At 44.0% G+C, this 144179-nt stretch overlaps 4 protein-coding genes across 6 annotated transcripts; 2 read left to right on the forward strand and 2 right to left on the reverse strand.

Annotated features, from left to right (window-relative positions):
* Positions 1 to 246: 246 nt before the first annotated feature.
* On the forward strand, positions 247 to 11419 carry acsbg1 (acyl-CoA synthetase bubblegum family member 1; the record flags this gene model as incomplete). Its single annotated transcript, XM_084335195.1, has 14 exons — positions 247 to 293; positions 1991 to 2058; positions 2219 to 2481; positions 2585 to 2673; positions 2789 to 2909; positions 3010 to 3090; positions 3527 to 3676; positions 4367 to 4537; positions 5763 to 5944; positions 9525 to 9758; positions 9875 to 10092; positions 10270 to 10409; positions 10986 to 11232; positions 11343 to 11419. 14 exons carry the CDS (start codon positions 247 to 249, stop codon positions 11417 to 11419), a joined length of 2088 nt encoding a protein of 695 aa, XP_084191321.1.
* A 449-nt stretch (positions 11420 to 11868) lies between these two features.
* On the reverse strand, positions 11869 to 19633 carry idh3a (isocitrate dehydrogenase (NAD(+)) 3 catalytic subunit alpha). 2 transcript variants are annotated; one of them, XM_084334754.1, is made up of 12 exons: positions 19536 to 19618; positions 19121 to 19186; positions 16956 to 17018; positions 16724 to 16807; positions 16511 to 16625; positions 15902 to 16089; positions 14956 to 15089; positions 14393 to 14495; positions 13615 to 13679; positions 13395 to 13479; positions 12430 to 12582; positions 11869 to 12320 (listed from the first exon to the last, which is right to left on the reverse strand). In XM_084334754.1, exons 1-12 carry the CDS (start codon positions 19560 to 19562, stop codon positions 12237 to 12239), a joined length of 1167 nt encoding a protein of 388 aa, XP_084190880.1. In that variant the 5' UTR covers positions 19563 to 19618; the 3' UTR covers positions 11869 to 12236. The 2 variants fall into 2 exon arrangements, with proteins under 2 accessions (XP_084190880.1, XP_084190881.1); XM_084334755.1 differs by lacking the exon at positions 19121 to 19186 and having other exon boundaries at positions 19536 to 19633.
* A 4364-nt stretch (positions 19634 to 23997) lies between these two features.
* On the reverse strand, positions 23998 to 27682 carry lrrc61 (leucine rich repeat containing 61). Its single transcript, XM_084334368.1, has 9 exons — positions 27544 to 27682; positions 26392 to 26487; positions 26160 to 26306; positions 26002 to 26062; positions 25663 to 25748; positions 25506 to 25571; positions 25326 to 25394; positions 24769 to 24894; positions 23998 to 24666 (listed from the first exon to the last, which is right to left on the reverse strand). Exons 1-9 carry the CDS (start codon positions 27563 to 27565, stop codon positions 24560 to 24562), a joined length of 780 nt encoding a protein of 259 aa, XP_084190494.1. The 5' UTR covers positions 27566 to 27682; the 3' UTR covers positions 23998 to 24559.
* Positions 27683 to 29253: 1571 nt separating this feature from the next.
* On the forward strand, positions 29254 to 62810 carry cib2 (calcium and integrin binding family member 2; the record flags this gene model as incomplete). Of its 2 annotated transcripts, XM_084334835.1 has the most annotated exons (6): positions 29254 to 29304; positions 32312 to 32346; positions 50146 to 50257; positions 61538 to 61685; positions 61794 to 61989; positions 62789 to 62810. In XM_084334835.1, the coding sequence occupies 6 exons, from the start codon at positions 29254 to 29256 to the stop codon at positions 62808 to 62810; spliced, it is 564 nt and encodes a 187-aa protein (XP_084190961.1). The 2 variants fall into 2 exon arrangements, with proteins under 2 accessions (XP_084190961.1, XP_084190962.1); XM_084334836.1 differs by lacking the exons at positions 32312 to 32346; positions 50146 to 50257.
* Positions 62811 to 144179: the final 81369 nt, after the last annotated feature.

Here is a 144179-nt window from a genome sequence, read left to right on the forward strand (position 1 = left end):
AAATTCTGTTCATGTTCTTGAGAGAGTGGCCCAAGTACTTTCCATGGCACGTTGTGGTGCATTGTCAACTTTGTCCCCAAAAAGGAGCTTGCTTTGTGCAGCTACAGGCCAGGCGATGCTTGTCCCGTCAGAGGAGCGCTTTTGATTTTCTGCAGCGCACCAGTCAGATTCTGAAGGGTGCTTTGGACAAACCGAGAGGGTCCAGTGAAGACAGACACAGGGATAACTATACTATACTGTAACAACATGGAATCCCCTGACGAGGACCAAGATGTGGAGAAGATCGCGAGCAGGTAAGAAACGTACAGTTAACTTACAGAATGATAAAATCCTACGGCATCTGTGCATTTCCCCACAAAATCTAGGTTTGAATGCTTAACCTAAGTGTTTGTCTCTCCCCCATAGCTAAATGTACATGTTGACCCAGAGATAACAAAAAATGTGCCCTGGCCTTGTGCACTGGACTAAGGAGAGGCCTGAACAAACTTATGTCATAATACACACTCAATATTCTATATCAATAATGATTGTACCTAATAACATTTAATAGTAACTTTAAACTGAGATCAATGTCACCAATTTAATAAAGTAACTACAAAATAATTTAACTACTCCCAAGTGTGGAAATATTTCCCACAGGTTTATCACACTTTAGTATAAAAGTATACATTTTGTAAATATACAGAGGGAACTGTAGCAAATTCACCAAAGTTTTGGTGTATTAAACCCTTGTTTGTTCAAGCCTACCTGACTGTCTACATTTGATTAATCCGGGAACATTTCTCCCACAGGACAAAGCCGGAAATTAAATACTTATTAATGATTGAGCTGTTGTTCCTCCTCTTCTAAAAGACTTATCTGTGTGTGGATTGTCAATTGAAGTGTGGATTGGTTGTGAGAAAATTTTATTAGGGTTTTACTTTGCAACACTATTTAGAAGGGATGCACCATTCGACTTTTTCGGTCCCTATACCGATACCTGGGCTTTGGGTATCAGCCGATACAGAGTGCCGATCCGATCCATTCATTTGAATAAACAGTATAGACTTGGACCATCTTTTTGGGGTCATTGGACAAATATTATTGAGATATAATATTTTTTTTAAAGGTTATAAGTGTAAAAAAAATGCAGCAAATCAAGGTACTTTGCTTAGATTTCTGGCACGTGTGTTTCTTGGTCTCAGATTTGAGTATCGGGGGACATTCTCAGATACCGGTATTCTATTTTAGCCCTGTATCAGACCGATATCCCATACCAGTATCGGTGCATCCCAACTATTTAGTCTGGCATGCAGAGGATCAGCTGTTTGAACAGCATGCCACTTCTTTATGTGGAATGAAAGAACCTGTCCACTTGGTATTTTATTACAGCTCCCTGCTACCACTCTTTGAATGAAAATGAGGAACGGAAACACAAGTCAACCTAACCACTGAGTTTGGCAGTCTTACCCAGTCCAAAGAATGGAAGAATTTCCATAGAATTTGTGCCTCTATGATTCAGTTTCAGTGAGCCAATTATCAACAGTGTTTAGTCGACTAAAAACACACTTCTTCAATCAATATCTGAAATGAAGATGATAGATAATACAAAAATTATTAAATATAAAAGAACCTTCATACTGTCTTTTACTAGTATGCACTCTGCTACTTAGGAATGCACCTTGCCTATATTACTACCTACAGTACTATGCTAATTATGTATATACTACTATGCACTCAAGACTGTAGCACTCAAGTACGACACTGTTTAATGAATAACATCACTGACCCTTAGCTGCCAGAGTTGCTAGTTAGTACCCTTCCTTTTGCGTTCAGTGAACAACTCGAACAAAGCGAGGGGGGATCACCAGAGGCCTGACATTGTGCTGGTAAACTATGCTGCAGAGAGTTAGAGCCATGTGATCCAATGAGAGCATAGCGGCCTGCACTACAGCCTGAATGCGGAGTAAATATGAGCTCTCAGGAGCCCGTTTCAACTTCTGTGTTTCAGCGTAGAGTCCTTGGCTCATGGGTGCATGGCAGACCAGCTGAGGGAGTGTGGAGAGCAGGCCTCTGTGGGTGAGTTCTACACAGGGCAGAGAGGCCTCTGTGCTGTGATGGTGGAAGATCTGCCATCAGTGGGGACTTACCATCACCACGGCTACTTCCTGTAGGCCGACAGAACGTGAGACATATAAGATTGGATTCCTAAGACGAGTCTCCCTCTCTCTCTCTCTAGAGGAGAAAAGCATCGAGGAGGTCAGCGCATCTCTCGCTGCGGCCCAGTCTCTCTGGACGACGGAGGCCAGTGGCTCGGTCAAACTGAGGATAGAAGAAGCCTGTCCGGAGGAGCCTGTCACGGTTCACCAGATGTTCTCAGCATCTGTGGAGAAATACGGAAACATGTACGCACTGGCCAGCAAGAAGAACGGCAAATGGGAAAAGGTCACTTTCTCAGAGTATTACCAGTTCTGCCGGAGAGCAGCCAAGAGCTTCATGAAGGTATAAACCATGTCCGACAAGACTTACTCAAGTCAACATACTAATCAGCATAATACTGGGAAGTATCAGTGATCAGATTAAGAAAACAAGTGTTGTGTTGCAGCTTGGTTTGGAGCGATCCCATGGAGTGGCTATACTAGGATTCAATTCAGCAGAATGGTTCTACTCTGCAATCGGCGCCATCGTTGCAGGGTGAGATAAGAGACACGGCATAAACCAGTCACACTGTACTGAATTTAATTCATTTCCCTCTTCTTTTGGTAGGTATGCATTCACGAACACAATATAATCTTGTTCTCCCTTTCAGAGGGCTAATGACAGGAATCTATGCTACCAACTCCCCAGAGGCTTGTCATTATGTGGCCAGTGACTCCAAAGCCAATGTGATTGTGGTGGAAAATCAAAAGCAATTGGATAAAATATTACAGGTATTGTTACTTTTCGCTTTATTATTATTTCTCATTGTTATTTCAGTATAAACAAGCACTGAGGTCAATAGTAAGCATCTGCTCTCTTTATGCCTTTTAGATACGCGACAGACTGCCTCATCTGAAAGCCATAGTGCAATACGGTGGACCTCTCAAGCAGAAGCTACCCAATCTGTATTCGGTAACCTCTTTAGACAAAATAGAAAGTGACTTGATTCCATGACACACTATTTCATTATTAATTAGGCAACAAATTAAACAGATTACGCAGGTGAGATTAAAACCCCTTAGAGGTTAATAAAGGAGAATTTGATCAGGTGAGATAAAAAATCCATAGATGTTTATAAAGGAGATTTTGACCAGGTGAGATTAAAAACCCTTATAAATTTATAAAGGAGGTTTTGACCAGGTGAGATTAAAAACCCTTAGAGGTTTATAAATGAGGTTTTGATCAGGTGAGATTAAAAACCCTTAGAGGTTTATAAAGGAGGGTTTGACCAGGTGAAATAAAAAACCCTTATAGGTTTATAAAGGAGGTTTTGATCAGGTGAAATAAAAAAAAAACCTTAGAGGTTTATAAAGGAGGTTTTGACCACAAGTTTCCCTTTTCGGGACAGTGGGAGGAGTTTATGGAGCTGGGCCTAGATGTTTCTGAGAAAGAACTGGATGACATCATCAGCAGTCAGAGAGCCAACCAATGCTGTGCCCTGATCTATACCTCTGGTACCACAGGCAAGCCAAAAGGAGTCATGCTCAGCCACGACAATGTAAGTATAATGTGATCACAATCTATATCAAGAACAAGACTCATAATAACTGGACTTTGATGACCACATTATCACTGTATGCGACACATAGCAGAAAGAAAGTGACAGGGCAAATATCAAAGAAACAAAGGAAATCTGAACTGTCCACCAGACTAAACTAGCATATGATCTGGATGTATGAAATAGATCACATGGAGGGCCCATCAAACTAATCTAGCGTATGATCTGGATGTATGAAATAGATCACATGGAGGGCCCATCAAACTAAACTAGCGTATGATCTGGATGTATGAAATAGATCACATGGAGGGCCCATCAAACTAAACTAGCGTATGATCTGGATGTATGAAATAGAGCACATGGAGGGCCCATCAAACTAAACTAGCGTATGATCTGGATGTATGAAATAGATCACATGGAGGGCCCATCAAACTAAACTAGCGTATGATCTGGATGTATGAAATAGATCACATGGAGGGCCCATCAAACTAAACTAGCGTATGATCTGGATGTATGAAATAGAGCACATGGAGGGCCCATCAAACTAAACTAGCGTATGATCTGGATGTATGAAATAGATCACATGGAGGGCCCATCAAACTAAACTAGCGTATGATCTGGATGTATGAAATAGATCACATGGAGGGCCCATCAAACTAAACTAGCGTATGATCTGGATGTATGAAATAGATCACATGGACGGCTCACCATGCCAGCAGGGCTGGGGACATGCAGGACACTCAGCAGGAGTCTCTGGTGAGCTACCTGCCCCTCAGCCACATCGCCGCTCAGATCTATGACCTCTGGACGGGGATCCAGTGGGGGGAGCTGGTGTACTTTGCACAACCGGATGCTTTGAAGGTAAAACGCCAACGCTGGTATCACAGGAGCGTTCCCAGTTGTCTCAAACCTGAGACCAAAATGCACTGAAATATGTCACTTGATTAAAGGATACCATAACCCTTTCACTACCATGCTACAAAGGGTTAACACTTTCACTACCACACTACAGAAGGTTAACCTTTTCACTACCACACTACAAACTACTACACACTGAATGTGTGCAAAGCTGTTTAGAGAGAGATGTGTGTGAGATTATGTGCAAAATAAATCAGCATTTTTTTTTTTGGTGAAGTCTCCCTTTAACCCTTTCAAAGGGTTAACCTTCTATAGTGTGGTCATGAAAGGGTTAAAGGAGCACTTCACCAAAAAAAACAATGCTGATTTATTTTGCAGTCTCACACACATCTCTTTCTAAACAGCTTTGCACACATTAACTTAGTTTGACGGTCATTGAGAGTAAATTAATATGGCCATCAGTGATGTCATTGGGGACACATTGTGTTGTGTTAATTACAGCGGCATGAAATTATGTCGAAAAAATAGCAATACCGTGTCTTATAGCCGTTATAGGTTATAAGGTTACCTTATCATCTCTTTGAGCTGTAATTCAATGTCCCACAATGACATCACTGGTGACCATCAAGAAGATGTTGTCTGCTGCAAAAGTACTTAAAGTACTTCAACATAAAAAATAAATGTTGGTTCTTATTAATTGAGTATTGATGATGGTGATTGAGTATTGATCATTGACTATAAATGCCAGAATGAGTGTCATCTGTATTGTCTCTCTAGTCTAGATGATATTGCACTCACTACTCTTATTAGTAAAAGTGAATGTAAAAGTATGGTTTCATTTCAAACCTTTATTTAAACTCAAAAGGCAACTGAGGTTTCCCGCATTTACAGTCACGTCGAGTGTACATAGAGTTAAGCAAAAAAAGGCATATAAAATCACACAGCATACAATCATAACAATTAGACAAGTAAGGATAACAATCAATTAAAACATGTACAACTTGATAACAAAGGTTGGAGATCAAGGTTTTAAACTCTGCAACAGAGGGGAGAATTAAAGTGTACTTAAGTGGGTTAAAGTGTACTTTTGAAATACACAAAGAAAGGGAGGCGATCAGTGGTTGTTGGCGTTATTGTGTTCAGCAACTGGAGTTCATAGTTCACCCACCCTTTATTCTAATCGACTGTATCACTGCAAATAAACCAACAACATGCTGTCTGTGTTTAGGGAAGTTTGATAAGCACACTGAGAGAAGTCCACCCTTCATCACACATGGGCGTCCCACGGGTCTGGGAGAAGATGATGGAGAAGATCAAAGAGGGGATCAGTCAGTGTGGCTACTTGAAGAAGAAACTGGTCACATGGGCGATGTCCGTTAGCCTGGATGTCAATCAAAGGTGGGACCACAAGTAAGTAGCTGGAGTTTGAATGTAGGTGAATTACTATTCTGACATAAACTGCACCTGATTGCACTTCCTCAAACACATGTTACTGTGGTACTGTGTGGTACAATCTACCACTTACATTGCCGGTGGGTTGAAAAGCATAGACTCAAGCTACTTTAATGTATTTTGGCTAAAAGTATCCTCCTTATAAAAAATAATGATATTTCAGAAGATATTTCCAATCACCAGATATCACGGGGTAAAGTTGGTTTGTTATTGGATATTCACATATTTGACATGTTCGATTTCTATCTTCAATACTTCTGGCTCTTTGCGTGTAGGGAAGTCAACATATTTATTTTCATACTCACGGTAGGGCGGACAAAATAATGAAATTACTCAGAGTTCCAAAACGAATGCTGGCTTAATTCTGGATATCTTCTCAAATCTGTGCTAATTACTTTCTTAAATATTTGTTCTAATTCTTGAGGAAAAATATGAAATGGTGATAAATTACCATTGAAATTCAATGGTGTTAAATTGAAATTAGTTAGAGTTCCAAAACCAATGTTGGTTTAATTCTAGATATCCCTGTTCAAATCAGTGTTTATTGCTTTCTTAAATTAGTGTTTCAATTTTGAAGGAAATATATAAAACGGTCAATATTATGTTATTATAAAAAAAATGGAAATGAGAATTCCAAAACCAATCCTTGCTTAATTCTGGATATCCTCCTCAAATCAGTGACAATTACTTTCCCAAATGACTTTACTCCAATTTGGGAAAGTAAATACCAGTCATTTATATTGAATTCCAATGGTAACATTTGAAAAAGGAAATTGAAAAAAGTAATTGGTACAGATTTTAGGGAGATATCCAGAATTAAACCAGCATTTGTTTTGGAGCTCTAAGTAATTTCCATTTAACATTATTGAATTTCAATCGTAATTTATCACTGTTTCATATTTTTCCTCTTAACAGGCACCCAGAAAAGTGGCAATTTTTTAACTTGAACTTGAGGACTGCATACTTCTTTTGCAAAGCTTAGCTTTATACTTATAGCACACGCATGCACCTGGTCTCTTTTGAAAGATAACATTCTGAAGTTACTAATGCAAAAAAGGAAAATCACTTTTAGTGCTAATGAAATAGAGTAACAGAGGTCTGAACTTGAGTTGAACTTGTGTACTCACATTTTTCTGTAGTGGTTGCAAGATTCCATATTCCAATATCAAGTTCAAGTTCTTTAATAGTTGTCATACAGAAGTACAGAATACTTTCATACAAAATGCTTCTTACTGTTACGCTCCAGAGACTGTGCTAGACAAGATAGTATCAAATAACATAATAACATAATATAGCATGAATTTAGAAGAAGAAAAATGAGGTCACAGTGTTCGGTATAGACATATGTACAATGTTCTGAGTTACCATATAATATACAATACACAATACTATGCAGTGTACTAATGTACAGTACTATCTAGTGCAAAGCAGAAATGGGATGAGGTACAATTTTAGGTACAATTTACAGTAAGGTGTACGAGTTGTAGTGCAATCCTTCATCCATAAATATAAAGTGTGGGGAGTGGGTGCTACAGTGTGTTTGTTTAAAGTGGGTGTGTGCTATAAAGTGTGTGGAGTGGGTGCTACAGTGTGTTTGTTTAAAGTGAGTGTGTGCGTGTGGATGTGTGTGCTATGTGCGTTTGGTGGTTGTTGTTGTGTAGTGTTCATTCATTGTTCGTTTAGCAGCCTGATGGCCTGGGGATAGAAGCTTCTTCTGAGTCTTTCTGTGCTCGCCTTGAGACTCCGGTATCGCTTGCCTGACCGCAGCAGTTCAAAGAGGCAGTTGTTCGGGTGACTGGAGTCTTTAATGATTCTCTTAGCCTTGCCCTTGCAACGCTTGTTGTAAATGTTCTGGAGGGTGGGGAGCCCCCCTCCAATTGTGCGTTCGGCTGAACGTGTCACTCTTTGTAGTCTGCTTCGGTCTTGTGCAGTGCTATTCCCAAACCAGGAGGTGATGTTGCCGGTCAAGATGCTCTCTATTGTACATGAGTAGAAGTTCTTAAGGATCTTCTGGCTGACTTGGAACTTCCTTAGGCGCCTGAGGAAGTAGAGGCGTTGTCGTGCCTTCTTCACAACACTGTCAATGTGTGTGGTCCATGTCAAGTCCTCGGATATGTAGGCTCCGAGGTACTTAAAGCTGTTGACTCTCTCAACCGGTGCCCCGTCGATGCTGAGGGGGCTGTAGTCCTTGACCCCCGACCTCCTGAAGTCCACAATCATCTCCTTTGTTTTGCTGACGTTCAGGGAGAGGCTGTTTTCCTGGCACCATCCCGCCAGGACCTTGACCTCTTCCAGGTAGGCCCTCTCGTCGTTGGCAGAGATCAGGCCCACCACCACTGTGTCGTCAGCAAATTTGATGATTGTATTGCTACTCCGCTGAGCCACACAGTCGTGTGTGTACAGGGAGTAGAGGAGGGGACTCAGAACACAGCCCTGGGGGGCCCCTATGTTGAGGGTGATGGATGAGGAGGTGCAGTTGCCTGCACTCACCACCTGGGGTCTGCCAGTCAGGAAGTCCAAGACCCACTGGCAGAGGTCATAGCCCAAGCCCAGGTCCCTGAGCTTGGCTATGAGTATGGAGGGGACTATGGTATTGAATGCCGAGCTGTAGTCGATGAATAGCATTCTCACATAGTTCCCCTGCCTCTTGTCCAGGTGTGATGCTGCTGTGTGCAGCACATGGGCTATGGCGTCCTCCGTGGACCTGTTGGGGCGGTATGCAAATTGCAGGGGGTCCATGTTGATGGGGAGGGAGGAGCAGATGTAGCCCTTTACTAGCTTCTCAAAGCACTTCATGGCTATGGAGGTGAGAGCTACAGGGCGGTAGTCGTTGAGGCAAGCAGGCTTGGATTTTTTGGGTACAGGGATAATAGTGGTATAAGCATAGAGGTATAAGCTGGAAAACACTGCGGTTCCATAGCCTGAAGTCTTATGTAGTACAGGTAAAAAATGTATAGAAATCCGTTCTGAAATGAGTCTTTTAGGCCTTTCACACCGGCCGGTAATCTCGAACCGGCCGGCGCTTTCACACCGGGAATAATTGGTTCGGAACATGACGGAGGCTTTAGTTCGGCCCGCTAAGAAAACACTGAGCACCGTTTTTTCATGTTCCGAACCAATTATTCCCGGTGTGAAAGCGCCAGCCGGTTCGAGATTACGTTCGGGAACTGACTCCGGCACGGAGCCCAGCCAGTGTGAAAGGCCTAGTGGAGAGACGGCCGAGTAAAACCGGCGACAAAATCCATTTCCTCATCCACCGCAGTTTATTCTGAAGTGTGATTCACTTCTCGTTTTCGCTCGTCAACTTTCACCTACTTCCTGTATTTGGGGGGGCCACGTGGTATCGTTGGAAACCTACACTTGTTGACTACAACGCTGACCAATACATTTTGCCATCAGCGGATGATTGGCAGTTCTGGAGCGTCTGGAGTCCGGGGTGGTCATCTGACGCACGGCGCGAAAAAAGATGCTCATCTGACATATCGTCATGTAACCAACTTTACCCCAGTCCAGATATCTCACTTTTCTTTTCTGTTAGGAACGAAGAGAAGCCATTTCTCTTTGCCCTGGCAAACAGCCTGGTACTGGAAAGACTCCGTGCAGAGTTGGGCTTCTCCTGCTGTCAGAAGTTCTTCTCTGGAGCAGCGCCAATCGGCAGTGAAACCATGCAGTTCTTCCTGAGCCTCAATATCCGGTTGTATGAGGCCTATGGCATGAGTGAGAGCACAGGACCTCACTTCATGTCAGGCCCCAAAGCTTACAAACTGCCAAGGTAAGCATTTAGAGAAAGGAACGCACACCTAACACTTCATACTGCAGTTAATACAACCCTGATGATTTATTTTATAACTGCTCAAATTTCTTTTAAATAAATGTTCTGTCTTGCAGCTGTGGAAAGGTGGTCCCTGGCTGCCGCTGCAAGCTCACCAACACGGACTCTGAAGGGACTGGCGAAGTCTGTTTTTGGGGCCGCAACGTTTTCATGGGTTTCCTCAATATGGAAGACAAGACGAGAGAAGCTTTGGACGAAGACGGGTGGCTGCGCTCTGGAGACTTGGGGAAGATAGACGAGGAAGGTTTCCTGTATATTACGGGGAGAATAAAAGGTATGTTTTTTCCACAACAGAAGCTAATCACGTATGACAGTTCACCCGTTTCCACTCTGAACATTCACATACCCGGCAGGAGCGTGGCGTTATGTTCCGAGGAGTGTACCATGTGCTCCTCCGTCGCGTTGTTGAGTCACTTATGTCATGGTGCCCTCTCGCTCTCTTTCCGTTCAGAGTTGATCATCACAGCGGGCGGAGAGAATATTCCGCCTGTCCCCATAGAGGATGCTGTGAAGAAGGAGCTGCCCATCATTAGCAACGCCATGCTGATCGGAGACAAGAGGACGTTTTTGTCAATGCTTTTAACTCTAAAGGTAATTGAGGACGGTGGATAGCAGGGAAAGCGTGCAACACTGTATTGTGTGTGGAATTGCGTACACATTCATGCCTTGCAGCATTATAATTCGATAGAGGCCTTGCACGGAATGTTCGTGTAGTTCTCCTTCTTCCAACATGGCTGCCTGTAACCATAGGTAGCCCCTTTTGAAAGAAAATGCCTAATTTCTGTCCAGTGGTAGAGCAGGTAAAACACTGGGAAAACATATTACTGTTCTACTGTGACAAATCCAGTAATAAGAGTGATTCATTACATTTGTGTTTATATATTTCTCATATATCAACACATGGCAACCGCTCTCTTCCATTGCCATCTACAAAACAATGGTTACAGGCAGCCATGTTGGAAGACAGAGAACTACAAATTATTGTAGTCTATGTGAATAATTTTACTACCACAAATTATGTGAACTGTTGTAGCCTAATATAGTGTTTGCTAACCACTAAGCACGTATCTGCATAACATAGGATGCCCGTTCACTCTATAGCTATTTTGATATGGAAAGATCACTGTATAATAAGATTTCTAGCAAGACTTCATTATGTGTTTTAAGTGTTCTAGCAATGCGGAAACCATGGAGCCCACAGAGGAGCTCAGTCTGGAGGCGGTGGAGTATTGCCAACAGCTAGGGAGCCAGGCAACCGCAGTGTCAGATATCATCGGAGGGAGAGACAGGGAGGTGTACCAGGCCATTGAGGAGGGAATCAACAGGGTCAACTCTGCAGCCACCTCTAATGCTCAATGCATACAGAAGTGGACCATTCTGAGGAGGGACTTCTCTGTGTCTGGAGGAGAGTTGGGTAAATGTGGTACTAATAAGAGGCTTGGAACTGATAACACGGTCATCTTTCTGCATTTAACGAGATTTGATTGAACAATTCCTTATTAATAAAGTCCTTTCTCCTTCCAGGTCCCACAATGAAACTCCGTCGCCCTGTTGTCCTGGAGATGTATCGCAATGAAATCGAGAGCTTCTACACAGAATAGCATGTTTTTGCTTAGTAAATATTCATCCTCTTAGGCCAATCTCAATATTCTCTCTGCTCAATTTAGTCTACACCTTTTTGATACTTACTGCCTAAAGTCATACCACTTATTTGTATAACAGTGTCCTAAACAGCACGGTAGCTGTGCAACAATGTTGTCTGGTATATAGGTACTCTGCCAATTTAAGTACATATTTTGATGTAATTTCCTGTGTTCTCTGCCACTATTCAAACAAGACTATGAATCTGACAGGTACACAGTTCAGTGTTAGGTTGTAATTGTTGTGCACGTACATGATCCCCATACATTACTCAGCTCCATAGAATCACATGACTTGCCTGTTTCACCTTCAGGTTATTGGTGACTTCCCGACTAATAAGTCACCTTCCTTCATGCATAAAGGATATTTGTTCTGTTTAAAAACAAGAGCAAAGAGAGTTGATGAAAAATATCTGTAATATTTTAATGTGATTTGATTGACATCCGATTAGGTTATACAATACTTTAATAGCAAATAAACAATACTTCACGTCATATGTCAGACCAGAGGCCAAAATCTGTCAATAAATAGATACATTCTTACATCACATTCAGCAGTTAAAGAATAAAATCCATCCCACATATAGTATACAGTAACCTTAAGAGTCTTAAAGACAGTGCTTGTGTTTGCAGAACGAAAATAAAACATACAGGAGTGCAAACTCTTCCGAGTCGTTTGTTTGTCTAGAGTCATATATAGAGTATTGCAGTAAAGATATGTGCGAATGCAGCCGTGAGAGCGACGGGAAGCAGCAGAACCCCAGACCCCAACAGCCTTCTACTCCGCAGCTTGCACTCTTTCACATATCGCTGCTGTGAACTCTGAACATTTTGAGTTTCCTCCCAGGTCTTTTGTCAGAACCTGAAAGAGAGACAACACAGGCACATAGAAATGGGAATGGCAACTCGTTATCAAAGCAGCATGTCACTATTTCTTAAAAATAGAACTGGGTGACAGAGGAGGAACTTGCCTTCTTATCTCGTATGGTTTGGAAGCAGGCGGTTTCGATCTTCTTGGCGTGGCCGTGGAGACCCATGTGTCTCAGCATCATGACGGAGCTGAGCAGCAGCGCCGTGGGGTTGGCCATGTCTTTACCTGCTATGTCTGGGGCAGTTCCATGGACCTGGCAAAAAAAGATATATATATTTTTTTGTTGCTTTTTGCCTTTTATAATTTGCTCCCATCCCCCATTTTATTCATCATGCCAATTCCCCCCCTGGTTGTTGCGCTGCCCTACTGTCGGTCTGGGGATGGTGTAGACTACCACATGTCTCCTCTGTTGGTCTGGGGAGGGTGTAGACTACCACATGTCTTCTCTGTCGGTCTGGGGAGGGTGTAGACTACCACATGTCTCTGTTGGTCTGGGGAGGGTGTAGACTACCACATGTCTCCACTGTCGGTCTGGGGAGGGTGTAGACTACCACATGTCTCCTCTGTCAGTCTGGGGAGGGTGTAGACTACCACATGTCTCCACTGTCGGTCTGGGGAGGGTGTAGACTACCAAATGTCTCCTCTGTCGGTCTGGGGAGGGTGTAGACTACCACATGCCTCCTCTATTGGTCTGGGGAGGGTGTAGACTACCACATGTCTCCACTGTCGGTCTGGGGAGGGTGTAGACTACCACATGCCTCCTCTATTGGTCTGGGGAGGGTGTAGACTACCACATGCTTCCTCCGTCAGTCTGGGGAAGGTGAAGACTACCACATAGTTTTGCTGTTGTTGAATTTGGCCCCATTAACTTCAATCCATCAAGTATGGCTGCCGTTTTTTGGTATTCTACTATCTTACATATCAATATTATATTCAGTCAATATGGTTGACATTAGTCTCTGAAATCAGGATTCTGATTTCACATTCATATTCGATTACAGATGCAGGCTAATTGATTTGAGTTAAGTTGACATTAATTCTGTGAATGCTGACATTTTTACCCACCGATTCAAAAATAGCGACACCATTGGTGCCGATATTTCCACTCGGAGTCACTCCAAGACCACCGATCAGTCCAGCACAGAGATCACTGTAACAGTGAACACATGATTTTCATATTTTTGTGTTATCCAGAAGAAGAAAAACATGATGTACAAATGCACATGCTATGGGGCTAATACCATCCATCTTTGAACTTGGCCATGCAATAAGCAAAGAACCTTACCTCAGGATATCACCATACAAATTGGGCATCACTAGTACATCAAACTGTGAGGGGTCCTGCACCATCTAAAAAAGGGGGGGGGGGGGTTTGAATGGCCAATTATTATAATTAGGAAGGACAAAGATGGCTGAATTATTACAAAAACAATGATGTCATATAGCATATGACATACAATGATATTAATTCAGTCCGAAATAGCTGAGTGTAGGAATGTTAATGTCAGGAGTGTCATTTTATCAGCTTCAGATGTATCATTTGAAGTGTTGTTTGTAGTGCACCCTCTGAGCTCAGCCGACTCTCAGTAGGTTGAGGCCTTCTGTTCATTGAAAGTAGTATCATAATACATGAAGCTTTCAAATGGAAACACATTAATTGGACCAGTGTGCTACAGTAGCAGGTGATACATAAATTGTCACAGTTGCACTTGCTGTGGATGTTTTTGAACCACTAAAATGAACTAAATTGTAGCAAACTAGTTTCATTACTTGACTAGCTAGCTGATACCCTTCACAACTGAACGACTGACTGATGGGCCAGGTCAGGGTAACCCGAGTAGATTATGCAATCTGAAATTGTTTGATTCTGTTGCTATCCAGAGGGATACCTAATGATGATGACAAAGGGGCTTTAGTCATCATTTTCACAACAGTTCAACCATTTTGGGTAATTTTACATCAACATACCTTCCGTAAAAAAAAAAAATCACGATTTTCTTGGTACTGTATCTTGTATATAATTGTCTACTAATACATCTAAGGGGGGAAATGTCAGCACTTACATTTAGGCAAACGGTGTCCAGGTACATCTCTGTGAACTTGACATCTTTGTACTTCTCTGCTGCCTCTCTGCATTTCCGTAGGAACAGCCCGTCCGACATGCGCCTTAGCAACGAGAAAAAGAGCAACTCAAACTTTAAAAGGCGCTCTATGCAGTTTTGGGGGAGGGGATTCATATATTTGTATAACCTGAGATTGGTGTACAAAACATTTACTATACATGTAATCCTTATGATTATGTCATCCAAAATAAAAAAAAAATATTTTGAGGCACTGTGAAACGTAAGCCTTCTTTTAACGTTTGTAAACAGAATTGTGGGCCCTGCCATTGTAAACAACCACAGTGAAACGAAAACTTTTCACGCAGATATTTCTAGCTTTAAGCAGTGTTCCAGGGACCCAATTCTCCTCTGACAGTTTGTTTATTCAGTTATGAAAACATACCATATCATTTTTTCTTTCAATTCTCTGAGTTTAAAATGTCTCTCCCAAAGCTGCATAGTGATCTTTAATTCACAGCTTGGTAAAATAATAATAATAATACCAAGCGTTGAGTGCGACTCACATAATGTTGGCCTTGTGAACAGCAGTGACGCTGGTCCTCTGGTTATTCCTGGCATACTCGAAGGCGTACTCTGCGATGCGCCTGCTGGCGTCCTCTGTGATGAGCTTAATACTCTGTACAACCCCGTCAACTATCTGAAACGCACACATCAAGAGCATCTCATTTACCTCAAACATACCTTTCTGATCAGTAAAAACAAATGACAAGGTCACACAGTCAGGTAAGATCCACAATATAGGAACAGTGGTTAGGGGAATTCAATACTAAAATAAAACAGTAAGTTATTTTCCCTAAGTAGAAGCTGTCAATCAACTGCTGGAGCTGCCCCTGGAGGAAGATGTGGGTTTAGAATATGTGTTAACAAAACAGGAAAGAGGAGTTACTTAAAAGGTAAAGGTGTTCATGAATATGATGAGACAAATAGAAACTTTTAAATGGAAGAATGTCCAAGAAATGGCAAAGACTCACAGGAAAATACAATGGATGGAGCAATTAAACAATAGCTTGGGGCTATGGACTTGCTACTGCTTTAAAAAGGTATATATATATATATATATATATATATATATATATATATATATATTTCAGTGACTTTTACTCATTCTACTATGGAAGTCAATGACGAAATCAGTGGAGCCACTCCCAAGACACTATGACAGTACTCATGGTGATTTTATTGAGATATGGGTACATTTTCTGATTCAGAGCTGTAAGCCCTACATATAAAACGCATTTGGATTTAATATCTCAAACTGAAATTCTATGAGCTCACAAATTAAAGTTTTGGTTGCTCTTATTTCCAGTTTAAGGAGACAGTTGTCTATGTTTATAGATTGACTTAACTGTCAAAGATCATTTGAATAGCACAATGTAAATTCGTTTTTTTTGGTGGATTAGCAGTTAAAATAGAAGAAAATAGATATCGTAGGCCATGTGATTTCTTTACCAGATGTTCAATCCCACTGTATTCTCCCTCAGTGTTCTCTCTGATGGTCACCAGGTCGACATCTGTGTAGGGGGTCTGGTAGCCTTCAATGGACACACAGGGACGCACGTTGGCATAGAGGTCAAAGGTCTTTCTGAGCAGTAGGTTCATAGACGGATGACCGGCAGCAATTGGTGTCTTCAGAGGCCCTGCATGTGAAATGTTCAAACATCTTAAATCATATTTTCAATAATATTATGCATGTGACGTGCCTCTAATCTGAACAACTTGCCGAACATCCAAACGCCCCCTTTTTCGAGTGCTGTGAATGTTTGCAAACAACCATAGTTATGCTGTTGACAAATAATGTACTATTCTCTTGACAGCAGATGCAGGCCAAGGTTGGAGGAATATCTTATCTTATTTTCTATTGGTTTTAATGGCCGTTTCTTCTCTCCCACAAGTGTGGAGTGCACAGGGCTCCATAAAATATATTTCCATTTTATGTATCCTTCATTTGGCTACATTGTTCCCACTGCTAGTTGCATTTGTTATAAATTACAAAAGTCTATTACAAAACAACTGACTAGTAAATAAACCAATTAACTACAGGATTGTATAGCTACGTACCTTTGAGACCAATTTTGTTCCTGTCCATCGATTCCTTGCAATCAGGTGGAATCATCCATTTGCCACCCGGCCCCTGGATGGCTGTAACGTTCCTCTCTTCCCACTGGATAGGTGCCTAGATCAGAGGAGTTTACTCAGAAGGAAAGCCTATCAACTGCATTTATACTACCCGTTTGAAATATGAATGTATCTGAAAATAGTAACAGTACTGACATCAGCTGCTTTAAATATCTTCATAACAGCACTCGAGATCTCCGGACCAATTCCATCGCCAGGGATTAAAGTGACAGTCTGCATCTGTGAAGCAAAACAAAGACATGTGAGACCCTATGATAGGGAGCCTGTTATAGCCCTACGAGTGAGAAGGAATATGAATTCATGATGAATGTAACTATTAGGCTTAGGATTTAGCCAAGCCTGACCAGTGACCACGAACATAACATACCCCACGGGAGAATATCTTGGACTGTGGAGCCTCTGTCTTCAGAGTTCCCACTACCCGGGACACCTGAAAGAGATGAGAGAGAGAGAAGGGGAAAGCCAGGTAGAAGGGTGCGGTGGGTTGTCTCCGTGTCTCACAATAGACCAGTTCAACTTGACAATGTAGTGTATAGTTAGCCTAGCCAGAGTAGGACATGATCACCAGCCACATGCTTTTGTCTTTACTCTAAAGTGCTAGAGACACAACTAGTTACTATTCTAATTTCTTTACTCTTTCTATTCTTAAAATTCAATTGATCTATCTCAAACCCTGCCCTCTTTTCTTGATCCTCCAATCACAACTGTTGCTTCCCTATGGGGGAAAAGAGGGCGGGTTTGAGATAGGTCAGCCAACATTGTTATGTTATTTTATTTGTCAGCGTTTGACGTGTAAAAAATAAAATAATAATAATGATTAGCCTAAATCATGTCTGATAAATTAATGGATCAGTAAGGTCACATGGCCTGTTTTAGACAACATCTCTGCATGGTGTCGTCATGATCTATTTCCTGTTTATCAGCAGGCTACATGTGCAGAAAGTTGTCACACACAGAGATGTTGGAATTCAACCTGAAAATGTGACTGTTCCTTCTAATAAAGGCCATTACTTACCACGTGCCTTTATAGGAAGAATTAGGCTATATCACTTTGTATGAACACAGTAATATTAAAGTAGATATGACCATGCAACCATGAAACATGAAAATGGGGAACATGTTCCAGTAAGCTTAGCTCATACAGTATGCAGTAAAGTATGGAACTAGTTAACAGGGAGCCCAGAAGCACATCAACCACTATTGGCATGTGCCCGGCTTGTGTATTCTTCAGTTTAGCCTATATAATGTTTTGCACTGTTATGAAATCATAATGCATGTTATTTGTGGTGCGACTTCTTGCTGCATGTGTTACAAAAGCTGGTTGTAAACGTTATGAGTACTAGCTCCATGTATAGTCCATTAATGCATCACAGAATTCAAGAGGCCTATATTTTGACAATTCAAAAAGGCATATCAGATGTCAATGAATGGGTCACACACACACACACACACACACACACACACACACACACACACACACACACACACACACACACACACACACACACACACACACACACACACACACACACACACACACACACACACACACACACACACACACACACACACACACACACACACACACACACACACACACACACACACACACACACACACACACACAATGCCTGAGTGACACCTCCTTAAACCTTGGTAAGACTTATAGAGCAGCACAAAAGTGACCAAGCTACATGGTTTCTTCTTGTTGTATTGGTCCATGAAATCAAACACTAAATTAACGTTTTTGTTTGTTTATCGCAAAAACGAGGTTTTCAATGCAAGGCTTCTGGGCTCTCCCATTAGCAAGGTCAAATACAGCTTATTATAGCGCTGCAGACGTACAGTAGCAATAGAATGACTCAAGGATATTGTGTGTCCTCTTTTTTTGACTGGTGTGTGGTGGTCAATCTGAAGAGTTTTATACTGTGTGTTTAATCCCAAATATAAAGATACAAGACTAATCCTTGGTCACCATGGGAATCATTTAATCTAAATAAATGATCTCTGTAAAGCATGATATAACTGCTGGGGCGAATCTGTAAAGGACATTGGGTGATGGGGTACCGGCTAAGGCACAACAGGGATCACCAGCCCATAATTAACAAGTATAGCCTCTCTGGGAGTGGAAGGAACCATTTGCTATGTCCAATCTTGGCAACACAATGGCTCGGGTAGTCTTCAAGTGCCTGTCAGTCGCGAGCCTTATAACGAGGTGGGCAAGAGTTGGTATTATGATGGCTCATAACTCATAACAAGTTAACAAGAGACAAGACGAGAGGTCACCTTGACTTGGACATAGGTCGGGTTAGCCGCCACGTTCACAGTTTTCCCAGCTGAACTGGAAGCATGGCAGTCTGACATGTTTACGTTTAGAAGAGCCAGCTAATGTGTTACTCAAATGTCCATTCCAGATTTGCCCTCAAAACTAGCAAAAGGGGTGTTCGACTTCTAGCACCACTTTCTCTCTAGCAAGCAAGCCAGCTAACAGTTAGCCAAGAGATCATTTTAGCCAATGCACATAGACCTTACTTCCTGTGGCTTGATTTGTTTCTTGTCATTGATCACTAAACCCAATTTTCTCAGGAGATTATGAATCTGCAGGTTGTAAATAAACAAGAATGTGTATAAGAACAATATTAGCGTTAGTTATAGGCTGTCGCTACAACGTGTGGACGTCAATGAACGGTTATTATCGCGAGGTTAACTTCTACATGATGAAGCCAGGGCCAGGTTGCTATAGCTACAGCAAACAAGTTACAATACATGTTAGCTTAGCTGCCTTAGCATGACATTTGTAGCATCCGTCGAGGGCACTAGAAAAGCGCCGCGACACTCCCTTCTCAATTTAGCGTGTTGCCGCTTGAAACTAGTTTTTCAAGTTACGTTAATACTACTCGCTTTAAGGCTAACTTTGTGGATTATTAGGTTATGTCCAATCACTTACCGCTGACCTCCATGCATTTCCTGCCATCCTAACGAGCTCGTTCACCGAACTCCTACGCAGAGAGTTGGACGACGGTCCGCTGCTGTCAAAATATCTACTCTACCCAAAGAGGAAGTATGATTGATTGATTGATTGAAAACTTTATTAACAGATTGCAGAATGGGTACAATGTAGTACAGCTCAATACACACAATTGTTAAGGGGATGCAGACCAGAGAAAGACTTTCGTCTTGTTTACATCAGGGTCCATCATTTTCAATTCATCAGGACATGACATACATGACATACAGATAGACAGTACTGCTACATCTATACATTTATGACATACCAGATTTGCAAATACAGTACTGTTTGTGATACAAAAAGAGTCCAGAAAAGGGAGTATATCATTTGACGTAAAAACTGTACATTGGAGGAGGTTGGGTGGGGTTGGGTGTGGGTTGGTAGGAGGGGTTGGGGGGGGGGGGGGGGGGGAAGTCAAGTCAAGTCAAGCAAGACTGTACATTGGAATATTGACAACCATACTAGGTAATTTACTGTACATTGGAGGGGGTTGGGGGGGGAAACACTGTACAAACAAGCAAAACTGTACATTGGAATATTGACAACCATATGGTAAATGACTGTACATTGGAGGGGGTTGGGTTAGGACATTTACAGGGGCCAGTTTTGAATTGCAGTCTCCCGTAGGTGTTCTTTGAGAGTGGTTTTGAAAGTGGGTATGATTCACATTCCTTTACAGCTTTAGGTAGGGCGTTCCACATTGATGTGGCATAATTGCTAAACGTGTTTAGTCCCTTGTTTGAGCCGAATCTGGGTTTAACATGATTTGTGGAGCTCCCTCTGGTGTTGTGATCGTGGTATTCACTGACCTTTGGGAAGTATTTTGACATGTACATGGGTACCTTGGTCGTGTAGTGTATCTTGTAGACCAGGCCCATTACACGTTTCTGTACTCTGTCGTCTACTCTAAGCCATCCTAGGTTGTCAAAGTGGGCAGGGGTGAGGTGGGTTCTAGGAGTAAGGTCAAGCAGTAGTCTGACCAGTTTGTTTTGAGATGTTTGTAATTTTGTTTTTAGCGCCTTTGAGGTGCTTTGGTACCATGAGGTGCAAGCATAGTCGTAGTACTACTTTTTTATTACATTGGATGCCATTTTGTCACAGGAGAGATTAGCCTCTAGGATGGAACCCAGGTAGGTAATTTCATCTTTCCTTGTGACAATATTGTCACCCACTGTAACTGAGAAGCCGTCGGTCTTGCTGAGTTTGTTATTTGAGCCGAAGAGAATGGACTCTGTTTTGCCCATGTGTAATGATAGTTTGTTATCAGCGAGCCATATGCAGATTTTGCCTAGTTCCGAGCTGAGGGTTTTTTCAACCTGTAACTTGTTCTTGTCAGAGACCAGCAGGGCTGAGTCGTCCGCAAACAGGAACAAGTTGCAGTCACAAGCTCATGACATGTCATTTGCATAAATTAAGAACAGTAGCGGTCCTAGTATGCTTCCTTGTGGAACACCACAGCTCACTGCGAGGGCGGGGGATAGGGTATCGTTTACCTCCACCATCTGTTCCCTCCCCTCAAGGTAGGATTGCATCCAGCTCACTGATAGACTATCAAAACCGATTGCTTTTAGCTTGTCAATCAGAATGGAGTGATTGACAGTGTCGAAGGCCTTTTGTAGGTCCAGCATGACCATGCCGCAGTATTTCCCCGCGTCCACCTCGTTTGATGTGGTCGTTCAAATAGAGAAGGCATGTGTCAGTGGAGTGGGATGTTCTGAAGCCAGATTGGATTTCGTAGATTAGATTTATTTCCGCTAGGTACTTTTCGACCTGTTCGTAGACTATTTTTTCCATGACTTTCGAGATGGAGGTGAGAATAGAAACAGGGCGGTAGTTGCCTGGGTCTAATTTGCTGCCCTTTTTGTGCAGAGGGGTCACCCTCGCAATTTTGAAGTCCTTGGGGACGTGTCCCTGTTTTATGGAGAGGTTTATTATGTGTGTAAACAAACCAGTGGTATACCGTCCCTTGAAACTATTTTCATATTGAATACATTATATATTATATGATTGAACTCCCTCATATTATTCAGTCTCTTTTATAAATAACCGAAAAATGAGTTGGAAAATGTATGATTTAATTTCACGGCGTATATGCAGCCTTTGCACTAAAGGTATGGTTTTACGCAGAAAATACATAGAACTAATAGTCTTGCTTGCATAACTCATAAATGTTCAGATACGTTTACGTTTTGGTTATTAATGATACACCCAATTTTATTATAGTCGCATTTTCTTTAAAACTTTTGGTCGTGGATGTCCCGATTTGGTACAAAAGTTTGCCCTCTGCCTCTGGGCAGGTGTTTCGGAGGTCATCGTCAGAAATATGATGTTGACATGCTGGGGAATCCTAAAGATCACTTGATCTGGTTAGGTCATACAGACGGTGCCAACCAAAGGCAACAGATTCAGCCAGATTATTCAACATTTTATTCTTGTTGTGGGTAGTTTGAAATTGAGCGATCTTTAGGATTCCCCAGCATGTCAACACCACCTTCTATGGCTCTGGACCTAACTAGCACACTCGAACGCTCACTATACTGTCATTCTGCTCGATCAACACCAGAGGGCAGACCGATTTGACACCAAACACTTGCCGAAACCTCAGGCTCTGGCAAGACATTTAAAAATAATCCACACTATAATAAATTACTTTATATATTATATATATTCAATACACACAATTGTTAAGGGGATGCAGACCAGAGAAAGACGTTTGTCTTGTTTACATCAGGGTCCCCCATTTCAATTCATATAGACATTTATGACATACTCAACATACATGACATTTATGGCATAGGGACATACAGGTATTTAGTACTGTTACATTTGTGACATATACGATATTCAAATATACAGTACTGTTACCCATAGATCCTGACAGAGTATATACATATGATGGGGAGGGGACTGTACATTAGGAGGGGGTGGGTGGGTGGGAGAGAAATATACATACGGTGGGGAGGAGACTGTACATTTGGAGGGGGTGGGAGAGAAATATACATACGGCGGGGAGAGAATATATACATGCGGTGGGGGGGATTGTCTATTAGGAGGGGATGGGGGTTTTGGACATTTACGGTGGCCAGTTTCGAATTGCAGCCTCCCGTAGGTGCTCTTTAAGAGCGGTTTTGAATGTGGGTAGGGATTCACATTCCTTTACAGCTTTGGGTAGGGCGTTCCACATTGATGTGGCATAATTGCGAAACGTGTTTAGTCCCTTGTTTGAGCCAAATCTGAGTTTAACATGATTTGTTGAGCTTCCTCTGGTGTTGTGGTCGTGGTATTCACTGACCTTTGGGAAGTATTTTGACATATACATGGGTACCTTAGTCGTATAGTGTATCTTGTAGACCAGGCAAGTTGCTGTACTCTGTCGTCTACTCTAAGCCATCCTAGGTTGTCAAAGTGGGCAGGGGTGAGGTGGGTTCTAGGGGTAAGGTCAAGTAGAAGTCTGACCAGTTTGTTTTGTGATGTTTGTAATCTTGTTTTTAGCGCCTTTGAGGTGCTTTGGTACCATGAGGTGCAAGCATAGTCGTAGTACCCTTGAATGAGTGCTCCTGCCAGAGTCTTCAGGGTATTCTTGTTTACCAGAGAGGAGATCCGGTACAAGAATCTAGTTTGTTGGTTGACTTTCTTTATTACATTGGATGCCATTTTGTCACAGGAAAGATTTGAGCACTACAAACCCAATGCCATTCCGTTCCATTGTATTGGAGTGATGGCAGACATCTATATGCATCTCCAAAACCTGGAAAATCTGAGGAAATGTACCAAAATGCACCTTTAACCCTAACCTTACTAACTAAAGCATTTCATTACTAGCATTTCACTGTATGCTTGTATGCCGTGACAAATAAAACTCTTGGCTTGACTAAAGGAACATAACGAGCTACTCTCCCATAAAGCCAGAAACCAGACTCAAACGTGTGATGTCATCAAGTATAAAGTCTGGAACTGTTCATAGACAATGAGGAGACTGATTTTGTGGACCCACAGAATGTTTTATACCCAAACAAGCTTTATTCTATGTACTGTTCTCAGTTCTGAAATATAGCTTCAGAATTTATAAGTGATGGCATCACACATTTTAGTTGTATCACTCTTGTTTTGGGATTTGTTCATATTATACACCGTAGGAATAATGCATGTTTATAATTGGGCGTAGTTTCCCATTACCTCCACCTGATGGTGCTCGAGATTGTATCTCAAAGCCTCATTTGGCCTACAAAACTATTGATTTAGCTACAAAGGCCTACACACAACGATCAAAACATTAACTGACAGTAAACTTTAACTGTAAAGCATACACTTAGGCTATATTCCAAAAATAGACTGCACGGGTGTACAACAACAAGAAGTCGACACCCGCAATGCAACAATGCATTTTTAATAAGCCACTGTATTTCCCACAATTTTTTTTGCAATATTACCAATGATAAAATGTATGGTATAAAACAAGTAGAAATAGCAAAAACAATCCTTCAATTACTCGTATGCAAAACATACAACTTCCGAAGCAAGCTTACGAATTATGGGACGAAACGGTTCCCACAATGATCCAGCAATAACGTGACATGGTAAAGCTTTGATCATGTAAACCGAAGAAATTATCCTAAATAAATCCTATATAAATCGTAAAAGCAGCATAGATCTCAGCACAGATATAGGCAACAGCACAGCACAGCATACACTGTGCAGGTAAAGACATGTTTAGCATCCGGAGGGATGGCAACATGGGTCAAGGTTTGAAACCACTCTGAATGGGATCTCTCCTGAAACGCGATGCATCGGACGCACGACACCGGCGACACCCAGCATGTGAAGGCTGGCAACGGTGCTTGGGGCAAGCATTTGGATATAGCATAGTAATTAAAACTACAGTACATTGAGACGTGATATATTTCGATATCACTGAGAAACTAAAGCATCTCAAAACATTTAGTGTATCTGAATAGTCCGTTTTAGACAGCGTACTGCTTCGGCTGCTTCTTCAAACTGAGAGATCTTTCGGTTTGTGAAATGACGTGTGTCGCTCTGTTGTTGAGGAGTCTACATTCGTGAAGAACATCTGAGGAGAATGCGACAAGGATTCGTTTTACACTTAAATGATAAATTATTACTTCAGTTGACATGTAAAAAAAACAGTTATTATGAAAATACAACATCTTACCATTGAACTGTTTGTAGGCCTCTTCAATAATAGCATTGTTTGATCTCTTAATCTCCCAGAAACTATCTTCCACCCATGGCTTGCAATCAGGAAGTTCTGGGAGTTGTCCATTCTTATACAAACCAGCTAAACATTGATAGAAAAATTGTGTCAAACATTATTTTCAAACACTTATTTATTTAACCTTTCTTTACTTAAAAGGAACACGTGAACATTTTGGGAAATACACTTATTTTCCATCTTCCCCAGAGTCGGATGAGAAGATTGATATCAATTTCATCTCTGTGCATCAGTTTAGGAGTTGTTGGAAGTTGTATTTCAGAGCTAGGCTAGCTGATCCCTACTGCTTCCAGGCTTTGTGCTAAGCTAGCATGCACCCGGACCTCTCTGTGGCTACTGGACACACAGAGATGAAACTTATACCAATCTTCCTCTCTGACTCTGCAGAAGATGGCAAATAAGTACATTTACCAAATATATTGGAACGCTCCTTTAAAACGAGTGTCATACCACATAATATCAACCATGATAATTGGTCCACTATAAGAGGGATGTACCTTTGATGGTATCGTCAATATCTTTGCATAATTGGTACAAGTCGCTCCCACGTCCGACCACTCTTTCACCTACATTTGAAACGGGATAGAAGCTAATCTTACAGGGTAATTTGCACACATTGAGGGTGGTGGTGGTATTAACTAATCTGCAGGAGAATAGAGCAATACAAAATATCTTACCGTCCAGCACTCTGATGTTAGGGAACATCTCTAGAAGTATAGTTCTATATGACGTGTTCCTGCACACTGAACGAGAAAAGGGCCTTATGATCTCACACGTCTACAATTTCCTCAGCATTCATGTGTTCAATCAGATGAGACGGTCAATGAAACTCACCTGGATTGGTGTAATTATAGGTATTGTCTTTCAGTCTTATACTCTCTAGCTTTCTCAAAGACTGAAGGCAGTGGATGTTCTCAATGCTGTTACAAAATAAAATAAAAAACAATAGCCTAATTGTACATAAATCATATCATATTATTCTTAGACTACAACCACTACTGGCAACAGACCTCTGTATTTATGTTGGATTATTGTGGAGGTGGATGCAATGGTTCTTATAGAAATGTATTTGAAAGATGAACTTGGAATTGTATTGATACTAATGATGACCTCACACACTTGGTATTAATCTCAAGTAAGCACTTTGTCACAGATTAGACAGCATTACTGTACCTGGAAATTGCATTACCAGCCACATTTAAGCTCTGTAAACTGTCACAGCTGGAGAGGGGTTCTGAAATTAGAAAAGCATTTCAAAATAATACATTCTAATGAACAGTGGGAAGATTTAATTAAAGCAAATTAACGCGTAACTGCTTATAAATTCTTACCTATATTGGAAATCCTGTTGTTGGACACATTGAGTACAAGGAGGAGTCGAAGAGATGAGAGTGGAGCAAGGTTTGTGATGTTATTCCCAGAGAGGTCCAGTCGCTCCAAATTGATGCATTCTCCAATACATCCCAAGTCGTGTGTTCCTATAACAACCCATTCAAATGTGTTAAACAAGCATGCATTGTTTTAAGACTTCCATGCCACCTGCAGATGATGAATTCAGCTTACCAAGACCTCTGAATTTGAGAAACAAAATTGACTCCAAGTCAAATTCCCCAGTACGTGACTTGAGCAGGACAGATGTTATCTTCTCAAATTCTCCATCTGGATGAATAAAATAAAATAATCACATTGGAGCAAAGCTCAACTTCGCATGTCTATTCTGATTCTCACTGAAACAACATCATGAAGCCAAAGTATCGTCGTGACTCGTGTCACTATTGCAGCAAAGGACTGAATGCGGGAAGGGGTCCGTCTCTTCTGCTTTAAGAAGAGCGACGAGACGAGCCATGCAAGCATCTCTATAAATAGTAGGGTTGTAGCAACCGCATTAACCAAATAATAATCGGCAAATGTCACGTCAGGCAGGAGCACAGTAGATGTAAGATGTTAACTTACACCCCTGCTGCCGGTGGTGTTTCGCTCGCTAGTAACATGCATGAACAAACAACCATGCGGAGTTATATTCCGTTTATATCCTGCGGCTGTTATTATCAGTACAGTACGCCAGTGGCAGGAACACATAGTGAGTAGTATATTTGGAAAAGATGTAAAGGCATTGGCAAGACTCTTAATGTCTTCAATGTGAAAAAGTAATGTGATATTTTCAAGTTTCATTGCATGATGAGTACAGTAGCCTATACAATAGCACTTTTATTTTATTTTATGTTATACACAGCACTGTAATGCCATGGGGAAATTAAACAAGCCGTGTTCTGGGTGGGAATTGGGCTTGTGTGGACTGATTAGTAGCATGTGATTAGTAACATGCGCGCAAAACAGCTCCCCGCACTCTCCACAAACACCTGCAGCACAGAGGGTATAGTGATGGTGGTGTGTGTATATGCGATCATCTCTTAGCTATTAGCCAGACAGCTACCAGTTGATGTTGTCAGCTAACGTTATACTATAGCAGCTTATGTTAGCTGTCAAGTCAACTAGAGGTTAATGCAGCAAACACCATGAAGCAATCATGATGATGGGTCAGTGAAATAAAGGTGTCGGGTCTATTGAACAAAAGTATTATTGTTTTGGTATTCAGATGCTGCAGCACATCAAGCATCACTATGCATGTTGTTGACAGCTAACTAGCTTAGCGTAAAGCTGGCGTGTTGGCTAGCATACTGTACGTATAGCAACAAGCTATCCATCACAACTTACCTTGATCTCGCTTGGAGTCCATCCTTAGATACTCGGCTATCAGGCAAGCTAGCTCTGTTATTAAGTCAACACTGAGTATTTAACCAATGCAGGGATATGATCGGGCAGTGGGTTTTGGGGGTGTTTGTCTGTGAAATTGGCATCTGTCCTGCCTGGGTTATACAGGACACGCTGACAACAGAGGGCAGGTGGATTATATGAGACGGACTCCAGTAATACTAGTAGCCTGGAGGCAGGGATGTGTTCCAGGTTGCTGCTGTCTGAGCAGCATCATGGCAGCCTTGTCTAAGCATGCCTTTGGCAAACATTTCAGCAATATGCAACAGGTCACAGACACACACACACATACACCACCCCACAGACAAACACTGCCACTTTACTTTACTCACTGCCACTTTACTTTACTCACTGCCACTTTACTACTACTGCTGCTAAATTTGCACTAAGCTCATTTGAGCTCATTCTAATTGATTGCATATATTATACATATCTTGCAGTCCTGTATATTGTGTGTTTGTATATTGTGTCTGAGGGAAACGTAATTTAAACGTTCTGTATGTCTTGCACATAGAACATTTACACAATAAAGTTGACTTTTGAGGTCTATCTGTGCTAAATTAAAAACGTTTCGTTTGCAATGCGCAGCACAAAATGAATGCGAGGTTGGGATCATGAATACTAATCTGGTTGGAAATGTCGTAAAAAAAATTAAAAGTTGCATAATTTCCACTGATTGGGGCGGTGACTCAAAGAGCAACATTTACAAAAAAGAAAGAGCAGCGCTCTAAAACAGGGACTTGCAAACAGCACTGTGATAGGTGTTTCACTACTAGACATGATCAGGGTGACATGACCAGCAATTAAATATTAGATTATGTATTACATTAGATTAAAATGTAGTGTCATTATATATATATATATATATATATATATATATATATATATATATATATATATATATATATATATATATATATAATGAGTACTACTGAGTAATAGTGCTTATCAGGTGTGTACATAGTTGGAGGGGGTGGGTGCAGGGGGTAAAACCAAGTCCCTAACAAAGTCCCTTTCCTTTATTGATTTTTTTTTTTATTTGTATGTATTTATTCCTCATTTCAAAGAGATGGGTACGCTGGCCACAGACTATTAGGTAGATTGTTTCTGCAGTACCACAATTTTCAAACGCAACTGTTGGGTGACTGACTACTGTTAGTAGCCGCGGGTACTTCTCCTTTTCACCTCTAGTCAGAAGGGGAAAAAACATTCCCATACGACGAGCGAGGAAAAAAGGAGAGGGCCTGGCACTGACGCCCCCTGTCGGTAGAAGATGAACGGTCACCCAGTAGAACCCATACAGTGGACAGCAGTCGGTGCTGAAACGATCAGCCAACGACTGCAGATACACCCTACTCAACGATCACTGGACTCCGCCTCACTTCAGCTTCTTTTGAAACCAATTGTCGCTATTGTTTTTAGTTGTTTCCCCCCCCAATTGCAGTCGTCTATTATGCCTAAGTTTGGTCATTTATGGAGGACATCACTTGCGAACGCACCTATACTTTGAGGACTTGCAAATGAGAGGACACATGCGGAGACCGTTTCTTCTCGGACCCCCGTCGCCTACATGCCATACATGCCTAGATTTCAGAAAACGCATCGAACTTTCAATGTGATGAATCTGTACAAGAGAAATATTACTCGATTAAGATGGGTAATAAGCAAACGATATTTACTGATGAACAACTCGATGCATACCAGGTAAGCGCTCGTTCTTATTATTAAAGTTATTCTCCATATCGTATTTTCTTAATATTAAGATTCTGGAAGAATGTTTTGAATGTTATTCTGTCTAGCACGTGCGATCCTAAAACAACAACTCTTCTTTTATGCCGGGTTAATTATCTCCTTGGTGTCACGCGTTTACATGTTTGAATATCGGTGGATCTTGGGGTTGTAGGTCAGGCATATAAACTACTCTGTACTAGACGGTGACCTACCTTTTCATTTGAGAAAAATGACAGAAAGAAAAACATTTGTATATTGTCTGCAATAGCTGTAGACGTGGCCATGTGGATAATTGACTAATTAGCTGCTTATTAGTAATTACTCACCATTATTAGAAAGGTAAACAGAATGCAGAATAGATCAAGTCAAGGAGCAGTATACAACACTTTTGTTTACCTAGAGCTGAGTATACTGCCCACAGCTGTGTCACTATACTCAGTCAGTGTATGTCTTATTTTTTGGTCACTGTCAATCATTGACAGCTACAAGCTGTGCTTAGATAGTTTTCACAGATTAATGCAGTGGTGTTGGCCCTTTGCTGTGACCATGGTAAAAAAAAAGTCATTGACTTTGGTAATTCTGAAATAAACATTCTTGAGAAGCTTGTTTTGTGCTTTGACAGAAATGTGCTAGTCTATGCGGGCATTGACAGATGTATGGATTTATTTAACCGTTACACTGCTTCCTGGGATGGATCTCATCTTAGTCTGGGCCGCATCAAATTATGATGCACAATAATCAAGTTTAGAAGAGAGCGATAACCACACAGATGGTTTTGATTTCCAAACGAACTGGGAGATCTTGTGGTCTCAGATGTGCCAACAACATCTGAGAAGACCTGCCTTGGTGTCCTCTGTAACAGTATTCCTCGAGTGTCCTGAGAAGAAACACATCTTCTGCACAGGTTTATCATGTGATTAGGTGTGACTTAATAATTGATGCCAAGCCAGTGTGATACCATGCGTTGAAACTTTACCCCCAAGAGATAATTTTGTACTGGAGAGCTTCTCTGGTTACTTCTGCTGCTCTTAACAGCCCTTACTATAATGTGTCTTCTATAGACTTAATTTACTCTTGTACATGTCAGTGATGGAGGAGAACCACACAGATGTTTCAAAGAGATGTAAAGGTTGTATCAATGATCCACATAGGGGTGTCACATTTAAGCCACTGAATTAAATAAATTGACGACAGAATATATATATATTTTAAATACTGCATTGATAGTTCGAAACATTTCCTTGGGGGCTGTTAAATGTTCCAAAGCATCTAGTTTGATGGAAATACAAAATAAGAATAAGAATTTCATTCAGAAGCACTAAGACTGTTAAAAAATGCTAAAAACAAACAATAAATAACATGTTAAAGTGTATGCTTTCGCTCAATTCCAGTGTCCATGAATAGGAGAAAGACACAAGTATAGCCTAAACTTCAATGAACATGTTCAATTGTATGCTTTTTATTTGGAGGGAGGGGGGGGGGGGGGGGGGGGGATAATTTAGATGCATTGAGTAATCGATCAAATAATCGCTGCATTCATTAATGACTTAAATAATCATTAGTAACAGCTCTAGATCCAAATGTAAACAAATGGGAAGCCCCGCCCCCCAAGAATAAGAAGTAAGAATAGAGACCTCGACTGAGCTGAACACTAGACATTGGGTAGACATGTGATCTTAATTCTATTTGCTGTATTTCTTTGCTTTAAAAGGTTTGTTTACATTGATCTGTTGGTAAAACATCTATATTCCAGTTTACAATGTGTTAACAAAGTTCCAAAATAGTGTCTTTTCCATTCACAGAGCAAACTGTTCAAAAGTATAATGTGAAAATAGTCAAATACCAAACTAGACACCAAGTCACAGATGAGAATATGAAAAGCTTTATAGAGAAGGCCGTCCTGTGTTCATTTTAGTAATGATCGGTCCATGTGTTGTACATGAACCTCTACAGTAAAGTGACAAACAGCTCAGCTCTTGGGTAGCAGGACAGCTAATATAAGCACTGCAGCATTGGCATCAGAAATGATCTTATTCCTGTCTAAAAGACTTTGACTATTGGGCTGGATCTTCAAGTGATTCCTAGTTCATGGATCAGAACTAAGCATGCACAGTACTGTACAAATGACACCATATTGAGAAATCTTTCATTGCGAAAGATTTATTAATTTATTTGTCTCTCAGTAGTATCAGATATGAAGACCGTAGTCAAGTATGATAGTAAATTAATTCAACTCCCTCTATCCGCCAATAACTCTGAGGTTAGTAATAGCTTGGCTTTACATCACACAGAATAATAATGTCCTAATATTTCAAATTTATGAGCAATTAACAATGCTCATAAGCTGATGTCTATAAATTCCAAAGCTGCTCCATGAGCCCTCTGGAGATCCCCAGTCATGGTTTTGCATAATCTGGTGTGTGACAGTGAAGAGGATAAACCACGAGAGCTAAATCTCTTGCTAATAAAGCTGTCTCCAGAGGCTAGCTGGCTGGGCTCCACATCTCACAATCAGAAGCAGGGCTGAGAGACTGTATGGATGCAAGACAAATTGAAATCGAGGTGCCATCACCAGGGCTGTCGGACAGCGCGTGCGCCAGCATATACTGTACGGGCCACAGCGTAGACAGCCACAGACAACACCTTATCATGTTCCCTCGCCTCAACCTCATTATGGCAAGAGGCGGGTGATAACGTTCAGACACAATGTCATCACTTGAGAGACATGGGAGACAGGGATCAGGGTTCACAGTGAGGGGTGTACAGCTGACCTCCATAGGCCTCCTGGACGATAACGTTATTCTATCTGACAATCTGATATGTAATTCAGGGTATGTTTAGGCCTTTATACTGCAGCCTACAACATACAATCCTCATTTCTTACCGAATTATTACAAATCATTTTGTGAGACTTCCTTCATAATAGAATACAGTACTAATCACGCTTAATTTTTGACTTGCTGTTTTCTTCTCATCCCAGGATTGCACTTTTTTCACACGCAAAGAAATCCTTCGGTAAGTTCAGTCTCTTTGATTTTTATCGACTCCTCATTCCCTTTGTAGAAATCACAGCCAGACAAAACAATAAGCCCAATTGCACATAAAGCATATACTATTCCTCTTATGGTACTACAACCACGACTGGCGACAGTTGTTGGATTATTGTGGACGCGGATGCAATGGTTCTTATAGAAATGTATTTTAAAGATGAACATATTAGACAGCATTACCTGGAAATTGCATTACCAGGCAGCCACAGTGGGAAGATTTATTCGATAAGCACTAAACACAGAGAGCAAATTAAAGCGTAACTGCTTCTAAATTCTTACCTATATTGGAAATCCTGTTGTTGGACACATTGAGTACAAGGAGGAGTCGAAGAGATGAGAGTGGAGCAAGGTTTGTGATGTTATTCCCAGGAAGGTTCAGAGAATTGATGCATTCTCCAATACATCCCAAGTGGTGTGTTCCTATAACAACCCATTAAAATGTACTGTATGTTATGTACTCTGGGTTTCCAGGCACATGTCTGGACAGTCTGGCCCACTACTCACTGGTAATTAGATTGCTCGCTGTTAATGAAGTTGACCAAGGCAGACTGTTGAGGCAGTCAATCATGTTCTAGTTATTGCTACTTATTCCTAAGGAAGAAATGACCATTAACCACATGTTCACAAATACTAAATGGACTGCATTTATATAGAAGCTTTTATCCAAAGCACTTTACAACTTATGCCTCACATTCACCCATTCACTCACCGACGGAGGCAACCATGCAAGGTGCCAACCTGCTCACCGGGAGCAGTTAGGGGTTAAGTGTCTTGCTCAAGGACACTTTGACGGGAGGAGCCAGAATCTAACCGAGAACCTTCCGATTACCAGATGACTGCACTATCACCTGATCCACTGTCACCCATACCACTCTCTCTCTCTCTCTCTCTCTCTCTCTCTCTCTCTCTCTCTCTCTCTCTCTCTCTCTCTCTCTCTCTCTCTCTCTCTCTCTTTCTCTCTCCCAAGTCCTCCACCACGTGGCTCGAGGGCGTTCATTAGACACAGTCCTCCACCACGTGGCTCGAGGGCGTTCATTAGACACAGTCCTGCACCACGTGGCTCGAGGGCGTTCATTAGACACAGTCCTGCACCACGTGGCTCGAGGGCGTTCATTAGACACAGTCCTCCACCACGTGGCTCGAGGGCGTTCATTAGACACAGTCCTCCACCACGTGGCTCGAGGGCGTTCATTAGACACAGTCCTCCACCACGTGGCTCGAGGGCGTTCATTAGACACAGTCCTCCACCACGTGGCTCGAGGGCGTTCATTAGACACAGTCCTGCACCACGTGGCTCGAGGGCGTTCATTAGACACAGTCCTGCACCACGTGGCTCGAGGGCGTTCATTAGACACAGTCCTACACCACGTGGCTCGAGGGCGTTCATTAGACACAGTCCTGCACCACGTGGCTCGAGGGCGTTCATTAGACACAGTCCTCCACCACGTGGCTCGAGGGCGTTCATTAGACACAGTCCTGCACCACGTGGCTCGAGGGCGTTCATTAGACACAGTCCTCCACCACGTGGCTCGAGGGCGTTCATTAGACACAGTCCTCCACCACGTGGCTCGAGGGCGTTCATTAGACACAGTCCTGCACCACGTGGCTCGAGGGCGTTCATTAGACACAGTCCTCCACCACGTGGCTCGAGGGCGTTCATTAGACACAGTCCTCCACCACGTGGCTCGAGGGCATTCATTAGACACAGTCCTGCACCACGTGACTCGAGGGCGTTCATTAGACACAGTCCTCCACTGACTGTGTCCTGCAGACACTTCACTACAGAGGAAGATCTATGACTTGGTTGTAGGTCCCAGAACCTTCTGGAAATGTTCGCTCAGAGGAAGACTACATTCTGGGAAGATGTAATTTATAGCCCCCTCTCCCCCTTCTCCCCCTTCTCCCTCTTCTCCCCCCGCTCTTTCAGCAAGGGCATGTTTTTTTCTTTCTCATGTGGCTCTATCAAAAGGCAGCAGGCATGTAATTGGCTGAAGCGCCAACATAACATTGCTGCTGTTACAACGGACTGTGCTATCAAAAAACCCACAAACAATTGTACAGAGAGAGCCTCTCAAAGTGGGAGTACTGACTGATCTAGAGTCAGCTTCAGTTTGTTAAGATTGAATATCGTCATGAGCACTGACCCCAGATCAGCGCTCGCTATTCTGGGGAAGCTTTGTGAATAAGTGCCCTGGAACCCATGCCTGTTCAGAGGCACAGAATGGAAACACACTGATCTACAGGAACAATTTAAACAGGAGTGTAACAAGGCAACACGTCAGGTTCACTGGCAGGAGCAGTAGTTGTATTATTTAGAAACTGTTTAGGCACAAACTTGCAACTTATTTCCATTTTTTATTGGCAACATTTATGTGATATTATGTATCACACAAGTATGTCACAATCATGATTCATTAGGAACACAATTATAGCTTTAGGGAACACAGTTGAATACACTTTGTTCTTATGCTTATTAGAATGCTATTGAATGGAAAATAGATCAAATGTGATATTAAAAAAGATTATTATATTATTACAAACATGTTTACATAGCTAAAGGACATTTGTATTTGTTTATTATACTATGATTTTTGTCTAACCTGTGTAATCTGCATTTGTTTTTCTTCAATGTAATTATAGATCCCTAAACAAACTGTAAAATATTACAAAGGCAAAGCATATGCTATAAACACAACATACAAAGAGCCAAGCATAGGACAAGTTAGACCTTTTACAGGATCAGGGCATCCTGAATAACTTTTCATATATCTATTTATATTGTTATAAGATAAGAAGGATAAGACAAGACAAGACAAGACAAGACAAGACATTCCTTTATTGATCACCTTGGGGGAAATTCAGGTGTAATAGCAGAATGGGGGAGGGGAGGTACAGGTATGGGCAGGCCGGCAGGGTAATAGGAATACCTAGAATATAAATATAAATATAGGTAATACATTTTTTTATATATATATAAAATATGAATACATGTAAACAGTAGACAAAAGGTGCAGATGAGGGTCTGTATACCATATCAGTCATAATACACACTGTGCTAGAGTCTGCAGGGTTCTAACAACCCAACCTTCAGTCAACCAGCGTAACCCAAGGTATTGGACTCTTCTTTTATCCAACCTATTATTGACTCTGATGCCCCACCTCCCCTGTCTAACCCCTCTCCCCCTCCCCCGTCTCCCCCGTCCCCCCATCACCCCCGCCTCCTCCTCCGCGTTCAGCACAGTAAATACAAACGGGGGCCTGACACAGCTATTGATTCTGACATATTTCATGGCATCAATCAAAACGGGTGTACTGCACTGTGTAGTGTGCAATACTGTATACCATATTGTTTTTCTTTCTGTAATATTAATGTGCATGCAAAGTTGAATTCTTTGTGGCTTCACTCGCTTGGTTAGTAAAGTTCCCTTGGTTCCTCTTTATAACCTTTATCATATCTTTCTGACCTTCTGACCTCGGTGTTGTTTTCACCTGATGGAAGTCTCCTGTTTCTCGCTGTGTGAACACGTGTGACCTGCACTACTAAACATGAGACCTAACATTCAGACTCCATCAATATAGCTGGTATCATGAGTAACTGAAGCATCAGGGTTTTCCTCCTGCACCCATCTGTCACTCATCCCCACGACGACAGCCATCAATCAATCATGAGTTTGTAATGGGATTGGCTCTGATGTTTCACGATATTCTGTTCAACTTTACTCTAATTTGAAGATCGAATGTCTACATTGAGAAGTGAAAAGCAGATACAGGAGAATGTTGCAGTCTAGCTGAATGTCAGGTTACAGTCATATCACTTAATCATTGGCTTAAAATTTGGTCTGCTTTATGCACTGATTTGCTGACCTGTATTAGCAGTGTTCCGCGCCTTGTGTTTGTGTCAATGGTAGGAATGAGCAGTTTCATGAATTCTATATAGATTCTCTCTGTATTTTTAATGGTAATTATGTGCAGTGGGTACAGTATTTAATGTTGATGTTTTCCCAAGATCTTTTTAATCATTATCGTCTTTAGTATTAATGTATCTGAGAATGTTTTGAGTGATTTGCTTATTTTTTGCTTCTCGTGAGATGTGTTTTTGGATAGGGCTACAGGATATGACGCTCAGCGTTGACCATATTTATAGCGTATAGCTCCTCCTGTTCATCCCCAGCCACACAAAGAAAGAAGATACATTTAATTTGAATAGTTTATAAAATGCCCCTGAAGTCTCAGCTTTACTCCTTAGCAACAAGGCTTTCATCTACTCCCTTTAGAACGCTGCCTCAGCCAGTAGCTTCAGGCCATGTCAAATTAACCACACCTGTCATACTCCCACACACACCAGGGCACTCCAGGTCAGCTTCATCTGTCCAACCAATACCCACGTCTTCTTGAGTTTCAGAACACTTTGTGGCCATGGGCTCTGTAAGTATGGCTATATAATGTCTCCAGCAGAGTGGATCTTCAGTTAGAACTATAACAATAACAATATGGCGTCCTTTTAGATGTGATCATCGTGCAGTTCGGTCTATTGGTCCGTCCATCCATCTGTTTGCCAATCAATCCCAAAAATGTCAAAAGGTTTTGTTTCCCATGATAGTACTTGATATAGAACCTGATATAGAACATGATATAGAACACAATATAGTACATGATATAGTACATGATATAGAACACTATATAGTACATGATATAGAACATGATATAGAACCTGATATAGAACATGATATAGAACACTATATAGTACATGATATAGAACACTATATAGTACATGATATAGAACCTGATATAGAACATGATATAGAACCTGATATAGAACATGATATAGAACCTGATATAGAACATGATATAGAACACTATATAGTACATGATATAGAACATGATATAGAACCTGATATAGAACATGATATAGAACCTGATATAGAACATGATATAGAACATGATATAGAACCTGATATAGAACCTGATATAGAACATGATATAGAACATGATATAGAACCTGATATAGAACCTGATATGGAACACTATATAGTACATGATATAGAACATGATATAGAACCTGATATAGAACATGATATAGAACCTGATATAGAACCTGATATAGAACATGATATAGAACATGATATAGAACCTGATATAGAACATGATATAGAACCTGATATAGAACCTGATATAGTAAATGATATAGAACATGATATAGAACCTGATATAGAACATGATATAGAACACTATATAGTAAATGATATAGAACATGATATAGAACATGATATAGAACCTGATATAGAACATGATATAGAACATGATATAGAACATGATATAGAACATGATATAGAACCTGATATAGAACATGATATAGAACATGATATAGAACATGATATAGAACCTGATATAGAACATGATATAGAACCTGATATAGAACATGATATAGAACCTGATATAGAACCTGATATAGAACATGATATAGAACATGATATAGAACATGATATAGAACATGATATAGAACCTGATATAGTACATGATATAGAACATGATATAGTACATGGTAGAGACATCATCCACAGTGATAGATATTAGTGCAGTAATGCGCTAATTAATTAATGTGCAGTAATAACAAGTATCACACCAATCAGCCAGATGGCGACACTATAATGAAACGTCTAAATGTGTATCCTTGAAAAGCCATACCTCATGCACCACAAGTCTGACACTTTGTCGCCTGCAGATATACAGTTCTCTTTGCCACTAGATAATTGCATCAAGTTAATGGCTACAGTGCTCAGATGATGCACGTATCAAGGCAGTGAGAAACTGTTGGAATTTCCTGTAGCCAAATTGGTCACAACCAGCGGTTGGCTTATTCGTTAGGCTGTTTATTTTTTCTCATATTTTTATATTCAGATAAAATTGTATTGCCTATATTTATGTCTTTCTACTATTACCCTGCTCATACCTGTACCCTCCTCCATGTTGGTGTGAATCTTGCCAAGGGGATCAATAAAAAAAAGCTTAATGGAGACCCACCCTTTATGACCTACATAAAGCACTCCAGCTTCTGTTCCCAGCGGCACAGGCTGACACTGTATATTATCACACTGTTATGCAGGTTAAAGAAACAGGCTATGACTGATGACCGTGAGGTCAACCATCTGAGCACCTCAGCACTCTGCAACACCATACCTGCATGGCAACAGGTCGCTTTTGGTTTAGCATTTATATAGCAAGCATTTCATCCAAAGCGCTTTACAACTTATGCCTGACATTTACCCATTCACTCACACATGGCGGAGGCGACCGTGCAACATGACAAACTGCTCAATGGGAGCAGTTAGGCGTTACAGTAAGTGCCTTGCTCAAGGACACTTCGACACACTGCCAGAGAGGAGATGATGATGACTTGGATTTATATAGCGCTCTTCACTGACCCAGAGCGCTTCACAGAGTCCATTATTCGTTCATACACAGTCATACCGGTGGTGGTAAGCTACAATTGCAGCCAGAGCTGCCCTGAGGCAGACTCACGGAAGCGTGGCGAATAATCAACGCCTACGGCCCCTCCGACCACCACCAACATTCATTCACATGCATACACATTCATACGAGGCAAGTAGGTTAAGTGTCTTGCCCAAGGACACAACGGCAGTGGGATGGACATGGGCTTGAGCGGGATTCGAACCACCCTTGGATCATTGGACAACCCGCTCTACCCCTGAGCCACGCCGCCCCACAAGGAGCCGGAATCTAACCCGGGAACCTTCCGACGACCGCTCTATCTCCTGAGCCACTGTCGCCTCTTGTTTCTGTCCCCACAAGGCTAACATGCCTGTACATGATTTTCCATAAATTGCTGTTATTCATTATTTCGTGGCTCAAAGACCAAAAACGATATACTATACATTACATACAGAGACCATACAAATAATATACATACTATATAGTGATACAGTACAGCCTACTTGCATTTGAGCCAAACAGTCACATTTATCTGAAACCTTTTAGTGCTTATTTTTAACGTTTGTTTGTTCTTTTCATTTAAATTCCTGAGAGCTAAGAAGAGAACAGGAAACACCAGACCGTCAAAAGGAGTCACTGTCTTGTGTCTTGTATTTCTGGAGCTCTCGCCGCAGATCAGAACCCGCTGGTTGATTCACCCTTCTCCCCTGTGCTTGAGAGAAAGGGTCCCAGTGATACTGCATCATCTTGACAGGTTTATTTTATCTCACCTTCGCAAGGTCGTCCTCTTAAGACCAGTGTCGGTAGAGATGGATACCACTGCTATGGCAACCGAGGTGCCACATGAAGGGGCCGCTCAGAGGTCAGAGTGTAAGAGGGCCGTAGATTAGTGTTAACCTTCCTTATACCTTAAAGTGGAGATGAAGCAGTGAGCAATGTGATCCTAGTTTGTTTGTTGTGTACCTTGTGTAAGACAGGGTTCTATAATCAAATGTGAAATCTATCTTATTTGTCTGAAAAATATAATATAATATCCCTGTTTTCAACATGGGCGCCGCCATTTTGTTGCTGACGTCATGGCTGACGTCATACCGTGGCTTGGGTGTATACACTCTGGTTAGCTGCCTATATTGAATGGGTCAGTCAGCAGATAAAATGTTGCCTACAAAACAACGGGACCGCGGTGGTTCTGTTTGTATTGCTCCTGGCTGTTCAAACTAATTTTACCATGTGAGAGAGAGGAAAGTTGGTTAATTTCCACAAACTACCAGTGAAAAAAACAGTGTTGTTGACATGTTGGCTCGGGCTGCCTGCACCCAGACGGCGCGACCAGCCTGTTGGACAGGGAAGGAGGATCTGCAGCGAACACTTCATTGCCTCGGATTATGTTGTTGGGGTGGGATGTTTGTCCAGAAGACCACTAATCAGCTGAAGCCGGACGCGGTTCCCTCGGTCTTCGACAGACAGACCGGCGTTAGCTCTCGGGGCCCGGCGTTAGCTCTCGCTAGCTAGCGTTAGCAACCGGAGCGTCGCGGAGCATTCAGCCTGCTGGCTACACAGCTTGTGTAGCCAGCAGGCTGAATGCTCCGCGACGCTGGTTGAAGTGGGTCTAGGTAGCCAGCAGGCTGAATGCTCCGCGACGCTGGTTGAAGTGGGTCTAGGTAGCCAGCAGGCTGAATGCTCCGCGACGCTGGTTGAAGTGGGTCTAGGTAGCCAGCAGGCTGAATGCTCCGCGACGCTCCGGTTGCTAACGCTAGCTAGCGAGAGCTAACGCCTGGCCCCGGCTGGTGCCAACTAGCTAGCGATCGCTCCCGAGAGCTAACGCCGGTCTGTCTGTCGAAGACCGAGGGAACCGCGTCCGGCTTCAGCTGATTAGTGGTCTTCTGGACAAACATCCCACCCCAACAACATAATCCGAGGCAATGAAGTGTTCGCTGCAGATCCTCCTTCCCTGTCCAACAGGCTGGTCGCGCCGTCTGGGTGCAGGCAGCCCGAGCCAACATGTCAACAACACTGTTTTTTTCACTGGTAGTTTGTGGAAATTAACCAACTTTCCTCTCTCTCACATGGTAAAATTAGTTTGAACAGCCAGGAGCAATACAAACAGAACCACCGCGGTCCCGTTGTTTTGTAGGCAACATTTTATTTGCTGACTGACCCATTCAATATAGGCAGCTAACCAGAGTGTATACACCCAAGCCACGGTATGACGTCAGCAACAAAATGGCCGCGCCCATAATGCTAAATGCTTCAGAAATGTACACAACAAATTGTTTTTTCTTAGAAACTGCTTATTTTTATAACGTGACTTCTTCTGTGGCTTATCTAAATACTAATGTGATGCTATGAATATGTATTTATCGCACTGCTTCATCTTCCCTTTAAGGCCAAGATATGTGGGCTGTCGCTGCTCTTTTCGCCGTCGCCTGGCGCCCAGTTCCATTTCTGTTCAGTAGCACGTAGGTCTCACCGTGGCTTTCGGCACGAGCGGCGCTACTGTACCCTCTGTGAAGCATCAGCACGTGTAGTACTTTGGCGTCCGAGTACAAAGTACACTTTAATGTGCTCACTGTGTATACAACCTCCTCACACCTATTGACATGGACCATCCGCCTTCACTGATGTAAAATAATGAGGGAGAGAGAGAGACAGAGAGAAAGAGGGAGAGTGAGGGAGAGAGAAAGAGGATGTGTGCACAGGATTAAATAATCGTCCTAATTCTAACATGAAACACATCCAAAAACTCAACTTGACAGTTATTGAGAGTAAATTTGTTTGAATATGGCCACCAGTTTTTTTGGGGATGTGTGTTGTTAGATTATGTGGCAAAATAAATCAGCATCGTTTTTTTGTGTGAAGTGCCCCTTTAAATGTGTTGCGTAGTGGCATGGTTATACCGGTGTATCCTTTGGCCCGTCAGGCTATATGGTTCCAGTCAGATGCATGCATGCTCAGTATGAGTCATCCTGGAGCCCCCCCCCCCCCTGCTCTGCTCCTGTGTTTACTGTCTGTAGGGCAGCATCTGCTTAATATACCAACTAGCCTACAGCAAGAACCAAAGCTCCCAAATGACACGTGTCTGGAAGCTCCCTAATCACCGTCCACTTCTGTCTTTAGAACGGGTCATTATCGGGCGGTCAGGTGGCGTAACGGAGATTGCGTTCGTCACCAACCCCGGAGCGGCTGGATTCGCCTGTTCGAATCCAGCTCACAGCTCCGGGGTTGTCACCAGCTTGGCTGGCCGTTCACACTAATACAATTGGCAGTATTAGAGGGTGGGAGAAGCTGGCGGGTGGGTCCGGGTCGTTGTAAACAGCGACTCCTACAGTTCGGTCGGGGCGCCTGCTAAGCGCGGATAGGATCTAAGTGGGATAGTGTGATCCTTCCACACGCTACGCCCTCTCAGTGAGAATCCGCGCTGCCAGGTGAAAAGAAGCGGTTGATTGGCTGGACGTGTGTCGGAGGAAGCACGTGGTAGCCTCCACTCTCCCAGACCGACTGTGGGGGGTAAGTGCGCAGCGACCAGGAAGGGGATTGGGAATTGGCATAACGACTAACATTGGGATGGGAGAAAATCGGAAAAAAAGGAGGGGGAAAAAGATATATAAAAAAAAAAAAAACTTTTCATTATCTTCTTTTTTAAACAAATTTTTTTAGACATACAACACTTAGACAATACTTACAATGACATCAATAACATAACAATATACTAACATGGGCCCCTTGAATACAGCTGCGTTCAGCCTCCCAGACCCCCATAAGAGGGACCCCCCCCTCCCGACATCCGCCCCTAGAAATAGGGCTCCCCTACATCCCAGGTCCATCCCACGCGGGGCCGAGCACTCAGCGACACGGGTCCCTTGAATTTAATTGGACCAGGCTCAGTAGAGGAGAGAGGGGAGGTACTCCCCCCCACCGAGCCAAGCCCGCTACCTCCCATGCCACCAAGCACCTCACCCCACGCACAACGACCCCACAACATACAAGACCCCACTCTCCCGGGCCAAACCGCAGAAACGATGCCCCCCTCCCCCCGACACCCCCCCCCCTCTAAGTTAAGCCCGTAGAACTCCCCCATATCGGTCGATATGCGCGGAGCTGGGCCCCCAGCGACACGGGTCCCTTGAATTAATTGGGCCAGGCCCAGTAGAGGGGAGGGAAGGAGACTCCCCCCCACCGAGCTAAGTCCGCTACCTCCCTTGTCACCCAGAGCCCCACCCCACGCACACCGACCCCGCAACACACACAACCCCACTGGGCAAAGCTCAGCCGCTCTGACCCCATAAGAGAAACCCCTCCCTCCCGCCCGCCCTCCTCCCCGAGAAACAGAACACCCCCATATCCTGGTCCACCATGCGCGGAGCCGAACACCCAGAGCCCCCACCCGCCCCCGCCCGACCGCCGGGCCCCCGGCCCACGAGAACCCCAAGCCCAGGCCCGCAGAAGGCCAAAGCACCACACCTCAATGGCCCCCCGACCCCCCGTGACCCCAAGCCCGGTGTCCCCCCCGGCCCGGTGACCAGACCGCCCAGGCCACGGCGGCCGAGGGCCCCAGGAAACCCCACCCCACCCATACCGATCCCACAACACGCAAGGCCCCCCTCTCCCGGATCGAACCGCCAGAACGATGGCCCCTCCCCCCGACATTCCCCCCCACTGAACTCAGCCTGCCCACTTCTGTACCTCCCATGTCACCGATATCACTATATACATTTATGGTAACATGACTTAAAAAATAAAACTGAAAACACAATAAGCTATTTAGGACTCCCCCACATCCCAGGTCCGCCCCACGCGGGGCCGAGCACTCAGCGACACGGGTCCCTTGAATTAAATTGGGCCAGGCCCAGTAGAGGAGAGGGAAGGAGACTCCCCCCCACCGAGCCAAGCCCGCTACCTCCCATGTCACCCAGTACCCCACCCCACGCACAACGACCCCACGACATACAAGACCCCACTCAGCTGAAAAAATGAAATGAAAATAAAATAAGCTATATGGTTAGCACTTTTTGCCCCCGTTGGTGGTTTGGAGGGGAATAAGCTTTCCTAGGGAGAAGCCCCCCCCTAGTGACGGAGATATCCCCAATGGAGATTCTCCAAGCCTCTATTATTGTCCAATTTATTTTTATTCTTGTCCTTCACAAATGTCCATGTGCACATTTAAGTCTGCTATTCTAACATAACTCCGATTCTAACATAACTCACAGAAAAAAGACAACATTTGGTGCTCCCATGGTGTTAGAGGATCTTAATCGTATCCCTCTGTTCCCCGTTGGAAGAGTGAGGAGTAATGGCTCTCCTAGTGAGAGGGCTCCCCCTAGTGGTGAAGTGCGCACTATATAAGTCCAACATTCGTTCTGTGGACGGCCTCAGAGCTCCCGGTCAATGTTCTGAATTTGTCTTTCTTATGCTCATGTTCATTTGTATTGTGTGTCACGTGTAATTGTAAGGGTTCCCCTGTCCTAGGACCCTTCCCCCCTGTCTTTACTCCTCCATACTAGAACTTTTTGAACTGTCATGCCAAGTTCGTAGGCTTTTCTCTACTGCCACCTGGTGGCCTGTCGGCGGTACTACATGCCACTACCCTCTGCATGGGCCTTTGTTTATCTACAACTATGAATCTGCTTTTTGTCCTTGCTAATGTACTCCCTATGTATCTGCTATCGGTCCTGTGTGCTCCCCAGTATATTCATATGTTCTAGCCTAGCCCTGTGTTCCTAGTTTGTGTTTATTGATATTCTTGTTGTGTTCCAGTCTAGTTTATTCCCCAATGTGGTTTGGCCTTGTGTTTGTTCTGTGTTTCTCCCAGGTGTGTCTTGTTACCAATTACCCTCCTGTGTCAATCAGTGTGTGTGCCTCGTTTGCCATTATCTCTTTGTCGGTTCATTGTTGGGTTTCCCTACTAGTGTTTGTTATTGTTTGTAACCGACCCCAATCGCACAACACAAGACAGGTATGAGAGTAAGCCAAAACAGGGCAAATATTTATTACATAACAAAAAGCGGCACAGTCCCTTTAAGGGAAAACACAAAAACACTAGAGTCAAGGAAATATGGAAAATGCGGCACTGTGCCTTTAAGAGGCGAACAGGCTAAGGGACTAAGGCTAAGGGCCAGGGCTAAGGACCAGGGCTAAGTGTCAGGGCCAGGACCAGGGGCACTGGAGAGGGGGACAGGGACAGAGGCCCGGAGAGGCGGGCTGGAGACAGGGACAGAGAACAGGGTAAGGCCTTGGACAGGGCGAGGGCCAGAGCTGCTTACAGGGATGAGGACAGGGTTCCGACGGCGGAGGCCTGGCACGGGGACAGGGGCCCGACGGCGGAGGCCTGGCACGGGAACAGGGGCCCGACGGCGGAGGCCTGGCACGGGGACACTCCTCCTCCTCTTCGGATGCTGCAGACGGGCAGCGCAGAACAAAGGGGGTCCCAGGGGACCGGGATGGGAACACGCCATCCTCCCGTGGAATACTAGGGAGCGACGACGAGCCTGGGTCCAAGGGGAACGGGATGGGCACACGCCGTCCTCCCGTGGAATACTAGGGAGCGACGACGAGCCTCACCCCAGGAACGAGGATCACGAAGAGACGCCTTCCTCCCGTGGAATCGGGAGCGATGACGAGCCGCCTTGACGTCTGGAGTGGGAACACTGGAAAACCTCCCGTAGAGAATTAGAAAGCGAAGACGGTGTCCCACTCCAGGCAAACGGCGACAGGTGGTGACGGCTGGGCCGTCGTCTCACGCCGGAGACGCGGCAGGTGATGGTGACGTACAGAATGGTAACGTCCAGAACTCCATGAACAATGAACACAGATACAGAGTCCAGAACACAGAACGACCCGACCAGGACTGGAGGGGAGTCTGCAACCTAAGTACTCTCCAGCAGATTGCAAACTCCCAACAGGTGCGTGAGGGTAGCGGAACAGAATCTCCAAGGGTGGGGGCTGGTGAAGAGTAGGAGGCAGGCAAAAGTTCTCACAAGGGTGGGGGCTGGTGAAGAGTAGGAGGCAGGGAAGAGCTCAGGGAACAGGCGAATCCTCACAGTACCTCTCCCTCCACGGGAGCCACCGGGCGACCGAAAAAAAATCAGACAGCGGGGCAGGGGACATGACAAAGCAACAAACAAAAAAAAACTGGGCCATGCTAGCAGGGGAAGCTACACCTAAAGAGGGGCTAGCAGAGGGACTGGGTAGCTGCCAGAGCATTGCTAGCTACAGGGCCTATGCTAGCTGTACTGCTACATTAGCATAGAGGCTGCGCTAGCTGCCGGAGCTAGGCTAGCAGACAGGGCTGGACTAGCAAAGGAGAACAAGCTAGCTGGAAGGACAGTCCTAGCTGTGGGGAAACAGGGTAGCTAACAGGGGAGCTAACGAGGCTAACAGGGGAGCTAACAGGGGAGTCAACAGGGGAACTAACAGGGTAACTAGAGGGAACTAGAGGGAGCTAGAGTGGGTTAGAGGGAACTAGAGGGAACTAACAGGGGCTAACTCACATACACTGTCTGTGCTGGCTGGGGTCGTCGACGGGTCGGGTCATACTGTTATGGTTTGTAACCGACCCCAATCGCACAACACAAGACAGGTATGAGAGTAAGCCAAAACAGGGCAAATATTTATTACATAACAAAAAGCGGCACAGTCCCTTTAAGGGAAAACACAAAAACACTAGAGTCAAGGAAATATGGAAAATGCGGCACTGTGCCTTTAAGAGGCGAACAGGCTAAGGGACTAAGGCTAAGGGCCAGGGCTAAGGACCAGGGCTAAGTGTCAGGGCCAGGACCAGGGGCACTGGAGAGGGGGACAGGGACAGAGGCCCGGAGAGGCGGGCTGGAGACAGGGACAGAGAACAGGGTAAGGCCTTGGACAGGGCGAGGGCCAGAGCTGCTTACAGGGATGAGGACAGGGTTCCGACGGCGGAGGCCTGGCACGGGGACAGGGGCCCGACGGCGGAGGCCTGGCACGGGAACAGGGGCCCGACGGCGGAGGCCTGGCACGGGGACACTCCTCCTCCTCTTCGGATGCTGCAGACGGGCAGCGCAGAACAAAGGGGGTCCCAGGGGACCGGGATGGGAACACGCCATCCTCCCGTGGAATACTAGGGAGCGACGACGAGCCTGGGTCCAAGGGGAACGGGATGGGCACACGCTGTCCTCCCGTGGAATACTAGGGAGCGACGACGAGCCTCACCCCAGGAACGAGGATCACGAAGAGACGCCTTCCTCCCGTGGAATCGGGAGCGATGACGAGCCGCCTTGACGTCTGGAGTGGGAACACTTTAAAACCTCCCGTAGAGAATTAGAGAGCGAAGACGGTGTCCCACTCCAGGCAAACGGCGACAGGTGGTGACGGCTGGGCCGTCGTCTCACGCCGGAGACGCGGCAGGTGATGGTGACGTACAGAATGGTAACGTCCAGAACTCCATGAACAATGAACACAGATACAGAGTCCAGAACACAGAACGACCCGACCAGGACTGGAGGGGAGTCTGCAACCTAAGTACTCTCCAGCAGATTGCAAACTCCCAACAGGTGCGTGAGGGTAGCGGAACAGAATCTCCAAGGGTGGGGGCTGGTGAAGAGTAGGAGGCAGGCAAAAGTTCTCACAAGGGTGGGGGCTGGTGAAGAGTAGGAGGCAGGGAAGAGCTCAGGGAACAGGCGAATCCTCACAGTGTTTGCTGCTTGTTTTTGGTGTCCACACTGTTGCTGTTCCACGTCCTTGTTCATGCTCTGGTCTCCTGTAGTAAGTTTCCTAGTGTTTAATTGTTTGTTCCACCATTCTTTGTTTTCGTGTAAAGTTCGTCTCGTTTGTTAGGGTTTTATTTGTAGTCAGTTTGTTCATATTTTCCTTGCCTGCCTTGCAGTGTTTTTTGTTTGTGCCTTTGGGACTTGCTCTCATTTATGAGACTATTCTTTGTTTTTGTAGTTTGCCCTCTGCCGGCCATTTTGCTGTGCCCTCTTTTTGTTGTGCTCTAAGTAAAGCATTATACTTTGACATTCACCCCTGGCTCCGTGTCTCGCTATTACCCATTGCCTCTTCTCCTCGTCCTGTTTGCATTTGGGTCCTCCGCCAACACACCAATCCCTAACAGTAATCCTGTAGTTCCTTCATACCAGTCCATCGTGTATTATTCCACAATGTTTCCTAATCAGCGTGTCCCTTTTTGAATTAAATTTCAAATTGTTTGTCTATAACGTGTGTATTGTAAATCATAGTGTTAATTATTCCAAATTCTGGTTATAGTTTTATACTTCTTGGATCACCGTGGCCCTTCATGTCCCTTTCTCGTGTCCCTTTGTCGTTCTTCATAGTTGATCTGCTTTGAATCGGTTCAGGTCCCCTCTTTTCCTCCTCCCATCCTCCTCTCCTCGTCTCTCGGTTCTGGTCCACCTGTGCGCCCTCTCCATCTTAGGCCTCTCTCCTTCCCCTCCCGGCACCTTCCATCCTCTCCGCGCCGTGTCCCCTGCCGCCTCCTGCCCGTTGTTGGGACCTGGTTCCTTTCTTTTTCTGAATTTTCTTTATTTCTATATAGCTCCGACGCTTCATTGCCACCTCCGTTGGATTTTCCGCATTGCTCCTAATCCAATCTGCGTGGTGGCGTGGTTAGCCTCTATGTTAGCTTGTAAGCTAGTTTGTATGTTAGCCTGTAGCTTCTCTGCACTGACATTCAGCGTCCCGCTAGCTTGTTCTACCTGTTGCATCATTGCCTCGTGTTGAGTCTTTTCCATCTGTGTATTTACTTCATCTGAGGTTGCTTTTCTTTCATTTGTCCTCGTGGTCATTCTTCCTTCTTTCTTTTGTCCTCGAATCTTCACTTTCTATTTCGTTTTGAATTGTTTTACTTCCTTTTTTTGATATTCATTGACTGGGAGCTCTTTCTTTTTTTTATCTACTTTTTCTCCCCATTTTTAAATTTTTCTCCCATCCCAATTTCATATTATCCAATTCTACCCTCCCCTGTCTCGAACGTTGTTAGACCATGCCTCCCACTGGTCGGCTGCAATGTGGACGAAGCCTTGCATCACATGTCCCCTCCAGTACACGAGGAGGCAGCCGTCGCATCTTTTCACCTGTACAACGCGATCTCTCAGCGGCGAGGAGTAACGCGTGGGAGGCTCACGCTGCCCCCGTTGCGTCCTGATTCTGCTGTACAGGTTCACCAACCGACCTGTAGGAGTCGCTGTCCACAACGTCCGATCCCCACCCACCGGCTTTCCCACCCCCTAATACTGACAATTGTATTAGTATGAACGACCAGCCAAGCCGGAAGCAACGCAGAGAGCTGGGCTCGAACCCTGGATCTCCTGAGTTAGTGGCGAGCGCCTTGCCCACTGCACCACTTAGCTGCCCCGACTGGGAGCTCTTTCATCTGGCTGCTCAAAAGAACATCGCAAACCGGAAGTCCAGAATGGGTCATTTTCAAAGGCATTTCAGTTCCACTGTGGTTGCTGTTTGTGTAGCGAAAGCCAACTATAGGCTATTGGTTCTCAAACCTTTTCATGTCAAGGACCCCCCAACACATAATAGGTCCTATCTATCAGGTGTGATCTAGTCCAGAATTCTATAACTGTATTGAACATATAGGCATGGATGATAGGCATGGATGATAGGTGTAATGTTTGTGGTGCACAATAATGAAAAGATGGTTGTTTTGTATCAGAGCGTTTACTCAGTGTAGTTCCAGGTCACATTACACAACACAACTGCCAACCATCAAACCCTCTCGCCACCTAGGCTACTGCCTGTGACGTGATGACGTCACTGCGTAGTACAGTAGTTTGGATTACTACAATAGGCATGGATGAACCCTATGCTCGGAATAGTCATTCTTATCATTATCTCGTTGGACGAACCTGCATGGATAAAATATTTGTGAAATTAAGCTATTACTAATGTTGCTGGGGACCCCCTGGAAACCCCTCGAGGACCCATGGGGGTCCCCGGACCCCACTTTGAGAGCCACTGCTGTAGGTTATTGCAGACATCTTTGCTGTTGAGTCCTATACGTGGTATGTCTCGGGTGTTTAATAGCTGTTTGCTGTATGGGGATTACAACTTCTTCCACGGAGAGATACGCAGGGTGGTGTTATCCTGTAGTATGTCTGTCTGTCTGCTGGATCTTATCATGGAACATATGTTTCTTCTTTATACAGTGTCTTACTCAAGTTTCTTTATTAGTTGTCATACAGAAGTACAGAATACTTTTATATAAAATGCTTCTTTCTGTTAGGCTCCGGAGACTGTGCTAGACAAGTATCTTATGCACTATTTCTTTTATGAGTTGAGAGGTGCAATAATGCCCTGTTTTTATTTTTCTCTCTAGGTTGCACAGCAGATATCATGAACTGGCTCCGCATCTTGTACCAATGGACTACACCAAGGAGCCTGATTGTAAACTGCCGTTAGCCCTCATAGTCAACATGCCAGAGCTAAAGGTGACAACAAGATCCGTTTTTTCAGCTACTCAAACTGTTTAAATGCATTGAAGGAACGCGCCAACATTATGGGAAATGCGCTTACAGTCTTCTCCAGAGTCAGACAAGAAGATGGATACTAATTTCCTCTCTGTGCGTTCAGTAGAAAGCTATCCGGTTGCAAGCTAGCCTAGCTAAGCACAAATGAATGGAATCGGATATGGACCACTAGCTTATCTTAAAACTCAGGGAGAGGTGTTTTTGGCCAACAGCTACTGTAGGCTAGCTGGTCGGTATCCGCTTCCATTAATTTGTGCTAAGCTAGGCTACTGTAGCTTGCAGCTTTCTACTGAACACAGAGGAAATTCCTTTAATCCTTTCACTGATCTTTGTCTTTTACTGTATGCACACTTTTGTATGCTCTTATGTACACATAGATTACAATATAATGTTATATGTAGCTGTATTACATCAACAGTGCAAATCATTTATCCTCTGAGCAAAAATACCTTATTTTTTTTAATACACACAAATGACAAAAATAAATAAAACAAATAATAAACAGGGCAGGTAGAGGCAGAAACTGTGTGTGTGTGTGTTGTGTGTGTGTGTCTGTGTGTATGCATAGATTATTGTAGTCAATACATAGGAAAAAGTTACAAAACAACAATTAAATGGTTATTTAAGCATCTCTGTAACATTTTATAGAGGAACAGTTTTTCGCCAGGTGGGTAAAACCATTCCATAATTTGGTTCCCCAGAAATCTTGTAGAAAACGGACCTCTGCACAGGGGCTTTGGCCCAACCCTCAACTGGAATACAACTGCTGTTGCCACCATATGTGCATTTATATCTAAAGCGGGTTCAGTCTAGCTGTGTTCAGTCTACTTCAGTCTAGTTCAATCTAGCTGTGTTCAGTCTAGTTCAGTCTAGCTGTGTTCATTCTAGTTCAGTCTAGTTCAGTCTAGCTGTGTTCAGTCTACTTCAGTCTAGCTGTGTTCAGTCTAGTTCAGTCTAGCTGTGTTCAGTCTAGTTCAGTCTAACTGTGTTCAGTCTAGTTCAGTCTAGCTGTGTTCAGTCTAGCTGTGTTCAGTCTAGTTCAGTCTAACTGTGTTCAGTCTAGTTCAGTCTAGCTGTGTTCAGTCTAGTTCAGTCTAACTGTGTTCAGTCTAGTTCAGTCTAACTGTGTTCAGTCTAACTGTGTTCAGTCTAGCTGTGTTCAGTCTAGCTGTGTTCAGTCTAGTTCAGTCTAACTGTTCAGTCTAGTTCAGTCTAGCTGTGTTCAGTCTAGTTCAGTCTAACTGTGTTCAGTCTAGTTCAGTCTAGCTGTGTTCAGTCTAACTGTGTTCAGTCTCGTTCAGTCTAACTGTGTTCAGTCTAACTGTGTTCAGTCTCGTTCAGTCTAACTGTGTTCAGTCTCGTTCAGTCTAGTTCAGTCTCGTTCAGTCTAGTTCAGTCTAGCTGTGTTCAGTCTAGTTCAGTCTAACTGTGTTCAGTCTAGTTCAGTCTAGTTCAGTCTAGTTCAGTCTAACTGTGTTCAGTCTAGTTCAGTCTAGTTCAGTCTAACTGTGTTCAGTCTAGTTCAGTCTAGCTGTGTTCAGTCTAGTTCAGTCTAACTGTGTTCAGTCTAGTTCAGTCTAGCTGTGTTCAGTCTAGCTGTGTTCAGTCTAGTTCAGTCTAGCTATGTTCAGTCTAGCTGTGTTCAGTCTAGTTCAGTCTAGCTGTGTTCAGTCTAGCTGTGTTCAGTCTAGTTCAGTCTAGCTATGTTCAGTCTAGCTGTGTTCAGTCTAGTTCAGTCTAGCTGTGTTCAGTCTAGTTCAGTCTAGCTGTGTTCAGTCTAGCTGTGTTCAGTCTAGTTCAGTCTAACTGTGTTCAGTCTAGTTCAGTCTAACTGTGTTCAGTCTAGTTCAGTCTAGCTGTGTTCAGTCTAGTTATGTTCAGTCTAGCTGTGTTCAGTCTAGTTCAGTCTAGCTGTGTTCAGTCTAGTTCAGTCTAACTGTGTTCAGTCTAGTTCAGTCTAGCTGTGTTCAGTTTAGTTATGTTCAGTCTAGCTGTGTTCAGTCTAGTTCAGTCTAACTGTGTTCAGTCTAGTTCAGTCTAGCTATGTTCAGTCTAGCTGTGTTCAGTCTAGCTATGTTCAGTCTAGCTGTGTTCAGTCTAGTTCAGTCTAGCTGTGTTCAGTCTAGCTGTGTTCAGTCTAGTTCAGTCTAACTGTGTTCAGTCTAGCTGTGTTCAGTCTAGCTGTGTTCAGTCTAGCTGTGTTCAGTTTAGCTATGTTCAGTCTAGCTGTGTTCAGTCTAGCTATGTTCAGTCTAGCTATGTTCAGTCTAGTTCAGTCTAACTGTGTTCAGTCTAGCTGTGTTCAGTCTAGCTATGTTCAGTCTAGCTGTGTTCAGTCTAGCTATGTTCAGTCTAGCTATGTTCAGTCTAGTTCAGTCTAGCTATGTTCAGTCTAGCTGTGTTCAGTCTAGCTGTGTTCAGTCTAGCTGTGTTCAGTCTAGCTATGTTCAGTCTAGCTATGTTCAGTCTAGTTCAGTCTAGCTATGTTCAGTCTAGCTGTGTTCAGTCTAGCTGTGTTCAGTCTAGCTGTATTCAGTCTAGTTCAGTCTAACTGTGTTCAGTCTAGTTCAGTCTAACTGTGTTCAGTCTAGCTGTGTTCAGTCTAGTTCAGTCTAGCTGTGTTCAGTCTAGTTCAGTCTAGTTCAGTCTAACTGTGTTCAGTCTAGCTGTGTTCACTCTAGCGGTGTTAAGTCTAGTTCAGTCTAGCTATGTTCAGTCTAGCTGTGTTAAGTCTAGTTCAGTCTAGCTATGTTCAGTCTAGTTCAGTCTAGCTGTGTTCAGTCTAGTTCAATCTAGCTGTGTTCAGTCTAGCTGTGTTCAGTCTAGCTGTGTTCAGTCTAGTTCAGTCTAGCTGTGTTCAGTCTAGCTGTGTTTAGTCTAGTTCAGTCTAAGCCTCAACACACTGCCTGTCCTTGTTGGTCTAACCTAGCTAACAGTAACTGTGAGGGAGTGTTTGAACTGTGGCTTCCGCTGTTCACGTGGGGCTTCTAATCTAATAGACTAGGCAGAATTTCAGAAAATGTGCTTGTATAAAGTGCTGAAGGCATTTCGTGTTTATTTTTGGTACACAACATTTCTAGGGGTATTAAGGGGTGCTGAATCCAAATCTGCTGTATACCAAGCTCAAAAATGTCAAATAAGGCCTCAAAATTGAGAAATCCAACATGGCCGCCAGCACCAGGCCCTCTCTCCACAAAAACAGGTGCTAAACCCACAGTTTTTATTCTACTGACATGAAAGTTTGCACAGAACATCTGCACCTATGGAGGAAGAAAGTAGGAATATAGCTGGGGTGCAACCATGAGTAACAAGGGTGGTTTTGACTGTCTAACTGTAATCTTTGTATAGGTGAGGATACAAAAAATGACATTTCTTCAGTGTTTGCAGGAATACTACAGCAATTTGGTAATAACTGTACAGTGTTCGACACCAACATTAGAATCCTCCAAGTCTTAGCTTTCTTCAGGTACCAAGTTTATGCAAGTAGCTCTTATAAATCTGGATATATAAGCATTTTAATATAAGCATGCTGTTTTAGGCGAATTTTCTAAAAATAAATGGTGGGGCTTAATGAGTTAAGTGTGACTACACAAGGTACAAACCTGAATCAAATGTGCTTTTGTAAGTTTTCTTACATACATCAACAAGGACGTAGTCACACCGGATATTCAAGAATCCATACTTGGCGCAGAACACCTTGGACAGGCACAACTGAACATGTTTGTGGACAAACGTTTGTGTGAACCTCCAGATAGTGACCAGCACCTGAACCTGAAATCACCCATTCGAAAGAACAAAGCCAAAGACATTTGCCTCTTTGTATGAAGTTGTGCAACTTTCCAAGAACAAGCAAAACACCATCAAAGTGGACAGGCAGATTCTACAAATGCTCATCACAGCTTACAGAGCAGGTCGTAAGGTAGACCTTGACAATATCCTCCAGCATGAGCTCATGCCCATCTCGCCATCTCTGGCCACAACTAACGGGAGTCTACATTCCACCAACAAGTCTGTGTTCGCAAATATACTGACGAAACAAGTTAAAACCCCTGCAGATCTTACCCTTCAGGGACCCAGCTGCCTGGTCATTGATGGCCAAGCTCTGGTAATGGCACTCGGAAAGCCACCTGACACTACAACATTTGGTGACTATTAGGCTTGGGCGGTATCCTTTTTTTCACACCGGCAAACCTTTATGATATAATACCCCGGTGCACGGTATTTGACGGTATGACTTTCATTTTCATCAGCGGGGGGGGGGGGGGGGGGGGGGCCGTTGTTACCAAGTAAACAAATCATCGTCAGCTCTCAGAATGGTAGTCCCGCACCGGTAGAAGCCTGCACCGTTTTAGCGTTAGCATCTAGCCATGGCAGACTATTTGATTCCTTAAGGGCTAGAAATTGCCTGGGTTTTGGTGATATGCTCCCGAAATGCTCCCGTTGTTTGGCTACTTCTATGTGCAGTGAAAACTACTCTAATGCTTTATAACCTAGTCATTGATTTTAGTTCAGGGTAATCTAAGATTAGCCGCAGAGCTAACGCTAGTTAACGTGAGCTAACGCTAGTTATTCAAGCTCAGTAGCTCGTCACAGACTGAGATAAACAGCTGACAGCGGATAGTACAGGACGGTACAAATACAATAAAAAGGCGGGTGGGGGCTGTTGTGTAAACCTTGTACTATTTAGTTCACATATAATAAGAGATGGATTATTTGCTTGCTCCACCAGTTGCTCCACAACAACACACCAACTCTCGTCACAGCGCTTTATGGTATTTTCACAGCACTGTCGCAACATTACCGTAAAACGTGAACACCGCTGTGACCCACTCGCTCCACTAGAGCGGTCTCGCCCTCTGCTGGCGCGTGTGTGCACTACACTCCGTGTGTGCACTACACTCAAAACTCTGTTTCACTGTTATAGAAACTGAAGCGCATCTGTGATTTTGACGGTGACGGACGGTATTGAAAATCAATACCGTCGGTATTTCTAAATACCCCGGTATACCTTAATATGGTATTTTTTGTGAATTATGTGAATATGTACTGTTGGACTGTGGTGATTCCATGTACGAATAAATAAATGATGATGATGATGATGATGATGATGATGATGATGATACCTTAATACCGTCATACCGCCCAAGCCTAGTGACTATGCCAACAAGTTCACTGACACCGTGTTGAAGATGGGAGCAAAATACCAGAGAGTAGATGTCGTCTACTTCCTTAGGTGCTTAAGGAAGTTCAACGTGAGTCAGAAGATCCTCAAGAACTTCCACTCATGCACAATAGAAAGCATCCTGACTGGCAATATCACCTCCTGGTTTGGGAACTTGGGCACTGCACAAGACCGCAGCAGACTACAGAGAGTGGCCCGTTCAGCCGAACGCACAATTGAATTGATCCAAGACATTTACAACAAGCGGTGCATGGGCAAGGCTAAGAGAATAATCAAAGACTCCAGCCACTCAAACAACTGCCTCTTTGATCTGCTGCGGTCAGGCAAGCGATACCGGAGTCTCATGGCAAGCACAGAGAGACTCAGAAGGAGCTTCTATCCCCAGACCATCAGGATGCTCAATGAATGAACAATAAACAATAAGCAAACCATCAACACACCCACAGCGCACATACACTCACTTAAATAAACAACACACTGTAGCACCCACTTTACCACTTTAGACACACTTTACACTTTATATTTATATTATTGGTAAGGAAATTGCACATCATTCTCATTCCTTATTGCACCTCACCACTACAAGGTGGCACCACAAGCTAAGCTATACTTCACCATTCTTGTACCAGCTGTACTGTATATATAGATACACTGAACAATTTTGTTGTTTACACTTGTTTACGTACTTGACTTTCTATTTTATACTTATTATACTTATATCTTGTTATTATCTAGCACACTCTCAGGAGCAACACAGAAAGAAACATTTCATGCAAAGTATTCTGTATGACAACTAATAAAGAAACTTGAACATTCACTTATATTGATATGGTAAAATAATATTTTTATTTTATTATATTATATTATAATCTATTCTATTCAGGAAAAGTGGCATTGGATGAATCATGCAACTGCAAGACACCTGCAACACCTGCCTGAATACGATTGATGACTGACAATAAATTACTGTACCTAAGCTACTGTACGCATATTAAGGACTATCTAATTTGCATAAATGGCATGTTGATTAAAGAAATTCAAGAGAAAAGAGTTTGATGAATAAATCCATGGCCTGGGATCATTCTGCTTTTCTTTCTTATTTGGTTGATGAGTTATGCATCAATAACGACCACCGTTTCTGCTATAAATATGAGTTTCAAGCAACATTTTCATAACTGATCTAAAATCAGGATATGATTTTAAATTCCTCATGTATGCAAACATATAAAAACATATTTCATTCATGTTTCTACCTTGTTTAGTCAAAAAGATATGCACTTAAATAGATTTCAGCCTGGCGCTGGCGGCCATGTTGGATTTCTCAATTTTGAGGCCTTATTTGACATTTTTGAGCTTGGTATACAGCAGATTTGGATTCAGCACCCCTTAATACCCCTAGAAATGTTGTGTACCAAAAATAAACACGAAATGCCTTCAGGGTTATGATTTTCTGAAAATTGACCCTGTCTATAATTAGCCTTTTCCTTTTATAGGACAGACATAGGTTTTTAATTGTCACCGGCCTGTTCAGTTTGTACGACACAGCGTTTTCCAGTGGGCTTGCTTTAACGTGCCATGAAGGACTCATTCTAAATCCTGTTCTCGGTTCCGCGTTTAATCCTGGTATAAAAAAAAATATAATAATCAAGTTATGTAACTTTTTTTTGTATCCACTTTTTCTCCCCATTTTCTATTTTCCTCCCATCCCAATTTCGTGTTTCCAATTCTTCCCTCCCCTGTCTTGAACGTTGCTAGACTATGCCTCCCACTGGTCGTCTGTAGTGAGGATAGAAGCCTTGCATCACGTGTCCCCTCCGGTACACGAGGAGGCAGCCTGTCACATCTTTTCACCGCAGCAGCTCGAACTCGAAGAGTAACGCGAGGGAGGCTCACGCTGCCCCCGATACTTCCTGTTTCCGCTGCACCGGCGTCACCAAACCGACCTGTAGGAGTCGCTGTCCACAATGTCCAATCCCCACCCACCGGCTTTCCCACCCTCTAACACTGCCAATTGTGTTAGTATGATGGCCGGACAAGCCGGTAGCAACGTCGAGAGCTGGGCTCGATACCAGCATTTCCTGCGTTAGTGGCGAGCGCCTTGCCCACTGCGCCACTCAGCCGCCCAAGTTATGTAAGTGCTGCTCTCACACAACAGCACTTGCATTTATCGCCGTTTCAGTCCCAATGGACCGACTCAAAACTAGGGTTGGGCATCGTTTGGATTTGAACGATTCCGGTTCCGATTACGATTCTCCATATCGATTCCTGTTCTGAACGATTCTCGATTCCGATTCTTTGAGGTGCAGGTCACAGCTTATTTTGCAGGAGAATTTTTTTTATTTTTTTTATTTTAAATTTTTTTCATACTATTCACATTTTCAGTTGACTTGATACAGTTTAATTTGGTTGCTGTACTGTAACTAGGGTATTAATTAACAACGTTTTTTTTTTTTTTTTTTTTTTTTTTTTTTAGAATCGAAATGCAGATATGTTCCAGAACCGGAAGTTAGGAACCGGTTCCTAATTAGAACCGGTTTTCGGTGCCCAACCCTACTCAAAACCCTGCCCTCTTTCCTCGATCCTCCAATCACAACAGAAGGAAGAAACAGTCATGATCGTAGGATAGAGAAAAGAGGGGGCGGGGCTTGAGATTTCAACTGGAACATCACGGCCCACGAGCGGCACACTGGGTCTTTCTTCAAGGTCTGTTTTCATTCCAACTCGCCTGTATTTCAGGATGTTGCGAATACATTGGTGCCGTGAGCCTAAAAAGCTGATATTAGAAAGGATATTAATAATATACAGTATGTTGCACTGCTGCAGTCCAGGTGAATTTAGCTCACCACTCCATGAACCAGCCTATTTTACATGGAGTGCCAGGTTAGGAGCCGAGCACCAGCTCTTATCGTGTGTCCTTTCAGGAGACATAATTGGCCCCCGCCTAAAAAACTGTCACATGGTCACAGGCTGTAGAGAGGAGGAGTGGGAAAGTGGAGACCACTCAGGGCCAGGATTGATGAAAGCCCAGACAGAACCCCATTCTCCCAAAGTCCTTGACAGCTTCATAACCATAAATCCACTCCTCTTCTGGCCTATAGGCATCCGTGTTAATTAGCTGTGTTGTGTAGACTGGGGGTGATGCACTAGATGTCTCAAAGGCCTGTTTCACTAGATGTCTCAAATGCCTGTTTACACTAGATGTATCAAAGGCCTGTTTACACTAGATGTCTCAAAGGCCTGTTTACACTAGATGTATCAAAGGCCTGTTTACACTAGATGTCTCAAAGGCCTGTTTACACTAGATGTCTCAAAGGCCTGTTTACACTAGATGTATCAAAGGCCTGTTTACACTAGATGTCTCAAAGGCCTGTTTACACTAGATGTATCAAAGGCCTGTTTACACTAGATGTATCAAAGGCCTGTTTACACTAGATGTATCAAAGGCCTGTTTACACTAGATGTATCAAAGGCCTGTTTACACTAGATGTATCAAAGGCCTGTTTACACTAGATGTCTCAAAGGCCTGTTTACACTAGATGTCTCAAAGGCCTGTTTACACTAGATGTCTCAAAGGCCTTTTTACATGGTTCAGACTGACTGAGTTACAGAAATAACCAGCAACGCACGGAACGGTCCTTTAGTTGTGTTTATTTGGATATATGCATTTCAGCTATAAGCTTTCCTCTGTGTTCTCTGCTCGTTTCAAACAACATTTAAAAAAGGACAGTTTATTGTTTATTGGGATGCCCATTAGCTGTCACCTAGGCCAACAGCTATTCTTCCTGTGGTCCACATAGAACAAAACAAAAACATACATATATACATATACCTATATTTCCAAAGATTTAACACTAAGTCAAACACAAATAAAGAGAGAATAATGGAAACTTTCAAATAAAAAGTGGCATTAAGAAATACACACACACACACACACACACACACACACACACACACACACACACACACACACACACACACACACACACACACACACACACACACACACACACACACACACACAATCAAGACTCAAGAATCGAACAAAAAATTAAGAAATATTAAATAATGGACACTAATAAACTATTGAAGAAGTTATAGTTGTGTGCTCTCTCTAAGTCAATCTGACTCTGGACCAGGTATCCATTTATGTTCATGTTTTTATCTGGCCGAGTGTTTATTGTTGATGAAATATTTGGCACCGTGCCGAGGACAGGAGTTATAGAAAAGTTGTTTGTAGGTATGGAGTAGGTAAGATCTCTAGTGGTTTGTAGGTATGGAGTAGGTAAGATCTCTAGTGGTTTGTAGGTATGGAGTAGGTAAGATCTCTAGTGGTTTGTAGGTATGGAGTAGATTAGATCTCTAGTGGTTTGTAGGTATGGAGTAGGTAAGATCTCTAGTGGTTTGTAGGTATGGAGTAGGTAAGATCTCTAGTGGTTTGTAGGTATGGAGTAGGTAAGATCTCTAGTGGTTTGTAGGTATGGAGTAGATTAGATCTCTAGTGGTTTGTAGGTATGGAGTAGGTAAGATCTCTAGTGGTTTGTAGGTATGGAGTAGGTAAGATCTCTAGTGGTTTGTAGGTATGGAGTAGGTAAGATCTCTGGTGGTTTGTAGGTATGGAGTAGGTAAGATCTCTAGTGGTTTGTAGGTATAGAGTAGGTAAGATCTCTGGTGGTTTGTAGGTATGGAGTAGGTAAGATCTCTAGTGGTTTGTAGGTATGGAGTAGGTAAGATCTCTGGTGGTTTGTAGGTATGGAGTAGGTAAGATCTCTGGTGGTTTGTAGGTATGGAGTAGGTAAGATCTCTGGTGGTTTGTAGGTATGGAGTAGGTAAGATCTCTAGTGGTTTGTAGGTATGGAGTAGGTAAGATCTCTAGTGGTTTGTAGGTATGGAGTAGGTAAGATCTCTAGTGGTTTGTAGGTATGGAGTAGGTAAGATATCTAGTGGTTTGTAGGTATCGAGTAGGTAAGATCTCTAGTGGTTTGTAGGTATGGAGTAGGTAAGATCTCTAGTGGTTTGTAGGTATGGAGTAGGTAAGATCTCTAGTGGTTTGTAGGTATGGAGTAGGTAAGATCTCTAGTGGTTTGTATTGTAGGTATGGAATAGGTAAGATATCTAGTTGTTGACCTCGCTCCTCCGTGGTCATTAAGGTGTGTTGAGTCAGCCATTGCCTGGGTTATAAACCTCTAGCAGCAGCTGTGTGTGTGAGTGTGCTAGTGGAGGACATATTGGCATCATCGTAGCAGGAAATAGATCTTTAATAAACAGTGTGCTCAGCAGAACAACATCCAACACACACATAAATGTTTTTATATATTGCAACGCAGCATATCTTTTGGAACAGGCTATAGCCTGTAAACACAGAACGGTCATAAAGTTTTGTCTTTCGTTTTTCCCTGTACTCTAGTCTAGACACTTTTATTCATCACCAGGGTCACAGTAATCTTATTACAAAAAAAAGTTATATTTATTGTAAAATGCAGATATTTTCAGATATTTAGAAGGTAAACATGTTCTTTGTGAGATTATGGACACTAATGTAATTGTTACATTGTTTATACCATGTGTTGGCATGTTTCTAGATGATAGATACTGACATTATTAAAAACACAGTCAATTTACAATAAAATAAATGTGGAGTGAATTGTCTGTTTAGCTTCATATCCCAAGATCATTTTGGAGTCAAAGTAATCTAAAAGTAGTTTAAAGTAATCATATTACGTTACTGTGTCTGTGTGGATTCCAATTCCAATGGATTACGTAGCTGTTTGCTATTTTGGTAATCTGTCATTTGTAATGGATTACATTCTGAAAGTAACCTTCCCAACCCTGCACAGTATCACCTCTTAGAGTAATTGACCTATCTCAAACCCCGCCCATGGGAAGCGGAAGCAAATGTGATTGGAGGATCATAAAAAGAGGGCAGGGCTTGAGATAGGTAAATTCTTTGACAACTCCCCCCGTCAAAACACAATTATACAACAATTATACAATTATTTATAAAAATAAATAAACCTCTTGATTCTTGATATCTGAAAAACAACTCTCTCCTCTCCGAGCAGGAGAACCCGTTCCGGAACAGGATAGTAGAGTCCTTCTCGGAGGACGGCATGGGGAATCTCAGCTTCAATGACTTTGTGGACATGTTCTCTGTCCTCAGTGAAATGGCCCCCAGAGAGCTGAAGGCTATATACGCATTCAAAATCTACGGTAAAAAGATGGACCTCTCAGACAAATCTCCTTGGTTATTCTCCCCTACTTTGGATCAGAGAAAATGAGTATAGATAATATGACCGTGTTCATCCTTTTTGGTTATAGATTTCAATGTGGATAACTTCCTGTGCAAGGAGGATTTGGAGAAGACTCTGAACAGGCTGACAAAGGAGGAACTGACTCCTGAGGAGGTGACTCTGGTGTGTGAGAAGTCCATCGAGGAGTCCGACCTGGATGGGGACAACAAGCTCTCCTTCGCAGACTTTGAGAATATGATAACCAGGGCTCCCGACTTCTTAAGGTACTCTTAACACTGCGTTACAAATAATGTGTCATAGGAATGCTTGGAAACAGTATACTGGTATTGGATATAGTGAGCTTATACCGGGCTAATATATATGACATCATCATCATCATCATCATCATCATCATCATCATCATCATCATCATCATCATCATCAAAAGAGTTTTTCCTGAATCCTAAAAAGAAATCCAATACTTTCATGTGAAATAATGTCAGAAATCAGTACAAAGCCATTTTCACACATTGAAGGAATACATGATTCATATCATGTTTGTTATCATGTAGGTGAAAGCCATGCTGTTTAAAAAGACATGATTCATATCACATGTTTGTTATCATGTAGGCAAAAGCCATGCTGTTTAAAAAGACATGATTCATATCACATGTTTGTTATCATGTAGGTGAAAGCCATACTGTTTAAAACAGGCAATACGCTGTGCAGTTACCCCTCATGTTACCGCAGTGTAGGCTGTTTCCCTGGTTACAAGTTCAGCCTCCTGACTGCTCTTCATCATTTTAGTGGCACTCTGCTCCCATCACTGCCGCACCGAGCCACCACTGTGCCCCTCATTTACATGCAAACGGCCCACTCCGACTGATTCACCTGCTAGCCTACACCCCCGGGAAATTAATGAACACCTATGATATGTGATTCTGTATGTTAACACAAATACCACCACATTTATGGGTTTGTACGTTCGTCTACAGGACAACGATGGCACTCTGGACGAGATGCTGTGTGGGATGCTGCTGTTTCAATGCTAATCTCTTACACCCCGTTTTGTCTTCACTGCAGTACTTTCCACATACGAATTTGAGCACGCTCCATGGGAAGGTCCTGCGGTCCGTTTGAATGGTGGGGAGATCTTGGACTCTGCAGGTCACGCTCCAAAACCGACTCCCAGACCCAGGATCTGAGCCCCAGGATCTGACCCCCAGCACAGTGCCTGTCTACCACCACCCATCGCCCCTCGTCCCGCATCTTCTCTGGCCTCTTTGTCAAGTCTGGTCAGCTTGGAACTATAAGACTGGATACGACTGGATTCTCAGGATTCTGGATCTCTTTATATGGACTCCTTTGTTTTCTTCTTTTAGGGAAACACAAATTGTTACACATTTTAATTCATGCATCTAGTAGGGTCTGACCTAGGTTGGTCAGACTTTTGGGGACAAACGGCAAATTTTTCTACATTTATTCTTATTTTTTATTTATAGTTTTTAATGTTTTTTTCAACACTACGCAGTGCAGACATCAATACAAAGACACAACAAAACGAAAACAGTAAGAAAACAACCCCCTTAAAAGGACATTGTATTGAATAAATACAATGAGAGTAATGGAGGCATGGGAAGGACATATTTGCAGTATAAACAAAACTTAAATAATAACAAACAAGAAAAAAAAATTGGGGGGAAAAATGGAAACCGGTATATTTTTTACAATGGTACCCGTCTCAAATCCTGCCCTCTTTTCTTGATCCTCCAATCACAACTGTCGCCTCTGAGAAGCAACGGTTGCGATTGGAGGATCGAGAAAAGAGGGCGGGGCTTGAGATAGGTCAATGAGATGGAGGACGAGAGAGTTAGAGGTGAGGCAAACTTCGACCGGGGCCCTTAATGTGAGATTCCCCCAATTATTCCACTCCTGCAGGTAAAGGTCCACGTTATTCATGAGTCTGTAAAACAGGTTTTCCAGCGCAGCCTGAAGACCGGGTTGACGGCAACGAGGGAGGTCTTCCATTCAACCACGATTAGTTTGCGACCTGACATGAGGAGCTGTTTGAACTTGCTTCCTCTGAGGGGCTTAGACTACTAAGAAGAGAAGGATTGTCTAAAACAATCGGAAAACCGGAAGAGAGACAGGATATGTTCAATGTAAGCAATGGTTCCTTCCCAGAAGGGCCCAGAACATGTGCATCAGGGTGCTCTCTCCCCCCTGGCCTTTCCAGCAGTCAGGGTCCTTATCCCTTAGGTCAGCCCTGTGTCATTTTGATGAGTGTCCAGTAGACTCTGTTCAGGATCTTAAATTGAATCCTTAATATCAGGTTCCACTCTCCTTCTGCGAATGATGTACCCAAGGTCAGACTCCCACGCCACTTTTAAGCTTCCATTGCCATGTGTATATTGTGATCGAAAGGTGCTGTCAATGGTGTACCAGGGAGGAGCTCGTTCTGGGGGTAAGGACCGGTGTACCAGGGAGGAGCTCTGATCTACTGGTCTCTGTAACTTTCTCAACTTCAGTCTGGGGTGTGTACCATTCCAGAGAAATGTATAGCATAATCTGTCAAATTGTTTTAAAATACTTATTTAGAATTGTTATGGGAAGTGACTGTTATAGGTTGTTAAATTTTGGTACACAATACACTTTAAGGACATTGGCCTTTCCCCACAGAGAGAGACGAAGAGGTTCCGAATGAATGAACGTGTAAGGTCTGGAAGCTCTGGGGGGAAATGTGAGACCAAGATATTTCATGCCAGTGGCGGGTCATGTAGAATCACCAGGTTTAAACAAGATGTTGGGGCTGTAAGAGACTGTGTTGTCCGCATACATCATTAGCTGTGTGTGGAGTCACCTATCTGGATACCAGGGAAATCGGGGTCTTTACCTACAGTATGGCTGCTGCTAGAGGTTCGACCGCTAGTGCAAATCTTTCCTACATTTAGAGAGTTTTTCTTTAACTCTCCTAGATTACTGAAATGTGAGCAGATCCAAGACTGCACAGCCTGCTTACCTACATTAATGTTGCACATTAGATGCCCCCTAACTCTCCCCCTGTCAACCAAGAACAAACTGTAGTCAACCACCATAGGGGAAGGTCAAGGCTTGAAACACACTCCGTGTTGAGAGGAGGAATGAAAGCACAGCACTGGCATTAAGGTCATAACAGACTCTTTTTATATGAGCTATGCAATATTTCTTCACTAGATGCATGGACAGTGTTCTGTATTGCTTTTGTCATTTTTTAGGTTTGTGTTCTTGCTTCTAGAACTGGAGCATGATGACAATCGTATTTTACTGTTACAGTGGAATGAAGGGCTCTGTCATCTTCTGGTCTCTGCCACACATTTTGATATTTTGCTCTGAAAACACCTTCTCCTGTCTATCAATACAAGTTTTTTCTGTATTTGATGTGAATTATGGCATTTGGCTTAACTTTGAATAAAGTAGTTTTCTGTGTGTTCCTGAGTGAAAATGTTTTTCTTTTTTAAGTGTTTTAACCTCTTGAGCCCTAGCCCTATTTTCTGAAAATCCGCCAAAAAATACATACCTAAGTAAATGGAAGATTGCTCCACTTCTACAAGGTCCATTTGCATGTTCTTGGTATCTAGGGACATCTATGGATCTCAGGGAATGTATTCCCAGTGTCAGTTACTAGGCTTTAGAAAATTGTAATGAAATGGAGAATATGATTTCAAATGTTTTATTTTAATTTTGTTTTATCTTTGACGATGAATAACACTATGCTAAAAATGACCAGACATGAAAAACTGCCACTGAGCTCGTTCATCACCTTCTTGAGATCATGTGTACAAATTCTAAGCAAATGTATAAAGGGAAGATGATTAAACAGAAGGTTTTGTAGATACAGTACTGAATTCTGCCCTCCGGACACATATGTCTTTATAGAATATAGAATATCAGGCCTATAAATTACCTTATTATAGCCAAGTCGCACATCTATGGATCGGGCCAGATATCCTCTTTCCAATGGCAGAGTTCAATCAGGATTTAGTATCACCAGGCATGCAGCAAGAACCGTGAATGAAATCTACTGTAAGTAAAGTTACTTTTTCATGTAGATTCCTCCACCATTATCCATCAGATTGCAACGCTGTTTTTTGCGAGACGTTCACAGAAAGGTAGAGAAACTAACTGCGTTCTAGTTTATGCCAATAACGTTCAGTTTTGTGGTAGATAATCCCGAAAAATAAGATAAATAAAAAAGTTTATCCACAAGTCATTTGATTGACAGGAGCTGGCTTGAGCTATGTAGTGTTGTTTTTCGAAATTCCAACACCATTCGAAAGCCATGGGTTTCCTCTCCTCATATGACTACAAACAAAATGGCGGCACACATTTCCTTCCATCGATATTCACTAGTTTCTGAATAGATTTCCAAAACTCATATTTAATTAATAACATTTTAACATATTGGTAAACAAACGTATTGCTGAAAATATACACTATGATTGCTGTTTTGACAGGGTTAGGGTCGTTACTCTTTGCTACATTTGAAAAAAAACGCAACATTAATTCATACAGTCTTTAGAGATGGATTTATGGCGTCCGGTACCGGACCCGTCGCCGTCGGGCTAAAGAGGTTAAGTGTGAAGCAATTTCAGGCTTTAAGACGTATGCTATAAAAACCTGTTTAAAGGAACACGCCAACATTGCAGGAAATGCACTTACCATCTTCTCCAGAGTCAGACAAGAAGATGGATACCAAATTCCTCTGCGTTCAGTAGAAAGCTATCCGACTGCAAGCTAGCCTAGCTTAGTACAAATGAATGCAAGCGGATACGGACCAGCTAGCCTATAGCTGTTGGCCAACAACACCTCTCCCGGAATGTTTAGCTAGGCTAGTGCTTCCATTCATTAGTGCTAAGGTAGGCTAGTGGTCCATATTCACTTCGGGATCATCCCTATGTTCCCCGGGTCCTATGTTCCCCGGGTCCTATGTTAAAGATAAGATAAGATATTCCTTTATTAATCCCCTTGGGGAAATTCCAGTGACACACACATACAGCTCATCGTCTCATTAATAACAACATATCACAATCATTAAATTTTTACAGTAACAACGGCACAACATTAATTCACACAGACATGTACATTTGTTGACACATGTCATCTACAGAATGCCTGAGACGCCATATGCGATAGTCGGCTGCAACAACAACAAAGTGTCGTCATGCCAGGTGGCGGGAGGGAGGGCAGAAAAGATTGTCCAGAGGGAGGGGGCATGGACTGGGGGATAGGACTTTGGTGATGAAACAGTCTTAGCCCCCCCCCTCCAGCATGCGTACTAGTCGGCTGCCGTCACCATCACGTGGGAGTGGCGCCGGGCGTACACGCGGGAGGGGGGATTGGGCAGGGATTGGGGGTGGGGGAAGCCGCTCGCCACTCTTATCTCCCAGAGGGCCTTCGACTCCACAGCTCTCTGGTTCGACCTTGGTCCAGGAATTTGTTTTGGCTGACTGACTGGCACATTTATCCCAGCCACGTCACTTTAAATTTGATTTTAAATAGAGTGAAATATAACTCTATTGATTTGAGTGGAGTGAGTTTTAACAACTCCGTCCAAATGACTGAATGCATTATTAGTCCAAGTGTCCAAGTGTCTTAATCAGTTCATTTTGGTAGGTCCTGTGCGCGGTAAACAGATCCAAAATCTTCTTATTGCAGTCCAAAAGCTTCAATAATCCAAAAATGACCACGTCTTCAAGTTGGTAGCCCGATTATGATGTCCCAATAGGCAGAGAGGGTTAGCCTTATTCTGCTTCTTGAAGAAAATATGCAATCCACTGATTAGAGTTCAAGTTTCAAGTTTCTTTAATAGTTGTCATACAGAAGTACAGAATACTTTTATACAAAATGCTTCTTACTGTTACGCTCCAGAGACTGTGCAAGACAAGATAAGTATGAAATAAAATAACATAGTATAGCATGTAAATTAGAAGTAAAAAAAATGAGGTCACAGTGTTCAGTATAGACATATGTACAATGTTCGATGCAGAATAGACGTAACTGAGTTACCATATAATATACAATACTATGCAGTGTACTAATATACAATACTATATAGTGCAATTTTTTTGAGTATAGTCCGGCCACCGGCACGAAGCAGAGCATAGCAGCGTCGGGCTCCATGGAGCAGTAGAGGCGGCGGTAGGAACGGTCTTGAGGAGCCTGGGGAGAGGAGAGAAATGTGACTGTCTCTGGGAAGGGCTGGGAAGGAGGGATTGTTCCCCGCTTGATTGATTAATAGATTGAAAATTTAATAAATTTGTATTATTTGATTAATTATTAATGTCCACCTTGTTTCGAACTGGTTAAGCTTAGGCCCTCTTTCGATGTTGGTTAAGGTTAGAGTTTGGAATCAGGGCTGGTGGTCTAAAATGTTCAATCTTATTTCAATTTTCAATCAATCAAGAATCAATTTAGATTCTCGCAAATATAAAGTGCGGTACAAATTGAATCTATTATTATTATTATAATCAAACGGGGAACATAGGACCCGGGGAACATAGGACCCGGGGAACATAGACATGCTCCCTTCACTTCCATTAATTTGTGCTAAGCTAGGCTAGCTTGCAGCTGGATAGCTTTCTACTGAACACACAGAGAGGAAATTGGTATCTATCTTCTTGTCTGATTCTTGACTCTGAGTCAACGAAAGTTATTGAATACTCACCTAAATCTTGAAATTGTAAGTGGAAATTAATTACATTTTGAGATAAATGAGATATCCTCTTATTTCTTTCACCCAATATTATATTATGTTATTGTTGTTGTTGTTGTTGTTGTTGTTGTTGTTGTTGTTGTTGTTGTTGTTGTTGTAGTAGGCACATAAAAATCTCTTTTACATGTGAAATCCCGATTGGATGACTGCATGTCACCTTTAAAACATGGTTACCGAGCGGACCGTAAGTCAACGGTGCATCCTTCCGGTGACTGAGCCGACCTCAAACTTCAGTGAGTGATGTGGTTTTTGCCCAACGCACTCATCCCATTTCATTCCGCCTGCCGGCGGCAGGAGAGGAGCAGTCCTCACAATAAAGATCAGAAAGTGATTATGTCCGAGCACATCCCCGTCGTATAACCTGTAATGACTTTTTAAGCAGAATGAGATCGTTAGGAGCGAGCTGCCTCAGCATTCACAAGCATGATTACATTCTGCACACACAGACCTCTGTAAATCTCAATTGGGAGGTAGCGGGGGGAGCTGTCCTTGGCCATGTTTAGTTGGGAGATGATTTACCGGTCGCCCTCCCCCGCGCACTAAGGGCCTGATTTACAATGGTTTCGTTCAAAGTACAGTAATTGTATTGTTTTTGTGTGATTCGGGCCTTCGGTGCAGGTTGGAAAAGGTGAAGCAAAATTGGAAAAATGGATAGCCCTACATGCAAATCACGTAAGGCATTCTAGATGTGTGCCTCCAATTAGTTAAATAGCATTATTATCATAGCCGTTGGGAGATGTATTTGAATATCATCATTCATGACTAGAGATGGCTTTGTTTACATTGTAGTAAGTAAATAAATCAATTTACGAATATTCCTATTTCAATATCTAAGTTTTAACCTTGCTATTGAACAGCTTCTGACAGACATTCTGACCCAGTGTTCCAGTTCTCTGAGCGGGTGGTCGGGCTTGAGGAGGTGTAGTGAGCAGCACGTCATCAGAGAAGGCAGACTACACTAATACGCAGTTAATTTGTTACCTCCAGCTCCCTTTATGAGGGCAGTATTAAATATTCAGGGCAATATAGCGCTGATGGTGCACCTTCATATATTACCCGCCTCACAGAAAGCATCTGCTGGTTTAGATTCCGGCGTAGGGCAGCTCCTGGTGGAACGTGATACTGGCGCTCAGTGTGACTATAAAGCAGCCATTACGGCATTTGTGTCTGTTCTCTGGTTTGCATCGGGGCACAAGCACAGGTACCTGGGAGATGCTGGCCGCTCTATAATCTGATAAGTCACTGTCAGGGTCTGAATTGCACGGTGCCATGGAGGTTACATAACGTGATACCTGTGGAGATTTTAGAAGCTCTTCAATAGCACATTAGGCTGTATGGGGAGTGGTGCTGAGCTGCCTGTCCTGGTGAATTATGGTTCCCAGATTTGGCAGAGAATTTGTCTCTACATTTCATGAATTGCAGCAAAAAAAAATACATTTGTTTCTGGTATCATGTTTTGTCTCTCTATTCATGAGGTGGTTCACAGGAAACAAAGGCACTGTGCGCCCAACACGTTATTTGCATGGCCTTGTTGCTATGGTAACTTGAACTAACTTGGCCATCTATCACACCAGTGTTTATTCTCTGGGATATTTCCTGAGATAGGGATGAAATAAGACATTTCTTATTTGCCTTTTAAATATGACACGCCGTGACCTTGGTGTGATATCCAGCCTTATTTATGGGTTCACATGTCCACAAACACAGCGTCAGTCAGTTATGAGGGATTTACTGTATTGTTTCCTATATGTATGAGGATGATGTTTGATTTTATTTAGAGTTTCTAGAACATATGCGTGAAAGACCGCCAGCTGTCTCCGGAGAGAAGGAACGACAGACCCAGGCGGTATTTATTATGTGTTCGATTTTCCACTGAAAATCGAACACCCCGAAAATGCTATCGTTACAAAAAGCATGGTTTATGTCCGGTAAAATACGACACTGTGATCGGTACAGAAACATGTTTCAGGTTCGGTAAAATAAACATAGAATATACCTTACCTTAGCCAGGAGGTACTCTAAAAAGAATAATCCCAGTGATCCCATCGGCGATCGCGATTACTCGTGTATATGTGTATACTCGTGTATATGGGAAACTATATGTTTGAGGCGAGAAAATCTCAGAGCGATTGCTCTGCAAGAACTCCTCCCCCTCAGAGCGAGTCAGGACAGACAGGAAAGACAGACACTGTCTAAACTAAACTATCAGAGTTCAAAAGGTAGGCGATACTGCCACCTGGTGAGATTCGATCGTCATTGCAATTCCAACATAGGCAGATGTGCCAGGGAGACCTAGGGAGCTCCGGCTGAGTGTATAGAACGGGGATCAAAGGAAAAAGGATCAAAGGATCAAAACCTGAGAATTCTCGGGTATGGCGCTCAACCGCTGGCGGCAAAACCCGACTTTTCTGGGAGAGTAGTTGGAAAGTCATAAAAGTGAAACAAATTATATTGTATATCATTTCCATAACTGAATTAACACATTGTCCTCAGAGGAAAGTCAGGTCCCTGGAACACTATTTGAAGCTAAAGAACTTTCCTGAAAAGCTACTGTTTCACTGCTATTGTTTACGGCAGTGGTCGGCAATTTAGTTTACAAACACATTCTAGGCTCACATTTGGTTCACAGTGCCTCAAAATTATGTTGTTTTTATTTATGATGGCATGAGATTAGAGATGTAGAAATTTCATATCATGATCATAGTGACCAAAATGATCACGGTTATCAGTAGCCTATTATTGCTGTATTGTTAAAATCAAGTTTCCCTCAGCACTCGTATAAAAACCAAAATACGCCCACACTCCTCTTAGAAGGCTGAAAATCTCCGGAGCTCCATTTGCATTCTGCGTTTTTCAAAGTGCTGTAATCAAACATGGTTTAAATGATCATTACATTTTTACAATATTACTAACCATCAGGGAATTCTACCATGGTTATCATTAAAACCGGTAACCGTCTCATCCCTACATGAGATAGAATTGTTTTAAGAATTGCATACAGTAAATATGTTGTAAACTACAGTAATTGCAGGCTCTGTATCTAACCCCCTCCCCGAAACCCTCATAGTGCATCTTTAACATAAAAAATAAGATAAATGTTGGTTTAAATATCATATAAACAACCTTGTAAATTGAGGAAAAAATTGGTTTCTTGTACAGGAATAGATCTAGTTTCCCAATGATGTGTAGAAAGAGGGTTATTGAAGCAGTCTTTCTATTTGTCTTGGATTATGGAGATGTGATTTTATAGAAATGCTGCCCCTTCGACTCTTAAATCACTAGATTCTGCTTATCATTCTGCTCTTAGATTTATCACTGGTGACAGATATGATACACACCACTGCATCTTATATGAGAAAGGGGGGTTGGTCTTCTCTGGCAGATAGGCGAAATCAACACTGGTATTTATTTATCCGTAAGGCCATTAATGGGAAATTACCTTCTTATCTCACATCACTATTAGTTTGGAACACTAGACCCTATATGACACACTCAAATGATTGCCTTACACTGGAGGTCCCCCATGTACAGACCCAACTTGGAAAATCAGCCTTTCATATAGTGCCCGTGTAGCCGGTGTGATCTTGTCTGCGTTGTGTTTTAGTCGATTCGACCCCTGTTAAGGGATCGCCCTGAGTGGGAGTTGAACCCCGGACGCCCGCGTCGCGGGCGGCATCACAGACCACTAAGCAAGAAGTGAATTCACTTCTTGCTTCCGGGTCTGGATGCCTCTGGGGAGTGAGTTTACTTGCAGTACCGCTTACCATCCACAGCCACGTCACTACTTGTACCCATGACTGTGGATATACTGCGGTACCTCCGTTACACCCCTACTACATGGAACTCTCTTCAGCTCTCGCTGAAGATGAAACTACCTATAACGCAGGGGAAGTTTAGAGGCTTACTTGCAAGCCTGCCTGCAACAGTCTGTAACTGTTTTTGACTTAGCCTACTTATATTAGTTATGGGAAGTATATAGTCTTTCATGTGTTTGGCGCAGGTCTTTGTTTGTCTTCGTTTGGGATGCAGCGATTCTGGATGTTCAGGTAGATGGACATGGTGGTGGTTGGATGGGGGGGGCGTGTGGCGTTGTGGGTGGTCTGGGATGGCACTGGGACCTTTGGGACACTTTGGGGGTTGTGGTGGGGTCCCTGGGGTATCACTGGGTTGGGGGAGTTCGGCGATGGGGGCTGGCCAGGGTCCGTTGGGGTGCGTGCGGGAGGCTGGTGTTCGACTCTGGGGGAGGTCTGGGAGGGGGGGTTTGGTTGGAGCCTATGGCGCCTATGGCTTCAGCTGGACCTTTCCCGAACCTTTCCTGGAGTTGGGTACTGGTCTCTTGCATGTGCTTTGGTGGATTTTGGTTGATGTGTTCCGGGGTGTCCCGGGGTGTCCCGGGGGTGTCCCGGGGGTGTTCCGGGGTGTCCCGGGGGTGTCCCGGGGGTCCCGGTGTCTTCTCGGACCGCCCCGGTCCTGCGTGTCTTCTCATTTGGCCGCTGTTGTGTCTGTCTGCTTGAGTGTGTGGAGTCATGGTTCCTTTGACGTGGCTGCGGTTCTGGGGCGCATGGCCTGTCATTCCTCTGTGGAGTTTGGGGGTGGGGGCGTGGGATTCGCTGTTTTTTTATTCTGTCAATTGTGTTAATTTATACAAATTGCTGTGGGGCACTCTGGACTGCGGTCCATGTGTGAAAAGTGCTATATAGATAGTTATTAATATTGATTATTATTATATTGTAAACATTTATGCATTGAAATGTCTGTAAAGTCTCGACGACATTGAAAATTAGGGTGACCTCGATTGACTTTTCGAGAATAAATGAAGGTTTGAAAACATTAAAACTAATTACAACACGAGAGGTGGTGAGACAGATTAAACATCTATGACCACAACTTCCTATTTTTGCAGCCGTGCAAACACATACATAGCTCGAGGCTTCATGCAAATACGTACACATCCTGTAAATGACGTGGCACATAGATGAGAACAACCTTTAGTCATAGTTATCTACTCTCAACACATTATGTGTGTGGATTTAGTTGAATTCCCACCAACCATTTTTCACTGTCACTGATAATTCTGTAGGCAACCATTTCAGATCATGATAAAGCTTTGTATTAACAAACGATGTAGTCGCTCTTATCCCATAACTACCTTGTTGCACATAGTACTTTCCTGATTAACATTAAGCATAGTATTTAGATAACCAGTCAGTCATACAGGTGGTTAAAACATAGGATATCTGTAGTTGCTACATGTAAAAGTACAGGACAATGCCCTGCTCCACGTGCCTTTACCTCTACAAGCAGCTGCCTTTACGTCCACAAGCAGCTGCCTTTACCTCTACAACCAGCTGCCTTTACCTCTACAACCAGCTGCCTTTACCTCTACAACCAGCTGCCTTTATCTCCACAACCAGCTGCCTTTACCTCTACAACCAGCTGCATTTACCTCTACAACCAGCTGCCTTTATCTCCACAACCAGCTGCCTTTACCTCTACAACCAGCTGCCTTTACCTCTACAACCAGCTGCCTTTACCTCCACAACCAGCTGCCTTTACCTCTACAACCAGCTGCCTTTACCTCTACAACCAGCTGCCTTTACCTCTACAACCAGCTGCCTTTACCTACAACCAGCTGCCTTTACCTCTACAACCAGCTGCCTTTACCTCTACAACCAGCTGCCTTTATCTCCACAACCAGCTGCCTTTACCTCTACAACCAGCTGCCTTTACCTCTACAACCAGCTGCCTTTACCTCTACAACCAGCTGCCTTTATCTCCACAACCAGCTGCCTTTACCTCTACAACCAGCTGCCTTTACCTCTACAACCAGCTGCCTTTACCTCTACAACCAGCTGCCTTTATCTCCACAACCAGCTGCCTTTACCTCTACAACCAGCTGCCTTTACCTCTACAACCAGCTGCCTTTACCTCCACAACCAGCTGCCTTTAACTCCACAACCAGCTGCATTTACCTCTACAACCAGCTGCCTTTATCTCCACAACCAGCTGCCTTTAACTCCACAACCAGCTGCCTTTACCTCTACAACCAGCTGCAATAAAGCTACAGATCAGCATCTCATATGTCCTCCTATTCGATGTCACTGTGGGGTTATTGGTGCGTACCATGGTGTTGTTTTATAAGTCATATTGTGTTCTCCCTCCACAGATTATCATCTGCTATGATAGGTGGATTACTTGCTGACAGCACACAAAGGTCTTTATTGATCACTGCCTTCCGACAGGCGCCATCCAATACTCAATACAATCAATATGATATGCTAGAGATAAGATCAGGTCTTAACAAATCCATTAGAAATCTCTGGGGATTTCAACTAACCCTAACCCTATTACTATTCATACACTGTAACATTCCTACTCACTCAGATGGGAAGCCCCGTTTTCTTGCAGATCTGAAAACCCTGAGGTGGATTTACAGTAACCTTTTAGATACTGTATTCTCAGGGAAGGAGATGTGAAGGGACTGCACTATAGTCTGTCGTGTCACACACACACACACACACACACACACACACACACACACACACACACACACACACACACACACACACACACACACACACACACACACACACACACACACACACACACACACACACACACACACACACACACACACACACACACACACACACACACACACGCACGCACACACACACACATATATATTCAGGCGCTAGTACTCAGAGGACTAGTATCAGGTACAGGTTTTACCGTTCTTCTGTCACCTCTGGGTTGTGTAATTGGAAATGGAAAGTAATTTGCATGACACCAAAACCTATTTTAGTGTTCTGATACGAGTATTGCATGTTTCAAGCGCTGAACACCAAATAAAGGACTTTTATTTTCCACTGTGACGTTTTGTGCACAAGGCTCTTCCTCGAGATTGATTGATTGATTGATTGATTGATTGTTTGATTGATTGAAAACTTTATTAACAGATTGCAGAATAATAATAATAATAATAATAATTTAGGACCTGCTCAGAGGTCATCAATCGGCACACATGCGATGCATGCATGCAATTCGTATCTGCGATTAACCCATCCCGTCGTCCTTCCCCCCCAAGGGCAGCCGGGAGCAGACAGGCGTCAACGTGAGCCGCGCCAGGGGACCAATCCAAGTGCTCCTGTCCGTCTTCGTCAAGGACGCCACAGCGTTAGCGATCTATTGTTGTGCATGTTTTTCCATTGGGTTTATCTTATCGGGGGGGGAAACCCTTGCGAGCACGGGGAGAACATGCAAACTCCACACAGAAAGGCCTGGGAGATACCCCACCTGGGTAACTGGCATCATGGAAACCTGGTCCCCAAGTGGGAATCGAACCCTGGAATGGATACAATACAGTACGGCTCTATACAAACAATTGTTAACCTGTTATGCTGTAGGCTCCCCAGATCTATTTATATCATAAATCTATCAATAGAGACCGTATTAGATCCCCACGTGAGCTATCATTGGAAATCCACACTCATTGGCTACAACCCTGTCCAAAGATTTTCGAGATCGCCAAATGATTGACGGAGCTAGAGCCCCGGGAGTCGGGGGTGGTCATCTGACTCTGCCGTGTATTTTGGCACACGCCTCACATATCGGCATGTAACTCGAGAACCGCTGAACGGATTTTGACGCATGAAACGGCAATCGACAGGCAACAAATAGGGCTTTAATTATAAATATATATTGTATTAAAATAAATGCACACCTGAGCCAGCAAAGTGGCGCGTCGCGAATCGTCCTCAAGAGGGCCCACATGGATGTTAAGAGGTTGTGTTTCTTTTTCAAATGTAGCCAAGAGTAAAGATCTTAACCCTATCAAAACAGCAGTCAAAGTGGGGGCGTGGTCAAGCTGGCAATGGAGTAACACACGGTTTGTTCGAGCTCTCATCGAGTCTCTGTTTTATTTTAATTTAATAAGCTTTCTACTTCACAAAACCTGGTGAATTTGACTCAGGATACATTGACTAAGCCAGTGGACAATGTTTTTACGGTCAGATGGCGGCGAATCTGCGTAAATTCAAATACGCCGGACCGGCCTCCAACAGGCCCGACAGAGCCTCGATAGTCCCATTGCCAGGCCGCCGTTAACCACCTCGTCGAGAATGCCCAGGGCGGACACCTCAGCCTTGAAGTCGGAGATTCTCCTCTCATTAAAAGCCGACATCTCAGCGATAATAAAATCAGAACTGAAAGGTGCACTTTCCGAAGATTTCAACTTTATTAGAAACAAACTAAAAGAGGGAATACGAAATGGTACCGCGGCACTCCACGCGGAGATTGACAATCAAGTCTCAATCAAGGAAATCAAGGAAATGGAAGACGGACTTTCGATGTGGTCAGACGAGGTGGTAATGTTACAAACCACAGTCAAAGACTTAACGACAGAGATGGCCGGTCTCAGGGGAAAGTGTGAGGACATGGATGGAAGAATGAGGAGGTTTAACCAAAGGATATTGGGAGTAGCTGAGACGGATGGCTCAAGCTCTACAGCGTCGGTCTCAAAACTACTGAAAGACGTGCTACAAATGGATAATGAGGTACTGGTCGACCGCTCGCACAGGACACTGGGGCCGAAGAGATCAGACCATTGTGGCTAAACTTCACTACTACCAAGACTGTGTCGAGGTGCTGAGCCGAGCGCGCGCCCAGGCTCCATTACAGACCAATGGAGTGACTATTGCAATCTTTCCAGACTATGCCACGAGTGTCGCCAAAGCTAGGGCTGCGTTTACGGAGGTGAGGAAGCTACTACGTGGCCATGAGGACACCCGGTACGGCATTCTTTTCCCGGCCCGGTTCCGCATCACGTACAATGGAGAAGATAAAGAATTCATTGACGCAGGTGAAGCGATGGGCTATGTCAGAAGGAACATTGTCCATGCAACAACAGAAGATGTCGGGTAGGCTATCCTCGGTGCACACAGTGCTGGCACTCTGAGAAAAAAATACAAAAATAAAAAAAAATTGTCGAGATACTGTTTGGTCTGCACATCACTATAAACTTTTTCGATTAGAAAGAGGAGATATTCTGACATTTATATATTATCTATGCCGTGCAGATGTTGTGAATAATGTGTCATTTTAACCTCAACGGGATACTACTTGCTTAATGCTCATTTGAGTGTTACGAATCTTGTACACACACGTAGACACACACGCACATGCACAGACGCACACATATAGACACACATACACAGACATGCACGCTTATAGGCACACGGGCATAGACCCACATACACTCACCCACACACTTATACACTTACACCCCGGCTATGTCCAACACATCCACGCACACACACACATAGACACACACATCTGCCCGTACACTAAAGGGCATACGCCCAGACACACACCCACTCATAGACACATGGACACACACATAGTCACGCACACACTTGACGCCAGCTTGACACTTTGCTCACCCATGTGCAATTAACACTATGGGCTCTGTCGCTTAGAGGAAGAGGACATGTTGACGTTTGTGGGTTACCTGCCTCCAGTAATATATTTCCTCCCCTTCTAATTTGTTCAATATTACCTAACCAGGCACCCATTTCTGTGTTTAACGGGGCATACTGGTTGCCCTTGTTCGGCCCTACTCCGGGGCCTACTCAGTGTGATGATGTTAATATATTGCTATTATGCTTACCGTTTACCGTTGCCACCTATGTTATCTTGCCTGTTTAGGTGTACCTCACTGGGCAGCAGAAGGTTTGATATAATATCAAGATCTGAGTAAAAACTTTAATTTTTTCTTTTTCCTATTTTGTTTTCTCTTTATTATTTTCTTTTGCCTAAGAGGCTCGACGAGGGCCTTAGCGGTTGGCTCTCTAGGACCCCAACACAAGCACCGTATGTGTGGATTAGTTTCTGAAGGGTATTTTGGGCACCTTGTGTTTTATAGGTGTCAGGGAGGGGGGGTTACCAGACTTGTACATTCATCATGCTTAATCAACCAGACGTTTGTTTTGCTTTTCGCCTGCAGATGTGCTGAGTTCTCTCTAGGTTCCAGATGCATGGCTTCTCTCATCTACTATGGCTGACACAGGTGATGCCGTAGGGTTGGACGAGAGCTCTGTACATTTTGTGAGTTGGAATGTTAAATCACTCAACCACCCAACAAAACGTAAGAAGATACTTACACATTTAAAACAACTCAACGTAGATATAGCGTTTCTGCAGGAGACACATTTACGAACATCGGACCATGCTCGACTGAGGGGGGGGGGGGGGGGGGGGGGGGTGGGCGGGACAGATGTATCACTTCAACTTCCACTCAAAGGTCAGAGGAGCGGCCATATTAATTGATAAGAACATACCATTTACTATTTCAAGTGTAGAGGCTGACCCCGCAGGGCGCTATATTATTGTGGTGGGGAAGCTCCATTCATTCACGGTCATTCTGGCCAATGTCTATGTGCCAAACTGGGACAATCCTTCGTTCTTCTCCAGCCTCTTTTCTCGCCTTCCGGATATGACCTCACACCATCTCATCCTTGGCGGCGACATGAATTGTGCACTCTCCCCGGTGCAGGGCTCCCCTATCTAAATAAGCCCCCACAATCCAGCTCAGGGGAGGCTGACGTGTGGCGGTTTCGTAATCCTACTTCCAGAGGATACTCCTTCTTCTCCCCGGTTCATAATACCTTCTCGCGCATAGACAACTTTCTCTTGGATAAAAGACTCCTCTCCCTCGTAACCAAATGCGACTACGGGGCGATAGCTATCTCGGACCACGGTCCTTTAGTTATGAGAATGATTATCCCCAATACACAGCTCAGCCACCGCCAGTGGAGACTTAATCCACTACTTCTGTCAGAGGAAGCCTTGACAAACTTCATCGCCTCAGAAATCACACTATTTCTCTACATTAATCGGACCCCTGGAATGTCTTCCTTAACACATAAGCACCGCCATCCACGCTGTAAAGCGTTATTGCCCGCCATGCTTTGACCACCAGATCTCGCTGTACAGCGTGATTAAGATCAATATTAAATTTTTTCGCCATGGCATTCATAATTCATATATACACCTCCGATGCTGCAGCTGGACCCGAAAAGTGAAGGCAACGACGGCTCAATACCGCCGCCTGGTGGATGGTCGGGCGAGTTACACTCGGAACAACAGGAAGTGGGGGCGGTGCGTCGATTAAATTAATCCGGCCGTCAGATATTGTCGCAAGGCTCCCGACAGATACTATGTACATAATGGATCGCTTTATAAACTTAATAATCAATATTATTTCGGCGTTTATTGTGACATACAAACCGGAAATGGACCGCCAGGGGTCGGCAATAGGCGGCCCGCGGGCCGAAATTGGCCCGCCAGCAATCATTTCTGGCCCGTCAGTTTATTTTGAGAATATGATATTTATTTAATTTGAATCATATTTAAAAAATTTTAAATTTTTGTATTATATTTATATTATATTATATTTATATTATATTTTATATGTATATATATATATTTTTTTATTATATGCATACTTTATGTTGAGAGTGAATAACAGGTGAGTGCAATGTAACAGGCTTGCTCAAAGTGAGGTGGACAGCGCTGGTGCTGAAATGGGAAACGCAGTCCATGAAATAAAAACACCAGTTCAGTATCTTTACTCATGACTGAAGGCACCACACATGCATGTGCACAGTAATGCAATTAAAAACAATGCAAAAACAATGCAATTAACTTTAAAGAAAAAGAGTGCTTGAAGAAGTTCCTGAAATGACGGCGCTATAGGTATTTGAATTAACTAAATAAAAAATACAATTTGGCATTAAACAGTAATGCAATTAAAAACTATGCAAAAACAATGCAATTAATTTTAAACAAAAAGAGTGCTTGAAGAAGCTCCTGAAATTACGAGACATTCGTTAACTAAATGAAAAATTCAATTTGGCATTAAACAGTAATGCAATTAAAAACATTGCAAAAACAAGGCAATTAAACTTTAAACAATTTGGCAATAACAGGCTTAGGCTATGTGTCCACTCAAAGCCTTTTTTTCAAGGCGGACCGCTTTGAAAAAAAAAAAAAAAAAGCTCAGAGCGTTTTTTCTGAGGCTCGAGCCAGTTGCGGCTCCGCCCCTTCCTCGATGAGTTACATTGATGAGCGCGCTCCTTTTCCAAAAGTTTAACTAGTTTCAACTTTATGAGCTGGGAGCGCTCCGCCAAAAACGCTGCCGCCCAGAGCTCATAAAACATGAGGCGCGTCGCTGGGAAGAGGAGCGCGCCTGTCGCTTCTCCAGCATAGAAATGAATGACAGAAAGGAGCTGACAACTCATAAAACGTCGGCTATGGACACAAGCCCTTAGTATTCACTTTAGTTTAGTGTGAAAAGTGGCATCTCCCGTCGGTCACTATTCGCTGGATATCTGGTGATATGGACGTAACTTTAATCCGCAGGCAGTTCTCAAGGCTTTTATGCGTCAGTCGGTTCCTCTGAATTGTCTTTATCGCATTCATTGATGAAAAGGACGACTCGCATACATAGGTGGAAGGAAACATTGTGAGCACATACAATGCGAGTCTCTTGATGTTGCTGTACTCTTCTGAGCATGCTATCCAAAAGGCACTCACAGACTCCGCACTCCACAACGCATCGCTGACAAGGGAGGTTGTTTGGAAGTCCATTAGCTCCATTTCCAGTGCAGCCTCATCTAACAAGGGGATCATTCCTTTCGCCAGGGAGGAGAAGTGTCCACCAGGTTTGACTGTGAGAGGGTCACGTACAAAGGCAATGATTTCTTTTGGGATAGAGTAGTCATCAAACCTAGAGGCGAAGTTGGCTCGTAGCTGCTTGATGAAGTCAACCATCATCTCCGTCACTTGTCCCGATGCCTTTTTTAGTGTGGTGAAATGTAGGAGCCTGCCACCAGTGGATATGTCTGTCTCAAACATCTCCAGCTTCCTCGTGAACGATTCGAGCTTTTCAACCATGTCCACGATGGTTTTATCTCTCCCCTGTAGCTGAAGGTTAAGCTGATTTATGTGGCCAAATATATCAGACAAAAATGCTACATTGGATATGAACTTTATGTCTCCCAGGAAGGCAAGGTGGTCAGCTGCTGCCTTGCTCTTGCTCAATGCAAGGAACGCCTTGACCTCATCCAGTAGCGCACAGAAGCGGTCCAATGCTTTGACTTTGCTCAACCAGCGCACGTCATTGTGTAGCAGCAGGTCACCGTGGGTGGCATCTTCTGACTCAGCCACAAGTTGTCGGAAAAGCCGATGCTGGGTGCTTGATGTACTTCTGACTAAATTAATGACTTGCATCACTTTATCCATAACGCCCTTTAGCTCGCCACTGAGCCTGGCACAAAGGACACTTTGGTGGATGAGGCAGTGCAGCCCATGCATTTGGGGGGCGAGTTCCTTCAACCTGCTAACTAGACCTCTGTGCTTTCCCACCATAGCAGGAGCCCCGTCTGTCACGATTAGGTTAACCCTCTCAAATGACAGTGAATGCAGCCTAAACAACTCTTCCAGTTTAGAAAACAGAATCTCTCCAGTGGTGTGCCCTTCTAATGGGATTAGAGACAGCAGCTCTTCCTTTCCATCAAAATATCTCACATACACGCACAACTGGGCTACATCTGTGCTGTCAGTGCTCTCGTCAATGGCTAAGGAAAAGTTATTGGCTTGACCAATACACTCAATAATTGTACCCTGCACCGCGTCTGACAGTGCTTCTATGCGGCGGGAAGCGGACCCCGCAGAGAGGGGCAGCTGTTTCACTGACGCAATTATTCCATCCATTGATTTGTCTGTGGCAAGTTCCTCCAAAACAGTCACCATCATCTACTTGAAAACCTCTGCGTCTGTGAATGGCTTGTTGTGCTTTGCGAGTAGCCACGATGCCTTTAGAGACGCACTTGTCACTTTTTGTTGGTGTGTGAGGCCTCGCACCAGGATCCTGTTGCTGTGTGCATAGCCAGCTTTCAGTGCTTCAATTTTGCGCTTTCGTGCCTCTGTCTTTGGTGGGAAGAACATTTTAAAGTTGGCATGTTTTGTATCGTGGTGCCGTCTAATATTGTATTCTTTGATAACAGACACACCTTCATTGCAGATCAGACAGGTGGGATTTGCATGAATGAATCCAGGTAAGATGAGCGCGTAGTTGTCTGTCCATTCATCTTTAAATCCTCTGTTTTCACTCTCAATTTTCCTCTTTAGGTTTTTCGATAGTGACATTTCGATGTTTTTACATTAGCTAGCAGCAGGTGAAATGTCAATGTCTATCTATGTCTGTCACTATAGCCAATTGAAATGCTAGAAATGATCACGTGGACTCGGAGAACCAATGGAAAATTCTTATAGTTTCTCTTTTCCAGTGCAGTGATCCCCCACCGGCGTGCGTCAGCTAAACGAACGTTAGCTAAATTTAGTCAAAACAAAACAAACGTCTTTGGATAGCTTCTTTGCAAAGAGGAAATACCAACTCAGGAGCCAGAAGAGGAAACTACGACTTCCAAGACATAAACAAAACCAGGAGTCATATTAAAATACGGGTTTATCGCAACAGGTGACTCTCGCATGTTGACATGGCAACACGAGGCTGATTGATTGATTGATTGATTGAAAACTTTATTAACAGATTGCAGAATGGGTTCAATGAAGCAAGCAACTGTGTTCAAGTTGGGTGGACATTGGGTGGGCATTCAAATTCAAATTCAAATTCAAACATTAGCATGGATTTTGGAGGACCGAAGCAGAAACAATAATAAGCCCAGGGCAGGGCTGCATTATGGTGAGTTGTGTTTTAATAATAATAATACCTTCGATGTTATGGTTTGTAAACAACCCCAACAGCACGGCACAGACAGGTAGTTCAGAGTTAGCCAAAAACCAGGGCGTATTTATTTACAAAACAGAAATGAGCGAAAACAACAAAAAGCACAAAGGGAGAAATGTTCTTGGCAGAGTTGTCTGCGGCTCTGCAGCTCGTCTTCAGAGCAGAGACGGCACTGTGGCGTTGCGCCTCTGACTCTGCGGCTCTGCAGCTACTTGACGATCCACTCGGGAAAACAAGGCAGAACGGAATAAAAGGCAGTCCAGTATTGTTTAGCTGAGTCAGTAAAAACAACAAGCGGCTCCTCTTCAGTGTTACCCAAACACACAAAAAACAGAAAGGTCCAGAGTCCAGGAAAATGCGAGAAAAACAGAGTATCCAAAAAAAGTACGTTCCAAAACTCACCAAGGCGCAATTGCGCAAAGCGGTCTATGAGGCAGAGATCCAACGGATGGCAGAGAGAAGCAACAGCGGCGACTTCCATAGACGTCCTGGAGAAAAACAGACGAGGTACAACACGGGAGGAAACAAGCAGCAGCCAGTGGTAATCCAAAACGACCCGACACAGAACGTTAGGAACACCAGAGTATATAAGGGCTCCACCGAGCTGATTAGAACTCACTTCAGGTGCGCGAAGGTAATTGGTACCTTGAAGCGTGCGGAATCGGACCAATCCTCACAGTACCCTCCCCTCCACGGGAGCCACCCGGCGACCCGCCCGGCCTTGGCTTCCCCGGATGGGACCGATGGAAGTCGGTGATCAGGGCTGGGTCCATGATGAGCTGGCGGGAGACCCAGCTCCGTTCCTCCGGACCGTATCCCTCCCAGTCCACCAGGTACTGGAACCCCCATCCCCGCCGTCGGACGTCCATGAGCTGACGGACCTTCCACTGGGGGTGTCCGTCCACCATCTCGGGAGGAGGCGGATCTGGAGCAGGAGGCATCAGGGGACTGAGAGAGACAGGTTTAACCCGGGACACATGGAAAACGGGGTGAATGCGCATGGACGCAGGAAGCTTAAGACTCACCGCCGCGGGACTGAGCACCTTCTGGATCTCAAAAGGGCCGACGAACCGGGGGTTAAGCTTATTGGCCGAGGATCGAAGCGGAAGATCCTTGGCGGACAACCATACCCTCTGCCCAGGGTGGTACGTCGGCGCAGGGATCCGGCGTCGGTCAGCTCCACGACTGGCACGCTCCGATGACCGGAGCAGCGCAGTCCTGGTGACCTCCCAGACCTGACGACACCGGTCGAGATGATCCTGCACGGAGGGAACTGCCACTTCCGACTCCTGTGCAGGGAAAAGAGGGGGTTGGTAGCCCAGGCATACCTCGAATGGCGAGAGGCCGGTGGCGGAACTGACCAGGGAGTTGATGGCGTACTCGACCCAGGGAAGGAACCGGCTCCAGGAAGCGGGTCTCTCGACGGCAACACAACAGAGAGCAGACTCCACGCTCTGGTTCATCCTCTCTGTTTGTCCGTTGGTCTGGGGATGATAACCAGATGAAAGACTGACAGTTGCCCCCAATCCCTTGCAAAAGGCCCGCCATACCTGGGAAGTGAACTGGGGACCCCGGTCCGAGACGACGTCCCGGGGAAAACCATGGAGGCGGAACACGTGGCTTGTCAGGAAGTCCGCTGTCTCGGAAGCTGAGGGAAGCTTGGGAAGGGCCACGAGGTGAACCCCCTTGCTGAACCGATCCACCACAGTCAGAAGGCACGTGATTCCCTGGGACGATGGAAGACCTGTGACGAAGTCCAACGCCACATGGGACCAAGGGCGGCTCGGAATGGGAAGTGGCTGTAATAGCCCGGAGGGTGCCTGGTGGGAGGCCTTGCTGCGGGCACAGACCGTGCAGGCCAGAACAAACTCCTTGACGTCGTTCCTCATGGTGGGCCACCAGAATCAACGAGCCAGGAAGGAGAAAGTGCGATGAACGCTTGTCAGACGGTTAGGTGGTGCACGGGTGTGGGAACAGGAAAACCGGCTCACCAGGATCTCCCGGGGTCCCGGCGAGCCTGGTCTTTTGGCCGAGTAGGGCAATTGGAGATACGGTGTCCATCCCGGCCGCAGTAGAGACAAAGGCCGGACCTGAGCCTGGACTCCCGTTCAGCCTGGCTAAGGTGTGTGCGTCCCAGCTGCATGGGTTCCTCCTCGGCCACAGACCGGGAGGGGGTCCCAGTCGGGCTCTCTCACGCCTTCTCTCCCGGAGGCGTCCGTCGATGCGAATAGCGAGGCTGATTAGGCCCTCGAGAGAATCGGGCTCCTCTCGGGTCGCGAGCTGGTCCCTTACCGTGTCGTTGAGCCCCCTCAGGAAGGTGAGATGAAGCGTCCGATCGTTCCAACCGCTCTCGGTTGCGGCCAGTCGGAACTCCAGCGCGTAGTCGGTGACGCTGCCACTGCCCTGCCGGAAGGTGCCCAACTGAGTTCCTGGGTCCTGGCCACGAGCTGGGTGGTGGAAAACCCTACGGAGCTCTGCCACGAAGAAAATCAGCACTCATAGACCAGGAAGCAGTAACCCACTGTGCTGCTCGGCCTGTGAGCAGGTTAGTCAAGTAAGCTACTCGGGCTCCCTCTGACGTAAATCGTCTGGGTTGATGAAGGAAAACCAACTCACATTGCATGATGAATGTGGCACAATCCTCGAAGTTACCGTCGAACAAACGTGGTTCGGAGAGACGGGGCTCCCGAGGTGCGAGGTCGGGAGGTGCGGGGTCTGTCGCGGCGGCGGGTGGTGATCTGGCTGGGACTCCTGGCACAGGTGGGGTTAAAAGCAGGGTGTTAAATGCTGCACTGAGAGCCTGTAGCTGGTGCAGAATATCAGCCTGCTAATTACCCTGGGTTGTCTGCTGGGTGGCCAGAGTGTTAAGAGACTCCTGAATAGGCTGGACATGGGCCCGGAGGTCCTGCACAGCAGCCGCAGCCGCACCTAACTGTTAGGTGTGGTCGTTGGTTAACTCGATCTGGACCGCCAACGCTGCCCTAACTCTGTCTGTGTCGGCTGGGGTCGACATGGTCGGGTCGTAATGTTATGGTTTGTAAACAACCCCAACAGCACGGCACGGCACATCCTCACATTCGATGTATAATACACCCGCCGTGGTGCTTCAAATCAAATGCCCACCCTACTGATCTGTTCATGTGTTATAATAATAATAATAATAATACATTCGATGTATAATACACCCGCCGTGGTGCTTCAAATCAAATGCCCACCCTACTGATCTGTTCATGTGTTATAATAATAATAATAATACATTCGATGTATAATACACCCGCCGTGGTGCTTCAAATCAAATGCCCACCCTACTGATCTGTTCATGTGTTATAATAATAATAATAATAATAATACATTCGATGTATAATACACCCGCCGCGGTGCTTCAAATCAAATGCCCACCCTACTGATCTGGTCATGTGTTATACTAATAATAATACATTCGATTTATAATGCGAGCACCTGCATTAAAATCAAATGACTGATCTGTTCATGTGTTATGCACCCGAGAGGCACTTTATAATAGAAAAAAGACAGTGCAAACATGTATATGTCGTTTATTTTGACAGAGTTAAAAAAAATTCACTATCATTGGCCCGCCATTCAATGGCTTGGGGAAAAATTGGCCCGTGAGCAAACCTAATTGCCGACCCCTGACCTAGGCGATCGACGTCCTATACTTGGGATATTTCACCGCCAGTCTCTTTGACGCACGGTAAGAGGAATATAACGTTATTTTCAGACCAATTGTTTATTCATTTCACTGCAAACCATCTGATCAATATATCACCCATACTACATAATGTAACACTTTCCCCGGTCCTGTGGGACCAAGCGGCAACCCTCCGCCCGGTTCGGTTGGTCCAGGACTCAGACACTCACAACCCCCCATCAATACCCTTCACAACATAACATTGGCAACCGGTGGGCTGAGCCAGATGTGGCAGATCTGGCATCAGCTCACACACCTACTTAACATTCTCATCTGCCATTTATATTTGTTATGTTCTTTGTCTATGTTGTCATTGTTGTTTCCATTGTGTTAGTTTTGTGTTCCCCTGTCTGTGTTTTGTAAATATGTTTTAGTCTCGTTTGTCGAGGTTTGTACAATTGTTATTGTTCCCCCTGTGTGCTCTGTATTCTGTTAGTTCTGTCTACCACACCTGTGTCCTGTTAGTAATTACCCTCTGTGTCTAATTAGTGTTTGTATTTAAGTGTTCTGGGCCAGCATGCACTTGCTGGTTCATTGTTAAATGTTACCTGTGTTTGTCAGTCGTGTATTGTATCCTGTCTTGTGAAAGTAAACACTGTATTGTCACCACGTGACTCTTGTCTCATCTCTCATCGTATTCACTCTGCTACCTGGGTTTACCATGCCGAAGAAGCACACTCGTAACAGAATGAACCAGCCTAACCTGAACCCGGCAGAGAGGAGAGACGGAGCGAGCTTCGCGCTCGGGATCCTGTGCGCTTCGGTCCTGCGTGCCGACCAGGCGACCGCTCGGGATCTGGCACCATGGGACGCAGTGGCCGGGCCAGCGGCGCCGATGACAACGGGTGCTTGCGCCGCGGCCACTCCTGTGCTGGATCCCTGGGTGGGGAGTCGTCTGGTCCGCAGGGGAGCATCGGGGAAGGGGCGCGGATCCCGACGCCACAGCCCCAGGGGAGGGGGTTCCCAGGACCGCAGGTCTTCCTCACCGGCCTGGTCGAGGTCTCCTCAGCCCTGGGAGGTTCCGGAAGACGAGCTACCACCATGGCAGACCTGGAGGACGACGCCGAATTCCGCTGCCGGAGGGACCCCGGTCGGGGGTCCTGCACCGCGTCCTGCCGCCAGGGAGGCTCCAGTTCGGGGTTCGGCGGTGGGTCTCGCCACCGAGGAGACCCCAGCCCCAGGTCTCGCTCCGGAGCCGTCGCCTCTACCCTCCATCCTTCCCTATTCCAGTCTTCCTCGTCAGCCCCCTCCCCCCGATCCAGTTTCCGCGAGCCCCGTCCCTCGAACCCCCTTCCTCCCCCCACACCTCTTCGCTGATGCGGCTTCCGTCCCCCCCACCCTTCCCGTTCCCTAGGCCGCCTGGGAGTCGACCTTCGAGGGCGGGGTACTGTAACACTTCCCCCGGTCCTGTGGGACCAACCGGCAACCCTCCGCCCAGTTCGGTTGGTCCAGGACTCAGACACTCACAACCCCCCATCAATACCCTTCACAACATAACATTGGAAACCGGTGGGCTGAGCCAGATGTAGCAGATCTGGCATCAGCTCACACACCTACTTAACATTCTCATCTGCCATTTATATTTGTTATGTTCTTTGTCTATGTTGTCAATGTTGTTTCCATTGTGTTAGTTTTGTGTTCCCCTGTCTGTGTTTTGTAAATATATTTTAGTCTCGTTTGTCTCATTTTGTACAATTGTTATTGTTCCCCCTGTGTGCTCTGTATTCTGTTAGTTCTGTCTACCACATCTGTGTCCTGTTAGTAATTACCCTCTGTGTTGCTGGTTCATTGTTAAATGTTACCTGTGTTTGTCAGTTGTGTATTGTATCCTGTCTTGTGAAAGTAAACACTGTATCGTCACCACGTCGACTCCTGTCTCATCTCTCATCGTATTCACTCTGCTACCTGGGTTCACCATGCCGAGGAAGCACACTTGTAACACATAAAGCCGTTACTGATGATCAGGGAATTATAAACGACCCCCCCCCCTTTCCTCCGTGCATGATGAAGGATAACGTATACGATCATATACAGTTGAATTTTTTAATATAGCGTGTCTAGGGAATAAACGGCAATCTATAATCTATATATGCGTTTAGGCCTATAACTCACATTCGAGGAATTACTGCAGAAAATGATAAAAAAAAATACTTATATTCTAGAAGGTATTTTTGTATGAATGTATGAATGAAAAAGTATAACGTTCCTACATCCTGAACGATAGATAATCGATGTTGAATGGGCCATAGTAATGTCAATTTAGCAATACAATTTAAAAAGTTATAGCCCTGAAAAGAAGGTGAGCCACTCCATAGGGTTATAGTGCTGGCAGACTAGCTATAATTGATGGATATAACCAATGGCAGGGAATGTGTTAACCATATGGGAATCACTGAAGGCGTACTTAAGAGGGCAGGTGATTTCATATTGCGCAAACCAAAAGAAGATAAACACGGCACGTCACTACGCACTGAGTTTTATCTCCTGTCAACGCGACAGGCTGAGTACCTCATCACTAAATCGCGACATGGGTGAAAAGGCCGGACAGATACTTGCCCATCAGTTGCGACAAAGAACTGCCAATCAGACCATCCCCACTATTAACACTTTGAGTGCCAGCGACGCTATATGTCGTTAGTTCATGCCGACCGTTGAGTGCCAGTGACGCTAAATATATTTTTTTCTTTTTATTAGCGATTTGAATTCATATTTCATCAATCTAGTCTCACGTTAGTGCTGCAAACTCTCTCTGAGCTCCATTGGGAAAATACCGCCCCCTATCGGCTCTCCCTGTTGTACTGCACCCCATTGGATTAGACTGAATGAAACATATGGGGGGGGGGAGAATCCAGCGTCCTCATTTTACTTCTCCGGCAAGCCATCCGAGAGGATCCAAGTCATTGCCGAGCCGCAAAACAGCGTGGAATACATATTTCCAGTAGGATAATCAGACCTTTTTTCACAGAGATATCAGCGTGTGCCATATGTGAGTGTGTGTGTGTGTGTGTGTGTGTGTGTGTGTGTGTGTGTGTGTGTGTGTGTGTGTGTGTGTGTGTGTGCTGATCAGGAAATGAGAGAATCGATTTTCAGCCCGCTTATATAGCGTGCATAAGTACACATATACTATCGATAATCTAGGGTTTATTTGAAAACGATTCATAAATAGGCCGAAAAATGACAACGTTTTTTGTGTATTCCAGAATATTCCAGTAAAGGGCGTTTATCACAGACTCTTTATATTTTCCTGAAACTTTCAAGAAAACAAGGGTTTTTCAAAATGGTATAAAACGGAAATGAACCGATTAAAAAACAATCCGTTTGGACAATGTTGACTGCAAACAAGTCATTGATAAGCGACGGCCAGATTAGACACATAGCCATCAAATAGTTTATGCGTTCACAAATATGAGAGCGCTATCATTGAAGTGGGTGGTGGCATTCAACCATGTTTTGAGACGGGGAGGCGTGGCATCCAAAGTGTTAATGACGGGCGGGGTTCAAAAGCCACCGATAACCTTAAAATGAATACATGCTTCCAAACTTTCTACCAATCGTTATACACATCGGACTCGCAAGCGGGCCCCTCCACACTGGACAATTTTTATAAAACCCTTCATGTCCCTACAGTCGACCCAGAGATGGCCACAGATCTGGAGGAGGACCTTACGGTCGCGGAGGTTACGTCAGCAATTAGATCTATGCAAAGTGGCAAATCTCCGGGACCAGACGGATACCCTACAGACTTTTACAAAAAATTCTCAGTCCAGCTCTCCCCGCTGCTACTGTCCGTCTTTGATGAATCATTCTCAACAAACTCCCTTCCTCTAACCATGCGCCAAGCAGTTATCTCCTTAATCCTTAAAAAAGACAAGAATCCACTTGAATGCAGGCGGCTAGGTGGTGCAGTGGGCAAGACGCTCACCACCAATGCAGGAGACGCTGGGTTCGAGCCCAGCTCTCCGCATTGCTATCAGCTTGGCTGGTCGTTCATACTAATACAATTGGCAGTATTAGGGGGTGGGAAGCTGATGGGTGGGGATCGTACGTTGTGGACAGCGACTCCTACAGGTCAGTTGGTGCGCCTGCGCAGCAGAATCAGGAAGCGACGGGGGCGGCGTGCCCTCCAAACGCAGACCCCCGATGCTGAGAGATCGCGCTGTGCAGGTGAAAAGATGTGACTGCTGCTTCCTCGAGTACTGGAGGGGACACATGATGTAAGGCTTAGTCCACATTGCAGCCGGCTTGTGGGAGGCATGGCCTAACAACGTTCGAGACAGGGGAGGGTAGAATTGGACCATACGAAATTGGGATGGGAGAAAAATAGAAAATGGGAGAAAAAAGTAGATAAAAAAAAGAATCCACTTGAATGCGGCTCGTTCCGTCCAATTTCCCTTCTCAATGCCGATGTCAAGGTCCTCGCTAAGGTTCTGGGTGAACCCCCTCCAAAATCTCGCCGGACCAAACAGGCTTTATCAAGAACCGGTACTCTTTCTTTAACATCAGACGCCTCCTAAATATCCTCTATAGCCCCTCTCCACCCGGAACACCTGAGGTGGTTATTTCTCTCGATGCTGAAAAGGTGTTCGACCGGGTGGAGTGGGGCTATCTTTTTCACGCACTGGAGAGGTTTGGATTTGGCCCTAAACTCATAGCTTGGATAAAAATTCTATACACGTCCCAGATGGCTGCCGTTCTCACCAACAACAATCTATCCACTTACTTTGAACTTCATAGGGGCACGAGACAGGGATGTCCCTTATCTCCACTCCTTTTTGTGATTGCAATGGAGCCACTCGCACTGGCTCTGAGGCAGAACACCGATATCAAAGGGATCATGCGTGCAGGTGCCGAGCATAAAGTCTCGCTTTACACGGACGATATGCTGTTGTATATATCACAACCCCAAACGAGTCTTCCCCAGTTAATGGCCCTACTTGCAGACTTCGGCAAAATATCTGGCCCATTTCCTTGGGTGGAAGAATCAATACAATAAAGATGAACGTATTGCCAACATTTTTATATGTATTTCAGAGCCTCCCAGTCTTCCTGACTAAAACATTATTTTCCAAGATAAACAACCAGATATCATCCTTTATCTGGAACAAAAAAAGCCCAGGATAAAAAGAACTACGCTGCAGAGACCTCGCGCAATGGGTGGGATGGCGCTTCCCAACTTTATTTATTATTACTGGGCAGCAAATAAGATCATTACTATACTGGGCAAAGAGCAATGACACGGCCCCTGGTGGACAGTACTGGAGAGGGCATCTGTTGAATCCACCTCCCTAACAGCCTTACTGTGCGCTAAACTCCCGTTCACACAGCCCATGTCTAGCTTTACCTTTAATCCAGTTGTCATTCACTCGATAAAAGCGTGGAACCAATTTAGAAGATCCTTTTCCCTTAAGGAACTATCGCTGGCTGCACCAATCGATTCGTAAGAAACCACATGTTTATTCCCTCAATGATGGATAGGTCCTTCGACAGTTGGGTTGGAAGGGGAGTGATCACATTGTCTGACCTCTACTTTGCCTCCTTTGAACAGCTGGTACAGAAATACAAAATTCCTAGGTCACATTTCTATAAATATCTACAGCTCCGGAGCTTTGTAACCTCAAACTCGGACTGCTACCCATTGTGTCCTCCTACCTCTCTCTTAGACTCAATCTTGAACTGTAAACTGATCCAGAAACAAGCTATAAGTAGAATTTATGAATTACTTAATAGAAGCAACTTGACACCTCTAGATCTCCTTAGCGGCAAATGGGAGACAGACTTAAGTTTATAAGTTTAAGTTTATTTGGATCCCCATTAGCCACAGCAGTGCTGGGGCTATTCTTCCTGGGGTCCATAACACATAAAATACAGTTACAGACGTATACACTCACAACATTTACATGTCATACAGACAATTAAAACAACAATAAAAACCCTTATACACTCATAACATTTACATGACATACAGACCATTAAAACAACAATAAAAACCCTTATACACTCACAACATTTACATGTCATACAGACAATTAAAACAACAATAAAAACCCTAATCAAATTCATAATACAATATAAAAATACAAAATTATACAATATTTTAATAATATATCCCTATCAGACACATGCCTTTTCATCCATATATACCTATCTCTTTATCAGACACATACATTTTAATTTACGTACACACTATCTATTAGGGAATGTCAATTTCTTTGGTTGAAAATGTTGTTTTACCACAATTTTGAAACGGCATTTACTATTCTCCTGCTTAACATGTCTGGGAAGAGAGTTCCATTCCTGCATACCACGGAACATGACAGTTCGCTTCATTGCATTCGACCTCACTTTTGGAAGTGTAAAACCTCGTGCAGAAGCATGTCTGGTGGAATGGTTGTGTCTGTCAAGACTTATTGATAAATTGTTATATAAAATTGAGGGGATCTTTGTAACAAAAATATTCCTAGTGAATACAAGGAGTGAGCAGAGTAATTTATGTTTGACAAGCAACCAAGTTAAACAACTGTGCATCGCTGCAACATTAGTTCTGTACTCACAGCGAAGCGCTATACGTGCTGCTTTGTTTTGTACCATTTGTAATTTTTTCAGTTTACTCGTCGTTACATTCGACCATACTGCAGGACAATAGTCAAGATTTGACAAAACCAGAGCTTGAATGACCTGTTTGATAGAATTTAGTGGTAACAAATGAGCACATCTTTTAACAACAGAAATCCCTCTTCCCATTTTCACTACTATATTGTTTATATGGTGTGACCATGACAATTTACTGTCTAATGTTACCCCTAGGAGTTTAGTCTCCTGGACTTGATTAATTACCACATCACTTATCAAAAGTTTCAAGACTGGGTTCGTTCTTAGAGTATGGTTTGAACCGAAAATGATGCTACTTGTCTTTGATATGTTTAGAACTAGTTTGTTATTCTTTATCCATTCCATCACTGATTGCAACTCTGCCTTTAGGACCGTATTTAATTCATTGGCTGTTGAGGCTGATGTGTAAATCGTTGAATCATCCGCATACATAGAAATATAGGACTTATTTAGGACAAGAGGCATGTCATTTGTAAATATGGTGTAGAGCAAAGGCCCTACACCATAGATGAGCCAATCACAGAAGACACATGGGACAGAATAATACAGGGAATTTTCTCTTCCTCCATCTGCCTTAAACATGCTGTTATCCAATTTAAAATTGTACACCGGCTGCACTGGTCTAAAGACAGACTCTAAAATATATCCTGACGTATATCCTCTGTGTGATCATTGCAGACAGGCTCCAGCCACTCTGCTCCACATATTCTGGACGTGTCCAAAGCTACACACCTTTTGGCAAGCCATCTTTGACACCTTCTCTAAAATATTTGGAAAGATAGTAGAGCCATCTCCATATATTGCAATATTCGGAGTGGCCCCAACGGACATCCACTTTAGATGGTGGGAATCTAGAATGCTGGCCTTCTGTTCACTCTTGGCCAGGAGACTAATACTGTTCAAATGGAAAGACCCAGGTTCGCCTGTGTACGGCCACTGGATGAGAGAAGTCATGTACCATATCAAACTGGAGAAGATCAAATATACTGTCAGAGGTAGTACAGAAAAATTCCACAATATCTGGGATCCTTTCCTGACTTTCTTTGAAGATATGGAAGCGGATAATGTGACAGAGGCGGTTTGACTGACCCTCCTTGTTTCTCAGCTTCCTGTTCTTTTATGTTCTTATTTAAAAAAAAATCTCTTATTTCTCTATCTCTATCTGCAGAATACAGGAGATGCATATATTCACTACTGTCTGGTGATTTAAAAATGTTTAAATGTAAAAGGAAAAACAATTATTAAGAAATGCTTTAAGGTATGTAAGAATGATTTTGTCTGGTATAGGGGCGGGGGAAGGGGAGGGAGGGAGGGTTTTATTTTATCTTTTGTCTTGTGGGGCGGCTATGGCTCAGGGGTAGAGCGGGGCGTCCAATGATCGAAGGGTTGGTGGTTCGAATCCCGCTCAAGCCCATGTCCATCCCATTGCCGTTGTGTCCTTGGGCAAGACACTTAACCTACTTGCCTCGTATGAATGTGTATGCATGTGAATGAATGTTGGTGGTGGTCGGAGGGGCCGTAGGTGATGATTATTTGCCACGCTTCTGTGAGTCTGCCTCAGGGCAGCTCTGGCTGCAATTGTAGCTTACCACCACCGGTATGACTGTGTATGAACAAATAATGGACTCTGTGAAGCGCTCTGAGTCAGAGAAGAGCGCTATATAAATCCAATCCATTATTATTATTATTATTATTATTATTATTATTATTATTATTATTATTATTATTATTATTATTATTATTATTATTATTATTATTATTATTATTATTATTATTATTATTATTATTATTATTATTATTATTATTATTATTATTATTATTATTATTATTATTATTATTATTATTATTATTATTATTATTATTATTATTATTATTATTATTATTATTATTATTATTATTATTATTATTATTATTATTATTATTATTATTATTATTATTATTATTATTATTATTATTATTATTATTTTCGGCCCATGTGAGCCCAACTGTAAAAATTCAATCTTCAAATAAATCATGAATTTATAATTAAAATGGATTATAATTTATTACTGTATCTACAAATCCTTCTGTTTAATCATCTTCCCTTTATTCATTTGCTTAGTTTTTTTTTTGTACACTTGATCTCAAGAGGGTGGTGAATGAGCTCAGTGAGCGAGCTTGGTGGTTGCACAATTGTAACATGGTGTTATTCACCGGCAAAGTGAAAATTATATTTATATACTTTTTCATTACAGCTATCCAGTCTGGCTTGATTTAAATGCTGGATATGCTGTTGTCAGTGACCATGAATGATCAATGACAACAGCATATCCAGCATTTAAATCACATCCATTAACATGTCTTGACGACACCATCGACATAATATACAAGTTCACCGTTTGTTAATGGTGTCTGTTGTAAGTCGGATCTGGGTGACGTGACAGCTGAGATTGTATCCACACAATTGTGTGACAATTCATTTTCCTCATAAAGGGGAACAAATGTGGCTGGATTCACTGGCGGTGCACGTTTTATGGTCAAACTTGGATTAGCCATTAGGATTGCTGTGTAATATGTAGTATGTCAGGATGCTGTTTTATCTACCACAGACCCTATAGGAACCCGCCTCTCTGTTTCAAGGAACTGATATGGATTTCTCTCTCTACCTTCGTCCTCTGATTGACCGATAGCATCATCATCTGGTGTGTGATTTACACACCCTGTGCACTCATCCCCTGCACACTCATTCCCAGCCCAGCAGCTACATGGCTAAATGGAAGTCAGCGGGGCGCCTGTCAGCTTAGTACTCCCCCGCATTAGGCTACTGTCCCATAGCGCAGGCCCCCGCTGTGTCTTCTCCTCACACAGCAGGGGGTTTCTATCTAATGTGAAACAGTGGCCCAGCATTTATGTTTGCAATCACCACCATACAAGGTAGTCTTTATATTTATATATTTAGTGTTTATTTATTTATATACATGTTATTTTATATGTTATTTTATTCTTGTATTTATTTGAAAATGAGGACATGAGCATTATTTATTTTGTACCACTTATGCTAGACATAAAATATCACAAAACAATATACAATTAACCAATTCTCTCTCTCTCTCTCTCTCTCTCTCTCTCTCTCTCTCTCTCTCTCTCTCTCTCTCTCTCTCTCTCTCTCTCTCTCTCTCTCTCTATATATATATATATATATATATATATTAGGGGTGTAAAGGTACACATATCCGTACCGAACCAAACCGTTTCTGTGTGTACCGTACCTGTACGGCTGTGTTGTGTACCGAACGAATACAACGGTATGTTAACCACTAACGACCGCCCACAGGGGGCTGTTCTTTTCACAATCTTTAAAAAAATTTACAAGTCGATTATTAATTTCAATATAGAATATTCGTTGACAGCCCTACAAGTACAATTAGTTACTGCACACTACATCACCCCTGAGTGGAACATGGAAAGCCAAACTTTCCCCCACTGTACCGAACCGAACCTTGACTTCAAAACCGAGGTACGTACCGTACCATGGTTTTTGTGTACCATTACACCGCTAATATATATATATATATATATATATATAGTTCAGGTCCTCATTTTAAAATAAATACAAGAATAAAATAACATACTGTAAAACACATTTTCTCAAAGGGAAATAAAAACTAAAATGTTGTGAGTTGTGTCAAATATAGTTTCAAAGAGATCGATAGAGTGGTACTGAAGACATCAAAATGCAGGGTTGTTGTGAAGCAAATTTTTCATTCTTATTCTTCATTTCCTCCTGGTCTCTGGAAGGAACCACCTCCATTTGTCATTCTGCAGGAAGGAAACACGCCAGACATCAGCTACATGTATACTTAAAGATTACATGGTAGGAGAGTGTGTACAGCATATATAATATGATATGCTTTGCTATGCTATGCTATGCTATGCTATGCTATGCTTTGCTATGCTATGCTATGCTATGCTATACTGCTTGATTGGAATTATGGAGAGTTCAGTCTGAACTTGGTATGTCTGCCTTTTTATTTATTTATTTATTTTTTAAACTTTGGCCATTCCGCTGGCTCTTTTTTTGCGTTTATTGCATTTACTCTGGTCAAGAATGACCGACAGAAACAGGCTGAATGGGTACAGATGGGGGGGAAGACACTCTGGGAAAGGCACGGCTGCAGTCCGGGATTCGAACTCGCTAAACCCCAGATCCGTGACGAGCACGGTTGTCCCCGGCGCCGAAATAGCGCTCGAGGTACGCGGTGAGCTACTGGAGCTCCCCTGCCTTTTTATTTTTATGCGCCAGGGGTCGCTGTCTACCTTCTGGCTAAAACGTCATCGCTTTAATCAATGGGGAGATTGCAAAATTTGCGAGTGCTTAAAATATATCTTATATTATAGCTATGGATATAATAACACCATCGATTGTCAGTGAGTTGCCTCTGGTCAACATGCAAAAAACAGATTGTTTTTTCATCCGCACATTTCCGTTTTATACCGTTTTGAATATGAGTATAGTTTTGGTGATTCTTAGTAATCAACGCGATAATAGTGTTTTAGTGGAATCCACTTATCACGTTGTCATTTTTCGCCTGATTATCGAATCTTCCTGAAATCAATGCTAGATTATTGTTATTATCCTTCCTCATGCAGGAATGAAATGGGACTTGTAGCGGGGCGCTCGCCCCCCCCCCCACCGCAGCCAACGGTAGAAAGCACAACACAGTCCACACACACAGCTTCGATCGTGGGAGAAAAAAATATCAGATCAACGCAAGATTTGATATATAGTGTTCTTACCTTGTCTCTGGTGTAATGCAAAAAAAATTATCCAATTATCTGATCGCCATTCCAAATACTGCTTGCGGAGGTCCGTCCCACGTTGTCCGGCATTGCATATGAGGGGGGGGGGGGGGGGGGAAAGCCTCGCAGATGTATCATTGTAAACGCTCGTCCTGCCGGAGTATTTAAACCCTGCCCGCACGGCTCAGATCGGCCCAGAAAATAAACTACATAATTTCGAATGGAGTGCAATACCGGCTGGAAGGTGTAGGCGGCGGTATTTGCCCTTTTGCGAGCTCAGACCCATTCCCAATGATAACATCAGGCTGGATGGATGAAAAATGTATGGATATAGCTAATAAAAGAAATAACGATTAAAACCCGACTTTTCTCGTGATTGGCGCTGAACAGTTGGCGAGTTAACCCGACTTTTTCCATGATTGGCGCAGAATGAGTTAACTCACACTAAATGCTCCACTATCCTATAGACGATTTAAAAACATGATCACAAACCTCCCTACCTCGGTATGTAACTGTAATTTTTTTTCTTATCTTTCCACCTGTGTTTTGTCCTATTTATGCAAAAGAAAAATGTTCCCTTTCATATGTACTTGAATTGTTTGAACTTGGTGGCATTGCAAATGAGGGTAAAACCTCAATGTTATTAAAAACATAAATAAAGGTTTCAATCAATCAATACATCAATAATATATTATTGCTATACTATACTATAACATGACATGACATAACGTAACATAACAACATAACATAACAACATAACATAACATAATAGAGAATATCTAGACAGCGCCTCTATAACAGACGGTCCTGCACAGTAGCGCAGCGACCGGAACAGGAAGTTGAGACGCTACTTGTAAATACACCTGCAGTCGTCCGAGACTTGTTTGTATATTGTTTTCTTCTTTTATTAAACTGGATGGAACAAATGGAATATCGTTCTTATTTATATACAAACATCTGGATGTAGTCCAACGGATATGATCAGTGGACAGTGGATCAGAGGAGGACGACGAGGTGCGCAAACAGACCACGGAGAAAGTCGGATAGTCGATGGAGCCGTCGGCAAACAACACGGCACCTTGTCGACTTAAAGGACCAGGACACTGTTAACGTCGACAATTGGTATGGATTTTTTTTTGCTTTCATTGGATTATAGTGGACTTTTATTATTAGTTCCAACGGAAGATGCCAAAAGGGATTATTTTTTTGACAAAACCAGGCCAACATGTATCGCCACGGACTGGTTATTCCAGAAACATTGCCGATGTATGCCAGTCAGACCCTTCTGCTGCACTGATGGGTGGAAGATAACCCTGGTTGGCAGCAAATTCACGCATGCGGCGGAGTCCAGGTACGCGCCCATAGAGGGCGAGGCTCTTGCGGTCGCGGACGCATTGGACAAGGCACGCTACTTTGTGTTGGGATGCGAGGACTTGATTGTAGCGGTAGACCATAAGCCGCTGCTGAGACTCCTTGCAGACAGGGCGCTCGATGACATACCAAACCCCCGCCTACGGAACCTCAAGGAGAAGACCTTACGTTATCGTTTCCGCATTGTGCATGTCCCGGGCATGAGGAACAAGGCGGCGGACGCCATGTCACGTAGGTCGGTTGGCACCACACGGCCATCACTTATGGACCTTCCGGATGACAACGCCCACCTCCCACCCAGTACGCACACTGATGTACTGTCCTTCCTACGCCAGACCGAGCCAGGGAATGACGACGACACTGAGGAGGATGACCTGGCATGGTGTGCTGCGGGCCTTGAATCATTGCGGTCAGTGACATGGGATCGTGTCAGGGAGGCCACCAGCAGCGATGGTGAGATGCGCACCCTGGAGGAAATGGCGACGGACGGCATCCCGACTCAAAATTCGAGATGCCGACGATGATCCGTGACTTCCACCAGTACCGTGAGAACATCACATCAACTGATGGGGTGGTCTTGTACAAGGACAGGGTAATTATACCACTCTCTCTCCGCAGAGAAGTGCTGAGCGCCCTACACGCTGCCCACCAGGGCGTATCGATGATGACCGCCCGCGCAGAATCCTCTGTGTTCTGGCCAGGCATGTCGGCTGACATCAGCGCCACTCGGAGGAACTGCGAGCACTGCCACCGGATGGCACCTTCACAGCCTGGAGCGCCGCCAACCCCGCCGATCCCAGTTGTTTACCCTTTTCAGGCGGTGTGTTCGGACTTCTTCATGCACAGGGGCGTGCACTACCTCGTGACGGTGGACCGGTACTCAAACTGGCCGATCATCTCGAAGGCGACGGGGGGCGCCGCCGGCCTCATAAATCACCTACGTCGGGCCTTCGTGACGTACGGGACGCCAGAAGAGCTCACATCGGACGGGGGCCCAGAGTTCACCTCCACCGAGACCAGGTAATTTCTATACAGATGGGGCGTACACCACCACCTCTCATCTGTGGCCTTCCCCCACAGCAACTGCCGCGCTGAGATTGGGATAAAGACAATGAAAAGCCTTATCACTGACAACACCGGCCCAAAGGGGGAGCTTGACACAGATGCTGTGCAGAGAGCGATCCTGCAATATCGTAACACACCTGACCCTGACACGAAAATATCTCTGGCCGCCCGATACGTGACTTCATCCCGGTTGTACCTGGGAAGTACAGACCACACAAGACCTGGCGTGAGACACTGACGGCAAGGGAGGAGGCTCTCCGCAAACGCCACATCCGCACAGCGGATGCCTGGGCGGAGCACACAAAACGCCTCCCGCCACTCATGGTAGGGGACATGGTCCGTGTACAGAACCAGACAGGGCCCTACCCCAACAAATGGGACAGGACTGGCAGTGTTGTGGAGGTACGCCAGCATGACCAATACGTGGTCAAGATCGACGGCTTGGGCAGAGTCACACTTCGGAACAGGAGGTTCCTGCGCAGGTTCAGCCCTGTTCGCAACAACCTTCCACCTCCTCGATCAATTTATGACGAACTGGCGACCCGTGTCACCGTACCACCAGCACTCGTTGTCACACCACGTCTGCCTGACCCCAACTGCGACCTTGTGTCCCCCACATCGCCACCGGTACTCACGTTGGCGAGCCAACCCCGGCGTGGGACGCCGCCTGCTTCGCACACGGTCCTTCAGGCGTCACCACCGGCCCCTTTGAACCCGGGAGCCGATCCCCCACCGGGGCCCACTGTGTCGTCCCCTGCACCTAGGGCGGACTTACGCCGATCCACCAGGGCGACCAGAGTGCCTGCCTGGCACAGGGACTATTCCATGGGCTAGTCACATAATGGACACATGATTTATAGTCACATAGCCTGGGTGTGGGTTATACAGGTATTTGTTTTTTTTGTGTGTTCGTTTATTATTATTTCTCAGCCTTTACACAGTATGTTAAAGACTCTGGGGGAGATAGAGAATATCTAGACAGCGCCTCTATAACAGACGGTCCTGCACAGTAGCGCAGCGACCGGAACAGGAAGTTGAGACGCTACTTGTAAATACACCTGCAGTCGTCCGAGACTTGTTTGTATATTGTTTTCTTCTTTTATTAAACTGGATGGAACAAATGGAATATCGTTCTTATTTACATAACATAACATAACATAACAACATAGCATAACATTTTGGCAGCATGATCAACCTTTATACCCCAGGACGAGGGAGTGTGTTTAGGCTTGAATTTCTCCAGAGAATCATAGGTGCTGTTGTTGGTTTCAGGCATGGCTGCTGCCTCTCCTCGGAGTCCATGCTCAGGAATTTGCTCATACGTGTTGTCAAGAAGGAAGCGATTCGCGACGAGATCACTGGACACCTCAGCATACAAAGAACCACTGTCCTGTATGGATCTAGTCAGTGATCCAATGTCCTCGGTGGGCAGCTGCATACCAGGCCTGTCAGCCAGGTGATAGATGGGGCCGTTGCATGAGTTATCCAGGCTGTGGCTGCTGGTCGGCCTGCTAGATGCTTCCCTCTGGTCCAGGGCCAGGGCATGGCGAATGGCTTATCTGGGCGGTTGGGGCGACAGTCTAGGTGGGGCGATGGAGTGCTGCTCATCTGAGCTATTGTCCAGTAGAGGCAGATTGTAACTGAGGGGTACAATTCCCTGACTGTATTGATAAGTATGGTATCATTAAACCACTACCGCTTTATGTACTTTAATTACTGGCCATACAGTACATGATATCTAAATATAATGAACACTTCCCACAATGAACCGGTTCTACACAAAGTTGTCTTTAAGTATTTATTGCAGCAAAAGGTACATAATACTTCTCTATTATACTTTGAATGCACTTGTAAGGCAAAGGAATGTGCGTAGGCAAATCAACAATGAATGTCCATTCTCTGGTTACGCAGGAGGTAATTATACAACCTGAATCTTAGGGAATGATATCTATGGTACACTAGTAATATATAGCGGGAGATACTGGAAGGGTCCCCCTGGTTGTAAGCCAGCAGGGGTAGAGGAACTGTCGGTAGTAGAGAGTCTGGTCAACGATGACTAAGGAGACTCCAAGTACAGGAGACGGTGCAATAGCCTCTTGATCCACAGACGAATACAGCTGTTCTCCGTAGACTGTAGCTCCACAGTGAAGAAAGCTAGCCGGCCTCAGGCTCTCTGAGGCGCCGACTCGACTTGGCTCCTCGCGGGGTAAATCCAACACGTGTAAGCGTCGGCGATTCTCCGCTCCATAAATCACAGGACCAAAGCAAATATAATCCAGCCGCAAAGGGCTATGTAGTCGTCGGGTAGATTAATCCAGTGTACATGTCCACACGGTTCTCGTCTAGGTCTCCTCGGGTGAAAGCGCCACGAAAGCAGCCCAGCCTGGATAAGAACTCTAGCTAATACGAGGAAGCGTTGGTGATGCTGGTCACTGTAGAACTTTAGCCGCACGATACACTATACACAAATAGACTATTATTGACTTAATAGAAATATGTCGCACTCGACGGTATAGCGCCAAACTCTGACAATTCAGTTATTAATTCGCACGCGGTCTCAATGCTCTATTCTGGGGCCAAACAGGCCATACTTCACCGCACGGAGTATCGTGGGTGAGGCTTCAACTTATCGGGTAACTCTTAGACTAAGCGCTTCTGTATTCACCTGCTCCATATTTATATGCACGTGAACAAACTAGTGCCAACGACATTTCTGTCTCGTATCCCTGGGCAAGGCCGGGCATGCACAGACATGTCTTGACGGTGACTTTGAACCTGACTCTGGAGGCTGGTCCCTGGTGCCGGTGGACCGCTGTCCAATAGGAGAATGAAATATTATGGTCTGTAGTAGGCTAAAGGGATATTCCGTGTATATGTACAAGGAATATACAAGGGATATCAAACGATATACAAATACTATGCAATATATATCAATAAATAAATATATATATTCGGTTTAATCTGATCCTTTGTAACACAGATACTTGATCTCTGAGTAGACAGTGCCAGGCCCGGGGCCAGGTCTGTGGTTGCCAGTGTTTTCCCTTTGACAAGTGTGATTCTGGGGTGTGGACCTCTCAGCTCTCCCCTGTGATCCTTCAGGTGAATTGTCCAGGTAGCTGTGTTGGGGCCGGGCTATCTCTCTGGCTCTGTGTTTCTCCAGACGGGCATACAAGACCCTGGCCTGGGCGGAGCTGCGGTCATCCAAGGAGACACTCTCAGGAGGGCCACCCCACTTAGGTAAAGCTGGTGTTTGCTGTTTTAGGAAACAAGTCATGTTGTTGCGAACTCTGAAATGCAAGAGAAAACCTAAGCCATGTCCTCTCTGTAATGCAGGATGAGGTATCCTGGTTGCAGGGGTGTAAAGTACTTGAGTAATTGTACTTTGTTACAATACTTAAGTACTGATTTGGGGGGTTTGTACTTTACTCGAGTATTATTAGGTTTGTATACTTGTACTTTTACTCAATTACATTTCAGAGGGAAAAAAACATATTTTGTACTCCTTACATTTAAAATGCAGACCTACAAAGTACAAAGTACAAATCTCTATTTTTATTCGTATATTTGTTTCTCTGGCCGAACTAATGTTAACGTTGTTAATTTATTAATCCTGCGGCCGCACTTTATTTAAAAACAGCCAATCAAATCCCCATCAAAGGAAAATTAACCCGCCCATACCCATGCTGATTGGTCCTTGTGTGAGCGTATGCTTGGTTTCATTCCAGCCTTGCACGTATGTAGTCAAATGTGTAGAGGGGGGGGGGGGGGGGGGGGGGGCTGCACAGTGTGCACTCAACTCACTCCTCACAGAAAATGAACCAAGACGGATGAGTCTCAGGTTAAATAAAAAAATGTATTGTATGATTTCTCTTTTAGTGAACATTGAAAACGGGTCCCCCAGACCCAAACACCACACGAAGATGAACCCGAAACCATTTCTGTTCATCTGTCTCTGACAATGCAATGTCAAAATTCTTAAAATTTTATAAAGAATTTAATCTTTTTTTTTATAGACTATATCTGGGGCGTATATGCAAAGAGCTAAAAGGGGACTCGTAAGGAAGGAGAGAGGTCTGGTATAGCTGTTTTTGGCCCATCGATCGTCTCCTTGAGACACCACAGATCTATTCCGATCTGGGTTTCAGCCTAAACAGCTCCCTGCAAGTCCTTGTATTCACTCAAAAGAACAGAAATAAAAATGTTTATCTGTATAGAGACCTTATTCACAGATGTGATACAGTAGGCTTATAATTTAACAATGATACATTCCAAATAAATAACATATTCTGGCTTTTTAATTATAGTTATAATATAGATAATGCCTAGATACTTATATATAATAATAATAATAATAATAATAATAATAATAATAATAATAATAATAATAATAATAATAATAATAATAATAATAATAATAATAATAATAATAATAATAATAATAATAATAATAATAATAATAATAATAATAATAATAATAATAATAATAATAATAATAATAATAATAATAATAATAATAATAATAATAATAATAATAATAATAATAATAATAATAATAATAATAATAATAATAATAATAATAATAATAATAATAATAATATTATTATTATTATTATTATTTAACACTTTCTGTGCCAATCACGAGTATACTTGTTATTGGCCGCCAGCGGTATACTCGTTATTTGGACCGTTTTTCTTTTTTCCGACTTTAATATTCTATACACTCTCACGGACTATTGTAGCACTAGTGTCACTAACAGTAACAGCTGTTCGCCACGGGGCACAGTTCTAGATTCGAATGAGGAGAGGAGTAATATACACAATTAAAGGAATAGTAGACCAGAGACAGAGTTATAACAATGACCGGTGGTTTATTTTCAAGCGCGCTAGCTAGACAATAATAATACATACAGACACGAAGTACAAGGTAGTAGTGCGAAGTATCCCTTTTAGGTTCTTTCATTAACCACTCCTTCTTTCGGGAGGGTTAGTTCGATATCAAGTCCTAGGTTGATTGGATCAACACATTAGGGTTGGTTCAGACGTCTCTGAGGTTATCTCTAGCTAAAGCTACGTTCAAGGTTGGATATTGGATGTATCCCTTTATCATGAGTAATTCGTTATCTTTTCTTCTGCAATTGCAGATCAGTAAACTCTATATCAGTTTATCATTTCAATATGTAAGTGTTTAAACATATTAATTTAAACCTTTAATTGTGCAGGGAATGCAAGTACCTTATTACTGTAGGTGAAATGCCCCTTTAAACTCTTCCTTTGCAGGCGTAATACGAACAAAGTACCAATAGAAATATTCCAGGTTATAGGAATGCCTTATTAGGTGAATTTACCCTTTAAACCATCTTTCTTTACAGGAGAACCATCAGTGATTCAACTATAATCAATATGTCATCAATGAGATTCAAGTATCTTACTGGGTACATAGACCCTTTAACTCGTCCTCTATAATGGAGAACATCAGTAGTTCAGGTATCTTACTGGGCGTTTTTACCCTTTAATTCTCCCTTCTTAATGGAGAATTATCAGTGGTTCAAGTATCTTACTGGGTGTATTTACCCTTTAATTCTCCCTTCTTATAGGAGAAATATCAGTGGTTCAAGTATCTTAATGGGTGTATTTACCCTTTAATTCTCTCTTCTTATAGGAGAAATATCAGTACCCATATATCAAATCAAATCAAATACAAAATACAATATCAAAATAACAAAAGGTGAACGGGGTCGAAGCCCTTGGAAGTCCTTGTATTCTTGTTCAATCAGTTTGTGTCATAGAAAAGGATATGGTCCTTGGAAGTTCTTATGACTCAAGTTCAATCAGTTCGTTAATTCCTGATCCACTCCCTCACTGGGAATGAGGAAGGCCATTCTCAATCCTACCAGACTGTTGAGGCAACAGGAGTTGAGCAACAGGGGTATTCAGATCATTGATCTATATCAGAGGTTCAGTGGGTTGGCTCGCCATCTTGTATCGGTCCGGCACACTGCCTCGTCCCGCGTGGGCACACGTGGGGTTGGGTGGTTGGCCGGGACTCCTGGAACTGCTCCCAGGGTGGAACGGGGTGCTAGAAAAACCTGGCCTGCGTCAAGCAGGCATTCATAAAATAAAAGCTATTTACCATCTTTTATCGCTTCATCATCTTTTCATTGCTTTCAGAATGAATAATCAATCAGGCTACTTTTAGCTATGCTAAGCTAAAGTAGGCTACCTCATCACAGCACGTGGGAATGTCCGTCTGTCCCATGCTAAGTTAGGCTAAAGTGCGCTAGCATATGGGACATTCCTCACGTTCCATATTAAACTCTCAAAAACAGTCAAAATGTATATAGACCATGTTCTTATCGTACAGCATATCAATACAATTATAAGTACTTCTGAAATGGTATGGTTCATTTAACCAAATTGAGCTTGAAGCTTCGCTAGCATGACTCAGGATGAAGCTACATTATTAGCTTATAGCATTGAGCTAACGATTTTGTACATTCGACAAATGGACAGCACAATATTGATGAAACTCACCAAAACCGCAGGCTTTAACTGCAACGCTTCTTCGGTTTTGTAACTGGGGGAATCTTTTATAACTGTTTGATAACTGTTTTTATCATGCTATTTCATCTCGGTATCCAGCAACATACAGCTGCGTCAATCTCCGTGGTTTCTGTAATCTCATCTGCGTGTTGCAAGACTCACCTGCCGTAAAGCAAGGCGTGGCTGTCGTGACATCTATCTACGTCATGAAGTAATTTAAAGGGCAGTGCAGCAATTCAAAGGATTTGGCCAAAGTTGCTAATCTCATACGAATATACATATATGACCCAATAATATTAACTACTTATGTTCTTACATAATAGCATTAACTATTTATGTTCTTATTCAATGGCATTAACTATTTATGTCCCTATGACTAAATAGTTATGAATCTGAAACCTGGGTTACACTATCATTGGAACTCATTCTAAGACCCCAAGAGTGCAATGCCGGCCGATTCCTGCTAGGTAGTAGTATTGCCTACCCTTTGAAACCTTATTTCACACTGTGTGTTACATTTTATATGGTCCGGGCGGAGAATTTGGACCCAGGCAAGGGAACCGCTTCATCCGAGCACATTGGAACACGTTCAGCACACTTGATGCATATTTTGTGCCATTTCATGGCAGGGACCTGATGGACATCAATACTGGAAATCGTGATCAGACAATTGGAATATTCTTTTTGCGAGTCCTATCTAAGGTAAGGACTATATGACATCAATCCTACTTTGATCCTACAATGATTTCACATCGATCACAACGATCAACGTATGTAGTGTGAGGGCTGGAGAGGACTGCATGCTGCCCAATGAGGGGGCGTGCCGCTTTTCTACTTCACGCACCTGTGAGTGGTTGGTAATTAGCTCCTCGGGAGACTACAAAGACTGCCGACTGCCTTCCACTCATTGCCAGGTCATCTTGTTGCCACCATCTACTGCCGCGTCTCCGGCATGAAACGTTGTGCCATCTACATACCACCTACTGCCGCGTCCCCAGTGTGAGACGTCGGCGCCGTTTTCCTGCTGGGACGTTTTCATGCTCCTGTGGACTTCCCTGTGTGAGCACCGCCATGCTCCTGTGGATATTCCCTGTGTGATCACCGCTTCCGTGCGGTCCTCGTTTTTCAAGTTCCCTGTCGGCACCTTTGCCTGGTGAGTCTCTTGACTACCTGAACATTTCCGTGATGTCCTGGATGTTTTTTCGGTCACCCTTTAAAGGGCCAGCACTGCATTTTTGTTCATGATTCCTGGACTCTAGTGAAATTTACCCTTAAAGGAACAGTGTTGCCTTTTTTCTGTTGTTTAATAAATACGCCCTGGGTTTTGGCTAACTCTGAATACCTGTCTGTGTCGTGCAATTGGGGTCGCATTACAAACCATAACATGTAGTATTCAAAACGTATGCCGTTGCTGACAATCAGACCATCACAAAACGACCCCCCCCCCCCCCCTTTGATGCCTTCATGATGAAACATAATACCTATTATATACCTTGATTTGGAAATAATATCATGTCCAGCCGAGCAACGCGAACGACTTTCGCAAAATGCACATAGCGCTCCATAACTCAGCTTCCAAGAATTAGCCCGGATCACTCTGAAACTATACAATATTCAGCACGGGATCACACACGAACGTATACATGAAGAAATGTACTATTTTTTTTACATAGTGGACTACAAATAATGTCTGTCAAATGAGCCGGACTATTTTATACATAGCTATAATATAGATATAGCTCTGCAAACATTGTGACGCATCGTGAAAATAGGCAATGGAAAGCTGGCACTAGAGAGTATAGATGGCTATGGCGTTGAATGAGTTAAGCTATGCACATACCTGTCTGAGAATACCGGTGTGTGATCTGAACCTGGCATCATTTCAGCAGCCATTAGAGTGAGTCTTATCTTGTGAACTGTCTGCGTTCTGAGGAAAGACGTTCTGAGGAAGTACAAGTAACTGTACATGGGAGATTTAAGCAGATGACATTTAGAATTACATACGCGTTTCCACATCAAGCTTGGAAAGCGGTGGCGCAATCATAGGGGGCCCAGTTTGCACAGCTCATTTGCATTTGAGAGAGAGAGAGAAGGGCTTCTGAAGTAAGAGTTTCCTGAAGATGAATGGAAAGTAAACTGTACTCAGAATGTGGTTTCTGTGCATGTTTGTTGCCTGGCAACAGGGGGCTGGATAACCTATAGAAGTTCTGGTTACATTATGGGATACTTACTTTTTTACTTACTTTTTTACTGTATGAAGCACACTCTCAGGGGCTCATACAGAACCAAGCATTTCACCGTAAAGTGCATGTATTTTATTGTGACATAATAAACAAACTTAAACTTTATCAACTGTCAAAATGCACATTTTATGTAATTTTATGTAAATGTGTACTCCTGTGAAGCACTTTGGGCTGAAATTCTTGTATGAAAGGTGCTATACAAATAAAGTCGATTTTATTATTATTATTATTATTATTATTATTATTATTATTATTATTATTATTATTATTATTATTATTATTATTATTATTATTATAATACAACTTTGGCTTTTGTTCTTCATATTTTGGCTCATAAGAATTCCAGGTCACAGCTGAGGCTGCATGGGGCAAAATCAATGCATATAATTTGGAGAGAATATAGAGCTAAATTAGACTAGATGGTACAAGCATGATGAAACACTTGATGAATTATATATTTTCAGTAACAGTTTTGTCCCGCCAGCAGCGTAGTGCTTTACACTTTTTTTTTTCTCACATTTGACCCATTCACTCACACATTCAAACACAGACGGCGGAGGCAACCATGTAAGGTGCCAACCTGCTCATCTGGAGCAATTAGGGGTTAAGCGTCTTGCTCAAGGACACATCGACATGCTGCCCGGGAGGAGCGGGAATCGAACCGGGAACCTTCCCATTACCAGACGAACGCTCTATACCTCCTGAGCCACTGTTGCCCCTATACATTCAAAATACATTCACATTGTCATAATATACAATATATAATCTTATTAGGGAGCAAGCTTTCCTCCAATAAGGCTAGTTTTGTATTTTCAACCTTATGGTAAACAGTAAATGTTTCTGTTTGTACCGTGACCTAAAATCCTGTTAATGAATCCGACGGAGAAGGCTGAGTGTTGCAGCACTGGCGTGACTAAACGATGCCCCTCTGGGGGATTAGAGAAGTTCATATGTGGGTTAAACACAGTGGCGGACTGGGACACAAATTCAGCCCGGGACATTCAGACGCACCAGCCCACACACCGGCCCACGCACCGGCCCACGCACCGGCCCCGAAACCGGCCCACACAACGGCCGTTATGAAACACTTGTCCAGTATTAAACAACCCAAGGCTGTGGCTAAGGAGTCAACATCAGGGAGACCAAATCTACACACCGCCCCTAGATGTGCACTCATGCACAGTGCACACACACACACACACTGAGACACACACATACATATACCGTTACTTCCTGTCATTGGCATATGTTTTTTTTTTTTTACTAACATCTTAGTGCCTCATTAGCCTAGGGATTAAGGATACATGAAGTATTAACTACACCATAATAATGTTGAGGTTTTGATCCATAGAAAAGGTCTGTGCTACACAATTTCAGTTAGATTGGATTTATTGTCCTTTAATTTGGCACTCATGACATTAGTTGCTTGCCGTTTAATCAACATCGAAAGACCCCCCACTTCCTCCCAGACACCCATTCCAAGAGCTTGTTTTCTCTCTCTCTCTCTCTCTCTCTCTCTCTCTCTCTCTCTCTCTCTCTCTCTCTCTCTCTCTCTCTCTCTCTCTCTCTCTCTCTGTGTGTGTGTGTGTGTCTCTCTCTCTGTGTCTCTCCCTCTCTCTGTGTCTCTCCCTCTCTCTGTGTCTCTATCTCTGTGTCTCTCTCTCTGTCTCTCTCTGTGTGTCTGTCTGTCTGTCTGGACTGGGCTCTCTCTCTCCCCTCAGGGTCAGCTGTGCTGGACTGGGCACTCTCTCTCCCCTCAGGGTCAGCTGTGCTGGACTGGGCGCTCTCTCTTTCCTCAGAGTCAACTGCATAAGAAGAACATCAGCAATCAATAATAATGGCTTGAATTCATACAGCGTTTTTCAGCCTTTTGAAAACACCCAAAGTAGTAGTAGTAGTAGTAGTAGTAGTAGTAGTAGTAGTAGTAGTAGTAGTAGTAGTAGTAGTAGTAGTAGTAGTAGTAGTAGTAGTAGTAGTAGTAGTAGTTTATTCAGTCCACTTTGACAACCTAGGATGGCTTAGAGTAGACGACAGAGTACAGCAACTTGCAATGGGCCTGGTCTACAAGATACACTACACGACCAAGGTACCCATGTACATGTCAAAATACTTCCCAAAGGTCAGTGAATACCACGATCACAACACCAGAGGGAGCTCCACAAATCATGTTAAACCCAGATTCGGCTCAAATAAGGGACTAAACACGTTTCGCAATTATGCCACATCAATGTGGAACGCCCTACCCAAAGCTGTAAAAGAATGTGGATCACTACCCACTTTCAAAACCTCTCTCAAGGGACACCTACGGGAGACTGCAATTCAACACTGGCCCCTGTAAATATCCTAACCCAACCCCCTCCAATGTACAGTCATTTACCTAGTATGGTTTTGTCAATAGTCCAATGTACAATTTTGTTTGTTTGTACAGTGTCCCCCCCCCCTCAATGTACAGTTTTGCTTGTATATACAGTGTGCCCCCCCCCCCAACCACCTCCAATGTAGATTACCCAGTATGGTTGTCAATATCCCAGTGTACCCAACCCCCCCCCACCCAACCTCCTCCAATGTACAGTTTCTACGTCAAATGTATATACTCCCTTTTCCTGACTCCTTCTGTATCACAAACAGTACTGTATTTGCAAATCTGGTATGACATAAATGTATAGATGTAGCAGTACTGACTATCTGTATGTCATGTATGTCATATATGTCCTGATGAATTGAAAATGGGGGACCCTGATGTAAACAAGACGAAAGTCTTTCTCTGGTCTGCATCCCCTTAACAATTGTGTGTATTGAGCTGTACTGTATTGTACCCATTCTGCAATCTGTTAATAAAGTTTTCAATCAATCAATCAATCAGTCATCATCTCACACAATACAATATACACCATCATTTAACAATATTTGATTTTACAGTGACTGAGAAGGTACAGACTGAAGCAATGCTTATATAGCCTATGCCTGTCCTATATTCTTAACAAAAATTAAAAAAATTAAGACTCCAAAACAGTATTCTAAAAGAAAATAGCAAAAAAAAAAACAGTATTATTCACCCTTGTAGTTTTCAAAAATAGCTTTACAAACCATTTTCTTAAAAACCAAAAGCGAATTACTCATTCTTAACTGTATATCAGCATTGTTCCACAAAGCGCTTCACAGAAACCATCAAGCATTCACACTCACACAGTCATACGCTACTGGTGGTCGTGAGCAGCATCAGCAAACAAAGCTTCCCTGTGGCAGACTGACGGAATCATGTCTGCTATTCAGTGCCAACCACCATCAACAACCTTCATAAATACATTCAACATTAATGGAATAGGCTAACTACCAACTTAGCTGTAGTAGTTAGCTGTTATATGCAATCACATTTGTTTAACTACGGGGTAGTAGTTGACCTAGTTGTTAGCTTAAGCTAGTTAGCTGTGGTTATCTACAAACATGTAGATGAGACTAATCGAGAACATGGCTAACTGTTGGGAATTCTAAGGTACATCTTATTTAAGCATGTAAAATGGCAATTCAATCAATTAGATTACCAATATTATATCAACATGAAAATTTGAAAGGGAACATAATAGTATTTTATTTGAGTATTTACTATTATAATATTAGTAACCAATTAATTTGCAGCCCGTCCTAGGTTCTGATTGGCTCTCTAGGTTAGCACTTTAGCTTCTGATGCTGTGGTGGGCACTAGTCCTAACATTGCTAACTAAACTTTTAGTCAGAGAAAAAACGTCACGAGTCACGACTATTTACGTCCACGTGCTGTAAGGAATCAGGAATACGGAAAGCACATTGTCTTGTAATAGAATGACTGAAATCACTGCAAGAACTAGTATAGGCTAGCTAGCCCTCATGAACCGGTACACACCAACAGTAGAATATGCACTAGGCTACTGCACGCACCTGTCATGTTACTGTTGGTTCCTTCCACTTGAACTTCATCATCATTAGCAGCAGCAGCTACTCTAACGCCAGCCCTTCCTCTACTAAACATGTCTGTAATTTTAGAACATTGTTCTGCGTCTTTTACTAGCAATTCTAGCTTTTTCAGCTCCACCCTTTCTTTTCTTGCATTCTCCATTTCTGCGCTTCTAGGCCTACTCGCGGTTGGGAGGAAACGTGAATCTCATTCACTGATGTCTCATGTCTCATTCAAGACTGGCTAACAAAAGCATGTCTTTCACTTAACACCAAGAAAACAGTGTGTATGATGTTCACAAAGTCACCAGTAGAGGTCACTCACTCTAATGTGTTTCTGGGAGAGGCGGAGCTGGACATTGTACATTAATTCAAGTATCTTGGGGTCACATTGGACTCTACATTGACCTTCAAAAAGTAATGTGAAGAAAGTGACAAACACAGTCAAGTTTAACATCGAAAACTTCAGGCAGATCAGGCCCTGCCTGCCAGTTAATGCTGCAAGGATGTTTCTGCATTCAATGATTTTATCACACATCGAGTACTGTTTTATCAACTGGTCTCTTTCATATGTCACTACTCTTACACCAATAGAATTACTCTACAAAAAAGCCATAAAAGTATTTGATAGGAAACCAATTTCATTTCATCACTGTAATGTTTTAGAAAAACATAACATGCTAAGTTTAGAGAATTTCCAAGTTTTCAAATATACTTGCTTCATGTACAAGGTTCTGCATGGACTTGCCCCTCCCCCATTGAATGAGTTCATCCAACAGAAAGCAGACACTGGCATTACCACCAGGGCCATCAGTAGAGGGGACTGTAAGGTGCCTTTTCGGTATACTACCATTGCAAAAACTGTGTTCTCTGTTAAAAGTGGTAACTACTGGAATAGCCTACCAGTTGTGATTAGAGAGTGCCCTACATACTCCATGTTCAAGACCCATCTTAAACTGCATCTTAAGGCAAACCAGAACTGTGATAATTTTTAATCTGATTTAGTTTATGCAACTTGTTTATTGTTTTATTGCCGGCCCACACACTGGCCCACACACCGGCCCACATAATGGCCCACACACCGGCCCACATACGGCCCACACACTGGCCCACACACTACACCGGCCCACACACTACACCGGCCCACACACTGGCCCACACACTGGCCCACACACCGGCCCACACACTGGCCCACACACCGGCCCACACACCGGCCCACATACTGGCCCACACACTGGCCCACACACCGGCACACACACTGGCCCACATTAGTGGCCCACACACCGACTCACACACCGGCCCACACACCGGCCCACAGACTGGCCCACATACTGGCCCACACACCGGCCCACACACCGGCCCACATACTGGCCCACACACCGGCACACACACCGGCCCACATTAGTGGCCCACACACCGACTCACACACTGGCCCACACACCGGCCCACAGACTGGCCCACATACTGGCCCACACACCGGCCCACACACCGTCCCACATACTGGCCCACACACCGGCCCACACACCGTCCCACATACTGGCCCACACACCGGCCCACACACTGGCCCACATTAGTGGCCCACACACCGACTCACACACTGGCCCACTCACCGGCCCACACACTGGCCCACATTAGTGGCCCACACACCGACTCACACACTGGCCCACACACTGGCCCACACACTGGCTTACACACCGGCCCACATTAGTGCCCCACACACTGGCCCACACACTGACCCAAAAAAAAAAGTTAAAAAAAAAAGTTAAAAAAAAGTATAAAAAAAAAGTTTTTTTTTTTTTTTTTTTTTTTTTTTTGGACCAGCCCACTTTGGTTCCGGCCCATCGGGATTCGTCCCGAACGTCCCGATGGCCAGTCCGCCACTGGTTAAACATGATCACTGATTCCATATTCAAGAAACAAACACACAGAACACATAAAGCCTCTCTGGATATCAGTAGTCTCTCTTACAGTAAATTACACTATTGTGCTTGCTCAATCAGTCCAATAAGGTAAGGAAGAAAATGTTTATATCAAATCAAATCAAATCAAATTTATTTGTAAGGCCCGACAACACACGTTGATGTGCCCATGGGCCGGACACGTCTTCTTTAAACAAGTCAAGAAGAAACATCCCAATAAATCAAGAGCAAAACAAAAAAACACCATGAAATCCAAAATAAAATGTAAAATAAATAAATGCAACACTCCCAGACATACCCTACGTGAAGGTAAGGAAAAACTCACAAGAAAACCTAGCAATAGGAAAAAACCACCACAGGCAATGTGGAGGGGAGAAACCTTAGAAGGGCCATTCAAGGGTTTAAAAAAATTATATTATGTAACGGTTGTGACAACGTCACCTCAAACTTCGATGCCCGGAGTGGGGGTCGAACCCTGGTCTCCCACACCGCGGGCAGCAACACAGACCGCTATACCAAGAGGTGAATTCACTTCTAAGTAATGGGTCTATGCGTCTTTTGAGGATGTGAAAGTGAGTTTAACCCATAGCACCGCTACTCACCCCAGCCCTTCTTGATTGCGCTTCACGATACCATCCATTACATATATATTAGAGCTGGGCCGTTAACGGCGTTAACGTGCTGCGTTAACGCTATACTAGTTGTAATATCCTAGGGATATCTGTGTAGCCCATAGCCTACCACAGCACAGCAATGATGCGTGCGTGATGACGTGTTACGTATTCCAGTCATCTCATATGCAGGCGCTGTTCCTTGTGTTGTCATTGCTGCCCGGGACGTGTGAATAAACGGTAAGCCAATAAGCAGTCGCCCGATTCTATCATTCCCTATAGACACTAAGAGTGACATTAAGCGGAATATTACACTAGTATCGCGCGATAATATAATTAACGCATTAATCTAAAAAATATATATATATATATATATATATATATTTTTTTTTACATTATTTTTTTTTTACTTTATTTACCCAGGGTCAGTGGTGCAGTGCTGGGCAACCGCGGTCAAACGGCGTTTGGGCTTCGAAGTGCGCGCATCCTATTATTATGCAAAGTCTAGGTGATAAGTGCCTAGACTTTGCATAATAATAGGATACCGTTTGGCCTCCGCCCATATTACGACTGCACCCCTGCCCAGGGTAGGTTCGCTGAGCACAGATGCTCTTTTTCAGGAACGCCCTGCTTCACATTCACACAGTTCCATTCACACCTGGGAGCTGCCCAGTACAACCACAGTTGACACCATTGGCCACTGAGCAACTCCACTGGAGCAGTTGATTCAAGCCATGTCACATAGTTCAAGTTTGAAATGATTCTTTCTGTTTTGCTCCTGAGAGTGCTAGATACTGTACTGTACTGGTAATATTATTTATTTGTGTTAACTTCTGAATAAAACAACTTATTAAACACAAGTACATCTTATTGAACATTATTTTGATATTTCATTACCAATTATCATAGCAAAACAGCTTTTTCAAACAGTCTGTAATGCATTTTGGAAACAGGAGATGGGCTCATGGTGTAATGGGCCACCTGGCCTGAGAAACATAAGGAGGAAAGAAAAAGTAAGGACTTACTTCTGGTCATTATTTGGGTAGAACACACATATTTTGAATGCCTTCTGTTTATTTTTTTTTATTTTTTTTTAGCCATTTTAATTTAGATTAATCTAGATTAAATCCAGGATTGCAGATAGATTAATCTAGATTAAAAAAAAAAATCTATGCCCACCTCTAATATATATATATATATATATATATATATATTGTTCTTGTTACTGACTCATGTCAATCTTCCATGTTTTCGCTATAGTGTCTGCCTTATGTCTCCTTATGTTTTGTAGTTTATTTTGTAGACCATGCTACACATGTATTTCGTTCATATTGTTTATGGACTGTCATGTACAAAGGTCTAATGACCACACAAAATAGTAACTGGAGCCGGCTGCACATGAACAAAAAACAGCCTCTCTCAGTAAATGCAAAACAGTCCCGGGCAGGTAAGAAACGTACACAAGGCGCTTTTCCAAAATAGTAAATTATATTTATTGTATAGGGTAGGAATTCAAACCTCCACTGATTTATTATTCTAAGGGGGGAAGTAATCCCACAAACATATAAACAAACAGGGAAAAAGGTAATTGGAGAACAGACAAGGTAAGTATAATAATAAACAAGTCAAACACTAAACACACAACCACATGCCACGTGGTTGGCAATCTGGGAACCACCCAGCAATAAGATAATTAGGGCTATTTACAAATAACCATAAGTGCCATAAGACACAATCAAGCTTACCTGGTTATACAAAGAAACACCACTCTAACCATGTAGCTCACAGTGTAGGATGACCACCACTTTAACCCCAATGTTTAGAGTGTAGGATGAATCAGCACTCTAACCATATAGCTCACAGTGTAGGATGAATCTAAAAAGGCCAACAATATCTACATATATATACTTAAAGGTACAAGCTCACCTGGATAAACAAAGAAACACCACTCTAACCATGCAGCTCACAGTGTAGGATGAACACCACTTTAACCCTAATACTTAGAGTGTAGGATGAATCACCACTCTAACCATATAGCTCACAGTGTAGGATGAATCCAAAGTGGCCAACAATATATATATCCCACACAACAGTGGAAAACAATGGCAACCTCACTCCATTCTGGTCACTGGCAATTGACAGAATGAGGTGCCCAGACGTGTGTGTGCTGTCAGGTATTTGTCCACCCGTCCCTCTCGAGGTGATTGCCATCAGCTGTCATTCATTAGGCAATCAGCACTCTTCAGTGTAGGGACGGGCAGCACCTGACAGGAAGAAAAAAGAGACAGCATTAGCTCTCATGTTCACGCACACACACATACAAAACACAACACATTAAATATACTAACCTGATGTTCAGATGGTGTCATAAATACAGTAATAATGGTAATGACCAACCCACGTACCCATGTACGTCACACCTCCCCCCATAAGAGCGAACCTGTAGGGTTAGCAAAACATTATTACTTATTACCCAACATCCGATTAGTACCACATACCAGGGAGAACAGAAACAACAACACCCTCTACTCTGACAGGCCGCTCCACCGATACCGACCCGTCAACAGGAGACAACAAACTGGAAACTTCCTGGGAAAACAAATAAAGAACAAAAAAAAATCATTTCATTTCGATTAACAGGACAGCAACAGGGAAACAAAAATCAGCACACGTCCCTGGCACCATCACAGCACCCATCTCCTTTCAAAATGGCGTCACAAAAATAACATGATCAGGATCCAAAATGGTGTCAGTAAAAATAACATCAACAGGACCCAAAATGGTGTCACTCAAATTAGACTCACATTACTGCCAGCATACCTGGCCGCTGCCACTCGTGCCAATCAGCTTGGTAGGGAGGAATCATTGTGCTGAGTAGTGATCAATGCTTGACGTCCCAGTGGCAAATTCGGGTGATTAATAATCAATTCATCACAACACAAGTCAGTCAACGGAGCGTTTTCAACCCCCACTACAGGGATCACACTCTCCCCAGCGATATCGTTCCCCATGATAAAATCAACCCCCACACCTTTTGGTTTCTGGGCTGACCCTTTTTTCTCCTGTCGCTTCCTCAGCGTATGACATCTTTTTACCACATGGCCCGTCTTTTTACAATAATTACACACCACGGTCTCTTAGACGGCGGTGAGCGTGGCTGGAACGCTGACTCACAAGGAGTGAATGAGCCACCTTCACCACATACATTAGGACGTACAGAAACACGTTTGCGTGACCATTCAAACTCATCTGCCGAAATCGCAGCCTGTCGGAGTGTTGACACCCCCTGCCCATGTAAATAGAGCACAGCTTGGACTGGCAGGGTGGCTTTGAACTGCTCCACAAGTACCAATTCACTCAATGATGCAAAGTCTTTTACCTCACACGCAGAACACCACCGATCAAAATTAAGTCTCTCCTCCTGGGAGAAATCAACATGGGTTTGGGAAGGAGACTTACGGCGGTTGCGAAAATGCTGCCTATATGCTTCTGGTACCTGTTCGTACACACGCAAGACAGCACTTTTCACTTTCTCATATACCACGCTGTCCTCATTCAATAATGACCCGCACGCCACCTGAGCCCTACCAGTGAGTCTGCATTTCAATAAAGTCGCCCACTGGTCCTTTGGCCAATGCAAAGCCCACGCTATATGCTCAAAAGCAGAGAAATATGATTCCACCTCAGACTCCTGAAAGGGGGGAACCAAGGACATATGCTGGCTAATATCAAAGGGTGCCTGGGGGTCGGAAAGTACTGGAGAGGAAATGGTGCTACGTTTAGCGTCACCACACTCCAACTCCAGTTTCCTCATCGCCAATTGAAATTCCCTATCAGCCACCTCCTTCCTCTCCAGCCTGTCTCTCTCCTCCTTTCTCTCCAGCCTGTCTCTCTCCTCCTTTCTCTCCAGCCTGTCTCTCTCTCTGTCTCTCTCCTCCTTGTCTCTCACCTCCTTCCTCTCTTCCCAGTCTCTCTCCTCCTTTCTCTCTTCTCTATCCTTCCTGCGCAAAGCCGCCCTCTCCTCTAGACAGGCTAAACGCAGCTCAGCGCTCAGTGCGCTCAACTCAAGCAGAAGTAGTAGAACCATGGTCTGAACCTAGTGCAGAGTCAAAACTCTCAGGATCCGACACACCAACATCCTGATCACAAACCTCCATAGCTCTACTCATGAAAGATCTATACTCTGCACGCTGCACTCTGCACAGTTATGAAAGAAAGTATACTGCCGTAGCAACACACAATACTACCCACAATACTACAACAAATCAGACTTCAATAAGCCCTACAAAATAGCCACTCACCTATAGTACTCAATAATGTCCCTGTGCAACACTCAACAGCCACATTATGCAGTATGACAACCTGACCAATTCGATTTAATATCCACATCTAACATTCATGAAAACAATAAATGTCGGCTCTAACCACCTAACTAGGATCACACTGGGTAACACTAACTACCCCGTCTAAACTACTTCCTTAGCGGAATGAGGACTACACATATCTTCAGTCGCTTACCGATTTCATTGCGCACTCCACCGGAATAGACGACGCGTGCCCCCCTCCCCCTAACCAAGCAGGTGATCCACCCTTTACCTATGTGGAAAAAAATAGAATGGTTAAGAGCATAACTTACAACAATGGTTTACAACAGTCAAGTGTGCACCACAGAAATACGGATATATAATAATATAACTTACCAAATGAAAAAACGCAACCTACCTGACATGCCCCAATCGACAAGTCCACATGTCACATAACAACAAGGAACTATACAATTGTGCAAACTAACGAGCCCCCATGTCATGTACAAAGGTCTAATGACCACACAAAATAGTAACTGGAGCCGGCTGCACATGAACAAAAAACAGCCTCTCTCAGTAAATGCAAAACAGTCCCGGGCAGGTAAGAAACGTACACAAGGCGCTTTTCCAAAATAGTAAATTATATTTATTGTATAGGGTAGGAATTCAAACCTCCACTGATTTATTATTCTAAGGGGGGGAAGTAATCCCACAAACATATAAACAAACAGGGAAAAAGGTAATTGGAGAACAGACAAGGTAAGTATAATAATAAACAAGTCAAACACTAAACACACAACCACATGCCACGTGGTTGGCAATCTGGGAACCACCCAGCAATAAGATAATTAGGGCTATTTACAAATAACCATAAGTGCCATAAGACACAATCAAGCTTACCTGGTTATACAAAGAAACACCACTCTAACCATGTAGCTCACAGTGTAGGATGACCACCACTTTAACCCCAATGTTTAGAGTGTAGGATGAATCACCACTCTAACCATATAGCTCACAGTGTAGGATGAATCTAAAAAGGCCAACACTATCTACATATATATACTTAAAGGTACAAGCTCACCTGGATAAACAAAGAAACACCACTCTAACCATGCAGCTCACAGTATAGGATGAACACCACTTTAACCCTAATACTTAGAGTGTAGGATGAATCATCACTCTAACCATATAGCTCACAGTGTAGGATGAATCCAAAGTGGCCAACAACATATATATCCCACACAACAGTGGAAAACAATGGCAACCTCACTCCACTCTGGTCACTGGCAATTGACAGAATGAGGCGCCCAGACGTGTGTGTGCTGTCAGGTATTTGTCCACCCGTCCCTCTCGAGGTGATTGCCATCAGCTGTCATTCATTAGGCAATCAGCACTCTTCAGTGTAGGGACGGGCAGCACCTGACAGGAAGAAAAAAGAGACAGCATTAGCTCTCATGTTCACACACACACACACACACATACAAAACACAACACATTAAATATACTAACCTGATGTTCAGATGGTGTCATAAATACAGTAATAATGGTAATGACCAACCCACGTACCCATGTACGTCACAGGACAATGAGATGGGAGTGGAACTTTGTACAAACCCCTTTGGGCTTCGTTCCCTCCTAGCACTGTTTTTTTTTTTTTAAATAATGTGCTAAATAAATAAACTAAACTAAACTAAGGGGGGATCTGCCTTCTTAGATGTCGGTGATAGTAGTGTTGCTATAAAACAGGCAAAACAGTTGGTAAGTAGCCTATGTACTATTATACAATGGCATGCAAATATCTTGATTCTGATTGGCTGAAACAGTCAAGTTAGCCGTTGTTATTTCGTATAACACACTCCAGTCCACGTGACCCCAGATCCCTCCCACAACCGAATAACTTTTTTTTCTTTTTTTTAATGAGTCTGAATGAGTCCGCCATAGATAGACAAATGGAAGTATGAATATATTTTGAACGAATCCTCCAAAAAAGATACAGTCAACTGGAATATGTTAGTGCGTTACACATATGTTGGATTATGTAATTGGTTTGTCATGACCCATTGTGAAACAAAAGAAAAATCGCGGACTTAAAAAAAAATGGCCGTAGATATATATATTTTATTGTCAGACCATTGGATATTGTAACTGAGGGGTACAATTCCCTGACTGTATTGATAAGTATGGTATCATTAAACCACTACCGATTATGTACTTTAACTACTGGCCACACAGTACATGATATAGATATGATGAACACTTTCCCACCATGAAACGAAGTCCACACAAATGTATAAATCGAATATTTTATATAGCAAAGGGTATATACAACGTTCACTTAATGACATTTATGATTTGAATGCACTTGTAAGGCAAATGAGTATTCGTAGGCAAATCAACATTGAATGTCCAATCTCTGGTTACGCAGGGAGCAAGTATACAACCTGGTTCTTTAGGGAACTATAGCGATGGTACTTAAATGATTATAGCTGGATACACTAAAGGGGGGTCCCGCTGGTTGTAAGTCAGTAGGGGGGGGGGGGTTAGGAGAGCCGCCGGCGATATCCCATCTGGCCAACGATTTCTTGGGAGAATTCAGAGTGCTGAACACGGTGCCCACAGAACCTCGGTCCACAGATGAATACAGCTGGGCCCTCTTGTAGACGGTAGCTGCCGGTCCACAACGAAGAGACGTGAGGCGACCTCACTCGGGGTAGAGCGCCGTCTCACCTGGACTCCTCTCGGGGGGTAGTTCCAACACTCAGCAGTGTTGGCTGTTATCCATGGCATAATCAAAGCACCCAAAGCAAGTAGATAATCCAAGCCGTGTAGGGCTCGCCGTCGTCCGGGTAAAGTAATCCAATGTGCCGGTCCACTCGTCCTGGCCCAGAACTCCTCGGATGAAAGCACCACACGTGGTCTGCCCAGCCTGGTTAAGACTCTAGATAACGCCAGGAACGATGGGGGTACTGCTCACTTTATAACTCTAACCGAACGATGCACCATACGTAATAGACTATTATTAACTTAATAGAAATACGTCCCACTCGACGGTATAGTGCCAAACTATGACAATTCAACTATTAATCCACACGATGTCTCAATGCCTATTCTGAGGCCAAGTAGGCCATACTGCACCACACGTGGGTCGTGGGTGAGGCTTCACGTCTGTTACTAGGTTGGAGGGTAAAGGACTAATGGACTAAAAGAAAGTTCTACTTTACTTGCGCCATATATATATGCGCTGTGAACAAATAGTACCATTCGTATTTCGCCAGACGTATTCCTACGCGGAACCGGGCTTGTAACGACATGTTCGTCGGCACGATTGAACTTGAACCAAGGGGCTTGGCTGCTGGCGCCAGGTTCTTGTCCAATGAGAGAATGAAACTATTATGGGCTGTTAGTAGACTAAAGGGATATTCAGTGTATATGTACAAGGAATATACAAGGGATATCAAACGATATACAAATACTATTAAATATATATCCATAAATAAATATATATATTCGGTTTAATCTGATCCTTCACAACAGCCGCCCCCTAATTAGTCCCACCTAATTAGCTAAGCAGAGACAGATTAACCGCACTGTCTACCACTCAAGGTCCGCTGTAAGGGTCAGTCAACTCACAAAGTCGTGGGGTCATGGTCGTCATCGATAGTGTCTGGGAGTCTGGGCAGTTCTATTAGCCTCGCCATGGGTCGTGTGTAAGTTCGCCCTTGGACGAGCACCTCGGCTGCTCGGACCTTGCCATCGGCACCGGTGATCACTTTGCTTACGCGGCCAGCCGGCCACATAGCTCTGGGTAGTGACTGGTCGATAATCATGATGACTGTTCCTTCTGTCAAATTGTCTCTCTCTTTTACCCACTTCTGGCGGGTCTGTAGAGACGGTAGGTAGTGGAGTAAGTAAGTAAGTAAGTAAGTAAGTAAGTAAGTAAGTAAGTAAGTATTTATAAAGCACCTTTCATACATGTCATGTAGCTCAAAGTGCTGTACACAATTATAGGCATATATAACGATAAAAGCAATAAAGTCATAGTGATCAGTTAAGATCAATGTTTAAAAAAAAAAAAAATAATAATAATAATAATAGTAACGTAAAAATGAAAATAACGTAAAAACAGTCATTTGCTTACCAGTTTGGGAGAACAGGTCCGCACAAACATTTCCGCTCAGTGGCAACCGGAAGTGCACTAAACCAATGCACTTGTATTGTAGGTAGCAATGTTTAGCTCTTATAACGCTAGTGTAGTTACGTTTTTATCAGTGGTCATAGTTGGGTCCATAGTGCTTTACCAAGTCCCATGGATCCATCAGTGGCCGTGTATTGTGGTAGAAAGAAAGAAAAAGAAAAACGCATAAAGAAAACAGTCTAAAGTTTGAAAGTTTGGGAGGTCCGCAAAAACACGCCTTCAGCTCAGAAGCTGAGGCGTGTCAAAAACTTTTGAAAAACTGGAGGCGTGTCTCCTATTGTACCCATTCCTTCATCTAAAAAGTTTGAAAGTTTGGGAGGTCCGCAAAAACACGCCTTCAGCTCAGAAGCTGAGGCGTGTCAAAAACGTTTGAAAAACTGGAGGCGTGTCTCCTATTGTACCCATTCCTTCATCTAAAAAGTTTGAAAGTTTGGGAGGTCCGCAAAAACACGCCTTCAGCTCAGAAGCTGAGGCGTGTCAAAAACTTTTGAAAAACTGGAGGCGTGTCTCCTATGTACCCGTTCCTTCATCTAAAAAGTTGGGTCCACAAGGCTTATCCTAGCCTCATGGATCCATCAGGTTTTTCCAAGCCATAACTATTTGTAAGCTAGACTGTATAGGTACGTTTTTAATTTTCCTTTAAAAATGTGTATAGAGCTGGCGTTTCTGATGTGTGTTGGTAGTGTGTTCCATAGTTTTGGGGCATAGTTGGCAAAAGCCATACTTCCTATCCTTTTTTGGTTTCTGGGCATGTCTAGTAAACCTGTAGTGGATGACCGTAGCGTTCTTGAGGGCAGATAACTAACTAGGGAATTTGCTATGTATTTTGGGCCTTGCTCATTAAGAGCTTTATATGTTAGGAAAAGGACCTTAAAATCAATTCTATGAGTTATTGGAAGCCAGTGCAGAGTGGCCAGGACTGGAGTAGAAAGCTGTTCCAAAACTTGTCAGCTAGTACTTGACTGTACCTCCACATTCTTCGGCCGTTCGCTTCTTCAGGCCTGTACATTGTCTGGGGTAGCGCGGGGTCCAGCCGCCCCATCAAGAGTGTGTTGGGGGTGACTGGGTCGACATCTGCTACATCACTGGAGACGTAGCCGAGGGGCTTGGAGTTCAATACTCCCTCGATCTCCGTGAGGACTGTCATTAGGACTTCTTCCGCCACAGTCTGGGCCCCAAGCACGGCGTACAGGGCTGTCTTTATAGAACGTACTTCTCGTTCCCAGGTTCCACCGAAGTGGGGTGCGTTCGGGGGATTAAACTGGAAGTCAATCTGGGATGGAGCGAGGTGGGTCTTAAGTTCTGGGCCCATAGCTTGGAAGCTCTCTCTCAGCTCTCTTTCTCCGCCTTTGAAGTTTGTCCCGTGATCAGGCAACAATGTAGACGGTTTTCCTTTCCGTGATGTGAATCTTCGGAAGGCCATAAGGAATGAGTCTGTGCTCATGGTCGGAAGGAGTTCGATATGTATCGCTCTGGTGGTCATGCATTTGAATACAATACCCCACCGCTTCTCGGTTCCTCTTCCTTTCTTTATATACAACGGGCCAAAACAGTCCATGCCTGTGGAGTGGAATGGCTTGTCGCCGAGTCGGAGGCGACAGGGAGGTAGGTCAGCCATCCGGGGTATGCTGGGCTGCGCACGCCACTTTCGGCAGTCTAGACAGGTTCGCTGGAAGCGTCGCACTGCTTCTCTTCCTTGAAGTATCCAATAGCGACGTCTGATCTCCGCGAAGACTCTCTCTGCTCCTGCGTGGTGTACATCCTCGTCGTATTTGTTTATGATCAGCTCTGTGACCTTGTGTCGGCTGTTCAAGACTATCGGGTACTTAACGTCATCCGGTAGATTGGGGGCTCTCCGCAGACGACCACCCACTCTGATGAGATTATGGGCTCTCGGGTGCCAGGTGGAGCAGTCTGCTGTCTGATGGGACGGGCTTTCCTCCCTGTAGACAGTCTAGCTCATCGGGGAACGAGTCTCTCTGGGCTCGTTGTAGTAGAAGAAGTTCTGCTTCTTCGTAGTCAGCTGCTGAAATGTCGGCAGTGGGCTGAATCTCTGGGTGGTGCCGCAGAAATGTCTTTAGCTGCGCACTCTGTAGGGTAATGCAATCATCTATGTTGGGGTCTGTGGAGGCGACTGTGCTCAGTCCACAGAACATAGGTTTCTTGTTCTCAGCCTCCTCTTTACTCGCTTCCCGTGGGGTGGGCGTAGGCCACTCTCCTTCCGGGAGCTTGAGGAACTCTGGTCCGTCACTGTAGATGTTGCGACGGGTGAGGTCATCTAGGGACATTCCCCGGGTGATGACGTCAGCTGGGTTGTGTTTGGTGTCCACATACCGCCAGCTCGCTGCTTCTGTTAACTCTTGAATCTCGGTGACTCTGACTCCCACGAAGACCTTGTATCTGCATGAATCAGACTTGATCCATGTGAGTACTGTCGTGGAATCTGACCACAAGATTGTTCTGTGCACCGGAATGGTGAGTTCACGTTGGATTAACGTGGCTAGATGCGCTCCTGCTAGGGCTGCGCAGAGCTCTAGACGCGGGATAGATTGTTGCTTTCGTGGGGCTATTCTTGAGCGAGCCAGGATGAAAGCAGTGTGTATCTCTCCTCCCTTCTCTTGGGCACGCAAGTAGGCCACCGATCCATAGGCTACTTCGGAGGCGTCACTGAAGACGTGTAGATCCATCTTGCATGTCTCTGGCCTCACTGTGGGTGGGAAGTAGCTGCGGCGTATATTGACGCCTGGGAGTGAGCGGAGCTCCGTCTCCCACTCTCTCCATGTGGAGGCAAGGTGTGCGGGTATTGGGTCGTCCCAGCCCTGGTCCTTGTCCCATAGTGCTCGTACAATCATCTTTGCCCTGGTGGTGTAAGGTAGAATACATCCCAACGGGTCATATTGTCTGGCGAGTGTTCTGTACACACTCCGTCTGGTGGTCGGTATCGCCGACGACCTTCCCTGCTCCGTGGTCAGGGGTTTGTGTCTATAGTGGAGCGAGTCTGTTTTGAAGCGCCAGACTAGTCCTAGTGTCATTTCTTGGGCTTCTCCTGGGATTGTCGCCATCCAGGTCTCGCTGCTGGCAGCCTTGTCCGCGGGGGAGAGGCTGCGCAATACGTGCGGGTCGCTGCTGGCCCACTGCCTGAGATCAAAGCCGCCTTTGATCAGAGAGGCGCGGAGCAGCGCACGGCGTCGCCAGTCAATCTTCGTTACGTGTCCCGCTGTGATTAGCTTCTCAATCTCAGCGCGGTACACACTCTCTTGAGCGGGGTCTTTGGCTAGGCGCCGCTCTGTGTTCAATAGATACCGCTCCGTAGCGTCTTTCTTTGCGTGAAAGGTGGGCATTCCCTCTCGCCTCAGGAGTGGAGCTGCGCATCTCATCACTCCGCCGACTGTGACTCTCCCTGTCCCCTGCTCGAGGAGGTTTATGGCGTAAATGTCTTGTTTAGAACGAATGTCTTTCTTTTCGTTCTTAAAGGGCATGGTCTCTAGTGTCCATAGCCTCTCGACATGCTGCAGGAGAGTGGTGTCTTCTTCTGTCGCTCTGGAGTGGAGGCAGCTAGTGGCTGCTGTTCGGTTGAGAGATTTAGCGAGGGGGCCTTGTAGTGTCCACCCTAGGCGGGTCTCGACTGCTGCAGGACAGCCTCGGTGTCCTGTATGAACCCGGTCTATCGGGACTATGAGGTCTGCATGGTCGGAGCCTATCAGCAGGGTCGGGGTGGCGCCGTCTATGAGCGGGATAGGTAGTTGACGCAGGTGCACATATTTATCCATCAGCTTGGCGATGGGGTAGGTGTACTGTGATAGTCCTATTTCTTGGCTGGTGAAAGCATTTGTAATCCTATACCGTCGCTCTGGCTGCCCGCTTGCTGCGATAGTGAAGGAGACATTCTCGCCCTTTATCGTCTTTAAATCTCTTCTTATTGTCCGAATCATCATTTGGTTCTCGCTCCCCCGCAGTCCCAGCTGGGCCGCAGCGGACGCGAGCAGAAGGGTCTTCTCTGACCCGTCATCAAGGACGGCGTAAGTGTCCATGACTTTATCTTGGTAGCTCAATGTTACACGGACTACCTTTAAGAGCACTTGGGCGCCGCTGCTGCTGGCGGGGTCAATGTACATGACACTTGCCTTGGTGCTGCTCGATGGTGCAGGTGCAGGCTTTCTTCTGTTACTGTCGTGTAGTACATCTAGATGGGCTCCGTCACACCGACTGCACCTCTTCTTTAGGCGGCATTCGGCTGCCATGTGACTGCGCGCACATCGGTAACAGCGCCTGTTGGACTTTATCCATTGACTCACTTCTTCTGCATTCATCTTTGTGAACAGGTCACATTGTGACAGCCAGTGTTCCTTCTCGCAGTACGGGCACACCATCTTCCACTTCTCTTTTCTCGAGGGGGTACTGTGGTTCTTACTGCTCGGTACTGATTCTGATTGGTGCATGACAGTCACCGATCTTCTTCCATCGTTTATTCTCCTGGGTCCCTCTCTGGAGCTTGGTGTGCTCCGCCCGAACGTATCCAGTCGTAGGCTGCTGACTTCTCTCGCCAGGAAGTCGGCTAGATCGAGGAGGGATGGTTCGGGACCGTTAGGATCACGGTGGTCTCTCTGCCGCCTAAAGCGCTCTTGTCTGGCGGGTGGCAGCTTCTCTAAAATCCTCTCGACGTTAGAGTTGGCGTATAGCTCGTGCATACCCTTTTCCCGTTGCGCTCCCAGCATCCCTACCAGGGACTGCACTTTTATAGACAGGTCGTCTAATGAGCGATTGTCTGTTGCTTGGGGTAGGCGGTCAATATGCCTTATCTCTTGGATTACGTAATCCCATATACGTCCATATCTCTGGTCCAGCGCTGCTAGAGCCGCGGTGTATGGGGTCGTAGAGGTGGCATAGGCTAGCGCTATATTGTGCGCTCGCGGTACTTTCAGGTGCTTCAGTAGTATTGCATACTTGTGGCGTTCATCAGCGACATCCACCATCATTGTCTCTAAGCACATCCGGAGCTCCGTGTACTGTGCTCGATTCTCATAGGTGAAGTCTGGAAACGTCGGTGTGGCAATGTATGACGGCGTGGATGGCTGATACATCGGCGAGCGTTGGGGGAGAGACCTCCTAGGCGAGTCTCCTCTTGCGCCTCTCTGTGGGCTGGTACCGGCAGGGTACCATGGCCCGCTGGTCCAGGTGCTATTCCTCTGGGCTGGTCGTGCGTCGTGCTCACCCGTGAATAGGGTCGGGGGTCTGTAGCGCAGCGCCGCGGGGGTATAGCCTGGGCTGTACTGGACCTCCTGGTCCGGTGAAGTACTGTGCTGTCGTCGGGCTTGGTTCTCCTCCTCTCCCTCTTCTTCTTCTATCAGGTCCTCTAGATCCTGTAGTCGTTTATTTAGCTTCTCCGCAGTGTATGCCGCTCCTTCCTTGTAGCTGGGTCTCGCTTGGACCGGTCTGGGAAGGGGGTCTGCGGGGGGTATAGGCTTGGTCTGTTGGTCAAGTTCAGGGTCGCTTGCTCGGTTAGGAGACGCTGCCCTTGACTGTTGTCTCGACGAGTTCCTTGAACCCCTGGCGGAGGGAGAGGGTGTTGCCTTGAGGATCAGCTGCTCCATTAGCTGCGCTTGTAGTCTGTCGCGCTCAGCTTCGCGCTTGGTGAGATCTGCTTCTCTTTGGGCACCGGCAGCGGCGCGCTGGGCGTTGGCCCGGTCTCTTGCCATATTCTCTTCCGTCTGAAGGCGTCTCATCTCCAGGCGTATGCGCTCTTCCTCGCTCCGTTGCTGTGTCTGGAGTCGATCGCGTTCACCCTGAAGTCGATCGCGTTCACCCTGAAGTCGATCGCGTTCGGTAGAGGCTGTCAGGCTGACGAGGAACGCCTGTGATAGCATCCTCTCCGCTTCGCTGGGGGAAGACGGTTGTAGAGGTGAGCCGCTCCTGGCTGTACTCGTTGGGGAGTCCTGGAGCTCTATTTCCTCTGCGCTCTCCTCCTCTTCTTCCGTGCAGAGTTCTCTCTCTGTAGGGTTGTCTTCCTCCCGGGGCTGGTCGGGGACTACTTCTTCGGTATTGGCGGGGGGTAAAGGCATGTCAGCTCCCTCCTGGTCCCCACCGTGAGCTTGGTCAGTTACATTAGAACCCACTAGGGCCTCTGTGGTCGGGGTAACCTGGTCGTTAAGGTCAGACATAATTTTACTTTCTACTTTTACCGCGTTTACCGTTTGTCGAAGGCTAGGTAGTTGACTGACAGCGTAATCCTCTAAGTACTGAGGTGTCTGTCGTCTGCGCCGCGGGCGTTCTACGTTAGGAGGACCGTTTCGTGGAGTGTTCATCATAGGCCATTTCAATATTAATAACACTATATTAATATTACACTAGTTACCCTCCGGCTCGAAGTACCAATTGTAACTGAGGGGTACAATTCCCTGTCTGTATTGATAAGTATGGTATCATTAAACCACTACCGATTATGTACTTTAACTACTGGCCACACAGTACATGATATAGATATGATGAACACTTTCCCACCATGAAACGAAGTCCACACAAATGTATAAATCGAATATTTTATATAGCAAAGGGTATATACAACGTTCACTTAATGACATTTATGATTTGAATGCACTTGTAAGGCAAATGAGTATTCGTAGGCAAATCAACATTGAATGTCCAATCTCTGGTTACGCAGGGAGCAAGTATACAACCTGGTTCTTTAGGGAACTATAGCGATGGTACTTAAATGATTATAGCTGGATACACTAAAGGGGGGTCCCGCTGGTTGTAAGTCAGTAGGGGGGGGGGTTAGGAGAGCCGCCGGCGATATCCCATCTGGCCAACGATTTCTTGGGAGAATTCAGAGTGCTGAACACGGTGCCCACAGAACCTCGGTCCACAGATGAATACAGCTGGGCCCTCTTGTAGACGGTAGCTGCCGGTCCACAACGAAGAGACGTGAGGCGACCTCACTCGGGGTAGAGCGCCGTCTCACCTGGACTCCTCTCGGGGGGTAGTTCCAACACTCAGCAGTGTTGGCTGTTATCCATGGCATAATCAAAGCACCCAAAGCAAGTAGATAATCCAAGCCGTGTAGGGCTCGCCGTCGTCCGGGTAAAGTAATCCAATGTGCCGGTCCACTCGTCCTGGCCCAGAACTCCTCGGATGAAAGCACCACACGTGGTCTGCCCAGCCTGGTTAAGACTCTAGATAACGCCAGGAACGATGGGGGTACTGCTCACTTTATAACTCTAACCGAACGATGCACCATACGTAATAGACTATTATTAACTTAATAGAAATACGTCCCACTCGACGGTATAGTGCCAAACTATGACAATTCAACTATTAATCCACACGATGTCTCAATGCCTATTCTGAGGCCAAGTAGGCCATACTGCACCACACGTGGGTCGTGGGTGAGGCTTCACGTCTGTTACTAGGTTGGAGGGTAAAGGACTAATGGACTAAAAGAAAGTTCTACTTTACTTGCACCATATATATATGCGCTGTGAACAAATAGTACCATTCGTATTTCGCCAGACGTATTCCTACGCGGAACCGGGCTTGTAACGACATGTTCGTCGGCACGATTGAACTTGAACCAAGGGGCTTGGCTGCTGGCGCCAGGTTCTTGTCCAATGAGAGAATGAAACTATTATGGGCTGTTAGTAGACTAAAGGGATATTCAGTGTATATGTACAAGGAATATACAAGGGATATCAAACGATATACAAATACTATTAAATATATATCCATAAATAAATATATATATTCGGTTTAATCTGATCCTTCACAACAGATATACTATTGGATCTACTTTCTCTGTGGATGGTTTTGTGAATAAATATCCCATTATGCTTCAATTACTGTGTTTATTGTATAGCAACAAGGTTGGGTGAATTCGGCCATTGTATAAAACCATTGCATCACTTGAAGTCGTGTGTTATACTCATTAGTGTTATGGTTTGTAAACAACCCCAACAGCACGACACAGACAGGTAGTTCAGAGTTAGCCAAAAACTCAGGGCGTATTTATTTTCAAACAGAAAGGGTGAAAAAACAACATGAAGGGGGAATGTCCTGGAGCAGAGTAGGCTCTGCGCCTCTGCAGCTCGGCCCAGAGCAGAGTTGGCTCTGTGGCGCTGCAGCCTCTGGCTCTGCGGCTCTGCAGCTTACTGTCTATCCACTCGGAGAGGAACAGAGAAAAAAGGAATGTCAACAACCGAACGCAGGGATTACGAGGCAGTCCAGTAAATAAGCTGAGTCCAGAAATAACAAAGGCGATACCTCTTCAGTGTTAACGAAACACACAAAAAACAGATAGATCTTGAGTCCAGGAAAAACGAGGAAAAATAGAGCATCAAAAAATACACTTCCAAAAACTCACCAAGGGACAAGGTGAGATACGGGGCGCGGGTCCACGGGAACAGAGAGGGGCGACAGCGGCGAATTCCAAGGCGTACTGGAGAAACAGATGGAGAACAACAACGGAAGGAACAAGCTGCAGGTGGAGGTAAGCAAAACGACCCGACAATGAACCTTCAGAAACCCCGAGTATATAAGGGCTCCCTTCGAGCTGATTCGAAACTCCCCTCAGGTGTGTGGAGGTAATTGGTACCTGGAAGCGTGTGGTAATGGACCAATCCTCACAATTATATCACGCCTAGGGGGGTCTAACGACCCTCCGCTGCGCATCGGGCCTAACAACCACCCCTAGGCGTGATCTAATCAATGAGTATAACACACTCCTGCGTGTGTGATGTAATGCTTAACTGTGGCAGACCGGCTGGCATGGTAATAGGCGGCCGCTATGTGTCGGCCAAGGTACTGGGGCATATGCCCATATTAGGAGTTCCGCAGAGCGCAGATGAAGCGCACCTGTGCCAGACGCGCCCGAGACAGGTGAGCGCAATCATCACACCATAGAAAATGGAGACAGAGTGACAGAATTAATTGGAGTAGCTGAGGCGAAACCTGTACGAACGTGAGTAAGAGAGAAGAGAAGAAGAGGAGGAAGATTGCTGTCTGTGTGACCCATGCTGTGTTTATCTGCTTTCGGAAGGAGGACCCTGCTGTGTGTTATCTCCTGAACGTATGAGAACCTGCCTGTGCATCGACCCCTGCTTGTCTGACGTCTCTTCTCCCGGATCATCCCCCGCCCGTACGAGAACCGCTCTCTGTGGACCGAACCCCGCTAACGGACCAAGGCGCTTCTCTAGGATTACGGACTGGCTGACGATCACACTAACCCCTCCTTTCCCCCTGGCCTAAACAACATTAAAACGGCTGTTAAACTTGCTTCTATGTGCTGTGTGTATTTTGGTAAATCCAGTCTGGTGACAACTCAGAACACCCCTGAGTCTGTCACAGTACATATACGTGTAATAAAACACAAATATGTACATGCAATAGCAACTAGGGTACATAAGAACATTTTGACATTTTTTAAATAGAATAGAGATGATAATGGATCCATTTGAGGTATGGGGGCAACGTAGAGAGGATCGTATCGGGAGACAGGGAGACGGGGACAGGCATTAGACAGTTTGCGTGTTTGTGATGTGTGGACATAGCAATAGATACATGTAATAAGCATATATGTGAATAGAATCAGAGTATATAAGATAATTGTGAAATGAAGTCATATAGAATAAAAATCATAAAAATCAATATTAGTAAAACATATATAATTCATATCATAAAATAAACTAGACAATTCCGTGGGGGAAATTGTGAAAGTGCGGGTGACGCCGGGGAGAGAATCTTCCAGCCGAGTCCGACGACCCCTCTTGTGAGTCTCTACGACAAACGGTTCAAAAGATACCAAAAAGGGGTGGGACTTAACCATAGGGGGTGGGGAAAATAAAGATCAATGAAAGGGGTCTCCCTCCTGAGTCCAATGACCCCTCTCGCGAGTCTCTACGACAAACGGTTCAAAAGATACAAAAAGGGGGGGGGCCTAATATGGGGCGTGCCAAACATAAACCAATGAAAGAGGATATCCCTACTGAGTACAATGGTGCAAACCGCAAGTCTTTACGACAAACGGTTTATGAGATATAAAATGGGTTATGGGCATGGCCTCAGAATGGGGGCGTGTCTTCATAAAAGGGCGTCGTTAACATAAACCAATGAATGTAGAAGTCTGTACTGAGTTGATTGACACCTCCCTTAACACTTTGAATGCCACCCACGAGTTTTATCGTGTTACCCCCCGGGTTGAATGCCCACTCACGAGAATATTCGTTTTATTAGTTTTTTCTTTTTATTAGCGATCTGAAATCATATTGCATCAAGCGAGCCTACCGTTGGAGATCCAGTCACCCCAGGCGCTCAGATGTGAAAAAAGCGCCCCCTATCGTCTCCCAGATGGTAAATCACCCTTTTGGATTGGACTCAATGAAAATGAATGGGAAAAAACACCCCGCACTCCACATTTTACTTCTCACTCATGTAACCGGGGTCTACCAGAGTTCACTCTGGAGCCTCCGAGCCGCGGGGAATATGTGTTTTACTGTATCCACGATGGATCAATCAAATGAGCGATTTTTTCGAATGGCGATCGGGAATTGGAATAAACCATTTGGATACCATCTGATCTCAGGTAAGGAATCTATGTTATCAGTATTAGGATAATCAGACCCGTTTTCACGGATATAAGCTTTTATGTGATTATGGTGATAGGCTGTTTGACTCTGCTCGCGGTCAGGAAATAGGAGAATCGATTTTCAACTGGCGGCACGAGCGTGCATGCGTACACATATACTATCGATCATCTAGCGTTTAATTGAAAACGATTCATAAATAGGCCGAAAAACTTTCTAGAATATTCCAGTAAAAGGAGATTATCATAGAATGTGTTGTTTTTTCCGCGAAAACAAGTGATTTTCAAAATGCATGGCCTCCTCAGCGTGCCTCTCCGCGGACCTATATATTTTATGCATAGCGTGGGTGGTGATGATGATGATGATAGAAACCGCTGTGGTGCATACAGTTGAATGCTGGTATTACACTCACTGAGGGACACGAAGAAGTCAAGTCCGATGGGATTTGGGAATCTCAAATACAAATCGGGATTGGAATAAAAAAAAAATGCATTTATATTAAACAATACAGAATATACAGCACTTCTTGGGGTCTGTAGGGTAAGCCCTTATTCCCTCCCCCCTGAACATTTATGGAGATGTATGGGCCTTTTAAGTCAGTGATAAAAGTGTCTTTCAAGGATAAGTGAGCTCCTGCACTGATTATTATAGTTCAATATTCAATATTTGATCACCAAAACCCCCCAAAAAGCATAAAAAGGCCTCCCAAAAATCTGGGCTTGCGTGTTACGCGCGCTAGGTTCTTACATAAACTGGTATAGTGCCCTTTTCAGCCATTGAGCACCTGCCCCTCTAAAGTCCTGTGCACGTCCCTGGTGAGGCCTGTACAAGGGGGTGTGGCTTAAGAAAGGGGCATGGTTAACATAAACCAATGAATGTAGAAGTCTGTACTGAGTTGATTGACACCTTCCATAAGCATGTGTGTATGTGTGTGTGTGTGTGTGTGTGTGTGTGTGTGTGTGTGTGTGTGTGTGTGTGTGTGTGTGTGTGTGTGTGTGTGTGTGTGTGTGTGTGTGTGTGTGTGTGTGTGTGTGTGTGTGTGTGTGTGGTTTTCCCTCTGAAAGTGTAAGAGGCTCTTTCATGTGCCTGTCCCTTAAGTGAAAGTTAAATTTTTTTTGCAAGCCATCATTTATTCAAATCCTAACGACACGAATCCTCCCATGCATTTCAATGAGGCGGCGCTTCTATCACCTAGACAACAATTAAAGCAAGATAAAGCGAGATAAAGCTTGGATATTTTAATATGAGAACTTCAGGGAGTTGATGAAAGGTTATGTGCGATAATGTGTAATTCCATCGACAATTGTGGCCCGTGTAGCGATCGGAAGACAAACGAAGGAACGGTGAAATCACAGATTTCACAGCGAGGGCAGAGTTCAAGTTTCAAGTTTCTTTATTAGTTGTCATACAGAAATACAGGATACTTTTGTATGAAATGCTTCTTTCTGTTTTGCTCCTGAGTGTGCTAGGTAAAAAAAGATAATTATAAAAAGTATAAGAAGTATAAAATAGAAAGTCAAGTACTTAAACAAGTGTAAACAAGACAAAAGCCGTGGCATCGTTTTGATGTGTTATATATCTATTTCCAAAATTGTGACCACTGGCAGGACCACCCATTCAAGGGTACTACGACTATGCTTGCACCTCATGGTACCAAAGCACCTCAAAGGCACTAAAAACAAGATTACAAACATCACAAAACAAACTGGTCAGACTTCTACTTGACCTTACCCCTAGAACCCACCTCACCCCTGCCCACTTTGACAACCTAGGATGGCTTAGAGTAGACGACAGAGTACAGCAACTTGCAATGGGCCTGGTCTACAAGATACACTATACAACTAAGGTACCCATGTACATGTCAAAATACTTCCCAAAGGTCAGTGAATACCACGACCACAACACCAGAGGAAGCTCAACAAATCATGTTAAACCCAGATTCGGCTCAAACAAGGGACTAAACACGTTTCGCAAATTATGCCACATCAATGTGGAACGCCCTACCCAAAGCTGTAAAGGAATGTGAATCCCTACCCACATTCAAAACCGCTCTTAAAGAGCACCTACGGGAGGCTGCAATTCGAAACTGGCCACCGTAAATGTCCAAACCCCCCCACCCTCATTCCTCTCCAAGCCTCCCCAGAGTACCGTCGCATATCTCTCCCTCTCCCGGACCTCCAAGGCCACCCCCACCGCTGCCTTCTCGTCTCCCCCAGAAGCTGTCTGGCTGCGACGTGGATTCTCGTCTTTCATCGCCATTACCTCCCTGAAGCCGTCCTGTCGTGTTGACTTAAGCTTTTTCAACAGAAACAACTCAACTTCCTAATCAACCGCGATATGGATCTAATAAGCTGGTCATTTGCAGCGATAGATTGCATATTTTCTTCGAGGAAGCAGGATGCGGCTGAAATTAAGGTTGTGATATATCGTGATTAAACTAAATTGGAGCAGCATTTGGAGCAGCAAATTGGTCACTGCTGCCTGCTGCACCCCCCCCCCCCCCCCCCCCATCTCCGTCTGCTGAAGAGAGTGAAAGCAACAAGGTCAAGTCGGAAGTAAGGGTTGGTACACTGCGTACCATGGACGAAGCCTCCCGGAGAAAAGCAGGGCTGTCTGGAGAAGATAAGATTGGTAGAGGTCGTCGTCGTCCCCCCCATCCCTACACCCAATTCCCTCTCCCACGCAAGTGCTGGAGGGGTGCCAAAGTGACTGTCTCATCGCCAAAATCCCACCCCCTATGACGGCAATGGTAGTCATCTCCCAGCGCCTCCCCCTCCGGTCCTAGCTGACAGCAACTGTAGTCAGAGTCGAGTCCGGAAATTCTCTCCGTCCTCCCTCCCCCCCCACCACCCCCTCCCCTCGGGGTGCTCTGAGACACACAGACTTACGGCTAGTTTAACATGTCTCAACTCTCAACAAATGCGCATGTTTGTATTAATTAATGATTGTGCCATTATTGCTATCAATTGTAATAATTGTGAATGATTTTCTGTAATGAGTTGTATGTGTATGTATCAAGCATCCTTGACTTCCAGGGACAACGATGTAAATAAGTCATTGGCTTTTTCGTTCCTATCCTTGACAAAAGCAAATATGTGAGTAATGATCTGTATATGTTTTGTTGTCTAAATAAATACCTACCTACCTACCTACCCCACCCCCTCCTAATAGACAGTCTCCTCCCCACCGCATGTATATTCTCTCCCCACCGTATGTATATTTCTCTCCCACCCACCCACCCCCTCCTAATGTACAGTCTCCTCCCCACCGTATGTATATATTCTCTCCCCACCGTATATATTTCTCTCCCACCCACCCCCTCCTAATGTACAGTCCCCTCCCCATCATATGTATATACTCTGTCAGGATCTATGGGTAACAGTACTGTATATTTGCATATCGTATATGTCACAAATGTAACAGTACTAAATACCTGTATGTCATGTATGTCCCTATGCCATAAATGGCATGTATGTTGTGTATGTCATAAATGTCACTATGAATTGAAAATGGGGGACCCTGATGTAAACAAGACAAACGTCTTTCTCTGGTCTGCATCCCCTTAACAATTGTGTTTATTGAGCCGTACTGTATTGTACCCATTCTGCAATCTGTTAAATAAAGTGTTCATTCATTCATTCATTCATTGTCGCAATTTACAAAAGGTGATGGTAAAACAAATAAATGCAGCTTCTACACTCTAGTTTTGAACATTCCGCCATTCATTCCTATGGTGGTGAAAGTTTTCAAAAAGCAATAGCAACTCCAGTTGGAGCAAGCCGGTCGTTTTGATAAATTACATGTGTGTGTGGTGCGTAAGCTCTGGGAGGAGTAGTCGGACAAATATCTGCGGAATAATAAATAAAATCGACTTTTTAGTAAAAAATATCTGTAAATAAAAACCAACCTCCATACTGTTACCATGGCAATAGTGCCCGTTACCATAGCGACTGTTACCATGTTGACCGTTACCATAGCGACCATCGACCATATGAAAAAATAGAAAAAATATCTGAAACAAAAAAAATTTAATTACATGTAAAATGTAAAACATATCTGAAAATGCGGCGGGGTGGCGCAGCGGACATTGCGCTCGTCACCAACGCAAGAGACACCGGGTTCGACTCCGGCTGTCGGCGTTGCCTCCGGCTTGGGCCAGCCGTCATACTAACTCAATTGGCAGAGTTAGCGGGTGGAAGTCGATGGGTGGTAATCTGGATGTTGTGGACAGCGACTCCTACAGGTCGGTTGGGGACGCCTGCACAGCAGAGACAGGAAATGGCGGGGGTAGTGTGAGCCTCCCACACGTGACACCTCGCCAATGAGGGGGCTTTCTCACTAACCATTCGGGGTCGAATCACAGCCCGATCGCACCAGAAAAGTAAACAAAACCGGGAGCGCACCAAGACTGCAGTGTGTACACAAACTAGAGGGGGGAGAGGGAGGGGGGAAGTTCGCACCCAAGGACGGAGCGAGGACGGAGCGGAGCTGGTTCGACCCCGAATGGCAGTGAGAAAGCCCCCTGAGAGTCCGCGCTGGCAGGTGAAAAGATGTGACAGGCTGCCTCCTCGTGTATCGGAGGGGACATGTGATGCAAGGCTTCTATCCTCCCTACAACCGGCCAGTGGGGGGCATATGCGAGCAACGTTCAAGACAGGGGAGGGGAGAATTGGCACAACGGAATTGGGATGGGAGAAAAATTGAAAAAGAGGAGAAAAAGTGGATAAAAAAATAAAAATTTCTGAAAATGTTAAAATAAAATAATAATCCACACTGTTACCATGGAAACAGTTACAATAGCGACCTTTACTAATAGCGACCATCGACCATATTATATCTGAAATTAAGAAAAAATTACTTGTAAAATGTAAAAGATATCTGAAAATAAACACCAACCTCCATACTCTTACCATGGCAACCGTGACCATAGCGACAATAACCATAGCGACCATCGATCATATTAAAAAATTTAAAAAATATCTGAAACAAAAAAAAGTTTGAGTTATAAGAAATAATAATAAGCTAATAGGTGCTGTTATCAATCATCTGAGACATGGCTCTGTGTGGGATGGGTATCTTGAGTGTCAAAAAGGTCATGTCAGTTAAATAACCCATTCTCCTACGCAGAAAGTTGGACGATGTTCCACTGTCAAACCATCCTCTGCCCGAAGAGGAAGTAAACTAACCAGAGCTACCTTTACTCATATTATTTTATCTATTGAATAAATTATATTATATTATAGTTTCCCCCATTTCTTTGGTCTCTTTTTATAGATAAGAACAGAAAATCTGGTAAAAAAGTTCAATAATTAGATTTCACAGTGTCTGTGCAGCCTTGTTTATTGTCACCTTTTTCACTCTCCACGAGTAGCGTATCACTAATGAACAAAGATTAAGCTTGTCACCCAAAGGTGACTAGGTTGCAGTTATGCTGTATACACCCAATTCAAAGTTAGAGCCCCATTTTCTTTCAAACTAATTTGATGTGACATACAGGCGTAGAGACAGCTCTGCATGGGAGTGTGGAGAGAACCCTCCAATCTGTGATGTCACTGGGATGTAAAATGTGGGGCTGCTCCATAGACACTGAATGGGGCTCTGTCATACAATGTCTGCATGAGACACCCACATGAGGTATTATATAGCATTGTTAGGTCTGAACCAGAATTAAACCCCCATTTGGGTATAAGAGCTCATACAAACATTTAATAGCCTGATAAAGTTGGAAAGTTACTGGTAGTGACTAGTATAGTTACCTTTAGTTACTGGTAGTGACTAGTATAGTTACCTTTAGTTACTGGCTAGTATTGTTATAGTTTCCCTCAGACCATCACAACTGAGCCAGCGGTGTGTTACCTGCAAACAGAGATGATAGCATCTAAATACAGTCTATGGCACAAAAGAGTCCGGTTTAGAAGCAGCACCTGACATGTGTTTTGAGCCAGTTTGTCAGGTTCTTTTTCATGAAATTCTTCTTTCTTCTTTTCAAGTCTACATGCATGGGATTTGATCATGAGATTTGGGGTTATTATGTCAAAATATAAAGCCTCTTTCTTGTAGCCAGTACTGACTACTACTAGTATAGTTACCTTTAGTTACTGGTAGTGGCTAGTATAGTTACCTTTAGTTACTGGTAGTGACTACTACTAGTATAGTTACCTTTAGTTACTGGTAGTGACTACTACTAGTATAGTTACCTTTAGTTACTGGTAGTGGCTAGTATAGTTACCTTTAGTTACTGGTAGTGACTACTACTAGTATAGTTACCTTTAGTTACTGGTAGTGGCTAGTATAGTTACCTTTAGTTACTGGTAGTGACTACTACTAGTAGTTACCTTTAGTTACTGGTAGTGACTACTACTAGTATAGTTACCTTTAGTTACTGGTAGTGGCTAGTATAGTTACCTTTAGTTACTGGTAGTGACTAGTATAGTTACCTTTAGTTACTGGTAGTGACTAGTATAGTTACCTTTAGTTACTGGTAGTGACTAGTATAGTTACCTTTAGTTACTGGTAGTGGCTAGTATAGTTACCTTTAGTTACTGGTAGTGACTAGTATAGTTACCTTTAGTTACTGGTAGTGACTAGTATAGTTACCTTTAGTTACTGGTAGTGGCTAGTATAGTTACCTTTAGTTAATGGTAGTGACTAGTATAGTTACCTTTAGTTACTGGTAGTGACTAGTATAGTTACCTTTAGTTACTGGTAGTGACTAGTATAGTTACCTTTAGTTACTGGTAGTGGCTAGTATAGTTACCTTTAGTTAATGGTAGTGACTAGTATAGTTACCTTTAGTTACTGGTAGTGACTAGTATAGTTACCTTTAGTTACTGGCTAGTATTGTTATAGTTTCCCTCAGACCATCACAACTGAGCCAGCGGTGTGTTACCTGCAAACAGAGATGATAGCATCTAAATACAGTCTATGGCACAAAAGAGTCCGGTTTAGAAGCAGCACCTGACATGTGTTTTGAGCCAGTTTGTCAGGTTCTTTTTCATGAAATTCTTCTTTCTTCTTTTCAAGTCTACATGCATGGGATTTGATCATGAGATTTGGGGTTATTATGTCAAAATATAAAGCCTCTTTCTTGTAGCCAGTACTGACAATAGTATCCAGCTGCAGACCTTCAGACCAGCGCTTACAAGCCCCGCACATACAAGCACCGCACATAGCAACCCCTCGCTTCCATTGGCTGATTTTGGTGACGTGATTTTGGGTCACGTTGCACGTTGCACTGCGGGATTGATTGATTGATTGATTGAAAACTTTATGGTGACGTGATTTTGGGTCACGTTGCACGTTGCACTGCGGGATTGATTGATTGATTGATTGAAAACTTTATTAACAGATTGCCGTATGATTTGGGTCACGTTGCACTGCGGGATTGATTGATTGATTGATTGATTGATTCATTGATTGATTGATTGATTGATTGAAAACTTTATTAACAGATTGATTGATTGATTGAAAACTTTATTAACAGATTGCCGAATGGGTACACGTGACCACAGGCCCTGATTGATTGATTGAAAACTTTATTAACAGATTGTAGAATGGGTACACGTGACCTGACCGATTGATTGATTGATTGATTGATTGATTGAAAACTTTATTAACAGATTGCAGAATGGGTACAGTGACCGATTGATTGATTGATTGATTTATTGATTTATTGATTTATTGATTGATTGATTGAAAACTTTATTAACAGATTGCAGAATGCAGTACAGCTCAATACACACAATTGTTAAGGGGATGCAGACCATGCAGTACTGTTACATTTGTGACATACAGTAAATATATACAAGGGGGAGGGAACTGTACATTTATGATGAATTGAAAATGGGGGACCCTGATGTAAACAAGACGGAAGTCTTTCTCTGGTCTGCATCCCCTTAACAATTGTGTGTATTGAGCTGTACTGCAGATATATTTCAATTGCCTTACTTATTTACATAAGTATTATAGGCCTACAGCAGTATTGTACAGACAGTCTGTGTGAAATCTGTGTGGTTATCCAGCTGCACAAAGGCAGAGCAAGAGGCTCTACAGAGGGTGGTGAAGGCGGCAGGCAGGATTGTCGGGACTCCTCTATCAAACATCACCTCCGTCTTCACCTCCCGCTGCCTCCACCGCTCCAAGTGTATCATCAAGGACCAGTCTCACCCAGCACATCACCTCTTTCAGCTCCTTCCCTCAGGGAGGAGATACCGGTCCATACATGCCAAGAGTTAAATATTTAAGAACAGCTTTTTCCCCCAAGCAGTCAGACTGTTAAACGCTCATTGACTGTCCCCTCACGTGCACCATGCACTTACCTGGACTTGATAATCACTGTTACCACTCATCATGCACTTTATTTAAAATATTCTGTTATGTACAGTGTTATATGTGTTTCATGTATGTATATATTGTACTACGGTCTGTGGGAGCTCCCCTGAAATTTCACTCACGGTCATATAAGAGTTTTAATGTAGAAGGTTTTATTAATGAAATGTTGGGTATAAACTGGGAGGAGGTATGTTGTGAGGATGACCCAGAGGTTGCACTGGACTTATTTATGTCAGAAACAAATCAGCCCCATGGATAGATAGTAGCTTTTAATGAATTTTAATGAATGAGAGAGACATACTGTAGCCAAAAAAGCATCAGTGTGTTCCAGTTCTGCAGATGACAGACAAAAGTACCGTTCCTTACGTAATCAAGTCACAAAGTTAAATAAGGTGAGAAAAAGGGAATATTTTAAACCATGGTTATATGATGTGAGAAATGATGGTAAAAATCTATGGAATGTTTTAAATCAAATTATGGGTAGAAAATCCAATGTCTGTACATGGTACATTAAAACTCTTATATGACCGTGAGTGAAATTTCAGGGGAGCTCCCACAGACCGTAGTACAATATATACATACATGAAACACATATAACACTGTACATAACAGAATATTTTAAATAAAGTGCATGATGAGTGGTAACAGTGATTATCAAGTCCAGGTAAGTGCATGGTGCACGTGAGGGGACAGTCAATGAGCGTTTAACAGTCTGACTGCTTGGGGGAAAAAGC

Source organism: Notolepis coatsorum (assembly GCF_963971535.1).
Source record: "Notolepis coatsorum genome assembly, chromosome: 18".
In the NCBI taxonomy this organism is placed as follows: Eukaryota; Metazoa; Chordata; class Actinopteri; order Aulopiformes; family Paralepididae; genus Notolepis; species Notolepis coatsorum.

Bases quoted from the DNA above. Each gene is read 5' to 3' on its own strand.
- idh3a (XM_084334754.1), bottom strand. From the start codon at position 19,562: ATGGCAGGAAATGCATGGAGGTCAGCG. The intron at 16,090-16,510 runs GTACGTAGCTAT...TTTCACATGCAG, and splicing joins GAACAAAATTGGTCTCAAAG to GGCCTCTGAAGACACCAATT. The intron at 15,090-15,901 runs GTAAAGAAATCA...TGTGCGTTTCAG, and splicing joins ACAGTGGGATTGAACATCTG to ATAGTTGACGGGGTTGTACA.
- lrrc61 (XM_084334368.1), bottom strand. From the start codon at position 27,565: ATGGACTCCAAGCGAGATCAAG. The intron at 26,063-26,159 runs GTAAGAATTTAT...TTCTAATTTCAG, and splicing joins CAACAGGATTTCCAATATAG to AACCCCTCTCCAGCTGTGAC. The intron at 24,895-25,325 runs GTACATCCCTCT...ATCAATGTTTAG, and splicing joins TATTGACGATACCATCAAAG to CTGGTTTGTATAAGAATGGA.